Below are 144179 nucleotides of genomic sequence, written 5' to 3' on the forward strand. Positions count from 1 at the left end.
AGCTGGCTCCCACCTTCGCCAAACCTCAGGAATCTCTGGTCCAGGCATCCGAGTCACATGAGGCCATGGAGGTGTCACGAGCGGGATTTAAGTCTCGGAACGCTCGTATACTTAAGGTCTGTCATGTTTGCCAGCAGTCAGGACACCTTGCTTCCAGGTGTTCTCAGCGGTCGGGAAAACTTCAACGTCTAGTGGTAGTTGGAGGAGATACACTAGACACGGTGATGTTTTCCTCCAAATTGTCCTTCAAGGGGACAATTACCATAGGCCCATCCACTCTTATGGTAAAGATTTTTGTGGACTCCTGGGTGGAGGGCAATTTTATGTCATCTGCTTTCGCCCAACGATACGCAATACCCCTGGTGATGATCACCAAACCAGTGACTGTTCGAGTGGTAAATGGGTCGACACTACCTTCTCAGATTACTCACCAAACCATTCCATTCACTCTTTCCATGTCTCCATCTCATCAGGAGATTATTTCTCTATTAGTCATTCCTGAGGGAATTGATGAGGTCCTGTTGGGGATACCATGGCTACGCTATCACTCTTCACATATAGAGTAGTCCTCAGGGGGAATTCTGGGAAGGAGTAAATCCTATGAGGGTAGATGTCAGAGGGAGGGCGTTCAGGTTGCTACAACTGAGGTACCCGTAGATCTTTCCTCTCTCCCCAAGTACTATTGGCCCTATGCAGATTTGTTCTCCAAAAGGGCTGCAGAGACCCTTCTGCCTCACCGTCCCTATGACTGCCCTATTGACCTCTTGCTGGTGCAGAGCCTCCCCGGGCTCGAGTCTATCCATCATCTCTTCCGGAGATGGAGGCAATGTCCCAGTATATCCGAGAGAATCTGGCAAGAGGATTCATTAGGAAGTCAGTGTCACCTGCAGGGGCGGTGTTCTTCTTCGTGCAGAAGAAGAGTGGAGAACTATGTCCATGCATAGACTACAGGGGTCTTAACGCCATCACCGTTAAGAATAAATACCCACTACCCCTGATATCTGAGCTCTTTGATAGACTACGGGGAGCAAGGGTATTTACTAAATTAGATCTGCGGGATGCTTACAACCTGATTCGCATCCGTGAGTGGGACAAATGCAAGAAGGCTTTTAACACCATGGTTGGGCACTATGAATATCTGGTGATGATGCACTTTGGGCTCTGTAATGCCCCAGCCGTTTTCCAAGACTTTGTGAATGACGTCTTCCGGGATATGCTCATACCACCACGGTCATAGTCTATCTGAATTATATTGTCATCTACTCTCCAGATATTGACTCCCACCGGAGAGATGTTTGCAGAGTCTTCGACCTCTTACGGACAAACTCCCTCTACGCCAAGTTGGAGAAGTGTGTGTTTGAGCAGGAGTCCTTGCCTTTCCTTGGCTATATCATCTCTGCCCAGGGATTGGCTATGGATCCTGCCAAACTACAGGCTGTGATGGACTGGCAGGAACCCGATTCTCTTTAAGTGGTGCAGCGCTTTACGGGGTTCATTAATTACTATCGCCAGTTCATTCCACACTTCTCAACTTTGGTAGCTCCCTTGGTTGCCCTCCCCAAGAAGGGAGCCAATCCCAAATTGTGGTTGGAGGAGGTCTCCAAGGCCTTTCTCTCCATTAAGTCACACTTTGCTAGCGTTCCCATCCTACATCGCCCCGATGTAGATAAGCTGTTTATAGTGGAGGTAGATGCCTCATCTGTTGGTGCTGGAACAGTCCTCTTCCATAAGGATGCTCATGGTCTGAAGCATCCTTGCTTCTTCTTTTCCAAGACCTTCTCACCAGCGGAGAGGAATTATTCCATCGGGGACAGAGAGTTGCTAGCAATGAACTTGGCTTTCTAAGAGTGGAGACACCTCTTGGAGGGGGCTCGCTTTCCTTTCCAAGGTTTTACAGACAACGAAAAATTTGGTATACTTACAAACAGCCCAGCAGCTAAATTCTCGCCAGGCCAGATGGTCCTTGTTCTTCTCCCAGTTACATTTCACCCTCCATTTTCTTTCCGGGGAGAAGAACATTTGTGCCCTCACTCTCTCCCGCTCCGTAGTGTCATCAGAGGAGGAGGAGCCTCGGCTTATTGTCCATTCTGAGAGCCTGAGAACCATGGCTCCGGTTTCGCGAGTCTGTGCCCCTGGGCAAGACTTTTGCACCATCAAATTTGCCACCGGAGGTTCTCTCTTGGGCTCATTCATCCAGGGTGGGAGGACATTTTGGGACCAAGCGGACATTAGAGCTTCTGGCGAGGACATACTGGTGGCCGCATATGGCTCGTGATGTCGGGGATTATATTGGGGTGTGTGTCTCCTGCGCCAAGAATCGGTCTCCTCTGCAACGACCTGCTGCGCTACTTTACCCCCTGCCGGTGGCAGACAGGTCCTGGGAGGTGGTTAGGATGGATTTCGTGGTGGGCTTACCTAAGTCTCGTAGCTGTACCATTATTTGGGTAGTCAGTGATCATTTTTCCAAAATGGTGCACTTGGTGCCGCTTCCACGGTTACCTTCTGCACGGGCCTTGGCGTTGTTGTTCATTAAGCATATCTTCCATCTACATGGCATGCCTGACAAAATTGTCAGTGACCGGGGTCCCCAGTTCGCGTCTTACTTTTGGAGAGAGCTCTGTCGTTTATTTAGCATTGAGCTGAATCTCTTCCGCATACCATCCCAAGACAAATGGGTTGGTAGAAAGGGCCAACCAGACTCTGGTGACATACCTGCAGCATTTTGTCTCTGCTAGGCAGGATGACTGGGCATCTTTGCTACCTTGGGCAGAATTTGCTCTGAACAATGCCGTAGCCGATTCCACTGGGCAGACTCCATTTTTCCTTAATTACGGCCAGCATCCGAGTGTCCCTGTGCCCATGCCAGTGTCATCCACTGATTCCAGGATGGCAGACTGGGTAGTGGAGGCACGTGACATTTGGGACTGCACACAGGATGCCATTTAGGCTTCTAAGGAGAGAATGAGGATTTCTGCCGTTGCACACCGGTGGCCTGCTCCGACCTTCGCTCCTGGGGACTTGGTGTGGCTCTCCGCCCGTAACATCAGGCTACGAGTTGAATCCACTAAGTTTGTGCATTGCTACATTGGTCCTTTCAAGGTTCTAGAACAGGTTAAACCTGTGGTCTACCGTTTGGCTATTCTTCCGCACCTTGGTATCACCGACACCTTCCACGTTTCCCTCTTAAAGCCCGTCTATATGTCCCAGTTTTTCTAGTCATCTGCTGGGACATCAGGTTCATCCACGGATGAGTACGAGGTGAACTCTATCTTGGGGTGCAAGGTGGTATGTGGCAAAAAATACTATCTGGTTGACTGGAAGGGTCATGGTCCAGAGGACAGAACCTGGGAAGCACATTTGGGCTCCACTGATTATTGCAGCGAGGTTCAAGGAGGAGAGGGAGCTAGGAGGGGGGTAATGTTACGTGTCGAGTTCCTGCCGCTGCACAGGGGGAATCTCGAACCATGTATGCTGCGGTCTCCCATTCTCCTCCAGCCCTAGTGGAAAATGGTCAGCGGAGACTTCGGTCCCAGCGTCTGCCTCAGCCTTATACTGTGCAGATGGTTACTGCTGCCTTTCCAGGCTCTGCTTCTGTAGCCAGCACAGGTCAGCAGCGAGCAGGCTTTTCTGGGACTAAGTCCTGCTTTTCACACACTGAGCATGCCCACGGGAGGACCTCTCATTGGAAGTCGGGGGTCACGCACTCAGACCCTGTAGCAGCTCCTATTGGTCCTCCAGGAAGGTCCTGAAAGAGTTGCAACTATGAAAGGTTTGCATGACCGCACACCCATGCGTTAGTATCAAATGTATTTGGCTTATGCCAGTGGATACTTTACCACTCTTTATACATGTGGTGTGAGACTGTAGCGCTGGGACTGTACACTCAGGCAGGCATTTAGCGTCAGTGGGGGCAATTAACCATTGGCTTGCTTGCAAGCACAACCCTAGTTAGGGCAATAGTTTTTGTGCACAGCGCGACTCTGTGTGGAATGAGAGATCGTTTTCAGTTCACATGGGGTGAAGCTTAACCCACGTGTGAGCTCAGAGTTTATCCGCCATTACTTTGCAGCAGATATCTCTGCAAGGTGGACCCTGGGCTGCGAACGCACCTTGTAGCTTCCTACCTATACTCGGTGCATTCCGCTAGCCCTAACAAAGGGCAATCAAACAACCACGGTTCGTGACAAATTGGTGTGAGTAGTGGGGATGATCAAGGTAACCTCCCCAGGATCCCTGACATATTGTTGGGATCCGTGACATATTGTTGGCAGCACGGTGTGAACTGTGACAATATTATTGTAAACACTGCCTGATAATGGTGAGCCCGGGCTGTGGGAAGGTGTGGGAGGGATTCTCTCTGCAGTGTTGTAACCTGTGTTTAATTAAAGCAGAGGTTGAGGACGCAGATGGAGGCACTAGAGGAGGTGGATGAGGCAGAGGCACTGCAGAAATTGTTACGTACAGAGGATTATTCTGCAAGCTTTGGCAATTCCAAGACTAGTCTAGTGACACTGTAGTGTCTACTGCTTTAGTTCTCCATCCCCTGGTGTGTACTAGTTTAGTTCTCCAACCCAGGCTGTTCAGTAGTTTAGTTCTCCAATCCCTTTTGTTTATTAGTATAGTTCTCCATGTTCTGGTGTTAATTTGTTTAGTTCAGCAATCTTAGCTGTTTAGTAGTTTAGTTTTCCAACCCCTGTTGTCTATTATTTTATTTATCCATCGTATGGTGTGTAGTGGATTACTTCTACAACCATAGCTGTTTAGTAGCTTAGTTCTCCAACCCCTGTTGTCTAGTAGCTTAGTTATCCATATTATGGTTTGTTGTGGTTTATTTTTCAATCCCCAAGTGCCCTGCAAGCCTTAGGAATTGCAAGTCTTGTGGAGCAGTCCCTTCCACAACTGCCCCTACAGCCACCAGAGTCACCCAGTGCCCAGTCATCTAGCTGTAACTGCCCTGTCCATGCTTGCTTATCCACGTGTCATTGTTGACATGCACATTGGCAGACATAGAATTTTTCAGGGAACAGGTGATGTTGTCTTTGACTTGTTGCTGTAGCGCAGACACATCTTTCTTAGAGAAGTAAAGGTGACTGGGAAACTGGTATTGGGGGGACGGCGACGGCCATCAGCTTTCGGAAACGGTCTCTACCATAAGGCAGAAAGGCTGCATTTCCGTGGCCAAGAGATTAGCGTGGTCATACAATAATCACAGAGATCACAGGCCATGAGTCATACAGAAACAAACGCTGTGATCTTAGTAGCGAATAGCTCTCAGCTGGCCACTGTCCTCCAGACAATGACGCGGTTGGGCCATGAATCATCCGAGGAGGCCACAGGCTGTTCACAATAATTAGTTCTCAGAAAAGTAATAGTGAGCGTACTGCTTATCCCCATTCAGATAACAACACAAGGAATGTGCATATATCCCGCTGTACGATCACTGCTAACTTGAAGATAACGCTGCACTCTTCGCTGCCAACAACAATCCTGTTTTTAACCCAATAAATAAATGCAGTCTGTTTGGATGTTATTGTTCTTTTAAAGTTCACTCCATCAGGGTGTTTCATCCCCTCTGCCTGAGAATAGCATTCATATACCGGCCCCCAGGCTCACCCACACACTTCCTTGATCACTTTTATGCGTTCCGGCTAAACTTTAAGTCCCCAGGATTGACAACCCTTATCCTGGGAGTCTTCAACAGCTCCACCTCCCCAACTGCATCCCAGCTTCTATCTCTAACCAATTCTCGTGGCCTCTCACAACTTTCAAACTCTGAGACACGTAAAGAAGGTAACACTCCTGATCTGGACTTTGTCCAGCTCAGTTCAATCGCCTTCATAGATTACTCATCTTTTACCCTTTGTCCACATGAAATTAGGAGTATAACCACAACATAGATATTTTTAGGTGCTCCCTAAAAACATGTCTGATTAGTGCTGCCTATCACGTTCCCTTATCATGTTCCCTTAAAAATCCTTTATATATTGTAGCATGGCTAAAGGGTGTCTAATCGACGGGAGGTATGTATCACAGAGAAGGCTTGTCGCTGTGATGTAACTCGGAGTGTTTTCTGTTTGCACATAAAGCAATAAGGAGTTGCTTAGTATATTTGTGTCCGGGTTACGGGTAGCTATGAGAGATGGGAGGGTCTGGCTACCCATATACCTCACCCCTGGGTAAGGGGCATAACATGCCTGTGTATGTTTTCTTCAGGACCTGTGGTGATGTCAGAACCACATGTCTAATCATGTGATGGGTTCCTGGGTGTGGTTTCAGGCTACATAATGGAGGTGTGTTTGGCACATGGTTGGTGAGTGTTTGGAAGTCTGTAAGAATGGACACACTTCCATGTGTCTTGGCTGGACACTGCAGAGTGGCCTGTGTGTTGGACGGTTCCACGTGGGGACAGACGTCCTGAACAACACACAGAGACCATCTTTAGGCTGGAGAGCCTACGTGCTGGTCATAGCACGGTCTGTGTGCCAACAGACGTGAGAGAGCGGAGCTCTACTATGGACTTTTATGCTATGTCGGCCTGATGTACGGACTGTTTACCCGTTGTTCATGTTGCTATGTGGTTTATGGAGTGAATAAACCTACATGAACGCTGAAGAGAATGTGCCTCCTGTTTCCTCCGCCGCACCTAAGCGAGTGAATCCCTTACAATATATATATATATATATATATATATATATATATATATATATATATACACAGTGGGGCAAAAAAGTATTTAGTCAGTCAGCAATAGTGCAAGTTCCACCACTTAAAAAGATGAGAGGCGTCTGTAATTTACCTCATAGGCAGACCTCAACTATGGGAGACAAACTGAGAAAAAAAAATCCAGAAAATCACATTGTCTGTTTTTTGATCATTTTATTTGCATTTTATGGTGGAAAATAAGTATTTGGTCAGAAACAAACAATCAAGATTTCTGGCTCTCACAGACCTGTAACTTCTTTAAGAGTCTCCTCTTTCCTCCACTCATTACCTGCAGTAATGGCACCTGTTTAAACTTGTTATCAGTATAAAAAGACACCTGTGCACACCCTCAAACAGTCTGACTCCAAACTCCACTATGGTGAAGACCAAAGAGCTGTCAAAGGACACCAGAAACAAAATTCTAGCCCTGCACCAGGCTGGGAAGCCTGAATCTACAATAGCCAACCAGCTTGGAGTGAAGAAATCAACAGTGGGAGCAATAATTAGAAAATGGAAAACATACAAGACCACTGATAATCTCCCTCGATCTGGGGCTCCACGCAAAATCTCACCCCGTGGGGTCAGAATGACCACAAGAACGGTGAGCAAAAATCCCAGAACCATGCGGGGGGACCTAGTGAATGAACTGCAGAGAGCTGGGACTAATGTAACAAGGCCTACCATAAGTAACACACTAAGCCACCATGGACTCAGATCCTGCAGTGCCAGACGTGTCCCACTGCTTAAGCCAGTACATGTCCGGGCCCATCTGAAGTTTGCTAGAGAGCATTTGGATGATCCAGAGGAGTTTTGGGAGAATGTCCTATGGTCTGATGAAACCAAACTGGAACTGTTTGGTAGAAACACAACTTGTGTTTGGAGGAAAAAGAATACTGAGTTGCATCCATCAAACACCATACCTACTGTAAAGCATGGTGGTGGAAACATCATGCTTTGGGGCTGTTTCTCTGCAAAGGGGCCAGGACAACTGATCCGGGTACATGAAAGAATGAATGGGGCCATGTATCGTGAGATTTTGAGTGCAAACCTCCTTCCATCAGCAAGGGTATTGAAGATGAAACGTGGCTGGGTCTTTCAACATGACAATGATCCAAAGCACACCGCCAGGGCAACGAAGGAGTGGCTTCGTAAGAAGCATTTCAAGGTCCTGGAGTGGCCTAGCCAGTCTCCAGATCTCAACCCTATAGAAAACCTTTGGAGGGAGTTGAAAGTCAGTGTTGCCAAGCGAAAAGCCAAAAACATCACTGCTCTAGAGGAGATCTGCATGGAGGAATGGGCCAAAATACCAACAACAGTGTGTGGCAACCTTGTGAAGACTTACAGAAAACGTTTGACCTCTGTCATTGCCAACAAAGGATATATTACAAAGTATTGAGACGAAATTTTGTTTCTGACCAAATACTTATTTTCCACCATAAAATGCAAATACAATGATCAAAAAACAGACAATGTGATTTTCTGGATTTTTTTTTCTCAGTTTGTCTTCCATAGTTGAGGTCTACCTATGATGTAAATTACAGATGCCTCTCATCTTTTTAAGTGGTGGAACTTGCACTATTGCTGACACTGACTAAATACTTTTTTGCCCCACTGTATATATATATATATATATATATATATATCTTATTCTCTACTTCTCTGAACATAGTTCACCATCAAACTTAACCGTACTCATGCTGCCTTTGTGTACCACCATTTCCTCAAGATGGTTATACCACCAGTGTAAATAAGCACCTGTAATTGGTGTCACCCCCACCTTATTGTAGATTGTAACTATGAAGAGCTGGATTGTCATTATTTTTGCTTGAATTGTTTGATTACTAGTGTTGAGCGATACCTTCCGATATTTGAAAGTATCGGTATCGGATTGGATCGGCCGATATCCCAAAAATATTGGATATCGCCGATACTGATACCCGATACCAATACAAGTCAATGGGACACAAATATCGGAACGTAATAGGGAGCGATCCTGGATGGTTCCCAGGGTCTGAAGGAGAGGAAACTCTCCTTCAGGCCCTGGGATCCATATTCATGTAAAAAATAAAGAATAAAAATAAAAAATATGGATATACTCACCCTCGGACGGGCCATGGCTCTCAGCGGTGCAACCGGCAGCCTCTGTTCCTAAGAATGCAGTGAGTGAAGGACCTTTGATGACGTCGCGGTCACATGAGCGGTCACATGAGTGGTCACACGACCAATCACAAGACCGCGACGTCATCGCAGGTCCTACACTCACTGCATTCACAGCATTATTAAATACATCCGGAGGTATATTCACCATAACAGGGGTTGGCTTTAGCTGCTTCTTTTGCTCTCCTACTGTTAATCTGTTAAAGGCCCAAGATCAAAAGGAAATGTAGGGTTACATAATAAATTGGCACATACATCCTGGGACACAAGATAGATTAGGTGAAAAGAATGTAGGGAGTCTTTGCACATGCCTGTGGTTTTATGAGATGTTGGCTGGACATTGACATTTCTGGATGTTTTTCGAACATAAAAACATAATCTGGGCAATAACAACCTAATGACCAGATGTCCTTGACATTTTCTGGGAAATTCTTGACCATTGTTATTTAAGATATACGGGAAATGAGACTCAGATGATGACCTTGTGCAATACTTTTTTTTTAGATATTTTTCTGATATAAATGAAAATGAAGATTACCAATTTCTTTAACAGGTTAGGCTTAGGGTTAGGGCTAGGGTTAGGGCTAGGGTTAGGGCTAGGGTTAGGGTTGGAGCTAAAGTTAGGGTTAGGGTTGGGGCTAAAGTTAGGGTTAGGGCTAAAGTTAGGGTTAGGTTTGGGGCTAAGGTTAGGGTTAGGGTTGGGGCTAAAGTAAGGGTTAGGGCTTGGATTACATTTACGGTTGGGATTAGGGTTGGGACTAGAATTAGGGGTGTGTCAGGGTTAGGGGTGTGGTTAGGGTTACCATTGGGATTAGGGTTAGGGGTGTGTTTGGATTAAGGTTTCAGGTAGAATTGGGGAGTTTCCACTGTTCAGGCACATCAGGGGCTCTCCAAACGTGACATGGCATCCGATCTAAATTCCAGCCATTTTTGCGTTGAAAAAGTAAAACAGTGCTCCTTCTCTTCCAACCTCTCTGGTGCGCCCAAACAGGGGTTTACCCCAACATACCAGCGTACTCGGGACAAATTGGACAACAACTTTTGAGGTCCAAGTTCTCTTGTTATCCTTCGTAAAATAAAAATTTGGGGGGCTAAAAACCAATTTTTGTGGGAAAAAAAGATTTTTTATTTTCACGGCTCTGCGTTGTAAACTGTAGTGAAACATTTGGGGGTTCAAAGGTCTCACAACACATCAAGATAAGTTCCTTGGGAGGTCTAGTTTCCAATATAGGGTCACTTGTGGGGGGTTTCTACTGTTTGGGTACATCAGGGGCTCTGCAAATGCAACGTGACGCCTGCAGACCAATCCATCTAAGTCTGCATTCCAAATGGCGCTCCTTCCCTTCCAAGCTCTGCCATGCACCCAAACAGTGGTTCTCCCCCACATATTGGGTATCAGCGTACTCAGGACAAATTGGACAACAACGTTTGGGGTCCAATTTATCCTGTTACCCTTGTGAAAATACAAAACTGGGGGCTAAAAAATCATTTTTGTGAAAAAAAAATAATTTTTATTTTCACGGCTCTGCGTTATAAATTGTAGTGAAACACTTGGGGGATCAAAGTTCTCAAAACACATCTAGATAAGTTCCTTAGGGGGTCTACTTTCCAAAATGGTGTCACTTGTGGGGGGTTTTAATGTTTAGGCACATCAGGGGCTCTCCAAACGCAACATGGCGTCCCATCTCAATTCCAGTCAAATTTGCATTGAAAAGTCAAATGGCGCTCCTTCCCTTCCGAGCTCTGCCATGCGCCCAAACAAGGGTTTACACCCACATATAGGGTATCAGCGTACTCAGGACAAATTGCAGAACAATTTTTAGGGTCCAATTTCTTCTCTTACCCTTGGGAAAATAAAAAATTGGGGGTGAAAAAATCATTTTTGTGAAAAAATATGATTTTTTATTTTTACGGCTCTGCACTATAAACTTTTGTGAAGCACTTGTTGGGTCAAAGTGCTCACCACACATCTAGATAAGTTCCTTAAGGGGTCTACTTTCCAAAATGGTGTCACTTGTGGGGGGTTTCAATGTTTAGGCACATCAGGGGCTCTCCAAACGCAACATGGCGTCCCATCTCAATTCCAGTCAATTTTGCATTGAAAAGTCAAATGGCGCTCCTTTCCTTCCGAGCTCTGCCATGCGCCCAAACAGTGGTTTACCCCCACATATGGGGGTATCAACGTACTCAGGACAAATTGTGCGACAACTTTTGGGGTCCATTTTCTCCTGTTACCCTTGGTAAAATAAAACAAATTGGAGCTGAAATAAATTTTGTGTGAAAAAAAGTTAAATGTTCATTTTTATTTAAACATTCCAAAAATTCCTGTGAAACACCTGAAGGGTTAATAAACTTCTTGAATGTGGTTTTGAGCACCTTGAGGGGTGCTGTTTTTAGAATGGAGTCACACTTGGGTATTTTCTAACATATAGACCCCTCAAAATGACTTCAAATGAGATGTGGTCCCTAAAAAAAAAATGGCGTTGTAAAAATGAGAAATTTCTGGTCGAATTTAACCCTTATAACTCCCTAGCAAAAAAAAAAAAAATTGGATCCAAAATTGTGCTGATGTAAAGTAGACATGTGGGAAATGTTACTTATTAAGTACTTAGCATGACATATCTCTGTGATTTAAGGGCATAAAAGTTCAAATTTGGAAAATTGCGAAATTTTCAAAATTTGTGCCAAATTTACATTTTTTTCACAAATAAACGCAAGTTATATCGAATAAATTTTACCACTATCATGAAGTACAATATTTCACAAGAAAACAGTGTCAGAATCGCCAAGATCCGTTGAAGCGTTCCAGAGTTATAACCTCATAAAGGGACAGTGGTCAGAATTGTAAAAATTGGCCCGGTCATTAACGTGCAAACCACCCTCAGGGCTTAAGGGGTTAATGCCACCTGATGCCCCTCTAAAAATAGGCTTTGTGACTTTAAGAGTCCCTCCTTCAGAAAAGAAACATGATGGGTCTGCTTATGTGTCACACACCACATGGCCAGCTAGCGTTGTTAAATGTTACAATGACATTTCCCAGTGAATGCATTTGTATTGGTTGAAAGCAATGTTAAAGTTGAAAATGCATAAAAAACGCGGCGTGTGAACATAGCCCAAGTGGTGCAGGAACATTTCGGTCTGGGGTTAATTATTTTGACTTAAATACAAGTCATTAACGTGGAAAGGATGTACCTTAACACATTTCTCAACAAAATCCATTTTGGTTTTGTTTTTGTATGTTTTTTGGTGCACCTGTAAAAATGGAGTGAAACTCTGACAACATTGCTTACAGCTGTGACCTAGAAGTCAAAAAATGCTTCCAGTGGTGATCCACATGATGTCCCTGTGTCATTTGAGCCGTGTTTTCATCATTTTCAGACATTTTTAGACCATAAAAGGACCCCAGGGGATCGCGGTAAAAATACTTGGGTTTCCCATAGACTTACATTGGGCTCATTGCTCGGGTCGAGTACCTGAGTATCCCAATCTGCTCGACCCAAGCAACCGAGCATTTTAGTACTCGTTCATCACCAGTCATCACTTAATTCTGTGAGCATGCAGCTTTTCTCTTCTTCTCTATTCATTGCGTATTAGCATGCTATTGCAGAAACCCTAACTCCAATATTGTTTAGTTGTGCCCTCCATATTCAATTCTCTAAAAGGATATTCCAGGTTGGGACAATCAGGTCACCTGGCCACATACCTCAAAAGACTGTTAGCTGTCTAAGCTTGGTGCCCGCCAAATGCGGGTTGCCACTGGTGGGTATAGCTGGCTCTGGAAGACCCCAAATTCGTAGCAGCTCGAATTCCAGTGTGCCATTGGAAGAGTGAGACTGTAATTTGCATCATCTTGAACATTTACTGGGACAGTTCTATATTTTATTGTCTGTTTGTGGACCAATAAACTATTACCACACTGTTTTACCCTCACCCTGTGTTATCTGAGTAGTATTCTGCCCATGAGAAAGGAGTGTGGACATTAAGTGGGACGAGTCCTGGTCCATGCAGTCTTTTTAAAGACATCTGAGCCAGCGGACGAGAGCACCCACTGACCCTCACGTCGCCACATCTACTGTAAGAAAAGTTGTTCCCAAATGCTTTTACACATGTAAAATAACAAACAGAGCTCATCTTCCTTGGGTCCAGCACAAAGTAGATGGCACAAATCACAGAGCTTTATGTTTGGCAGCAGTGATGCTGGGCACGTAAGTAGTAACAAGTTATCTGCGTTTTATCGCTGCTGCCAAAAATGTTTATCTTCATGAACAAACTAATGTCAATGTCTTTGTGATTCCATGACCTTATTTTGAGGGTGTGAAGGGTTGTGTGGTCTAAAAAAAAGTCTCTGTATTTTGTCCAATTTGTCCAGAAAAGAAATTACCAAAGGAGATGGCGACCCTGCATGCACAAAAAACATGTAGCAGTAAAGTATGGTATTTATTGTTTATACTGAGAGAGATATGACATGTGATGGGCGTTTAGTCATCCAATAAAACATATTTGTATTTAACATTGATGGAAAGATAGATATTAGACAGATTCACAGACAGACAGATAGATAATAAATAGATAGTAGATAATTATATAATAGACAGATAGAAAATAGATAATAGATGATAGATATTAGATAATAGATAGATACATAATGGATAATAGACAGATAGATAGTTACTAGATAGATAATAGATAATTCATAGATAATAGATAGATAGATGATAGATACTGTAGATAGATAAAGCCAAAATATGGGAAGAAGCACTCCACAAATTATTTAAGGAGTAAGGTGGACTAGGGCCCACATGGCGTGGCGATGTTTTGGTTCCCAAAATCATTTATTATGCATGATAAAGGCTCTTGGGAGCCATAACGTCACCACACCATGTGGACCCAATAAAGTCCACCTTACTCTTTAAGTTATTTTTGTTGTGCTGCTTCCCATTTTTTGTCTTTATATATTTGACAAGTATACAGGTTGTTTGCCGGGAGATCTGGGCAGCCACCTATTTGGAAAGTGTGCTGTTCCATTTTTTCTAAAATAAATAGATTATGGATAGATAAATAGATAGAAAGATAATAGATAAATAATAGTTATTCTTCCCACAATAAAAGTAACACGTTATTACATTTTCCTACAGACAGCGAGATCTGCATGAAATGCGAAATTGACGAATGGCCAAATGAGAAGAGAGACCAGTGTCTGCCTAAAGTGATGGAGTTCATCTCTTACCAGAATGACACAATGGCTTCGGTATTTTCCTGTATCGCGGTCTTCGGATGTCTTGTGACCGGCTTCACGTTTGGGATATTTATTTCCTACCGGGACACTCCTATTGTTAGAGCCAATAACCGGAACCTGAGTTACCTCCTCCTGGTCTCCATCTTTCTCAGCTTTCTCACTGTGTTTTTGTTCCTCGGTCGCCCTAATGATGTAACTTGTAGATTACGTGAAACCAGTTTTGGATTTTTCTTCTCAGTAGCCGTCTCTTCACTTCTCGCCAAGACTGTCATGGTTTGTGTTGCTTTTAAGTCCACCAAGCCTGGAAGCGCCTGGAGAAAATGGCTGAACGTGAAACTGCCCTATACCATAGTGTTGTTGTGTTCTTCCTTTCAGGTTGTAATCTGTGTTTTCTGGTTGACTATTTCTCCCCCATTCCAAGATCTGGACACTGAGACTTATCCTGGGATTCTCATCATTCAGTGTAATGAAGGCTCAGATATCTGGTTATACTCCATGTTGGGTTATCTGGGGCTTCTGGCAGCTATGAGCTTTGTCCTGGCTTTCATGGTGAGGACATTACCGGACAGTTTCAACGAGGCTAAGTACATCACCTTCAGCATGCTGGTGTTCCTCAGTGTCTGGATTTCCATGATCCCGGCTTATCTGAGCACCAGAGGGAAGAACATGGTGGCTGTGGAGATATTTGCAGTGATGGCTTCCAGTGCTGGACTTTTAGGTTGTGTGTTTTTCCCTAAATGCTTTATTATTTTGTTTAAATCTGGAATGAATAAAAAAACGGAGCTGCTCGGAAAAAGAAAGGAATGACAGCAAATATTAGGAACCACTGATAATAATGACTAATTCTGTACATTAGACCCATAGAAACCATTTTAAAGTAAGATGTAAGATTCTCTATCAACCTGTGTATGAAATAAACATATAAAAATGTATTATCCCGTTATCTCCAGTAATTGATGTATTTATCAGGACGTCTCATATTTGTATTAGAGTTTGGGAAATGTAGAAATTTCTCTGTGGTTTTGGTAAATGATCTGCTTCCTCCTTAAAGAGAATCTTTTAGCAGTTTCTCCGTGTTAAACTGGACTCATCATGGAATAGCGGCTGCAGAGCTGAACACAACACAGCTTTTATCCTATAATTTCTCATCTCCATTGTGGAGGTATGAGTTTAGAAATATAGGTTATAATTTATGAAGAGCACAAATGGGCATCACCAGAGAATATTATCTGGGAGCGTGCGGGAAAAGAAGGAACATGTCTCTAGAATGTCAAAAGAACATGCTTTCTCCTGTGAGATGTAATGACAGATAGTCCTGCTCTCTGTCTGATCTCTGCCTAAAATCTACTGCAGAGTGTGATTACAAACATGTTTAGCTTTCAACTCTCAGCAGTGAGTGTGGGAGAATGAACTACAGCTGTACTGACAGTCCATTGAGGGGAGAGCTGCAACTGCAGAGGTGTTTGTAATCATGACCGCGTATCAACAATGCAGGATCCTTTCAGTCATGAATCCTCAACCCCAACTACCTTGCTCCCTTTTAAACCATACCCTTTTAACTACCCAATGAATTGACACGAAGACATAAATTTCTTTTGGATAATTTGGCCAAAGTACAAATGAAATGCCACCAATCAAAAATGAATGTTTTGTCAGCAAGGTAGGACTGTAATTAGATACAATAAAAAGTAACTTTTAATAAATACCACTAAAAGAGCCCATTTGACTCATAAAACGACATGAGACACAACGTACATATACTGGCTGATATTATCAGTGAGCTCAATACAAGCTCCAAAACAGCACGGTGATTAATATAAACACCTGAAAAAATGCAAGAGGTGTCTTTTCTTATATGCTCTCTATGCAATAAACAGAACACATCCAATCCCGGGGAATAATCATTGATTGCTACTGATAATAAGAACAATCTCACCCGAGATGGAAGTAGCTTCACAGGATATCGTGGTCTGGAAACCCATGTAAATACGAGGTGGCATTCTATGTACCCATTTCAAACCTCACTCATGCGGATTTCGTCCCACCAGATATCTATTCCTCCTTCATTCAAAATTTCTCCCAACGCGTTTCTTGTGGCAGTATCATCAGGGGAGAAGCCACTTCAAAAGGATAGTGAAGTGTGCGTCATTCGTCCCGCACACATAGGAGGGTCGGTTTCACCGCACACATCTCATTCATTTATACACCGCGCCACTTACATTAAGCGTGTGACGCATGCAGAGCTGTGTACGGGTTCCGGTTTGATAGCGGTCACATGATCACAGGTCAGGAACGCCCCAAAGCAGGGATCATGTCTGCGTGAAGCGCACAGTGACGCGCAAGCGTCACTTCCGGTAAAGCGGGGAGGAGAAAAACTCCACCCCCCGGAGAGGTAGCGTTGTTGTCATGCATATAGAGACACAAAGAAAAAGGTGGGGGGAAATTTTTAACCCCTAAGGTACCTGATTCACAGGATTACAGACCTTACTCCCGTGGGGGTCGAAAATTACAGCAAAATAAATAAATAAATAAGGATGTCCTACAACCTCCATATCACGGAGGGAGAACATTACAGCGGGCATTGGTGGTAACTAGAGCTAGGATACCAAGCAAAACAACCTAAGAGCATATATATGAGAGGAACGATGAAAGAGAAAAAAGAGGAGATAATGGCAGAACCATTACCATATATTTTGTGTTGCGGATACCCGGTGCCATAGACACCTATATGAAAAACCCCCAAACACTAAAAACACCCTATTGTTTATTATTATTGTATCTAACAAGAGCAGGGAACATATTGATCATACCTGGTTGTCTAATGATCATTGGAGACCCAGTGGAATCCGGGCGGTCTATTATTCCCTAACAGGGCCCTATAACTCATCCCTACTTAACCTGTGGAGGTTGGCACCCTAAAAACGAGAAAAGGCGCCCCCACTCGAATGATGGCTGTCCCTATAAAGCCCTCGTAGTCCCTAACTTAAAAATGCACTAACTAAGTGCCCGAAGAGGAACTACATGGAAAAAAGAAAAGTACAAAAGGGGGAGGAAATTGGGAAAGATACAGATGGACTACTGTCAATGCTTTTAAAGGGGGTTTATAGGAAACACGCAAAGGTCAGGGTCTCATTGAGGCCCAATGGTTGTTGTGTTTTGAGACGAAATATCCACTTCGTCTCGCATTGCAGTATCCTTCTGTCCCAATTTCCACCCCTTACTGGTGCCGCTATCCTATCAATCCCCATGAACCTCAGGCCCGATGCATCCCCATTATGTACAGTAGTGATGTGTCTAGCCAGTGGTGTATCTCTCTTCAAAGCAATGTCTCTCAGATGTTCACCAACTCATCTCCTGAGTTCTCTTATGGTCTTTCCAACATATTCCATGCCGCACGGACAAGTTGCCTTGTAAATTATTCCTCTAGACCGACAGTTAATGAAGTGGCGGATCTTATATTCTCGTTTAGTGACATTACTTTTAAAAGACTGGCCCGTCTCCATTACGGGACAACCCACACAACCACTACACCGGTAGCAACCTTTGGGCTTGTCAGTCAGCCATGTTTCATTTTTTGGGGGAGAGAAGTGACTATGTACAATTCTATCTCCAATTGATCTACCTTTTTGAAAGGTGATCAGGGGATGCGGTCCAACCAGGTCTCCAATGTCATCATCCATCCTCAAGATTGACCAATGCTTATTGAGGATTGACCTCACCTGGTCTGCTCCTGAATTAAAAGTGGTAATGAACCGACTCATAGTAGATTCCCCTTCTCGGTGGGGTGGGTTTAACAAAACAGTTCTATTCAAATCCCTCGTTTCCTTATAGGCTTTCCGAAGAATACCGTCAGGATAGCCTCTGTTTTGAAAGCGGTGACGCAGGTCCGTTGCCTGTTCCTGGTAATCCGCCTCTGATGAACAATTATGACGGATTCTCATGTACTGCCCCTTGGGGATACCTTTTTTCAACGGGTGGGGATGGTGACTCTCCCACCTTAGAAGGGCATTAGTAGAAGTGGGTTTTCGATATGTTTTTGTCTCCACATGACCATCAGGGGTCTTTCGGATCCAAATATCCAAAAAGGGAAGTTTTTCCCTATGGTAATCAAAAGTGAATTTCAGGCCCAGGGGATTTATATTCAACTTAGTTACAAAACTTTTCAACTCAGAAATTTCACCATTCCAAACTAACAGGACATCATCTATATAACGTGCCCAAAACATTATTTTTGAGCACTCAACGTTATACAAGTCACTGAAAACAATTGTCTCCTCCCACCAGCCCAGGAGCAAATTTGCGTACGATGGCGCACAGGAGTTGCCCATCGCAGTGCCCCTGAGCTGGTGGAAGATCTTGCCATTAAACGAAAAAATGTTTTTGGTCAGGCAAAACTCTAGCAGTTCCAGAACAAACATATTATGGCCCTGGCATTGTTGACCCCTACCTTTTAGGTAGTATTCCACCGCTTTTATTCCATCCATATGATTAATGGAAGAATATAAAGCCTCCACATCTATACTACACAGTATGGACTGGGGGTCAAGAGTCAGATCCTCCAATTTGCGTAGGAGATCCGTTGAGTCCCTCGTATAGGAATCAAGAGCCAGAACAAAGGGTTTCAAAACCTTATCCAAATACACCCCAACATGATGGCCAATACCTTCGATTCCAGATACTATTGGTCTCCCCTTTAAAGGTGAAAGGCCCTTATGCACCTTGGGGAGACAATAGAAGGTTGGCATGGTTGGATGTTTCGGGCATAAAAACTGATACTCGTTTTTGTCAATGAGTGATTTGAAAAGGCCCCTATCCAGGATCTCTTTCAAAGTCCTGACAAAGGTGGGAGTCGGATTAGAAGGTAATTGCTCATAGGATTCTCGATTGTTTAAAATATCCTCACACATAAGTTGGTACTTTGTGTAGTCCATCACCACCGTATTCCCACCTTTGTCAGAAGGCTTAAACACAATGTTGTGATCCTGTTCGAGACTCAACAATGCCTCCATCTCCTGTCTGGATAAATTGAAATTAGTACCCCCATACTTTTTAGTAGCCAAATTCTCCAAATCCTTACTGACCAGTTCTAGGAATACATCCAATGTGGACTGGTCACCTGAATTCGGGGGCATCTTACAACTTTTCAATTTACAGTCAGTAAATGGACCTTCACCAGTGTGTTCAGGTATGGGGTCCGACAAGCCAAAAAGTAACCTAATATCCGGTAATAGTGTATCAGGGACATTCATCTCCAAGCATGTACGTTTGTCTTCCCTAATGAAATGTTTTCTCCACTTCAACTTTCTTATGAAAAGGTGGAGATCTTTTATACTTTCAAATACTTGGAAGTCCGACATGGGCACAAAATTTAAGCCTCTATTCAAAACTTGGAGTGCTGTGCTATTTAAAATTCTCCCTGATAAATTAATGACCTGATTGGGCTCGACTGTTCCTAGTTGTTCGATCCTGGCCTGTTTCTCAGGAAATACCCCTGGTCTGAAAAACGGGTATTAGCTGTTCTGTCCCCTGGTCTGCCTCTCTGATTCCCTCTACCCCTTTGTCTTCCTCTAGAAGTTTTCACTCGTGTTTCGGAATCCGAAATATCTGTGTCTGTGGATGATATATCCGTTTCAAAAGTCCTGTTCCCATTGGCTGGAAAGTTTCTATTGGCTGGAAGGTTATAAGCTTTATTTTCTTTGAATTCCTGTAAATCTCGAACAAAGTTCCGGTGCTTCCATTCTTTGAGATTATACTGGTACCTCTCGATTACATTCTGGAGGAGTGTCTCTTTTGAGGAAAAATCGGGCTCAGCTGAGAATTTTTTTGTGATCTCAATTTGCTCTTTTAAGAGATCACTGGCAATTGAGAGTGTTTTTCTCTCCTCTTCCAAAAGAATATTCATAAATCTCAGCGAGCTCGATGTTGCCTCTTTCTCCCACCGCTCACTTAGGGAACATCCCCTGTATCTAAAACCAGGCTGCAAAGTAATTCTCAGATGTCTTGGAACTATGCCTGCTTTAATATAATTTTCTAAGCTCTGCACCTCCCACCAGCTAGAAATCTGATTCTTGTAAATTTTAGTTAGTTCCTTAAACGCATTATTATAGGAAGGGGTATATTTAGGTTGTACAAAAGTTTTCTCTGAAAACACCTCCTTTACCTCTGCCACCCAGGTGTCAGTATTGATACCCTTTGTCAGGAAACCAGCCATGCCCCAGTAAATTAACAGAAGTACAAATGAAATGCCACCAATCAAAAATTAATGTTTTGTCAGCAAGGTAGGACTGTAATTAGATACAATAAAAAGTAACTTTTAATAAATACCACTAAAAGAGCCCATTTGACTCATAAAACGACATGAGACACAACGTACATATACTGGCTGATATTATCAGTGAGCTCAATACAAGCTCCAAAACAGCACGGTGATTAATATAAACACCTGAAAAAATGCAAGAGGTGTCTTTTCTTATATGCCCTCTATGCAATAAACAGAACACATCCAATCCCGGGGAATAATCATTGATTGCTACTGATAATAACAACAATCTCACCCGAGATGGAAGTAGCTTCACAGGATATCGTGGTCTGGAAACCCATGTAAATACGAGGTGGCATTCTATGTACCCATTTCAAACCTCACTCATGCGGATTTCGTCCCACCAGATATCTATTCCTCCTTCATTCAAAATTTCTCCCAACGCGTTTCTTGTGCAGTATCATCAGGGGAGAAGCCACTTCAAAAGGATAGTGAAGTGTGCGTCATTCGTCCCGCACACATAGGAGGGTCGGTTTCACCGCACACATCTCATTCATTTATACACCGCGCCACTTACATTAAGCGTGTGACGCATGCAGAGCTGTGTACGGGTTCCGGTTTGATAGCGGTCACATGATCACAGGTCAGGAACGCCCCAAAGCAGGGATCATGTCTGCGTGAAGCGCACAGTGACGCGCAAGCGTCACTTCCGGTAAAGCGGGGAGGAGAAAAACTCCACCCCCCGGAGAGGTAGCGTTGTTGTCATGCATATAGAGACACAAAGAAAAAGGTGGGGGGAAATTTTTAACCCCTAAGGTACCTGATTCACAGGATTACAGACCTTACTCCCGTGGGGGTCGAAAATTACAGCAAAATAAATAAATAAATAAGGATGTCCTACAACCTCCATATCACGGAGGGAGAACATTACAGCGGGCATTGGTGGTAACTAGAGCTAGGATACCAAGCAAAACAACCTAAGAGCATATATATGAGAGGAACGATGAAAGAGAAAAAAGAGGAGATCTCTTGTTAGATACAATAATAATAAACAATAGGGTGTTTTTAGTGTTTGGGGTTTTTTCATATAGGTGTCTATGGCACCGGGTATCCGCAACACAAAATATATGGTAATGGTTCTGCCATTATCTCCTCTTTTTTCTCTTTCATCGTGACTATTTATCAGGTGAAGGAGTTTTTTGTTATTATCGTCACAGTGCGCTTCACGCAGACATGATCCCTGCTTTGGGGCGTTCCTGACCTGTGATCATGTGACCGCTATCAAACCGGAACACAGCTCTGCATGCGTCACACGCTTAATGTAAGTGGCGCGGTGTATAAATGAATGAGATGTGTGCGGTGAAACCGACCCTCCTATGTGTGCGGGACAAATGACGCACACTTCACTATCCTTTTGAAGTGGCTTCTCCCCTGATGATACTGCCACAAGAAACGCGTTGGGAGAAATTTTGAATGAAGGAGGAATAGATATCTGGTGGGACGAAATCCGCATGAGTGAGGTTTGAAATGGGTACATAGAATGCCACCTCGTATTTACATGGGTTTCCAGACCACGATATCCTGTGAAGCTACTTCCATCTCGGGTGAGATTGTTCTTATTATCAGTAGCAATCAATGATTATTCCCCGGGATTGGATGTGTTCTGTTTATTGCATAGAGGGCATATAAGAAAAGACACCTCTTGCATTTTTTCAGGTGTTTATATTAATCACCGTGCTGTTTTGGAGCTTGTATTGAGCTCACTGATAATATCAGCCAGTATATGTACGTTGTGTCTCATGTCGTTTTATGAGTCAAATGGGCTCTTTTAGTGGTATTTATTAAAAGTTACTTTTTATTGTATCTAATTACAGTCCTACCTGGATAATTTGGCCACAGCGGCCATTTTATTAACAAACAAATACATTAATAACAACATGTAAACATTGTAAATATAAAACCTCGAGGGGAGGGTTCTTGGAACAAAAAATCTGGCTCATAATAGGCCGAAAGCCTACCACAAAATTTAACCAAAAACACGTATTTACCCTCAGCCGTAACCACCAGCTCGAGGGCACCATGTAACCCGTTTCGGGCAAACCAACCCCAAAGCTCCAGAGGTAAACACCCCGTCCAGAGCCTGTAACAAAATCAGATCAACCCTATAAGCATCATCACCAACTCGAAGAACCCCACCCCCCGCCAATCCGCCACTGTGACGATAATAACAAAAAATTCCTTCACCTGATAAATAGAACATAAAAAATTGCAAACAAAATTGAAAATAACAAAACACGAAGACCCCCACCAAAATTATGTTCCCTCAGATTGCCACCAAACAAAGGGAGGGTGGGAGGGACTCACTTCGCCTGTCTCTGACTGACTGACCACCTTTTCCGCAATTTTCCCCAGGTCCCCTCCTCCCAATCTCATAGAATTCCCTGCCCCAGTTCCTATCCACCAATCCTGAGCCTCCCATTTTAACTTTTCAAAAAATTACTACCCTGCTCCCCATGGCAACGCAGTCATGTGGGGGCTTCCTTTTAGCTGCGCCCCATACAGCCCCCCCTCTTGACCAACTCAACTCTCCTCCCCTTTCCCCCTCACTGACTGCTGTGAAATGAAAGTTATAGAGGTGTTTGTAATGAGATTCAGATCTTTTTTATACTCCACAGGAGGTCCAGAGATCAGGGCTGAGATCAGAGCTCCCCATCATTACATCCCACAGGAGAAGGCATGTTCTTCTGACCTTCTGATCTTCTGCGGACATGTTCTTTTACTCGTGCATATCAATCCTGCTTATGATTGCTCAACTTCATGCAGGGGAAAAAGTACAAACCCCCCAGAGGGGAATCTCTGCTAATGATCCATTGGGCTTATAATAAATTACAGCCTAGACTTCACAACCTACTGTCTACGTAATGGAGGGGAGAAATTAATAAATAAAGACTACATTATGTTCATCTGTGTAAACACTATTCTATGATTTGGCCAGCTTAACATTCAGAAACTGGGGAAACGTCCTCGTTATCAATTTTATTAGTAAGATTTTAATGCTTATGAGAAATAAAAGAATACATATTATGTACTGAATACTCAGGGGGTGATGCCATAGTAAGTGATTGTTCTTTCGTCATCACCTTGCCCATCTCTGGGCTGCACTTTTGCTTTACTGTTATAGCACTTGCTTTCGGTGGTTCATATAGCGGTAAGTGTATCAACAGAACACATTTTTGAGGAACTGTTCTAAGTAGTTATGAGTGAGTATACTCGTTATGTCTTTCATTGGCGACATATGGATGTAGAAAATGCATATTGTAAAGTGGATTTTCATGGGCCCATCCCGTATGTGGGTTACAAGGCCTAATGGGGTGCATATGAATTGGTAGCAGGGCAGCTCTTGCATTCAATGCAACACTTTTTCAGGAGGCCCCCCTGGACATCTTATGAAAGGGGAATTGTGGTGCACCATAATTCTTGGCAGCCCATCCACTCACAGCATAGCAGACTACAACAGTTCTCGGAAAAAATTGTTTACAACTGTGAACTAGGAGTCAGAAATGCTTCCAGGGGCGATCCCCATGATGTCCCCGTGTAATTTGAGCAGTGTTTCCATCATTTTCAGATGCTTTTACACCTTAAAAGGACCCCTGGGGGGATTGCTGTAAAAATACTTGGGTCTCCCATAGACTTACATTTGGCTTGTTGCTCGGGTCGAGTACCCGAATATTCAAATTTTCTCGACCCAAGCAACAAGCACTTGAGCATTTTAGTGCTCGCTCATCTCAAGTATTCTCATGCACCTTTTCACAATCACACACGGGTATACGCGTCCAGATTTGGTCTGTTTGTTGTTATCCTCCTTCTTATCCTCATCCTCATCATCCACAACCAGTAGAACACCAGGGTGAACAGATTTCGTGATGCAAAAGTCACTAATTTTTTTGTGCAAGGGTGTTTTTATGATGCGCGTTACGAATTGGAAACCAAAACAAATGTTACTCTCCGAAGGGGAAATGTCATAAAAATTAGATGTATGGCTTTTCTTCCCATATATTCTAATATTTTCCAGTTTTCCTATCTCTGGACAGTCCTCTAATGAGGTAGCATAAACCTCTACAATATAAAATTATTCAAAAACTTTTATATTATATTTTTAGTTATATCCCTTTCTCTGAGCTGTTGCTAGGGACAAACATATCTCGTTGGACACATTCTGGCTTCATATTTATGAACCTGTGTTTGCCCCTTCCTTTTGTTATTTTCACATTTTTTATTTCTTTAATTTCAGTATTATTTATTTTGTAGTCTCTTACAACATTTTTGACACCATTTTGCTGCCCCTAAAATCTGTAGCTGGCACAACAATATTTAGCTACAGTTCTTATATTTATCACTGTGAGTTGTACGCCACACCCATAGCATATCATTGTGCTAAATATCTTATAATTTTACTACTCCATTTTTATTTTAGTGTCATAGCCAACTGTTTGACACAATTTTGGTGTGCCAAAAAAATCAAGGCAACATTTTGATCAGTCTGTTATCTCTAGCAAATAGATAATGGCTGCACTCAATTTTATTGTGCTAAGGCAAGGAAATGTGCAATACATGAAATGTGAACAGCATAATGGCTTGTGAAATTTATGAAAAAACACATGAGATTTTTAGCACAAGATTTGGCCATAAGTTGTGAGCCCATCCACCAATCGTCAAGGTAATCTCAAAACGGATGGGTAACTAACCTGTCTGCCTAGTGTGAACACTTACCTATGGCTAATAACATGGTAAAGCCTGCATTTATAGGGGAGGTTAGAACCAACTGTGTTTGGATGTAATTAAAATCACAGCATGGTGGAGGGCGGGGCGTTCAAGTCAGAAAAAGCAATACATAGTAAATATAGAAAAACTGACTGAACAGCCATCTAGTCTGAACTGGTGCATAACCAAAAAGTCTTACATAGCAAATAGATAATGGCTGCACTCAGTCTGTTATCTCTGGCTGATGCCTGGTGTATCAGTGGGTTCAAAATACATGCTTTGCTGGCATGCGTTGTATTTTTTGGTCTGCTAGCCTTGGTCTACTCATTATTTTTTGGTTTAAAAAATATAAAAATAAATAAATAAATAAATGTAGGTTATCACCATCATACTCTCGATGTATCTGTTGTCTCTACATACTTGCTTTTCAGGTATACTGATCACATATCATTTTTCTCCCAATAAATCCATTTGTATTGAGGTTTACAAATATTTCAGGAGTCCATTTAAAATGGGCAAGACAAGGGGAAAGGGATGGGGAAGTGGACGTGATACTGATGATTAGTGTTGAGCGATACCTTCCGATACTTGAAAGTATCGGTATCGGATAGTATCGGCCGATATCCGAAAAATATCAGATATCGCCGATACCGATACCCGATACCAATACAAGTCAAAGGGACACAAATATCGGAAGTGATCCTGGATGGTTCCCAGGGTCTGAAGGAGAGGAGACTCTCCTTTAGGCCCTGGGATCCATATTCATGTGTAAAATATATATTTGCGGTATCGGAATTCCGATACCGAGTTCCGATATTTTTGCGATATCGGGAATCGGGATCGGAATGCATATTCACGTGTAAAATAAAGAATAAAAATAAAAAATAGAGATATACTCACCCTCTGACGCGCCCTGGTTGTACGCTGCAACCGGCAGCCTCCGTTCCTAAGAATGAGCGAGTGAAGGACCTTCGATAACGTTGTGGCTTGTGATTGGTCGCGTGAGCGGTCACGTGAGTGGTTACACGACCAATCACAAGACCGCGACGTCATCGCAGGTCCTTCACTCGCTCATTCTTAGGAACGGAGGCTGCCGGTTGCAGCGGTTACAACCAGGGCGCGTCAGAGGGTGAGTATATCCCTTTTTTTATTTTTATTCTTTATTTTACACGTGAATATGCATTCCGATCCCGATTCCCGATATCGCAAAAATATCGGAACTCGGTATCGGAATTCCAATACCGCAAATATCGGCCGATACCTGATACTTGCGGTATCGGAATGCCCAACACTACTGATGATGCATGCAGAGGAAGAGGCCGTGTCCAAGCTAAATGTGGGCCACAACAAAGACCCACATCTACTCGCTCGACCTTCCTGTCCCAGTTTCTAGGGGACCACAGCACACCACTATTGAAGCCAGTGTGAAACGGTTGCTGGTTGGATAACGGATAATGCTTCCAGTCACTTAGCCACCACCATGTCTTCCACATGGTTGTTCCATTTTCCCTGTCTCTGGACGTTCCTCTTATGACCTAGTGTATACCTCTGCAATCTAAAATTTTTTATTTATATCTTTTATACAATTTATAAAAAATTTTATATTTTTATTTGTATCTCTGTGTCTTAGCTGTTGCAAGGGACAAGCATATCTCTTTGGACACATTCTGGCTTCATATTTATGTATCTGTGTTTGCCCTGCCCTTTTGTTATTTTCTTTCATAGGTGGATTCACATTTTTTATGTATTTCTATGATCTCAGTATGGTTTATCTTATGTCTCCTCAACGGCTTTTATGCGGCTACAGCCAGTCCAATTTTGGCAAGGGTGTCTATGATGCCCATAAAATAATTTAAAAAACTTTAACTCCCATGGGGAAATGTTTGTCTGCCTATTCACTTAGTGTATGGGCATTATAAGTCTAGGAGACATGCTCCTTAACTTTGGGCCTAGTTTTTAATGAGGCCTTCCTCAACATATCATTCGCCACCACTAGAACACCATGGTGAACGTGTTGTATGCTGCTACAGCCTTTCAATTTTTGGCAAGGGTGTCTATGATACCCATAAATAATTTTTTTAAATTGTAATCCCCAAGGGGAAATGTTTGTCAGCCCATGCACTTACTGTATGGGCATTACAAGTCAAGGAGACCTGCTCCTTAACATTGGACCTAGTTTTTAAAAAGGCCTTCTTCCACGTATCATCATTCTACGCCACTAGAAAACCATAGTGAACGTGTTCTGTGCTGTTGCAGCCATTCAAATTTTAAGCAAGGGTGTTTTTAAGATGCCCGTTAATAATTTGATACCAAAAATGTTACTCCCCCAGGGGGAAATGTCATAAAAATGAGATGCATGACTATTCTTTCCATTTATTCTTATATTTTCCATTTTTCCTATCCCTGGACCAACCTTTTATGATCTAGTGTATACCTCTCCAATATAGTTTTTTTTAAATACTATTATATTTTTATTTATGTACCTGTCTCTGAGTTGTTGCTAGGGACCAACATATCTCGTTGGACACATTTTTGCTTTATATCTATGAACCTTTGTTTGCCCCTCCCTTTTGTTATTTTCTTTCATAGGTGGATTCAGATCCTTTATTCATTTTTTGTATTTCAGAATGATTGATCATTCATTATGTCTCCTCATTCTCCGACACTAGGTCGCCAGGGTTAACGAGATCTGTGCTGTTACAGCCAGTCCAATTTTTGGAAAGGGTGTCTGTGATGCTCATAAAATATTTTTTAAAAATGTACCCCCCGTGGGAATGTTTGTACAATTTTAGTACTCCAAATATTTTATTTTAGCATCATAGCCTACTTATGGACACAATTTTGGTGGGCCAAAAAAAAGAGCACATTTTGATCACTCTGTTATCTCCGTCAGATGCAAGGTATATCTGTGGTGTCCAAACCCTTGCTTTCCAGGCAAACATTGCATTTTTTGGTCTTCTAGACTGCTGCCCTTGGTGTATACAGTATTTTGTGGTTTTGAAAATTAAAAAAAATACATCCCACATATTGAAACAGTCTGTTATCTCAATCACACGTCTGGTCTGTCAGTCGTCTACAAATCTTGGCTTTTCAGACATACATTCCAGTTTTTGGTATAATATCCTTGATGTGTACAGTATGTTGTGGTTTCTAAAATTTTTAAAATACATCCCACAAATTGAAACAGTCTGTTTTCTCAGTCACACGTCTGATCTAGCTGTGGGCTTCAAATCTTGGCTTTTCAGCCATCATTCCAGCTTTTGGTCTGATACCCTTGGTTTATATAGTATTTTGTGGTTTGAAAATTTTAAAAAATACAGGCCACATATTGAAACAGTCTGTTATCTCCGTCCAACGGCCGTTTTATGTGTGGTCTAAAAATAGTTTTTTTTCATGAATACATTCCAATTTTTGGTCTGTCTAATACCCTAGGTCTATACACTATCTTGGTTAAAACAAAAAAGTGTTACAGTGTGGTAGTGTGTTACCCTAGCTCTAAACAGTAAACACTATTTTGTGATTTTTTTTTTTATTTACCCCGATGGGGAAATGTTGGTCAGTCCATACACTTAGTGTATGGGCACTACGAGTCTAGGAGACATGCTCCTTGGCAATGAGACAGTTTGGTTTAGGAGGCCCTTCTGCATGTTTCTTCCAATGTGGGATTGGGGTGTGTGCAAATTTGGGTCAAGGCGGCCCTTGCATTGAATGCATAAGGAAACAGTATGGCAGGACCAACTGAAGAATGTGAAGTGGGTTTTCCTGTGGCCTTCTGGTATCTGGGTTCAAAGGCTTATTGGGGTACATATGACTTGATAGCAGGGCAGGCCTTGCATTCAATGCAAGATTTTTTCAGGAGGCCCTCCTGTACCTCTCGTGAAAGGGGTATTGGGGTGCATTGTAATTCTTGGCCGCCCAGCCACTCACTGCATAGGCAATAAGAGCATAGGAGACCCACTGTTTAATAATTGCCCTTTAATAATATTAATGCTGCCTGATGCCCCTCTAAAAATGTGACTTTAAGAGTCCCCTCTTCAGAAATGAAACAAGACGGGTCTCCTTTTGTGTCACACACCACATGGCCAGTTGAATGTTACAATGATATTTTAAAGTGAATGCATTTGTATTGGTTGAAAGCAATGTTAAAGTTGAAAAACACATAAAAACCGCTGCGTGTGAACATAGCCCAAGTGGTGGAGGAACATTTTGGTCAGGGGTTAATAATTTTGCCTTATATACAAGTCATTACCCTGGTAAGGATTTACCTTAACATATTTTCCAGCAAAATCCATTTTGGTTTCGTTTTTGTATGTTTTTTGGTGCACCTGTAAAAATGGCGTGAAACTCTGACAACATTGCTTACAGCTGGGAGCTAGGAGTCAGAAATGCTTCCAGGGGCGATCCTCATGATGTTCCTGTGTCATTTGAGCAGTGTTTCCATCATCACCTTACAAGGGCCCCCGGAGGATTGTGGTAAAGATACTCGGGATTCCCATAGACTTACATCATTGGGCTCGTTGCTCGGGTCAAGTACTCGAGTATTCCAATTTGCTCGACCTGAGCAATTTAGTGCTCGCCCATCATTAAACATCACTGCTAACTATCTTAGTAGCCATTATGAAAGTATACAAAAGGGTGCAGAGATCCTTCATCTCTGTCCAATATGCAAGTGTGAATTCCAGCACGTCCATACTGCATTGTGCCAGGCTATGAAAAATATTATCCTGCATCAGTTCTCGGCGCTGCTGCCACAGTCACTGCAACATGTGCATAGTTTAATTTCACGGTGTGGTCATATCACTTATCAACTGATTACACGGTAGTCCAAAAGATCTCATTTCCAAGATGAAGTGGAATGGTGAAAAGCAGCACAACAGTGGTTTCTGCAGCAGTGCATCCAGGCTGTGACAGTGGCTGAGGAAATGCTGTATCATCAGGTTGAGTATTCGAACCATGCAAGGCACGTGTGTAAGGTTGGCCCAGTGTAGGGCCACCACTAGCTTTGCACAGCTATTGAACACGACTTGACCGGGGTGGTAGATTTTCCGCTTGTGTTTCTCACTCAGACGGCCCGGGCACAGTTGTGCCCAGTGCGGTTGGCAGTAGTTTGTTCCCAGAGCAACCTGCACGTGTCACAGAATAATGAAAAGGGCATCGGTTCTCCCCCGGCGTCTGTATCTGTTTTTGTCCTTCTCATGTATTGCTGCTTTAAGTGATAACAGTTGTAAGTGCATACAATTGTAAAGGAAAGTTTTTTTTCTCTTTTCTGAACTTCCCTTTCTCCACGCTGCTAGCAGAGATATATCCATTGTAAATCACACTGTCACATCTGTTTTTGCAAAGTTTCCTGTTTCTGCATTCTGAGTAGTGCTACAGTGTAGCAATTTTTGAAGAAGTGAAACTAAATGGTATCATTTTTGCTGTGACATACTTGTTTTCAGATACATGATTTTAGCGGCTTTAGATACAGCAGCATATGAAAAGGGGAAGTGTGTGTGTCTGACTGCGTGTGAGCGCAGACAAAGTATAAGGGAAGCTGATCCTTTTTCTCACTCCTCGCCTCCTCCTCCTATACACCTTTCATCAACCCCTTCTTCTTCTTCGGCTGAGCCAACGCCCAATTCAAACAATTCTATGTCCCTGGCACAGTCCAGCCATTGCCAGTTGTGATATCGGGGAAAGAAGGTGAAAATCCCCCTACACACAATGTAGTAGGCAACCCCCAGACACATCAGACAGCAGACAGCTCAGCCCTGGGTGCAGAGGGCGGAGGACTGACATCACCATCTGCTGATAATGTACAACTTCAGCACCGGTCAGAGCTGCCTACATTCACACCAACATAGAACTATAAGCTTAATCCATCACAGCTTCAGCAAGGGGGGAGACATCCTCACATAAAAAGGCAACTTCTAAGTCCAAAATCAGCCAGTGTATGACCCCAGCACACGCTATCACAACTATTCCTCTGATGAAGATGAGGACCGAACAACATACATACATGCTGCCCAGTACTAGCAAAATAATGCAAAGAAGGAAACGGGTGCCGTGCTGCTGAGAACGCCGGAAGGGGAGCCTGAAGTGAAGACGCTGCAAAGTGCCGAGCGACACACCGGAAGAACCACTACAGACTCCGGAGAGGAGACACCAACCTCAATAAGGTTAGCAAAGGGGAGAAGCTATGTCAGACCAGGGAGAGGAAGTGTTGGCAGATGCAGCCGCAGCCCTTGTAATGCCCCAAGACCTTGGGTTGGCTGCAGCCGCCGGTCTCATGGCACCCCCGGGACACACCACGGATGCACCTGCAGGCCCCATCTTACCACCAGGCCCCGTAGGGCCTGCAACTTCAATCAGAAGGCCAGACCCCCCTGCTGCTACAGTGCCCATCATGCCGTTGTCCACAGTAGCCAAAGGGATTGAGTCCCAACCAGGGTTGCAGAAGACAGCCCCTCTCATGGTGACCACTGACCTGGAAGAGCGACCACCCTACAAAGACAGAAGAAGTGTCAAGTGTTACAACTGTGGCAAGTTTGTCCATTTCCGGAACCAGTGCAGAGCACCCATGCAACACTAGGGTTGGTACAGAGAAACAGGTCAAGGAAGAAGCAGTGAAGCACCCCATCCATAGAACAGGAGTAAGCCAGGTCCGCAAGACACTACACTCCTGACATGTAAAACCCCATCTGCAGGACCAATACCTCAAATTACCCTGAAAGTGGATGGTGCTGTCAGATCTTTTCCTCTGCACACCGGTGCAGCCAGAAGTGTGATGAGAACTGTGGAACTCCCCGATCCCACCTGCCTATCAGAATCCTCTGTGTTTCGCATGGGCATTGATGGTCAAGTCAGACATTCCCAGCCTACAAATCCTCTGAGCGTGTGCACTCAGCCAGGACACGCTATCCTGTCCCAGTTTGTGGTTTCAGTGACCTGCCACTCAAGCTGCTGGGAGTGGACCTACTGCAGAAGGTGAAGGCAACCACACTGTTCCACGAAGATGGGATCGTGACACTTTCTTCATCCCTGACCCAAGAAGAATCATGCTGGCAGCCCTACAAGAACCTTAAACAACCGACGGAGACCTACCCAAGGAGATACTGGATGTAGCACCAGAAAGTCTATGGTCTAAGGGACCCCAGGACATGGGAAAACCTCAAGTTGCCCCGGTACAGGTGTCACTCAAGCCAGGTACCCCGTACCCTTGCAGGGCACAGTATCCCCTGTCCATTGCCTAGAGTCAAGCGGTCTCTGACCCACTGAAGGTCTACCTGGAAATAAGAATCATTGTTACTTGTACATCTCCTTGCAATACCCCACTTTTCCCTGTCAAGAAAAAGACTGTAAAAGGAGAGCCAGCCAAGTTCAGAATGGTACATGACCTGAGAGCTGTGAATGACGCCACGGTGTTTGAAACTTTAATTGTGCTGAATCCGCACATGCTGCTCTCAAATGTGCCTGTCACAGCAAAAGTGTTCACAGTGACCGACCTGGCTAATGCTTTCTCCAGTGTTCCCCTTCATCCGGAAGACCAGTTCCTGTTTGCCTTAATGCACCAGAGGGCACAACACTAGTGTTGAGCATTCCGATACCGCAAGTATCGGGTATCGGCCGATACTTACGGTATCGGAATTCCGATACCGAGTTCCGATACTTTTGTGGTATCGGTAATTGGTATCGGAACCACATTAATGTGTAAAATAAAGAATTAAAATAAAAAATATTAATATACTCACCTGTCCGGAGGCCCCTGCACCTAACCGCTGTTAACCGGCAGCTTCTGTTGCTTAAAATGAGCGCGTTTAGGGCCTTCCATGACGTCACGCCTTCTGATTGGTCGCGTGCCGCTCATGTGACGGCCACACGTCCAATCACAAGCCACGACGTCATTCTCAGGCCCTAAACTCCTCATTCTAGGAATTTAGGATCTGAGAATGACATCACGGCTTGTGATTTGTCGCGTGGCGGTCACATGAGCGGCATGCAACCAATCAGAAGCTGTGACGTCATGGAAGGCCCTAAACGCGCTCATTTTAAGCAACGGAAGCTGCCGGTTAACAGCGATTAGGTGCAGGGGCCTCCGGACAGGTGAGTATATCAATATTTTTTATTTTAATTCTTTATTTTACACATTAATATGGATCCCAGGGCCTGAAGGAGAGTTTCCTCTCCTTCAGACACTGGGAACCATCAGGATACCTTCCGATACTTGGTGTCCCATTGACTTGTATTGGTATCGGGTATCGGTATTGGCGATATCCGATACTTTTCGGGTATCGGCCGATACTATCCGATACCGATACTTTCAAGTATCGGACGGTATCGCTCAACACTACACAGCACACATGGACAGTGATGCCACAGCGGGCCCAGAACAGCCCTTCACAGTTCACCAAAGCAATGTCCACATTCCTCACCAACTGGGTCACAGAACATGCTGAAGTAACCCTGCTACAATACGTTACATTGTTATTAAGGTGTAAGGAAGTCTTTAAGTCCATCTAGTTCAACCCATAGCCTAACCTAACATGCCCTAACATGTTGATCCAGAGGAAGGCAAAAAAAACCCATGTGGCAAATAGTAAGCTCCACTTTGGGGAAAAAAATTCCTTCCCGACTCCACATACGGCAATCAGACTAGTTCCCTGGATCAATGCTCTATCAAGGAATCTAGTATATATGACCTGTAACATTAAACTTTTCCAGAAAGGCATCCAGTCCCCTCTTAAATTTAAGTAATGAATCACTCATTACAACATCATACAGCAGAGAGTTCCATAGTCTCACTGCTCTTACAGTAAAGAAGCTTAAACCTTTTTTCCTCCAGACGTAGAGGATGCCCCCTTGTCCCTGTCACCGGTCTATGATTAAAAAGATCATCAGAAAGGTCTTGTACTGTCCCCTCATATATTTATACATTAACATAAGATCACCCCTTAGCCTTCGTTTTTCCAAACTAAACAGCCCCAAGTGTAATAACCTATCTTGGTATTGCAGACCCCCCAGACCTCTAATAACCTTGGTCGCTCTTCTCTGCACCCGCTCCAGTTCAGCTATGTCTTTCTTATACACCGTAGACCAGAACTGTGCACAGTATTCTAAGTGTGGTCGAACTAGTGACTTGTATAGAGGTAAAATTATGTTCTCCTCATGAGCATCTATGCCTCTTTTAATGCATCCCATTATTTTATTTGCCTTTGTAGCAGCTGCTTGACACTGGCCACTGAATATGAGTTTGTCATCCACCCATACACCCAGGTCTTTTTCATTGATGGTTTTGCCCAGAGTTTTAGAATTAAGCACATAGTTATTCACCTTATTACTTCTACCCAAGTGCATGACCTTACATTTATCCCCATTGAACCTCATTTTCCATTTATCAGTCCAAGCTTCTAGTTTACATAAATCATCCTGTAATATAATATTGTCCTCCCCTGTATTGATTACCCTGCAGAGTTTAGTGTCATCTGCAAATATTGAAATTCTACTCTGAATGTCCCCTACAAGGTCATTAATAAATATGTTAAAAAGAAGAGGGCCCAATACTGACCCCTGTGGTACCCCACTGCTAACCGTGACCCAGTCCGAGTGTGCTCCATTAATAACCACCCTTTGTTTCCTATCCCTGAGCCAGCTCTCAATCCACTTACAAATATTTTTCCCTATCCCCATTATTCTCATTTTTTTGTATCAACCTTTTGTGTGGCACCGTATCAAAAGCTTTTGAAAAGTCCATATACACTACATCCACTGGGTTCCCTTGATCCAGTCCGGAACTTACCTCTTCATAGAAGCTGATCAGGTTAGTCTGAGATGAACGGTCCCTAGTAAACCCGTGCTGATACTGGGTCATGAGGTTATTCCTCTTCAGATACTCCAGTATAGCATCCCTTAGAATGCCCTCCAGGATTTTACCCACAGTAGAGGTTAAGCTTACTGGCCGATAATTACCGAGTTCAGTTTTTGTCCCCTTTTTGAATATTGGCACCACATTTGCTATACGCCAGTCCTGTGGTACAGACCCTGTTATTATGGAGTCTTTAAAGATTAAAAATAATGGTCTATCAATGACTGTACTTAATTGCTGCAGTACTCGGGGGTGGATCCCATCCGGGCCCAGAGATTTGTCAATTTTAGTGATTTTTAGACGCCAACGTACTACCTTCTGGGTTAAAAAGGTGACATTTAATGGGGGATTTTTGTTATTACTGATCAAATTGTCTGCCATGGGATTTTCTTGTGTAAATACTGATGAAAAAAGTCATTTAGCATATTGGCTTTTTCCTCATCCTCATCCACCATTTCACCCAGACTATTTTTAAGGGGGCCAACACTGTCATTTTTTAGTTTCTTACTATTTACGTAGTTAAAGAATATTTTGGGATTATTTTTACTCTCTCTGGCAATGAGTCTCTCTGTCTCAATCTTTGCTGCCTTGATTTGCTTTTTACAGAATTTATTTAATTTTTTGTATTTATTTAATGCCTCCTCACTACCTACTTCCTTTAATTCTCTAAATGCTTTCTTTTTGTCCCTTATTGCACCCCTTACAGCTCTATTTAGCCATATTGGTTTCCTCCAATTTCTAGTATGTTTATTCCCATACGGTATATACTGTGCACAGGTCCTATCCAGGATGCTAATAAATGTCTCCCATTTTCTTTGTGTATTTTTATGTCTCAGGATATCGTCCCAGCTAATTGCACCAAGATCCTCTCTCATCCGTTGGAAATTTGCCCTCCTGAAGTTTAGTGTCCTTGTAACCCCTCTACTACACATCTTATTAAAGGATACATGAAAACTTATTATTTTGTGATCACTATTCCCCAAGTGACCCCCAACCCTTATATTTGATATGCGGTCTGGCCTGTTGGTTAATATTAGGTCTAGCAGTGCCCTTCTTCTTTTTGGGTCCTGAACCAGTTGTGAAAGGTAATTGTCTCTCATAGTTGTCAAAAACCGATTACCTTTACTGGAACTGCAGGTTTCTGTTCCCCAATCTATTTCAGGGTAGTTGAAGTCCCCCATAATAATGACTTCTCCTTGAGTCGCAGCTTCATCTATTTGCTTTACGAGGATATTCTCCTTTGCTTCCATTATTTTTGGAGTCTTACAACAAACCCCTATCAGTAATTTATTATTTTTTCCCTCTCCCCTTATCTCCACCCACAGGGACTCTACATTTTCATTAGATTCACCTATATTATCATGCAGGATGGGTTTTAACGATGATTTTACATATAGACACACTCCTCCCCCTTGCCTATCCATTCGGTCATTTCTGAACAGACTATAACCCTGCAAGTTAACAGCCCAGTCATGGCTCTCATCCAGCCATGTTTCAGATATCCCCACCATATGAAAATAATGTTCCAAAAACATTAGATCTAATTCGTCCATTTTGTTGGCGAGGCTTCTGGCATTAGTATACATGCACTTGATGTTCCTCTCTGTACCTCTATTCTTTCTTAAATTATTAACTGTTCTAACCCCACCCCCCATGCCACCGCCACCCCCAACTTCCTTATTAGTGCTCAGATCTCTATCTGCACTATCTTACCCTCCTATAAAATGAATACCCTTCCCCCCATTCCCTAGTTTAAATACTGCTCCAACCTTCTAGCCATTTTCTCCCCCAGCACAGCTGTACCTTCCCCATTGAGATGCAGCCCGTCCCTAGTGTAGAGCCTGTAGCCAACTGAGAAGTCGGCCCAGTTCTGCAGGAACCCAAACCCCTCCTTCCTACACCAATTCTTGAGCCACTTATTAACCTCCCTAATCTCCCGTTGCCTCTCTGGCGTGGTACGTGGTACAGGCAGTATTTCGGAAAATACCACGTTGGAGGTCCATGCCTTTAGCTTGCAGCCTAATTCCCTGAAATCATCTTTAAGGACCTTCCACCTAACTTTAACTCTGTCATTTGTGCCAATGTGCACCATGACCGCTGGTTCTTCACCAACCCCTCCCAGTAATCTGTCCACCCGATCAGCGATGTGTCGGACTCGAGCGCCAGGTAGGCAGCACACCGTTCGATGATCCCTGTCTTGTGGACGATCTACTCCTTTGTGCAGTTGACTTTGACATGTGTAAAGCTCATTTCTTGTCTTTTCTACTCTACCTGGCAGAGCAGCACTGCAAGGTCTCAATGAACAAAGTCCAGTGGTGTCTGAAGCGAGTTACTTTCCAGGGACACTGTATTGCTTACCAGGAGAAACACCTGACAGATGACCGGAAGACCACAGTGGAGAAGATGGTTCCTTCAACAACTCCAAAGGCGCTACAGGCCTTCCTTGGTCTAGTTTCGTATTGCAGAGCCTGGATCCCTGATGCCTCAGTCCTAATGCAGCCTCTGTATGATTGCGTCAACGTAACCCCGTTCCTCCTGACAGATTCAGCCTTCAGCTCATTCAAGAAGTTAAAAGGCTCTGTAGTCTCGGTGCTAGCACTAGGCTTACCCGACTACTAGAAGCCATTCTTTCTCTACCTGATGGAAAAAGGAGGCCTTGCTACTGGAGTCCTGACGCAGCTTCAGGGGGAAAGCAGAGACCTTTGGGCTACTTTTCAGCTCACCTGGATCCAGGTGCAAGGGGAGCTTGCCTCCTGCATGAGAGAAGCAGTTGTAGCACACGCCATCCTGGACAGGACTGCTGACATCATTCTTGGGTATCCTTTGGAAATCCTGGCTCCGCATTACATCTCAGAAATCCTTAACCAAACCCAGCCAAAACACCTCTCCACCACCAGGCATCTTCGCCTCCAGTGCTCTCTACTCCTGCAAGACAATGTCACCATCTCCAGATGCACAGTCCTCAACCTGTCCACTCTACTGCCACTCCCAAGGGGGATACAGATATGGACCCTCAGATCAAAATTCTGATCAAAATCGGCATGATACCTTCCGCAGAGATCTGGATTTGCTCCGGATGGATGACCATGATTGCTTCAGCATCATGCAACAGGAAACAGCAGGACTACCCAAGGTGGCAGAAGAGCCACTGACCAACCCAGAGTTGATCCTCTATGTGGATGGCTCCAGATTTGCAGATGATGAAGGAAGATTCCACATGGGATGTGCAGTGGCCAGCAATCAAGAGATCCTGTGGTCCAGAAGCCTGCTGCCTAGTCTGTCAGCCCAGGAAGCAGAACTGATAGCACTGACGAAGGCCTAGCAGGTGGCAGAAGACAAGACTGCAAACATATATACCGATTCGAGGTAATCGCGTGGCATAGCACACGACTTTGGATCCATCTGGGCTGCAAGGGACTTCATCACAGCAAGCGGAACAACCATGAAGCATCATGGAGCCATTAACGACCTGCTGAATGCACTTCAACTTACAAAAATGGTGGCAGTACTAAAAGTCAAAGCGCATGGAAAACTAAACACAGTAGAGGCACGAGGCAACAACATGGCGAATATGGCAGCCAAAGAAGCAGTCAAAGGAAGACAATATGGAGAAGTGGGAGAGGTCGTAGAGTCAGACGGCTACTACATGACGACTGAAGTCAAGAAACCTGACCAGATGACGTCCTGGGATCTGCTCAAAAAGCAAGAGCAAGCCCCAAAAGGACAAGATGGAATGCTGGATGCTGAAGGGAGCAATACATGAAGAAGGAAGGGTATATGCAATGGACTACAAACCCTGTTTACCCCGAAGCATGTACCCTATGGTGGTCCAGTGGGCACATGGGCCCACACACAGATCAAAGATACAGATGAATGATCTGATTGGTGCTTACTGGTGCGCTCCAGGGATCTCCACCCTAACAGCCAAGTTCAATAGCAGCTGTTTGACCTGCGGCAAATGCAACCCTGGAAGAATGGAGAAAGTTCCCACACATCATCTTGTCAGACCACTGTACCCCTTCCAGAGGATCCAGATAGACCACATCCAAATGCAGCCAAGTGGAGGATTTGAATATGCCCTTGTGGTCGTGGACATGTTCTCAGGATGGCCAGAAGTGAGGATCAAGTCAGCAAAGACTACTGCAAAGAAGCTACTCTCAGAGACAGTATGCAGATATGGGGTCCCAGAAGTGATAGAGAGTGACCAGGGACCCGCATTCACAACAAATCTCACACGAGAGACCTGGTCAGCAGTAGGGTCAGACTTAAGCCTACACACTCCTTACAATCCCCAGAGTAGCGAGAAAGTGGACTGAATGGGACACTTAAGAACAGGATGTTGAAAGTGGCACAGGGGCACGCAAACCATGGCAGGAGACACTCCCAATCACACTATTTAGTGTTAGGCACATGCCCAGAGGCCCAGAAAAGCTGTCACCATATGATATTTTGTTTGGGTCTAGTCCCAGGTTAGGGGTATTCTTTCCCTCAGCAGCTGACTTTGCAATGTGATACTTTGTCTGCTTATGTAATTGAACTCACCAAGAAACTTGCTAATATCCATTCTCGAGTTTTTTTCTTCATTGCCAGATCTAGATTCAGTGTCCGGTATGCACTCCTTGAAGCCAGGAGACTGGGTGTTGGGGAAAAAAGTTTGTAAGGAGAACACCACTCGATCCCAGATTTGATGGTCCTGTCCAAGTGCCACTGATGACACCAACCTCTGTGAAGCAGGAGGGAAGACCCACTTGGATCCACTCATCGCATTGCAAGAAAGTTCCCCTACCAGAGGATGACACCCAAGCCAGAATGATGTTGTGGATGCCCTGCCTGACCGGATAGATGACCTACCTGATGAAGAATACCCACCACTCACTGCACATGCTGTTGACTAAGAGACTGATTGCAACAAACCCCCGTTAGGGACAGATCTCCTGACCGCCCATTTGCGAAAAGTCTGTACGGAGTGGGGCGTGTGCGCTAGGCATGCATCAGTTCACTGGCAGCACAAAAGAGTTGCAGCGCTTTGGGACAAGAGGCTAGGATTAGGGCAAGTGATATCTGTCATGAATCCCCAATGGCTAGGGATAGCACAGGATAAGCAAAGTATAATAAATATCGGACGAGCTCTAGGGTGATGGAACCTGGGCTGACCGCTGCCCTACGCCTGACAAACGCAACTAGAGATAGCCAGGGAGCGTGCCTACGTTGGTTCTAGACGCCACGCACCAGCCTAAGAGCTAACTAGTACTGCAGAGAAAACAAAGACCTCACTTGCCTCCAGAGGAATTAACCCCAAAGATATAGTTGCCCCCCACATGTATTGACGGTGAAATGAGAGGAAGGCACATACATAGAGATGATGTATATAGCTTTAGCAAATAGAGGCCCGCTGAAAACTAGAAAGCAGAATGACACAAAAGGGGACTGAGCGGTCAGCAAAAAACCCTAATCAAAAAACCATCCTGAGATTACAAGAACCCATGTGCCAACTCATGGCACATGGGGAGAACCTCAGTCCACTAGAGCAACCAGCTAACAAAGAGACATTCTAAGCAAGCTGGACAAAAAACCAAACAACTGAAAATCAGCACTTAGCTTATCCTGAAAGATCTGGGAGCAGGTAGGCAGGAACCAAACAGAGCACATCTGAACACATTGATAGCCGGCAAGGGAAATGACAGAGAGACCAGGTAAAATAGTAAACACCCAGCCTCTGATGGACAGATGGAAACCAAAGGCCGCAACCCACCAAAGTCACCCAGTACCAGCAGTAACCACCAGAGGGAGCCCGCAAACAGAATCCAAAACAGTACCCCCCCCTTGAGGAGGGGTCACCGAACCCTCACGAGAACCCCCAGGGCGATCAGGGTGAGCTCTATGGAAGGCGCGGACCAAATCAGTCGCATGAACATCAGAGGCGACCACCCAGGAATTGTCCTCCTGACCATAACCCTTCCACTTAACCAAATACTGGAGTTTGCGTCTGGAAACACGAGAATCCAAGATCTTTTCAACAACATACTCCAATTCTCCCTCCACCAGCACCGGAGCAGGAGGCTCGACCGAAGGAACAACAGGCACCTCATACCTCCGCAACAACGACCGATGGAACACATTATGAATAGCGAACGATGCTGGGAGATCCAAACGGAAAGTTACAGGGTTAAGAATCTCCGAGATCCTATAAGGACCGATGAACCGAGGCTTGAACTTAGGAGAAGAGACCTTCATAGGGACAAAACGAGAAGACAACCACACCAAGTCCCCAACAAGAAGCCGGGGACCCACGCGGCGACGGCGATTAGCAAACTGCTGAGTCTTCTCCTGAGACAACTTCAAATTGTCCACCACCTGATTCCAAATGTGATGTAGCCTGTCCACCACCACGTCCACTCCAGGACAATCCGAAGACTCCACCTGACCAGAGGAAAAACGAGGATGAAACCCCGAATTACAAAAAAAAGGAGAGACCAACGTGGCCGAACTAGCCCGATTATTAAGAGCAAATTCGGCCAGTGGCAAAAAAGAAACCCAGTCATCCTGATCAGCAGAAACAAAACACCTCAAATAAGTTTCCAAGGTCTGATTAGTTCGCTCCGTCTGGCCATTCGTCTGAGGATGGAATGCAGACGAGAAAGACAAATCAATGCCCATCTTGGCACAAAACGTCCGCCAAAATCTAGACACAAACTGGGATCCCCTGTCAGAAATGATATTCTCCGGAATCCCATGCAAACGAACCACGTTCTGAAAAAACAAAGGAACCAACTCAGAGGAGGAGGGCAACTTAGGCAAGGGCACCAAATGAACCATCTTAGAAAAGCGGTCACACACAACCCAGATAACGGACATTTTCTGTGAAACCGGGAGATCAGAAATAAAATCCATGGAAATGTGCGTCCAAGGCCTCTTCGGAATGGGCAAGGATAACAACAACCCACTAGCCCGTGAACAGCAAGGCTTAGCTCGAGCACACACTTCACAAGACTGCACAAAGGTACGCACATCCCTAGACAAGGAAGGCCACCAAAAAGACCTGGCCACCAAGTCTCTTGTACCAAATATTCCAGGATGACCAGCCAACACAGAAGAATGGACCTCAAAAAAGAAATCTTCTGGACTCCGAAGAGACACTTTGAGCCCTTCACGAACAGAGAATTGGCCCGCAAAACCTGAAACACCTTCCTGACCTGTAGAACATGAGACTCCCAGTCATCAGAAAACACCAAAATATCATCCAAATACACAATCATAAACTTATCCAGATATTCACGGAAAATATTGTGCATAAAGGACTGAAAGACTGACGGAGCATTGGAGAGTCCAAAAGGCATTACCAAATACTCAAAATGGCCCTCAGGCGTATTAAATGCGGTTTTCCACTCATCACCCTGTTTTATCCGCACCAGATTATACGCACCACGAAGATCTATTTTAGTGAACCACCTAGCCCCCTTAATGCGAGCAAACAAATCAGTAAATAATGGCAATGGATACTGGTATTTGACTGTAATCTTATTCAGAAGGCGATAATCTATACAAGGCCTCAGGGAACCATCTTTTTTTGCCACGAAAAAAAAACCTGCTCCCAGAGGGGACGAAGATGGACGAATATGTCCCTTTTCCAAGGACTCCTTAATATAATTCCGCATAGCAGTATGCTCTGGCAGTGACAGATTAAATAAACGACCCTTAGGGAACTTACTGCCAGGAATCAATTCTATAGCACAATCACACTCTCTATGGGGAGGGAGCGAATTGAGCTTAGGCTCCTCAAAAACATCCCTATAATCCGACAAAAACGCAGGGATCTCCGAAGGAGTAGATGAAGCTATAGAAATCGGAGGTGCATCATCATGAACCCCGTGACATCCCCAGCTTAGCACAGACATTGTTTTCCAGTCCAGGACAGGATTATGAGTTTGTAACCATGGCAGACCAAGCACTAGTACATCATGTAAATTATACAGTACAAGAAAGCGAATCACCTCCTGATGAACGGGAGTCATGCGCATGGTCACTTGTGTCCAATACTGCGGTTTATTCATAGCCAATGGTGTAGAATCAATTCCTTTCAGAGGAATAGGAACTTCCAGAGGCTCTAGACTAAAACCGCAGCGTTTAGCAAATGACCAATCCATAAGACTCAGGGCAGCGCCTGAATCCACATAGGCATCGACGGAAATGGAAGATAGTGAAAAAATCAGAGTCACAGACAAAATGAACTTAGACTGCAGAGTATCAATGGCAAAAGATTTATCAACCCTTTTTGTGCGTTTAGAGCATGCTGATATAACGAGCTGAATCACCACAATAAAAACACAAACCATTTTTCCGCCTATAATTTTGCCGTTCACTTCTGGACTGAATTCTATCACATTGCATAGTCTCAGGTGCCTGTTCAGAAGACACCGCCAACTGGTGCACGGGTTTGCGCTCCCGTAAACGCCGATCAATCTGAATGGCCATAGCCATAGACTCATTCAGACCTGTAGGCGCAGGGAACCCCACCATAACATCCTTAATGGCCTCAGAAAGACCATTTCTGAAGTTTGCAGCCAGGGCGCACTCATTCCACTGAGTAAGCACCGACCATTTCCGAAATTTCTGACAATATACTTCCGCTTCATCATGCCCCTGAGAGAGGGCCAATAAAGCCTTTTCAGCCTGAATCTCTAGGTTAGGTTCCTCATAGAGCAATCCCAATGCCAGAAAAAACGCATCCACACTGAGCAATGCAGGATCCCCTGGTGCCAATGCAAATGCCCAATTCTGAGGGTCGCCCCGTAGGAACGATATAACAATCTTGACCTGTTGAGCAGGGTCTCCAGGAGAGCGAGATTTCAAAGAGAGAAACAATTTACAATTGTTCCTGAAATTCAGGAAGGTAGATCTATCTCCAGAAAAAAACTCTGGAATAGGAATTCTAGGTTCAGACATGGGAGTGTGAACAACGAAATCCTGTATGTTTTGAACCTTTGCCGCGAGATTACTCAGGCTGGAAGCCAAACTCTGGACATCCATGATAAACAGCTAAGATCAGAGCCATTCAAGGGTTAAGAGGAGGTAAGAAGCAGCTAGACAGCAATTAAGGGCTAGGCAGCAAAACTCTGAAGGAAAAAAAAAAAAAAAAAAAATTTCCTTGAACACTTCTATTCCTCCTGCTTCAGCCCAAACAATTAACACTTTGTGGGCCGGCTATACTGTCATGAATCCCCAATGGCTAGGGATAGCACAGGATAAGCAAAGTATAATAAATATCGGACGAGCTCTAGGGTGATGGAACCTGGGCTGACCGCTGCCCTACGCCTGACAAACGCAACTAGAGATAGCCAGGGAGCGTGCCTACGTTGGTTCTAGACGCCACGCACCAGCCTAAGAGCTAACTAGTACTGCAGAGAAAACAAAGACCTCACTTGCCTCCAGAGGAATTAACCCCAAAGATATAGTTGCCCCCCACATGTATTGACGGTGAAATGAGAGGAAGGCACATACATAGAGATGATGTATATAGCTTTAGCAAATAGAGGCCCGCTGAAAACTAGAAAGCAGAATGACACAAAAGGGGACTGAGCGGTCAGCAAAAAACCCTAATCAAAAAACCATCCTGAGATTACAAGAACCCATGTGCCAACTCATGGCACATGGGGAGAACCTCAGTCCACTAGAGCAACCAGCTAACAAAGAGACATTCTAAGCAAGCTGGACAAAAAACCAAACAACTGAAAATCAGCACTTAGCTTATCCTGAAAGATCTGGGAGCAGGTAGGCAGGAACCAAACAGAGCACATCTGAACACATTGATAGCCGGCAAGGGAAATGACAGAGAGACCAGGTAAAATAGGAAACACCCAGCCTCTGATGGACAGATGGAAACCAAAGGCCGCAACCCACCAAAGTCACCCAGTACCAGTAGTAACCACCAGAGGGAGCCCGCAAACAGAATCCACAACAGATATCTAAGGGGGGGCTTGTGATAGAAATATATATATATCATGTAGATCTCACTTGCATGTATACTCCTCTATAATCATATATACTCATATATCCACAGCTAATATATACTCAGCTAGTTTATAATCAATTGCTCGACTTGAAAACATGAGCTAGGCCAGATGGTTCCTCAGTACTTTCCATACACCCAAAAAGCGGAACAGTATCAGATGTATTAAGTGATGATCAGATGTCTCAACTTTGTCCTAGATGCAGAGAGCTACATTTTAGTTGCTTAATCAGCATTCATATGTGCATTAATCACAATATTCCATATATATTTAGATAACCAATAACAGTGGAGCTAGACAATATGGTAATTAACTAACCACCCCTAACCACCCCTTTCTATATGCAATTATAAATCCATGTATGTACAATAAGTCATCAGTATTGATGGAATGTTTTTCTGTCACAATGGTGTACAGTCCATTCTTGATGAGCGCTCAAAATACTCAGTCTTATTGGGAACAGCTGCAGCACACACAGAGATAGATTTATCCAAACCAAATTTCCATAACAGCCTTCCTTGTCTCCAGGTTGACTGTAGACAGCCATTGCTCAAACTCGGCATGGATAACTGTCCACAATTGTTGATCTGTACGACTGCGATCTCCAAGGCATATTTGTCACGATAATGTTAATATGCCATGTTTGAGTATCTACCTAACTTTACAAGATACACACTGCGGACTATTCCGCCCCCCTCCTCTACTTTCTCTGCCTGCGGATTGTGTATGTGTGAATCCTAAACCCCTCATTTCCCCCTCCAAAAATTACTTTTATGGTCCTTGTAGATGCAGCAGACAATTCTCCCATCTAGTACCAGCTAAAACTGGTATAAGTACCTTCCAAATGGAAGGGATTTCTTTGTTCTATTATAGTGATATACAGTTATATGAAAAAGTTTGGGCACCCCTATTAATCTTAAGCTTAATGTTTTATAAAAATAGTTTTTTTTCCAACAGCGATTTCAGTTTCATATATCTAATAACTGTTGGACACAGTAATGTTTCTGCCTTGAGGTTTATTGTACTAACAGAAAATGTGCAATCTGCATTCAAACAAAATTTGACAGGTGCATAAGTATGGGCACCTCACCAGAAAAGTGACATTAATATTTAGTAGATCCTCCTTTTGCAAAAATAACAGCCTCTAGTCACTTCCTGTAGGTTTTAATGAGTTCCTGGATCCTGGATGTAGGCATTTTTGACTATTGCTCTTTACAAAACAATTCCAGTTCAGTTAAGTTTGACGGTCGCCGAGCATGGACAGCCCTCTTTAAGTGATCCCACAGATGTTCAATGATATTCAGGTCGGGGGACTGGGATGGCCATTCCAGAACAGTGTAATTGTTCCTCTGCATGAATGCCTGCATAGATTTGGAGCGGTGTTTTGGATTATTGTCTTGCTGAAAGATCCATCCCCTGCGTAACTTCAACTTTGTCACTGATTCATGAACATTATTGTCAAGAATCTGCTGATAGTGAGAGGAATCCATGCATCCCTCAACTTTAACAAGATTTCCGGTGCCGGCATTGGCCACACAGCCCCAAAGCATGATGGAACCTTCACCAAATTGTACTGTGGGTAGCAAGTGTTTTTCTTGGAATGCTGTGTTTTTTTGCCGCCATGCATAACGCCTTTTTGTATGACCAAACAACTCAATCTTGGTTTCATCAGTCCACAGGACCTTCTTCAAAAAGAAATTGGCTACTCCAAATGTGCTTTTGCATACCTCAGCCGACTCTGTTTGTGGCGTACTTGCAGAAACGGCTTCTTTCGCATCACTCTCCCATACAGCTTCTCCTTGTGCAAAGTGCGTTGTATAGTTGACCAATGCACAGTGACACCATCTGCAGCAAGTTGATGCTGCAGCTCTCTGGAGGTGGTCTGAGGATTGTCCTTGACTGATCTCACCATTCTTCTTATCTGCCTTTCTGATGTTTTTCTTGGCCTGCCACTTCTGGCCTTAACAAGAACTGTACCTGTGTTCTTGCATTTCCTTATTATGTTCCTCACAGTGGAAATTGACAGGTTAAATCTCTGAGACAGCTTTTTGTATCCTTCCCCTAAACAATTATGTTGAATAATCTTTGTTTTCAGATCATTTGACAGTTGTTTTGAGGAGCCCATGATGCCACTCTTCAGAGGAGATTCAAACAGGAGAACAACTTGCAAGTGGCCACTTTAAGTAGCTTTTCTCATGATTGCATACACCTGGCTATGAAATTCAAACCTCAATGAGGTTACAAAACAAAAAATAGTGCTTTAGTAAGTCAGTAAAAAGTAGGTAGGAGTATTTAAAACAAGAAAATGATAAGGGTGCCCATACTTATGAACCTGTCCAATTTTGTTTGAATGCAGATTGCACATTTTCTGTTAGTACAATAAACCTCATTTCAAGGCAGAAACATTACTGTGTCCAACAGTTATTAGATATATGAAACTGAAATAGCTGCTGCAAAAAAATCAATTTTTAAAAAACATTAAGCTTAAGATTAATAAGGGTGCCCAAACTTTTTCATATAACTGTATTAGGCCACTGTTACGGGCTAGAAATATAAGGAGTAGAGTTGAGTGACTTTTACTTTTTTAAGGATCGAGTCGGGTTTCGCGAAACCTGACTTTGTCAAAAGGCGGGTCGGGTGAAATCGGCCGATTATTGCGAAAAGTCGGGGATCCGACTGAAACACGAAACCCAATGCAAGTCAATGGGGAAGCAAAGTCGGCAGTGCGTGGAGGACAGGAAAACACCTACAGTGCCTATTTTAATGCCAAAAACATCCATTCTTGTAACTTAAGCTTGTCAATCTTAATTTACCTTATAATAATAGTTAGGCATTGAAAATTGGGGGTCATTTGGCTAAAGTTGTGGGGGTAGGGCTGGCTCAAGTTTTTCGTGGGCCCAGGAAACGCGGACTACGTCATGGCGGTGGAGCGGGGAGAGGTAAGTATTTCAACTTTGCAAGTGCTGTGATCCTGAGCAAGCAGGGGGGCCCACTCGTTCGCATTGGCACTGGCACAGGGCCCCTCAAAGTACGGCGGTGTTTGAAGGTGGGGGCTCCTCCCACCGGCAGAGACACTTTTGTGTACTATGAGGGGCCCTGTGCCAGTGACGTCGCCAACGAGTATGGCCCCACTCACCTGATGAAGTAACCCGCACTTTCATCTGCACCTTCCTCTTTGTCCCCGTGTAAGGTGGTATAGTATGCGGGAAGGGGAACCAGACTTTCAGCAGGGTCAGATACTGGCTGTGTAGAGTGCAAGGGGAATGTAGTGGTCTGGGTCAATGTACCAGCAGACTCATCTAGCAGTGGCTGGGCAATGGGCAGGATGAGGAGTAGTGTTGAGCATTCCGATACCGCAAGTATCGGGTATCGGCCGATACTTGCGGTATCGGAATTCCGATACTGATTTCCGATACTTTTGTGATATCGGAAATCGGAATCGGATCCATATTCATGTAAAAAATAAATAATTAAAATAAAAAATATGGATATACTCACCTCTCCGGCGGCCCCTGGACCTTACCGCTGTAACCGGCAGCCTCCGTTCCTAAGAATGAGCGCGTGAAGGACCTGCGATGACGTCGCGGCTTGTGATTGGTCGCGTGAGCGGCCGCGACGTCATCGAAGGCCCTTCATGCGCTCATTCTTAGGAACGGAGGCTGCGGGTTACAGCGGTAAGGTCCAGGGGCCGCCGGAGAGGTGAGTATATCCATATTTTTTTATTTTAATTCTTTATTTTTTACATGAATATGGATCCCAGGGCCTGAAGGAGAGTTTCCTCCAGGATACCTTCCGATACTTGTGTCCCATTGACTTGCATTGGTATCGCGTATCGGTATCGGCGATATCCGATACTTTGTGGATATCGGCCGATACCATCCGATACCGAGACCTTTGAGTATCGGAAGGTATCGCTCAACCTTAATGAGTAGGAAACACAGATATAGACCCAAAGAATAAAGTAGGCTAAATGCAGTTCAAAATTGGTAACAGGACTAAACAGGCGGCATTGCTTTGTTCAGTGGAGGAGAAAAGCAAGGAGTGGCAGACACAGTTAGTAGGCCAAACCAAATAATTAGGCCAAATGCAGTTTAAAATTTCCTATAGGCTGAAAGCCTGAAAATTGAAGGTCAGCTTTATTCAGTGGAGGACAAAAGCAAGGAGCGGCATACACCGTTAGTAGGCGCAAACAAACAAGTAGGCCAAATGCACTTAAATATCTGATCTGATAAAGGCTGAAAGCCTGAAAATTGAAGCACAGCTTTGTTCAGTGGAGGAGAACAACAAGGAGCGGCAGACACCGTTAGTAGGCCCAACCAAACAAGTAGGCCAAATACACTTAAATATCTGATATAGGCTGAAAGCCTGAAAATTGAAGCACAGCTTTGTTCAGTGGAGGAGAAAAGCAAGGAGCAGCAGACACGGTTAGTAGGCCCAACCAATCAAGTAGGCCAAATGCAGTTTAAAATTTCCTATAGGCTGAAAGCCTGAAAATCGAAGCTCAGCTTTGTTCAGTGGAGGATAGCTGTATTGAGTGGCACAGACAGACACAGGTAGTAGGCCTAAAATAAAACAGTTGGCTCAATGCAGTGTAAAATAGGTTATAGGTGTACACAGGCGACATTGGTTTGTTCAGCGGAGGACGATTGTAAGGAGTGGCGCAGACAGACTTTGTAGGCCTAAAATAAAAAAGTAGGCTCAATGCAGTTCAAAACTGGTAAAAGGAGTAAACTGGCGGCATAGGTTTGTTCAGTGTAGGACAACTGTAAGGAGTGGATGACACAGTTAGTAGGCCAAAATCATAAAGTGAGGTAAATGTCTGCCAAACAAATTTTCATAAATAAACAGGTGGCATAGCTAGGTACAGGGGTGGGCTCCTCTGCTGAGTAGCAGACAGTGGTAGTTGGAGCAAAGTATTAACTGGTCTAAATGGAGGCCAGGGCCCCTGTATATTTTTACTATCATCTATCATTTCAACAAATTTTTATTGGCAGTGCCATTGAAGGATTTAACAGCACAGACTACACAGTGGTGGAGCCGGGAGAGGTAAGTTTTGCAAATGGTAGAGCGCTGTTCGTGCTTGGGGGACACTCTCTCGTGGGCAGCAGTACTGGCCCAAGGCCCCTCATATTACGACGGTGTGTCTGACGTTGGTTGTGCACCACCACCGTCAGAGACACTTCATTGTACTATGAGGGACCCTGTGCCAGTGCTGTCACCCAAGGGTGGGCACACGCTCCTGTCCAGGCAAACGGCACTTGCACAGGTGCTTGCGCTAGGTGGTGACCACGGCCCTGTGGGGGGAGTCAGGCCATTTATGCAGGTAAAAAATGGCCTATGGTGGACATTCAGCAGCTGCAAATGGAGGAATTGGAGCAGTCAGTAAGAAGAGGCCAAAAGCAAGACATTTTTCAGGCAAGCTACGTGTCAGCAGGGGAAAGAGAGGCAAAATAATTAGAAATCCATGATTGGTTCATTTTAATGAAGGTTAGATCATCAACATTTTGGGTAGCCAGACGAGTCCTTTTTTTGGTCAGTATTGAACCAGCAGCACTGAAGACTCTTTCTGATAGAACACTAGCAGCTGGGCAAGCAAGATCCTGTAATGCATATTCTGCCAATTCAGGCCAGGTGTCTATTTTAGATGCCCAGTAATCAAAGGGGAATGACCTGTGAGGGAGAACATTGATAAGGGAGGAAAAATAGTTCGTAACCATGCTGCAGTACCTGTCGTGTCTGTGGTCATTGCGAAATCACTCCACAACCTGGTCATAAAACCCCTCTGTCCAACGCCACTTCTGATTTGTGCACCTCTAACACTTCTGCCATGTTGCCCCCTGCAGCTCGTGTGAGAACCATCACCGCCGCTGTGTGCTGTGAATGCCTGAACCAAACGGTCTACAAGAGTTGCTTGTTTGGTAGCCATTATTTGCTCAAGGTTTTCATGAGGCATGATATTTTGCAATTTCCCTTTATAGCGTGGATCCAGGAGGCAGGCCAACCAGTAATCATCATTGGTCATCATTTTGATAATGCGGGGGTCCCTTTTTAGGATACACAAGGCATAATCAGCCATGTGGGCCAATGTTCCAGGTGTCAAATCACTGCTTGTGCTGGGTTGAGGAGCACTTTCTGGCAAATCAACATCGCTTGTCTCCCACAAAAACCCTGTACCTGACCTTGCAATGCCACCAGTTTCTATTGCCCCCTGAGAAGCTTCCTCCTCCCATAAATATTCATCCCCATCATCCTCCTCCTCCTCCTCTTCGTTCACCACCTCGTCCAAGAGAGTTCCCTGAGCAGACAATGGCTGACTGTCATCAAGGCTTCCCTCATCCTCGGCTGCAGACTCCTGCTCTTTAATGTGCGTCAAACTTTGCATCAGCAGACGCATTAGTGGGATGCTCATGCTTATGATGGCGTCATCTGCACTTACCAGCCGTGTGCATTCCTCAAAACATTGAAGGACTTGAGAGAGGTCTTGTAGCTTCGACTACTGCACACCTGACAACTCCATGTCTGCCATCCAACTGCCTGCCCGTGTATGTGTATCCTCCCTCAAATACATTACAGCACGCCTCTGTTTGCACAGCCTCTGAAGCATGTGCAGTGTGGAGTTCCACCTTGTTTCAACGTCGATTATTAGGCGGTGCTGGGGAAGCTTCAACGATCGCTGATGGTTCTGCGTATGGCTGGAGTGTACGGGCGACCGGCAGATGTGCGAGCAACGTCTTCGCACCTTCAGGAGCAGGGCTGGTAACTCCAGATAACTTTTCAGGAAGCACTGCACCACCAGGTTCAAGGTGTGAGCCAGACAAGGTATGTGTTTCAGTTCTGAAAGGGCTATGGCAGCCATAAAATTCCTTCCGTTATCACTGACTACCTTGCCTGCCTCAAGATGTACACTGCCCAGTCATGACTGAGTTTCTTGCTGCAAGAACTCGGCCAGAACTTCCGCGGTGTTTCTGTTGTCACCCAAACACTTCATTTCCAACACAGCCTGCTGACACTTACCACTAGCTGTTCCATAATGGGACACCTCGTGTGCAACACTTGCAGCTGCGGATGGAGTGGTCGTGCGACCACGCTCTGTGGATCAGCTTTTGCTTCTGCTGGAGGAGGAGGAGGGGTGGCGAACGCCTACTGCCAACTGTTTCCTAGACCGTTGGCTAGGCAGAACTGTCCCACTATGACTGTCCCCTGTGGACCCTGCATCCACCACATTAACACAGTGTGCCGTGATGGACACGTAACGTCCCTGGCCATGCCTACTGGTCCATGCATCTGATGTGAGGTGCACCTTTCTACTGACTGAATGCCTGAGTGCATGGACAATGCGGTCTTTGACATGCTGGTGGAGGGCTGGGATGGCTTTTCTGGCAAAGAAGTATCAACTGGGTAGGTCATAGTGTGGTACTACGTAGGCCATCAGGGCTTTGAAATCTTCGCTTTCAACCAACCAGTAGGGCATCATCTCTAACGAGATTAGTCTAGCAATGTGGGCGTTCAAACCCTGTGTACGCGGATGAGAGGATGAGTACTTCCTTTTCCTAATGAGAGTCTCTTGTAGGGTGAGCTGGACTGGAGAGCTGCATATGGTGGAACTAGCAGGGGTGGTGGTGGACATGGCAGATTGAGAGAGGGTTGGTGATGGTATTCTGGATGTTGGCTTACATACAGTGTTTCCTACCAAGAACCTGGTGATTCCCTGACTGCTTTGGCCTTGCGACGATACCTCCGCATTTGCTGCAGGTGGTGTCCTAAACGGTGGGCTTACAGTGAGGGAAGCAATGTAGCGTTGCTGACTACCTTCATTCTGAGCAGGTGCACCAACGTTACGGGACGTTTGGTAGTTAGTCCAGGCTGGTTAAATGTCTACGCATGTACGTTGTATTTAAATTTTTGACATTTTTCCCTCTGCTAAAGGTCTTTGAGCATTTCCTACGGATAACTTTGCACTGATCATTCGGATCTTGGTTAAAAAACTGCCACAATGCACTCTTCCTACTATCGAATACCTTTTCTGGCATTGCATGCTGTGCTACTTTCACTGGATGGCCACGCTGTCTTAAAACTGTTTTTGTTTTTGACACATGTTTTTGGCCTGATACGAGCCTGCCAGATGAAAGCTGTTGCAATGTTGATGCCTGCTGCGGCTCATCCTCCTCCGCTTCAGAGCTACTGCCAGCGGCACCCTGTTCCCCCAATGGCTACCAATCTGGGTCTACAACTGGGTCATCTATCACCTCCTCTTCAATGTCCTGTGCTCCTTCCTATGTGTCACCGTGTAAGGTGCTATAGCGTTCGGGACGGGGCACCATAGTCTCATCAGGGTCAGATTCTGGCTCAGTACACTGCGAGGACAATGTTGTGAACTGAATCAATGGAACAGCATAAAAATCTAGCTGTGGCTGTGCATCTGTGCACTCCATGTCCGATTCATCTTGTAATGGGCTGTGAACTATTTCCCTTTGTAACCCTGGCACGGTATGTGTAAAGAGCTCCATGGAGTAAACTGTAGTGTCGCCTGCCGCATCCTTCACTTTTGCTTTGGGTGAATGACACAAGGAAGCGACTTGTTTCTGACCATGAGCATCCACTGACAACTCGCTGCTTTTAAATTTTGAACTTTCGAAAGAGGAGGCGAAAGAGCTAGAGGCTGAGTCAGCAAGGAAAGCCAAAACTTTTTCCTGCTGCTCCGGCTTTAAAAGCTGTTTTCCTACTCCCAGAAAAGGGAGCCTTCAAGGCCTTGTGTAGCCAGACGATGATGCTGGCGCAACAACTCGAGCCTTTGGTGCTATTTTGCTTTTCCCACTACCACCAGATGCTCCACCACCACTACCACCATCATTACCAGCTGGCAATGATTGCTCATGGCCTCTTCCACCAGATTTCCTCATTTTTGGGAAAATGTAACCAAACTAACAACCGTTATATGGTACTGTAAAACAAGGTAGAAGGTGTATGTAAACTAGTTGAGAATTTAAATATCCCTTTTATTGTGTGGGAAACTGCTGCAAAAATAATGCCCACTGTATTACACTACACAATGTTAGTGGCAAAACATGGCTGGCAGATATACGACAAACAGAACTGACGCAGATCCACTTAGTGGCAATTTAAATCTCCCTTTATTATGTGGGAGACTGCTGCAAAAAACCAGGCCTGCTATATTACACTACACAATGTAAGTGGCAGAACGTGGCAGGCAGATATACGACAAACATAACTGATGCAAGTCCACTTAGTGGCAATTTAAATCTCCCTTTATTATGTGGGAGACTGCTGCAAAAAAACAGGCCCGCTGTATTACACTACACAACGTAAGTGGCAGAACGTGGCAGGCAGATATACAACAAACTTAACTGACGCAGATCCACTTAAGGGCAATTTAAATCTCCCTTTATTATGTGGGAGACTGCTGCAAAAAAAACAGGCCCGCTGTATTACATGTTGTGAACTCTGTTTTCAGGCTCCCTCTTGTGGTCACAGGTGGTATTGTGTGACTTTTGTTTTGGGCTCCCCCTGGTGGCTTTGTTTGTTATCCTGCGGGTCTGTGGCTGGATCAGCTGCCTCGTTATTCACTGGGAGGTTCCTATATAGCTCTGTTTCACTTCCACTTGTTGCCGGCTGTCAATGTATTCAGTGCTATTCTGATTACTCCTGATTATCTTCGTTTTCAGTCTCTTCAGGAGAAGCTAAGTTCTGTTTAATTATTTTTTGCTCATCAGTCTGCAATATGATTTCTGTGTATGATGAGTTTAGTCCAGCTTGCTAATACAGTGGGGCAAAAAAGTATTTAGTCAGTCAGCAATAGTGCAAGTTCCACCAATTAAAAAGATGAGAGGCGTCTGTAATTTACATCATAGGTAGACCTCAACTATGGGAGACAAACTGAGAAAAAAAAATCCAGAAAATCACATTGTCTGTTTTTTTATCATTTTATTTGCATATTCTGGTGGAAAATAAGTATTTGGTCAGAATCAAACAATCAAGATTTCTGGCTCTCACAGACCTGTAACTTCTTCTTTAAGAGTCTCCTCTTTCCTCCACTCAGTACCTGTAGTAATGGCACCTGTTTAAACTTGTTATCAGTATAAAAAGACACCTGTGCACACCCTCAAACAGTCTGACTCCAAACTCCACTATGGTGAAGACCAAAGAGCTGTCAAAGGACACCAGAAACAAAATTGTAGCCCTGCACCAGGCTGGGAAGACTGAATCTGCAATAGCCAACCAGCTTGGAGTGAAGAAATTAACAGTGGGAGCAATAATTAGAAAATGGAAGACATTCAAGACCACTGATAATCTCCCTCGATCTGGGGCTCCACGCAAAATCCCACCCCGTGGGGTCAGAATGATCACAAGAACGGTGAGCAAAAATCCCAGAACCACACGGGGGGACCTAGTGAATGAACTGCAGAGAGCTGGGACCAATGTAACAAGGCCTACCATAAGTAACACACTACGCCACCATGGACTCAGATCCTGCAATGCCAGACGTGTCCCACTGCTTAAGCCAGTACATGTCCGGGCCCGTCTGAAGTTTGCTAGAGAGCATTTGGATGATCCAGAGGAGTTTTGGGAGAATGTCCTATGGTCTGATGAAACCAAACTGGAACTGTTTGGTAGAAACACAACTTGTCGTGTTTGGAGGAAAAAGAATACTGAGTTGCATCCATCAAACACCATACCTACTGTAAAGCATGGTGGTGGAAACATAAGCTTTGGGGCTGTTTCTCTGCAAAGGAGCCAGGATGACTGATCCGGGTACATGAAAGAATGAATGGGGCCATGTATCGTGAGATTTTGAGTGCAAACCTCCTTCCATCAGCAAGGGCATTGAAGATGAAACGTGGCTGGGTCTTTCAACATGACAATGATCCAAAGCACACCGCCAGGGCAATGAAGGAGTGGCTTCGTAAGAAGCATTTCAAGGTCCTGCAGTGGCCTAGCCAGTCTCCAGATCTCAACCCTATAGAAAACCTTTGGAGGGAGTTGAAAGTCTGTGTTGCCAAGCGAAAAGCCAAAAACATCACTGCTCTAGAGGAGATCTGCATGGAGGAATGGGCCAACATACCAACAACAGTGTGTGGCAACCTTGTGAAGACTTAAGGTACCGTCACATTAAGCGACGCTGCAGCGATAGCGACAGCGATGCCGATCGCTGCAGCGTCGCTGTTTGGTCGCTGGAGAGCTGTCACACAGACCGCTCTCCAGCGACCAACGATGCCGAGGTCCCCAGGTAACCAGGGTAAGCATCGGGTTGCTAAGCGCAGGGCCGCGCTTAGTAACCCGATGTTTACCCTGGTTACCAGCGTAAAAGTTAAAAAAACAAACAGCACATACTCACCAGCGCGTCCCCCAGCCTCTGCTTCCTGACACTGACTGAGCTCCGGCCCTAACAGCACAGCGGTGACGTCACCGCTGTGCTTTCACTTTCAGTTTAGGGCCGGCGCTCAGTCAGTGTCAGGAAGCAGAGGCTGGGGGACGCGCTGGTGAGTATGTGCTGTTTGTTTTTTTAACTTTTACGCTGGTAACCAGGGTAAACATCGGGTTACTAAGCGCGGCCCTGCGCTTAGTAACCCGATGTTTACCCTGGTTACCAGTGTAAAATATCGCTGGTATCCTCGCTTTTGCTGTCAAACACGGCGATACACGACGACCTAGCGACCAAATAAAGTGCAGACCTTCTAGCAGCGACCAGCAATTTCACAGCGGGATACAGCGATATCGCTATCCAGGTCGCTGCAACGTCACGGATCGCTGGCGATATCGCCTAGTGTGACGGTACCTTTACAGAAAACGTTTGACCTCTGTCATTGCCAACAAAGGATGTATTACAAAGTATTGAGATGAAATTTTGTTTCTGACCAAATACTTATTTTCCACCAGAATATGCAAATAAAATGATAAAAAAACAGACAATGTGATTTTCTGGATTTTTTTTTCTCAGTTTGTCTCCCATAGTTGAGGTCTACCTATGATGTAAATTACAGACGCCTCTCATCTTTTTAAGTAGTGGAACTTGCACTATTGCTGACTGACTAAATACTTTTTTGCCCCACTGTATGTGATTTCTTGCTGCTGGTAAGCTCTGGGGTACGGAGTTGCTTCCCCCGCACCGTTAGTTGGTGCGGGGGCTCGAGCAATCTCTGCGTGGATATTTTGAATAGGGTTTTTAATTGACCGCACAGTTCCCTTTCTATTTTCTGCTATCTAGTGTTAGCGGGCCTCATTTGCTAAATCTAATTTCATCTCTGCATTTGTGCTTTCCCCTTAACTCACCGTTAATATTTGTGGGGGGCTATTCTATATCTTTGGGGTCATTTCACTGAGGCAAGTGAGGACTTTCGTTCCCTCTAGGAATAGTCAGTTTCTCAGGCCGTGAAGAGACGTCTAGGATTTTCAGGTAACGTTCCACGGCTACCTATAGTTGTGTGCGGATAGGATCAGGTTGCGGTCAATTCAGTTACCACTTCCCCAGAGTTTGTAGTCAGTTTAGTTACTTAGCTAGTCCTATTTGCTATCCTTGCCACTAGGATCATAACAATTACACTACACAATGTAAGTGGCAGAACGTGGCAGGCAGATATACCACAAACAGAACTGACGCAGATCCACTTAAGGGCAATTTAAATCTCCCTTTATTATGTGGGAGACTGCTGCAAAAAAACAGGCCCACTGTATTACACTACACAATGTAAGTGGCAGAACGTGGCAGGCAGATATACGACAAACAGAACTGACGCAGATCCACTTAAGGGCAATTTAAATCTCCCTTTTTTGGGTGGGAGACTGCTGCAAAAATCAGGCCCGCCGTATTGCACTACACAATGTAAGTGGCAGAACGTGGCTGGAAGATATATATAAAAAAAGGGACCGTACTACAATAACAATCTCCCTACAATGATCTCAGGACAAGTATGGCAGCAATAAAAAGCACTGCTGCACACAAAAGTGTGGACAAATAAACAATAGAACTGTGCAGAAAGGAGCAACAGGATTTTTGCTTTTAAAACAGCATTTGGTTTGCACAGCGGCGTACAAACAGCAATGCAGCTATCAGGGAGCTTTATAAGCTACAGAGCTGATGCACAAAAAACTAGCCTCCACTGTCCCTGCAAAGAAAGATGCTGCCAGAAAGATACTCATATCATATAGGAGTTTTGTGAGCCAGTGTGGTATTCACCTCGAGCTCCTGGCTGCACGTTTTCCCATAGAGCGGGCAAAGGTGGGATTCATTATTTCTCTTCTGTCGGACAGGGGGTTGGAGTGGGCTATGCCGCTGTGGGAGCGCGACGATCATGTGGTGCAGAGTGCTCCTCAGTTTCTGAGCACTCTGAAACAAGTCTTTTTAGGACAAGTCACCCATGATACGGCGCTCCAACTGCTGGCATTGACTCAGGGTACGTCCATGGTCAGCCATTTTGCCATCCATTTCCAGACTTTGGAATCTGAGCTGGAGTGACCGGATAAAGCCCTCATCCCGGTATTTTGGAGGGGGATGGCTGGCTGACCATGTGAATGATGCTTTGGCCACTAGGGAGATAACCACCACACTGGAGGAGCTCATAGCTGTGTGAACTCGTATCGACCTTTGTTTTAACGAGCGAAGGTTAGAGTGAGCCCAGTGTAGGCAGAGGTTTCAGCTGGCTCCCACCTTCGCCAAACCTCAGGAATCTCTGGTCCAGGCATCCGAGTCACATGAGGCCATGGAGGTGTCACGAGCGGGATTTAAGTCTCGGAACGCTCGTATACTTAAGGTCTGTCATGTTTGCCAGCAGTCAGGACACCTTGCTTCCAGGTGTTCTCAGCGGTCGGGAAAACTTCAACGTCTAGTGGTAGTTGGAGGAGATACACTAGACACGGTGATGTTTTCCTCCAAATTGTCCTTCAAGGGGACAATTACCATAGGCCCATCCACTCTTATGGTAAAGATTTTTGTGGACTCCTGGGTGGAGGGCAATTTTATGTCATCTGCTTTCGCCCAACGATACGCAATACCCCTGGTGATGATCACCAAACCAGTGACTGTTCGAGTGGTAAATGGGTCGACACTACCTTCTCAGATTACTCACCAAACCATTCCATTCACTCTTTCCATGTCTCCATCTCATCAGGAGATTATTTCTCTATTAGTCATTCCTGAGGGAATTGATGAGGTCCTGTTGGGGATACCATGGCTACGCTATCACTCTTCACATATAGAGTAGTCCTCAGGGGGAATTCTGGGAAGGAGTAAATCCTATGAGGGTAGATGTCAGAGGGAGGGCGTTCAGGTTGCTACAACTGAGGTACCCGTAGATCTTTCCTCTCTCCCCAAGTACTATTGGCCCTATGCAGATTTGTTCTCCAAAAGGGCTGCAGAGACCCTTCTGCCTCACCGTCCCTATGACTGCCCTATTGACCTCTTGCTGGTGCAGAGCCTCCCCGGGCTCGAGTCTATCCATCATCTCTTCCGGAGATGGAGGCAATGTCCCAGTATATCCGAGAGAATCTGGCAAGAGGATTCATTAGGAAGTCAGTGTCACCTGCAGGGGCGGTGTTCTTCTTCGTGCAGAAGAAGAGTGGAGAACTATGTCCATGCATAGACTACAGGGGTCTTAACGCCATCACCGTTAAGAATAAATACCCACTACCCCTGATATCTGAGCTCTTTGATAGACTACGGGGAGCAAGGGTATTTACTAAATTAGATCTGCGGGATGCTTACAACCTGATTCGCATCCGTGAGTGGGACAAATGCAAGAAGGCTTTTAACACCATGGTTGGGCACTATGAATATCTGGTGATGATGCACTTTGGGCTCTGTAATGCCCCAGCCGTTTTCCAAGACTTTGTGAATGACGTCTTCCGGGATATGCTCATACCACCACGGTCATAGTCTATCTGAATTATATTGTCATCTACTCTCCAGATATTGACTCCCACCGGAGAGATGTTTGCAGAGTCTTCGACCTCTTACGGACAAACTCCCTCTACGCCAAGTTGGAGAAGTGTGTGTTTGAGCAGGAGTCCTTGCCTTTCCTTGGCTATATCATCTCTGCCCAGGGATTGGCTATGGATCCTGCCAAACTACAGGCTGTGATGGACTGGCAGGAACCCGATTCTCTTTAAGTGGTGCAGCGCTTTACGGGGTTCATTAATTACTATCGCCAGTTCATTCCACACTTCTCAACTTTGGTAGCTCCCTTGGTTGCCCTCCCCAAGAAGGGAGCCAATCCCAAATTGTGGTTGGAGGAGGTCTCCAAGGCCTTTCTCTCCATTAAGTCACACTTCGCTAGCGTTCCCATCCTACATCGCCCCGATGTAGATAAGCTGTTTATAGTGGAGGTAGATGCCTCATCTGTTGGTGCTGGAACAGTCCTCTTCCATAAGGATGCTCATGGTCTGAAGCATCCTTGCTTCTTCTTTTCCAAGACCTTCTCACCAGCGGAGAGGAATTATTCCATCGGGGACAGAGAGTTGCTAGCAATGAACTTGGCTTTCTAAGAGTGGAGACACCTCTTGGAGGGGGCTCGCTTTCCTTTCCAAGGTTTTACAGACAACGAAAAATTTGGTATACTTACAAACAGCCCAGCAGCTAAATTCTCGCCAGGCCAGATGGTCCTTGTTCTTCTCCCAGTTACATTTCACCCTCCATTTTCTTTCCGGGGAGAAGAACATTTGTGCCCTCACTCTCTCCCGCTCCGTAGTGTCATCAGAGGAGGAGGAGCCTCGGCTTATTGTCCATTCTGAGAGCCTGAGAACCATGGCTCCGGTTTCGCGAGTCTGTGCCCCTGGGCAAGACTTTTGCACCATCAAATTTGCCACCGGAGGTTCTCTCTTGGGCTCATTCATCCAGGGTGGGAGGACATTTTGGGACCAAGCGGACATTAGAGCTTCTGGCGAGGACATACTGGTGGCCGCATATGGCTCGTGATGTCGGGGATTATATTGGGGTGTGTGTCTCCTGCGCCAAGAATCGGTCTCCTCTGCAACGACCTGCTGCGCTACTTTACCCCCTGCCGGTGGCAGACAGGTCCTGGGAGGTGGTTAGGATGGATTTCGTGGTGGGCTTACCTAAGTCTCGTAGCTGTACCATTATTTGGGTAGTCAGTGATCATTTTTCCAAAATGGTGCACTTGGTGCCGCTTCCACGGTTACCTTCTGCACGGGCCTTGGCGTTGTTGTTCATTAAGCATATCTTCCATCTACATGGCATGCCTGACAAAATTGTCAGTGACCGGGGTCCCCAGTTCGCGTCTTACTTTTGGAGAGAGCTCTGTCGTTTATTTAGCATTGAGCTGAATCTCTTCCGCATACCATCCCAAGACAAATGGGTTGGTAGAAAGGGCCAACCAGACTCTGGTGACATACCTGCAGCATTTTGTCTCTGCTAGGCAGGATGACTGGGCATCTTTGCTACCTTGGGCAGAATTTGCTCTGAACAATGCCGTAGCCGATTCCACTGGGCAGACTCCATTTTTCCTTAATTACGGCCAGCATCCGAGTGTCCCTGTGCCCATGCCAGTGTCATCCACTGATTCCAGGATGGCAGACTGGGTAGTGGAGGCACGTGACATTTGGGACTGCACACAGGATGCCATTCAGGCTTCTAAGGAGAGAATGAGGATTTCTGCCGTTGCACACCGGTGGCCTGCTCCGACCTTCGCTCCTGGGGACTTGGTGTGGCTCTCCGCCCGTAACATCAGGCTACGAGTTGAATCCACTAAGTTTGTGCATTGCTACATTGGTCCTTTCAAGGTTCTAGAACAGGTTAAACCTGTGGTCTACCGTTTGGCTATTCTTCCGCACCTTGGTATCACCGACACCTTCCACGTTTCCCTCTTAAAGCCCGTCTATATGTCCCAGTTTTTCTAGTCATCTGCTGGGACATCAGGTTCATCCACGGATGAGTACGAGGTGAACTCTATCTTGGGGTGCAAGGTGGTATGTGGCAAAAAATACTATCTGGTTGACTGGAAGGGTCATGGTCCAGAGGACAGAACCTGGGAAGCACATTTGGGCTCCACTGATTATTGCAGCGAGGTTCAAGGAGGAGAGGGAGCTAGGAGGGGGGTAATGTTACGTGTCGAGTTCCTGCCGCTGCACAGGGGGAATCTCGAACCATGTATGCTGCGGTCTCCCATTCTCCTCCAGCCCTAGTGGAAAATGGTCAGCGGAGACTTCGGTCCCAGCGTCTGCCTCAGCCTTATACTGTGCAGATGGTTACTGCTGCCTTTCCAGGCTCTGCTTCTGTAGCCAGCACAGGTCAGCAGCGAGCAGGCTTTTCTGGGACTAAGTCCTGCTTTTCACACACTGAGCATGCCCACGGGAGGACCTCTCATTGGAAGTCGGGGGTCACGCACTCAGACCCTGTAGCAGCTCCTATTGGTCCTCCAGGAAGGTCCTGAAAGAGTTGCAACTATGAAAGGTTTGCATGACCGCACACCCATGCGTTAGTATCAAATGTATTTGGCTTATGCCAGTGGATACTTTACCACTCTTTATACATGTGGTGTGAGACTGTAGCGCTGGGACTGTACACTCAGGCAGGCATTTAGCGTCAGTGGGGGCAATTAACCATTGGCTTGCTTGCAAGCACAACCCTAGTTAGGGCAATAGTTTTTGTGCACAGCGCGACTCTGTGTGGAATGAGAGATCGTTTTCAGTTCACATGGGGTGAAGCTTAACCCACGTGTGAGCTCAGAGTTTATCCGCCATTACTTTGCAGCAGATATCTCTGCAAGGTGGACCCTGGGCTGCGAACGCACCTTGTAGCTTCCTACCTATACTCGGTGCATTCCGCTAGCCCTAACAAAGGGCAATCAAACAACCACGGTTCGTGACAAATTGGTGTGAGTAGTGGGGATGATCAAGGTAACCTCCCCAGGATCCCTGACATATTGTTGGGATCCGTGACATATTGTTGGCAGCACGGTGTGAACTGTGACAATATTATTGTAAACACTGCCTGATAATGGTGAGCCCGGGCTGTGGGAAGGTGTGGGAGGGATTCTCTCTGCAGTGTTGTAACCTGTGTTTAATTAAAGCAGAGGTTGAGGACGCAGATGGAGGCACTAGAGGAGGTGGATGAGGCAGAGGCACTGCAGAAATTGTTACGTACAGAGGATTATTCTGCAAGCTTTGGCAATTCCAAGACTAGTCTAGTGACACTGTAGTGTCTACTGCTTTAGTTCTCCATCCCCTGGTGTGTACTAGTTTAGTTCTCCAACCCAGGCTGTTCAGTAGTTTAGTTCTCCAATCCCTTTTGTTTATTAGTATAGTTCTCCATGTTCTGGTGTTAATTTGTTTAGTTCAGCAATCTTAGCTGTTTAGTAGTTTAGTTTTCCAACCCCTGTTGTCTATTATTTTATTTATCCATCGTATGGTGTGTAGTGGATTACTTCTACAACCATAGCTGTTTAGTAGCTTAGTTCTCCAACCCCTGTTGTCTAGTAGCTTAGTTATCCATATTATGGTTTGTTGTGGTTTATTTTTCAATCCCCAAGTGCCCTGCAAGCCTTAGGAATTGCAAGTCTTGTGGAGCAGTCCCTTCCACAACTGCCCCTACAGCCACCAGAGTCACCCAGTGCCCAGTCATCTAGCTGTAACTGCCCTGTCCATGCTTGCTTATCCACGTGTCATTGTTGACATGCACATTGGCAGACATAGAATTTTTCAGGGAACAGGTGATGTTGTCTTTGACTTGTTGCTGTAGCGCAGACACATCTTTCTTAGAGAAGTAAAGGTGACTGGGAAACTGGTATTGGGGGGACGGCGACGGCCATCAGCTTTCGGAAACGGTCTCTACCATAAGGCAGAAAGGCTGCATTTCCGTGGCCAAGAGATTAGCGTGGTCATACAATAATCACAGAGATCACAGGCCATGAGTCATACAGAAACAAACGCTGTGATCTTAGTAGCGAATAGCTCTCAGCTGGCCACTGTCCTCCAGACAATGACGCGGTTGGGCCATGAATCATCCGAGGAGGCCACAGGCTGTTCACAATAATTAGTTCTCAGAAAAGTAATAGTGAGCGTACTGCTTATCCCCATTCAGATAACAACACAAGGAATGTGCATATATCCCGCTGTACGATCACTGCTAACTTGAAGATAACGCTGCACTCTTCGCTGCCAACAACAATCCTGTTTTTAACCCAATAAATAAATGCAGTCTGTTTGGATGTTATTGTTCTTTTAAAGTTCACTCCATCAGGGTGTTTCATCCCCTCTGCCTGAGAATAGCATTCATATACCGGCCCCCAGGCTCACCCACACACTTCCTTGATCACTTTTATGCGTTCCGGCTAAACTTTAAGTCCCCAGGATTGACAACCCTTATCCTGGGAGTCTTCAACAGCTCCACCTCCCCAACTGCATCCCAGCTTCTATCTCTAACCAATTCTCGTGGCCTCTCACAACTTTCAAACTCTGAGACACGTAAAGAAGGTAACACTCCTGATCTGGACTTTGTCCAGCTCAGTTCAATCGCCTTCATAGATTACTCATCTTTTACCCTTTGTCCACATGAAATTAGGAGTATAACCACAACATAGATATTTTTAGGTGCTCCCTAAAAACATGTCTGATTAGTGCTGCCTATCACGTTCCCTTATCATGTTCCCTTAAAAATCCTTTATATATTGTAGCATGGCTAAAGGGTGTCTAATCGACGGGAGGTATGTATCACAGAGAAGGCTTGTCGCTGTGATGTAACTCGGAGTGTTTTCTGTTTGCACATAAAGCAATAAGGAGTTGCTTAGTATATTTGTGTCCGGGTTACGGGTAGCTATGAGAGATGGGAGGGTCTGGCTACCCATATACCTCACCCCTGGGTAAGGGGCATAACATGCCTGTGTATGTTTTCTTCAGGACCTGTGGTGATGTCAGAACCACATGTCTAATCATGTGATGGGTTCCTGGGTGTGGTTTCAGGCTACATAATGGAGGTGTGTTTGGCACATGGTTGGTGAGTGTTTGGAAGTCTGTAAGAATGGACACACTTCCATGTGTCTTGGCTGGACACTGCAGAGTGGCCTGTGTGTTGGACGGTTCCACGTGGGGACAGACGTCCTGAACAACACACAGAGACCATCTTTAGGCTGGAGAGCCTACGTGCTGGTCATAGCACGGTCTGTGTGCCAACAGACGTGAGAGAGCGGAGCTCTACTATGGACTTTTATGCTATGTCGGCCTGATGTACGGACTGTTTACCCGTTGTTCATGTTGCTATGTGGTTTATGGAGTGAATAAACCTACATGAACGCTGAAGAGAATGTGCCTCCTGTTTCCTCCGCCGCACCTAAGCGAGTGAATCCCTTACAATATATATATATATATATATATATATATATATATATATATATATATATATATATACACAGTGGGGCAAAAAAGTATTTAGTCAGTCAGCAATAGTGCAAGTTCCACCACTTAAAAAGATGAGAGGCGTCTGTAATTTACCTCATAGGCAGACCTCAACTATGGGAGACAAACTGAGAAAAAAAAATCCAGAAAATCACATTGTCTGTTTTTTGATCATTTTATTTGCATTTTATGGTGGAAAATAAGTATTTGGTCAGAAACAAACAATCAAGATTTCTGGCTCTCACAGACCTGTAACTTCTTTAAGAGTCTCCTCTTTCCTCCACTCATTACCTGCAGTAATGGCACCTGTTTAAACTTGTTATCAGTATAAAAAGACACCTGTGCACACCCTCAAACAGTCTGACTCCAAACTCCACTATGGTGAAGACCAAAGAGCTGTCAAAGGACACCAGAAACAAAATTCTAGCCCTGCACCAGGCTGGGAAGCCTGAATCTACAATAGCCAACCAGCTTGGAGTGAAGAAATCAACAGTGGGAGCAATAATTAGAAAATGGAAAACATACAAGACCACTGATAATCTCCCTCGATCTGGGGCTCCACGCAAAATCTCACCCCGTGGGGTCAGAATGACCACAAGAACGGTGAGCAAAAATCCCAGAACCATGCGGGGGGACCTAGTGAATGAACTGCAGAGAGCTGGGACTAATGTAACAAGGCCTACCATAAGTAACACACTAAGCCACCATGGACTCAGATCCTGCAGTGCCAGACGTGTCCCACTGCTTAAGCCAGTACATGTCCGGGCCCATCTGAAGTTTGCTAGAGAGCATTTGGATGATCCAGAGGAGTTTTGGGAGAATGTCCTATGGTCTGATGAAACCAAACTGGAACTGTTTGGTAGAAACACAACTTGTGTTTGGAGGAAAAAGAATACTGAGTTGCATCCATCAAACACCATACCTACTGTAAAGCATGGTGGTGGAAACATCATGCTTTGGGGCTGTTTCTCTGCAAAGGGGCCAGGACAACTGATCCGGGTACATGAAAGAATGAATGGGGCCATGTATCGTGAGATTTTGAGTGCAAACCTCCTTCCATCAGCAAGGGTATTGAAGATGAAACGTGGCTGGGTCTTTCAACATGACAATGATCCAAAGCACACCGCCAGGGCAACGAAGGAGTGGCTTCGTAAGAAGCATTTCAAGGTCCTGGAGTGGCCTAGCCAGTCTCCAGATCTCAACCCTATAGAAAACCTTTGGAGGGAGTTGAAAGTCAGTGTTGCCAAGCGAAAAGCCAAAAACATCACTGCTCTAGAGGAGATCTGCATGGAGGAATGGGCCAAAATACCAACAACAGTGTGTGGCAACCTTGTGAAGACTTACAGAAAACGTTTGACCTCTGTCATTGCCAACAAAGGATATATTACAAAGTATTGAGACGAAATTTTGTTTCTGACCAAATACTTATTTTCCACCATAAAATGCAAATACAATGATCAAAAAACAGACAATGTGATTTTCTGGATTTTTTTTTCTCAGTTTGTCTTCCATAGTTGAGGTCTACCTATGATGTAAATTACAGATGCCTCTCATCTTTTTAAGTGGTGGAACTTGCACTATTGCTGACACTGACTAAATACTTTTTTGCCCCACTGTATATATATATATATATATATATATATCTTATTCTCTACTTCTCTGAACATAGTTCACCATCAAACTTAACCGTACTCATGCTGCCTTTGTGTACCACCATTTCCTCAAGATGGTTATACCACCAGTGTAAATAAGCACCTGTAATTGGTGTCACCCCCACCTTATTGTAGATTGTAACTATGAAGAGCTGGATTGTCATTATTTTTGCTTGAATTGTTTGATTACTAGTGTTGAGCGATACCTTCCGATATTTGAAAGTATCGGTATCGGATTGGATCGGCCGATATCCCAAAAATATTGGATATCGCCGATACTGATACCCGATACCAATACAAGTCAATGGGACACAAATATCGGAACGTAATAGGGAGCGATCCTGGATGGTTCCCAGGGTCTGAAGGAGAGGAAACTCTCCTTCAGGCCCTGGGATCCATATTCATGTAAAAAATAAAGAATAAAAATAAAAAATATGGATATACTCACCCTCGGACGGGCCATGGCTCTCAGCGGTGCAACCGGCAGCCTCTGTTCCTAAGAATGCAGTGAGTGAAGGACCTTTGATGACGTCGCGGTCACATGAGCGGTCACATGAGTGGTCACACGACCAATCACAAGACCGCGACGTCATCGCAGGTCCTACACTCACTGCATTCTTAGGAACGGAGGCTGCCGGTTGCACCGCTGAGAGACAGGGGCCGACGGTGGGTGAGTATATCCATATTTTTAATTTTTATTCTTTATTTTTTACATGATTATGGATCCCGATTCCGACTTCCAATATCGCAAAAATATCGGAACTCTGTATGGGAATTCCGATACAGCGAATATCGTCCGATACCCGATATTTGCAGTATCGGAATGCTCAACACTATTGATTACCTTAAACTTGGTAACTTTTGATTGTTTTATATCATCTGCTGACTGGTAAAGCTATGCATAATGTGTTTGTGATATATAAATAAAGGTTATTATTAGTAGTAGATTGAAGATGGTGAAATTCAAGCTGTTAACTTTGCAATGTGTAGGAGTAAAGAATCTTTTACGTGAGCACAACTGCACAAATGAGGGTTTGCTGCATGCGGGGATGTTACGGAGGATTGAGAAAGATGGAGTGTGCTTGGTAAGATCAGTCAAAACAGCAGTCATGTCCAATTCCATATCAGCTGACTGGCTCTCAATCATCCCAGCTATAGGGGGTAAACAAGAGGAAGTTCTTCGGCCTTTGTGACAACACTTGCCATGGTGAGAGATGAGGAAGAGTTAGAAGATGTGGTTAATGGGGTGGACGATGGTTGGCGAGACCCGCTAGTCTGCATTTTAGCACAATGACTTTCCCAAATTAACACATGTTGATTGAACATTTGCCAGTTCACGCATGTAGTGCTGAAATTTTTAACCTTTTTTTTTACTCTACAAGGTCTTTTTTTTTTTTTTTTAATTGACAGCTAACATGATGTTTCATATTTTTGCCGGGCTGAAAAAAAAGACCCAAGATAGCCAATGGCAGAACCTCGAATGCTGCTGTCCACTGTCAGAGTTAGGCTTCAGGATGCATTTGTTTCCATGGTTGCATAATTATTTGTCTACATAACCTACTCATCTTTCTCTTCCTCCTCTTCTGCTGAGCTACTCAACTGCATGCCTCTGGGTTTACATCAAGTATGATTTACTACCTCATCATTATCTTCTCTGCTCTCCCACTCCTTGCTGTAACAACTCTGCTGGCATCGCGGCATGGCCTCTCATCTCTCACACTATCTTACCCACTGCTCCAGGTCACGTTGTGGTTTCTGTTTCTTGCCAGCTCCATATTCTGTGCCTCTGCTTTCTGCATGCTTCCTGGCTGTATGCATAGGGGGGGGGGGGGTGGCGCCTGAACTCTCTGGTTCTTATAGGAATCATGTGCACCTGTCTAATCTGTTCCTGACCAATTACCAAGAGGCCTCCAGTATACACTATGTTCCAAATTATTATGCAAATTACATTTTTATCAGATTTTCCTAAATGGTCGGTGCAAATGACAGTCAGTCTAATAAAAGTCATCACCTGTTAGATTATACATCAAATTTTATTGAAGAAACCTCCCAATGATAACAGTATAATCTCCAAAATGAATAAAAACTTAAAATGCACTGTTCCAAATTATTATGCACAGTAGAATTTCTAAACATTTGATATGTTTTAAAGAACTGAAAATGCTCATTTGTGGAATTTGCAACATTAGGAGGTCACATTCACTGAACAAAAAAGCTATTTAGCGCCAAAACATCCCAACAGGCCAAGTTACATGTTAACATAGGACCCTTCTTTGATGTCACCTTCACAATTCTTGCATCCATTGAACTTGTGAGATTTTGGAGAGTTTCTGCTTGTATTTCTTTGCATGAAGTTAGAATCGCCTCCCAGAGCTGCTGTTTGGATGTGAACTGCCTCCCACCCTCATAGATCTTTTGCTTGATGATCCTCTAAAGGTTCTCTATAGGGTTGAGGTCAAGGGAAGATGGTGGCCACACCATGAGTTTATCTCCTTTTATGCCCATAGCAGCCAATGACTCAGAGGTATTCTTTGCAGCATGAGATGGGGCATTGTCAGCATGAAGATGATTTTGCTCCTGAAGGCACGTTTCTGCTTTTTAGAACATAGAAGAAAGTTGTCAGTCGGAAACTTTATATACTTTGCAGAGGTCATTTTCACACCTTCAGGAACCTTAAAGGGCCTTAACAGCTGTTTCCCATGATTCCGGCCCAAAACATGACTCCTCCACCTCCTCACTGACGTTGCAGCCTTGTTGGGACATGGTGGCCATCCACCAACCATCCACTACTCCATCCATCTGGACCATCCAGGGTTGCTCAACACTTATCAGTAAACAAGACTGTTTGGAAATTAGTCTTCATGTATGTGTGGGCCCAATACAACCATTTATGCTTGTGAACACTGTTTAAGGGTGGTCGAATAGTAGGTTTATGCACCACAGCAAGCCTTTGAAGGAGAGTACACCTTGAGGTTTGAGGGACTCCAGAGGCACCAGCAGCTTCAAATATCTGTTTGCTGCTTTGTAATGGCTTTTTAGCAGCTGCTCTCTTAATCCAATGATCTTGCCTGGCAGAAATCTTCCTCATTATGCCTTTATCAGCACAAACACATTTGTGCTGAGATACAGCCACAAATCTCTTAACAGTACGATGATCACGCTTATGTTTTTGGAAAATTTCTAATGTTTTCATCCCTTCACCAAGGCATTGCACTATTTGATGCTTTTCAGCAGCAGAGAGATCCTTTTTCTTTCCCATGTTACTTGAAAACTGTGACCTGCTTAATAATGTGGAATATCATTTTTAAGTAGTTTTCCTTTAATTACAATCACCTGGAAAACCAATTATCACATGTGTTTAAGATTGATTTCAGTGATCCATTGAGCCCTGAGACACAATACCATCCATGAGTTTATTTGAAAAACAAAACAATTAAATCTTTATAACACTTAAATCCAATTTGCATAATAACTTGGAACACAGTGTATAGTGCAGCTCCACCCAGTGGACTGGGCCTGTGCAATGTGTTAGCTTAGTTTGTGTTTAGCTTCTGAGTTTGCCAGGCCTTGCTCTGTGTTACTCCCTCTCTAGAGGCTTTTCTCAGTGCTCCTTGATCTTGTTGTCCGCCCTCCAGGAGGCAGAATATCCTGGTCCCTGTGTCTTTGTTCTTGTTCCTTGCCTTGTTCCATTATCCTGTCTGAACGTAGTCCTATATCTGTCACCTTGTCTATGGCTTCCTTCCCTGCTGTGTCTTTCCTTGTGTTCTCAGTCTGCCTATGCTCCGCACTCTTGTGGCTCTGCCTTCTCTGAACCCTTGACACTTTGCCTGGGCTCCGCTCTCTTGCAGCTTTGCCTCTACTCCGCACTCCTCCATTCTACTCTGCTGTGCTGCTGCAGAGATCTCTTGCTGCTGCTCCTCTCTGCATTCCTTGCGGTTCTGCTCTGCTTAGCTTCTGTTGCTGCTCCATCTCCTGCTGCTCTACCATTCCTATCCCCAGCCTTGCAGTTCTCTTCCTGTGTGAACAGGTTCCTACCTGTTCCTTCATTCTCCTTTCCTTCTGGCTTGTCTCTGTACCTGCATCTTGTGTGAACAGGTCCCTACCTGTTCCTTCATACACCACACCTTCATACACCATGCCTGCCAGCCATGTGCCCTCTGCCATGCCTGCCAGCCCTGTGTTCTCTGCCGTGCCTGCCAGCCCTATGTTCTCTGCCGTGCCTGCCAGCCCTGTGTTCTCTGCCGTGCCTGCTTGCCTACTCGTCAAATTTCAGCAGTACTCATCTGCCAGTCACCTGCACCTGTCCTAGTGTTCCTGTCTTCAAAGTGGGATCAGCAGCCACAGCCAGACCCCACCCTGGAGTAGCACCTGGCAACTGCCTGCTGCACAAGCCTGACCTCACCATCAGAGGCTCCAGCAAAAACCCAAGCAGCTGTCATAGTCACGCCCCTTCAAGGGTAGTCTGGTTTGTGGCACAGTGGGGCCACAAACCCCCCGAGCTCTCACCCACCAGTCAGGGCGTGAGCGTGTCACTTGCCCTGAGAGCCATCCTCCTCCTCTTCCTGCCTTGACAGCACAGTACAGTCCGCAGGCACCTCAAATATCTAAGTGTCATCATAAATGGATCACCTTCACCTAACAGGGTTAACATCTGTTGACAAGGGTTTGATTTATGCTTGGACAAAACTTCATCCGGCCATGGATCAAATTGAGAAAACATGTGGCATATGATTTCCTCCTCTTGACTCAGTGAATCTTTAGAATACACTTCCTATACCCACAGCATACAATGTGTAAAGACATCTGCAGACATCTGTGGTTACCAACAGTCAGTTGGGCACTTGGAGAGTTGTAATGTGGCAGAAAGAAAGATTAATTGGGCTGCTGCAGCGCCACAGAGTCCTGGTCGTTGCAGTACTGTGGCCCCGCCACTATGGGGAGCCATGGTACGTCTGATGGCACTGAAGGAGTTCATCTGACCAGGTATCACAGACACCAATACATTTCATAACCGGGCCACCAGGGGGAGCTAAGGGTGCTATTCACTAGGCCACTCCCCACCATTGTGGGTAAACTGGGGGTCAGGCAGGAAGTTAGGAGAGAAAGCTGACTGGATATGAACCAGGCAACACCTTGTGGCAGAGGGTGTTGCAGGAGAGGATTCGGTAGGGCCTCTGTCAGGTTTGGGACCCTGATGGAGACCTGGCTACAGGAGAGAAAGTAACGGGACCGTGCCTGCACTGAGAAGCGGCGGTGCCCTAAGGAAGAACTAGAAGAGAGATATATTGTGCTGAGTGAGAAACGAGATCGAAGCAATAGGAGAGTACCAGTAGGAGTCGTGCTGTAAGAATGAGGCAACATCCTACTGAGGCGCACACCGGTGGCCGGAACGCCGAGAGAGTATTATAACATTGAGCTTCAAGCAATACTCTAAACAGCGGCAGGACAGTGAGTCTCAGGCGGGCTGTCTCACTCAAATCACCTATGAAGTCTTGGGGGGCAACTTGTGGAGAGGGGCGTCTCTAGGGTCCCGGAAGAGCTCCGAGCCTACCCGTCAAACGGGTGCCGTTCCAACCAGAAATCGGGAGGGACGGAGGATTAGAAGAACATCAACTAATCGAGTTGTGAGGGAACTTAAGAAACAGACACAACAGTTGTGGGGTACTTTCCGTAAGCATAGCAGGGAAGGACTACAACACATAGCACTAACAAGGAAGGCACTGATTTCCACCTGCAAAGAGAACTCTGGAGGTGCCATTGGACCGGCCGGACTTGCGCAGCCTGGTGATCTGTATTCCGGACTGAGGACCCAGAGATCTTCAGTAAAGAGGTAAAGAGACTGCAACCTGGTGTCCTCGTTATTTACCGCGACCTGCACCCCACAACTGCACCACCATCATCACCACTTATTGCACTGGACGTCCCCCACTGACAGCCAGGGCCACGGACCGGGTCTAGCCACCGTGACAACCCCAGAGCAGAGACTCAGAGGCCCGGCTCCGGGTACCCCTCGGCCCTGCGGCGGTGTGGGGGCGCTCCACTGCCACCACTGAGGACTGTACTGTGTGTGATGTTAAGGTGGAGGAAGAGGAGCAGAGGCCACTTGATGCAGCGCTTTCATCTACTTGAGCTCATGCTCTTTCTGGCCCTAATCTACAAAGCGTACCGTTGTACGGCTGCCAAAGAATGGAGCAGAGTTGCCCACTTATATAAAAAAGAACCTAGATATGTTTGGTGTCTATGAACTCATAATGACCTGGAGAATCATACTGGAAGGTCAGCTTTAGCATTTACTGAACTTAGCAAAAAAAGCAAAACAATTGTGGGATTGCACTTTTTTTTGCACTTTCACTGCACTTGAATTTTTTACCCATTTTTGAGTACATAAAATGATAAAACCAATGGTGTCATTCAAAAGTACATCTTGTCTCGCAAGAAGCAAGCCAGGACATAACCATTTTGACCAAAAACTAAAAATAATATGGCTCTGTGAAGAAGGAGACCAAAAAATGAAAATGCAAAGCCAAAAATATCTCTGGTCATTACGGAGTTAAAGGGAACCTGTCACCCCCCCAGGCGGTTTTAAATAGTTCTAATGCTGCTATCTGTCAAGGTGGCTCTTTTAGTTGGGGTCCCTGCCAATGCTGAAATATTCATTTTTATAATTTGCCCGCCATACCTGTAGTCTGTCCGGGGGGCATGTCTTTTCCCCCTGGACACAAACGCCTCCCTGCCATCACTTAGCCCCTCTGTGCGCCGGGCACCGCCTCCGCTTACTTCATTAATGTCCCCGGCGCCTGCGCTATAAGTTTTTTTCTCGGGCATGTGCAGTTTACGCTGCCATTCGACTTCAATCACATGATGGGAACTTATAGCGCAGGCGCCGGGGACGTTAATGAAGGAAGTGGAGGCGGCGCCCGGCGGGCCTGAGTGATGGCTGGGAGGCGTTTATGTGGGGGGAAAAGACATGCCCCTGGACAAACTACAGGTATGAGGGGCAAATTATAAAAATGAATAGTTCGGCATTGGAAGGGACCCCAACTAAAAGAGCCTCCATCACAGAATGCAGCATTAGTGCTGCACAAGGTGGCTCTTTTAGCTAAAAACGCCTTTTGGTACCATTGCCCTTAAATTGAATGACGTGCACCAATGAATACTGCAAGTGCACCAACATTCGCAACAACTGGGCCCCAATATTTTTTTTGTTTCCATTGCTGCAGCCTATTGTAGCTTTAGTGCTAATATTAGTGTGACTGTTGTAATTTAAGGGGGAAGTGTCATCCCTAACATTCAGGTTTACCACAAAGCCCAATATTGTATCTGTGCTTGTAGATTCTGTACTTCTATTTGTTTTGCTGATATTTGAAGTTCCTCTTACAATATTCCCTATGGATACTTTGTCTGTCCTGTTGGGTGCAGAGCAATGTACTGCAGTGCGCAGGCGCTGGGCCTCTCTGACCTTTCCTGGCGCCTGCGCACTGCAGTACTTTGCTCTGCCCTCAACAGGACAGACAAAGTACACCTGCAGTGGAGCTGCAGCGTGAAGACAAGAAGAGGACGTCATCGTAAGAAGATGGGAGACCCCGGACCGGACCACGACACCCATTGGACCGGACCACAGCAGGACCGCCCCTGGGTGAGTATAATCTAATCTCTTTTTCTCACCTTTCAGGATACATCAGGGGCTTATCTACAGCATTACAGAATGCATTACAGAATGCTGGAGATAAGCCCCTGATGCCGGTGGGCTTAGCTCATCGTCGATTTTGGGGGTGACAGGTTCCCTTTAATGTACGTTCTGATGATTATGAAATGGGTTTGTATTAAAGCAACAGAAAATAAGTTTCATTAAAAGAGCAAATAAAACGTCTTATTTCTGTTCCTTCATCTTATTCTTGAATTATCCAGTGTAATACGGTTCAGATCACAATCATCCGGGAGCAGATCCAGAATAATGTGTGAGATCAGACAATGTCAAATATATCCCACCATTCTGTATAAGAAGAGGGGAGAAGATCGCCGTCTTCATGTCATTGATCCTATGGGCCGTGTGCTTTGTGTCACTGCTGTTCGTGCGTCTTCATCACTGAGAATAGAATCTACTTCTTATTCAATTATATTATTATATCAGGAGATGTTCAGTTTCCTTATTATATTGCTGCTTTCATGGCTTCCTTTAACAAAATCTGTCTGTGATCTCAAGATAAAAGGTTATGATCATATTTTGGAAGATTATTACCAGGATGGAGATTTCATCATTGGTGGGCTGTTAATGGTTCAACAAAATGCAAAGGATCCAGAATTTTATGGTCGAGAAACAAATTGTCCAGGGTAAGTCATCATCTCATGTCTGTAGTGTCCGTACGTGGTGAGAATAGTGACTGCTGCAGACCTCGCTCCACCACCGATCAGTCCTGGCTTCTATGTATGACATTTCAGAAATACTAAATGAGGCTTACGGGGTCCTGGGTCACCGACTGTCTGTAGATTCCTGGTCGGTCTGTACAAATCAGGGACTCTTTACTAATCACCATATAACATTAGACAAGTCCATGATTATTTTGGGGTCGGAGGAGCTTGTGCCAGTTATTGTGATTGTAGCTGCCATCATGTTCCAGGTCCCAGTAATTGATACTAATGTGTCTTATCAATGTGCCATCAACTGTCTGTGTTACACATGGTCGCATCTTTTATATTTGAATTTATTTGGTTCAGATAATTTTTCCCAACAAAAGTAGATTATTAGCAAATAAATTATCCATTAATCGCAGGTTCTCCGATTGTCCTGGAATAATAAGTAAATAATCTGCGGTCTCCTAGGGTTGTGTCCAGTCCCTTTCCTGCTCTGTAGAGGGAACCTGACGGCTGATACATGGCGCCCGATCACAGGCAGCGTTTATCAGACATCGGCGGCTTCATTTCACCAGGAATGTTTGACTTTGTTGTTTCAGATAAAAACATCCTATAAAAGCCGCCGAGGTCCAAAGCGCACTGGTGACTAGAGGAAAGCCCTGACCATGGCAGCCCCTGCCCCCGATAAAACTGACTGTCAGGTCTCTCCATCTACATGCATGCTGGGAGAGACCTGTCACTCAAGAGGAATGGGCAGGGAGAAGATGACGGGAGAGAACTCTTAGGGTACCGTTAGGGTATGTTTCCACGTTCAGGATTGCATCAGGCTTTGGTCAGGATTTTATGCAAGTAAAATCCTGACCAAAACTGCACCTGAGGTCACTGGCAGGTCACCTGCGGTGTACCTGCGTGTTTTGCTCATAGTAGCAACATGCTGCATTTTGAAAAAACGCACAACGCATGCGTTTTCGCGGCAAAAACGCATGCGTTTTTTAACGCATAGTGGAGTCTGGATTTCATAAAATCCCATCCACTATGCTGTAACATCTGGACGCTGCGTTTTTGACGCAGCAGAAAAACGCAGCGTCAAAAACGCAGCGTTTCCTGAACGTGGAAACATACCCTTACACTAAACGATTTACCAACGATCACGACCAGCGATACGACCTGGCCGTGATCGTTGGTAAGTCGTTGTGTGGTCGCTGGGAAGCTGTCACACAGACAGCTCTCCAGCGACCAACGATGCCGAAGTCTCCGGGTAACCAGGGTAAACATCGGGTTACTAAGCGCAGGGCCGCGCTTAGTAACCCGATGTTTACCATGGTTACCATCGTAAATGTAAAAAAAACAAACAGTACACACTCACATTCCGGTGTCACGTCCCTCGCCGTCTGCTTCAAGCACTGACTGTGAGTGCCGGCCGTAAAGTAAAAGCAGAGCGCAGCGATGACGTCACCGCTGTGCTTTTACTTTACGGCCGGCACTCAGTCAGTGCGGGAAGCAGACGGCGAGGGACGTGACACCGGAATGTGTGTATGTACTGTTTGTTTTTTTTAACATTTACGATGGTAACCAGGGTAAACATCGGGTTACTAAGCGCGGCCCTGCGCTTAGTAACCTGATGTTTACCCTGGTTACAAGCGAACACATCGCTGGATCGGTGTCACACACACCGATCCAGCGATGACAGCGGGAGATCCAGCGACGAAATAAAGTTCCAAACGATCTGCTACGACGTACGATTCTCAGCGGGGTCCCTGATCGCTGCTGCATGTCAGACACAGCAATATCGTATGGATATCGCTGGAACGTCACGGATCGTGCCGTCATAGCGACCAAAGTGCCACTGTGAGACGGTACCCTTAGACAGGTCTCCATGAGGTTTTCTCTCCCAGCTGCTCTTATATTATTTTTCTCTGAAATACCACATACATGGCAGAAATCATACAGACAATGTGTGATACATGATGGCCGTGTTCATGAGCTGTCAGGTTCCCTTTAACAAAAACCCATCCTAGTTATAATAAAGTCACCACACCATAAAAAACGATGGAATCCGATAGTAACCAACAGCCTAATCAATAACGCAGAGCACAGATAGATTTCTCTATTTTCTTATATATAAATTAGTTATTTGCGATCAGACATCCAGTTCTGGGCAGAACACTGACTCAAAATCACGTTTTTCCCATTAGATGTAGCATAGTCCTGCTGTGGGAGATGAGTGATTGCCGTCTTTACCATAACGGCCTCCGCTAGTTCCCCACAATACACTTACCGGAGGTAAATGAGCCAAGTGCCGTCTGTTTGGTAGTACTAACGCCCGGGGGCTGGTGCCAGTGGTCCTGGGGATTCGGAGGCTCACACATTATTAGTCGTTGTACAGGGTTTTTTGTTGGATCATTGTCCTTCTGCATATCCCAAGTGCTCCTCAGTGTGAGGTCATCATGAACAGATGGCCGGACGTTCTCCTTCAGGATTTTTTGGTAGACAGCAGAATTCAGGGTTCCATTCCAGGTCCTGAAGCATCAAAACATATTATGCTGTTGGCATGATGTTCTTTTTCTGAAATGTTATGTTAATTTTACGCCAGATGTAATGGGACATACACCTTCCAAAAAGTTCAACTCGTGTCTTGTAAGTCCAAAGCGTATTCTCCCTAAAGTCTTGGGAATCACAAAGATGTTTTCTGGCAAAACTGAGATGAGTCTTTATGCTCATGTTGCTCAGCAGTGATGTTTGTCTTGGAACCTTAGTGTGAGCAGGCGCCAACCAAAAAGAGCATATAAGCAACAAATAGTAAGGTTGCCCCATAATATACAAAGAAGGATTACTCTAGAACATTGAAACTGCATTGCTGCCATAGGAAAAAAAGGAAACAAGTGCTATATAATGTACACATGAAAGACTTACCTGCAAAAATTGGTTTGAAAAAAGGAAGGTACTTCTCGTATAGATTGGCCAATATATGTAAGCCCAATTGCCACGTCAAGGTGTCCGTTGTAAATTGGGTCCCTGTCCTGATATGTCACCTCTCCTGGGCAAAAAAGCCTACAGTTTATGGGGCAGGAGTGGACCAGCTAATGAGATAAGTTATGTGCTAAGGGGGGATCACTTTTTTCACACAGTGACCTGTAGGTTTGGATATTTTTTCCCATTTAATAATAAAGACCTTAATTTAAAAATTGCATTTTGTGATTACTTTGGTTAATGTCTAATATTGACATTTGTTTGGTGATCTGAAACATTTCAGTGTGACAAACATGCGAAGGAACAGGAAATCAGGAAGGGGGCAAACACTTTTTCACACAACTGTACATATAGAAAACCAATCATGGCTCCAGTATGATATACAGTATATGTGTGGTGTGTATCATTCTCCAGTTATCACACCACTCAGCATGTGTTATGGCAGCGCTGGAGTGCAGCTAATAATTCAGGTTCCCTGCCCCTAGTATTATACCTACCACCCTCCATCTTCAGCTGCAGCGCACTATCTTGTGACGGCAGCTTCTAACTGACCGGGAATCACAAGCTCTCAGTGTGAGTCTATGGGAGTCTCCTGCATTGAGGAGCGACTTCCAGCTCATCAGTCCCGCACTAGAGCAATCAGACCGGTCACAAACTGCTGAAGAGCGACGGGTGCAGCGCTGAGAGCAGATGAAGATGGCACCTGGGGAGTATGAGGCTGTAGAAGTGCAGGGGACTGACATTAGTAGCATCACTGCAGGGCTGCAGGAAAAGAAAGCTGGAGTGGCGCTTTTGGTAAAAGACATGTGCAGGTAGATGTTTGCATTTCTTTCTTTACTTTTACATCTATTCAACAAAATTCCAAAATCTTCCAAAAAGTGACAAAATAAGAAATTCTAGGAATAAACCATAAACCAGGACCTGGTAAAAGACCGTGTATTGGCGCAGTGATTATGGAGGTAAAATGTAATAAAAATAATTGTCTGCGCTGTGCACACGCTCCGAATTAGACAGTCCGTCAGTTACTGCCATCTCCTATCTCAGTAATGGGAAAGTCTCTCTACACTGAACCCCAGTGTTACCTTACAGGGGAGAACGTTAGTAAACACCGATCAGTAGGGTTGAGCGAAACGGATCGGACAAATTCAAAAATCGCCGACTTTCGGCAAAGTCAGGTTTCATGAAACCCGACCCGATCCTAGTGTGGGATCAGCCATGCGGTCGGCGATCTGTGCACAAAAGTCACATTTCATATGACGCTTTCAGCACCATTTCTCAGCCAATGAAGGAGGACGCAGAGTGTGGGCAGCGTGATGACATAGGTCTCGGTCCCCACCATCTTAGAGAAGGGCATAACAGTGATTGGCTTGCTTTCTGCGGCGTCACAGGGGCTATAATGGGGCATGCACGCCGATCGCCATCTTACTTCTGCCGATCTCAGCATAGGGAGAGGTTGCTGCAGCTTCGTCAGAAGAAGGGATATAGTTAGGGAGAGAAGATTAACCCCCAAACTGCTTGTGCTGTAGCGATTTCCACTGTCCAACACCACCTTTTATTTGCAGGGACAGTGGAGGCTATTTTTTTGTGCATCAGCTCTGTAGCTTATTAGGCTGCTTTATAAGGCTATGTTCACACGGTGCGGTTTTTGCTGCGGATCCGCAGCGGAATTGCACTGCGGATCCGCAGCAGTTTTCCATGTAGGTTACAGTACAATGTAACCCAATGGAAAAAAGGACCCGCTGTGCCGACGATCCTTTTTTCCACAGGCAAATCCGCAGCGGTTTTGCCTGCAGAAAAAAGAAGTAGCATGTCACTTCTTTCTGCAGATTCCGCTGCGGGTTTCCAGCAGCACCAATAGGAAACTGCATTTGGAAACCCGCAGTGGAATCCGCAGAAGAAAAAGGATCAAAAACCGCAGCTAAAATCAGCGCTGAATTTAGCTGCGGTTTTTCAAAACAGGACCTGAAAAAAAAAGGATGAAAAAAAGGATCGTGTGAACGTAGCCTTAGGCTCCCTGATAGCTGCATTGCTGTTTGTACGCTGCTGTGCAAACCAACTGCTTTTTTAAAAGCAAAAATCCTGTTGCTCCTTTCTGCACAGTTATCTTGTTTATTTGTCCACACTTTTGTGAGCAGCGGTCCTTTTTGTTGCTGCCATACTTGTCCTGAGATTATTGTAGGGAGATTCAAATTGTACTACAGTCCTTGTATTTTTTCATATATCTTCCAGCCACTTACATTGCGCTGTTTTATACACTGGGCCTGAGTTTAGATTCAGTCTCCAAAAAAAAAAAAAAGTGAGATTCAAAATCTCACAAAGTGGATATATTTCGGTCCTGTTAGTTTGTCGTATATCAGCCAGCCACTTTCTGCCACTTACATTGCATTCTTTTATACACTGGGCCTGAGTTTTGGTTAAGTCTCCAAAAAAAAAGTGAGATTCAAATTCTCAACAAGTTCATATACACCTTCTACCTTGTTTTACAGTACCATATAACGGTTGTTATTTTGGTTAGATTTTCCAAAAAGTGAGGAAGTCTGGTGGAAGAGGCCGTGGGCACAGGTTGCCAGCTGGTACTGATGGTAATGGTGGTGGTGGTGCATCTGGTGGTAGTGGCAAAAGCACAATAGCACCTAAGGCTGGAGGTGTTGAGCCAGCATCATCGTCTGGCTACACAAGGCCTCGAAGGCTCCCTTATCTGGGAGTAGAAAAACAGCTTTTAAAGCCGGAGCAGCAGGAAAAAGTTTTGGCTTTCCTTGCTGACTCAGCCTCTAGCTCTTTCGCCTCCTCTTCAGAAAGATCCAAATATAAAAGCAGCGAGTCGTCAGTGGATGCTCCCGGTCAGGAACAAGACATTTCCTTGTGTCCTTCACCCAAACCAAAAGTGAAGGATGCGTCATGCGACACTACAGGTTACTCCATGGAGCTCTTTACACATACCGTGCCTGGGTTAGAAAGGGAAATTGTTAACTGCCCATTACAAGATAAAGCGGACATGGAGTGCACTGATGCACAACCACAGCTAGATTATTATGCTGTTCCATTGACTCAGATCACTACATTGCTCTCGCAGTGTACTGAGCCAGAATCTAACCCTGATGAGACTATGGTGTCAGGTCCAAAACGCTATTGCACCTTACACGGTGACACAGAGGAAGGTACACATGACATTGAAGAGGAGGTGATGGATGACCCAGTTGTTGACCCAGATTGGCAGCCATTGGGGGAAGAGGGTGCCGCTGCCAGTAGCTCAGAAGCGGAGGAGGATGATCCGCAGCAGCAATCTACATCGCAACAGCTATCTACATTGCAACAGCTGTAATCTGGCAGGCCCGTATCAGGCCAAAAACGTTTGTCAAAAACTAAAACAGTTTTAGAACAGCGTGGCCATCCGGTGAAAGTAGCACAGCGTGCAATGCCTGAAAAGGTATTCCATAGTATAAAGAGTGTAGTGTGGCAATTTTTTAACCAAGATCCGAATGATCAGTGCAAAGCTATCTGTAAGAAATGCTCAAAGACCTTCAGCAGAGTGAAGAATTTTCAAAATTTAAATACAACGTGCATGCTTAGACATTTAACCAGCATGCACTTGCAAGACAGGACTAACTACCAAACGTCCCGTACCGTTGGTGCACCTGCTCAGAATGAAGGTAGTCAGCAACGCTACATTGCTTCCCTCACTGTAAGCCCGCCGGTTAGGACACCACCAGCAGCAAATGTGGAGGTATCGTCGCAAGGCCAAAGCAGTCAGGGAATCACAAGGTTATTGGTTTGAAACACTGTATGTAGGCCAACATCAAGAATACCATCACCAACCCTCTCTCAGTCCGCCATGTCCACCACCACCACCGCTAGTTCCACCATATGCAGCTCTCCAGTCCAGCTCACCCTAGAAGAGACTCTCATTAGGAAAAGAAAGTACTCATCCTCTTATTCGCGTACACAGGGTTTGAACGCCCACATTGCTATACTAATCTCGTTAGAGATGATGCCCTACCAGTTGGTTGAAAGCGAAGCTTTCAAAGACCTGATGGCCTATGCAGTACTACGCTATGACCTACCTAGTCGGCACTTCTTTGCCAGAAAAGCCATCCCAGCCCTCCACTAGCATGTCAAAGACCGCATTGTCCATGCACTGAGGCAATCAGTCAGTGGAAAGGTGCACCTCACAACAGATGCATGGACAAGTAGGCATGGCCAGGGACGTTACATGTCCATCACGGCGCACTGGGTTAATGTGGTGGATGCAGGGTCCAAAGGGGACAGCCAGAGTGGGACAGTTCTGCCTAGCCCACGGTCTAGGAAACAGTTGGCTGTAGGCATTCGCCACCCCTCCTCCTCCTCCTCTTTAGGCGAAAGCTTGTCCACACAGCGCAGTTGCACGACAACTCCATCTGCAGCTGTCAGTGTTGCACACGAGGGGTCCCATTATCGAACAGCTAGTGGTAAGCGTCAGCAGGCTGTGTTACAAATGAAGTGTTTGGGCGACAACAGACACACCACGGAAGTACTGGCCGAGTACTTGCAGCAAGAAACTCAGTCATGGCTGGGCAGTGTACATCTTGAGGCATGCAAGGTAGTCAGTGATAACGGAAGGAATTTTATGGCTGCCATAGCCCATACACTCCAGCCGTATGCAGAACCATCAGCAATCACTGAAACTTCCCCAACACTGCCTAATAATCGACGTTGCAACAAGGTGGAACTCCACACTGCTCATGGTTCAGAGGCTGTGCGAACAGAGGCGTGCTGTAATTTATTTGTGGGAGGATACACATACACGGGCAGTCACTTGGATGGCAGACATGGAGTTGTCTGGTGTGCAGTGGTCGAAGCTAAAAGACCTCTGTCAAGTCCTTCAGTGTTTTGAGGAATGCACATGGCTGGTAAGTGCAGACGACGCCATCATAAGCATGAGCATCCCACTAATGCGTCTGCTGATGCAAAGTTTGACGCACATTAAGGAGCAGGTGTCTGCAGCCGAGGAGGAGGGAAGCCTTGATGACAGTCAGCCATTGTCTGCTCAGGGAACTCTCCTGGATGAGGTGGTGGACGAAGAGGAGGAGGAGGAGGAGGATGATGGGGATGAATATTTATGGAAGGAGGATGCTTCTCAGGGGGCAAAAGAAACTCATGGCGTTACAAGGTCAGGTACAGGGTTTTTGCGGGACAAAAGTGATGTTGATTTGCAAAAAGTGCTCCTCAACCCAGCACAAGCAGTGAATGACATCTGGAACATTGGCCCACATGGCTGAGTATGCCTTGCGTATCCTAAAAAGGGACCCCCGCATTATCTGGTTGGCCTGCCTCCTGGATCCACGATATAAAGGAAAATTACAAAATATCATGCCACATGAGAACCTTGAGCAAATATTGGCTACCAAACAAGCAACTCTTGTAGACTGTTTGGTTCAGTTATTCCCAGCACACAGCGGCGGTGATGGTTCTCACACGAGCCGTAGGGGGCAACATGGCAGAGGTGTTAGAGGTGCAGAAATCTGAATTGGCGTTGGACAGAGGGGTTTTATGACCAGGTTGTGGAGTGATTTCGCAATGACCGCTGACACGACAGGTACTGCTGCATCGATTCAAAGTGACAGGAGACAGCATTTGTCCAGTATGGTTATGAACTACTTTTCCTCCCTAATCGATGTTCTCCCTGTGATGTTTTCGTGGATAAAAACGAAAAGTGAACCCTCAGGACCGTGATGACGAACCCCTCACGGACGAGCTGACCAGATGGACCGCCCCCTATACAGGGAGAGTTAGGGGCAGGCCCGTGAGGGACTATCGCCACGGAGGCTGGAGGATCGAGGCAAAAAGGGACAAAAATAACGGAGAGACGATGATGGCAGGAACTCAGGGTAGGTGAGAACTGAGGGACTTGGAACTGGAGGGTATGACGGAGACAGAGATCTGGTGGCTACACTGCGGGCAAACTGGGAATGAGGGTGGAGGAAAGAGACACAGAGAAAGGCAGGTACTACAGAGATGGGGGAGCAAAAGGGAACACTACGGTGACACGGAGGCTGGCGGGAAAATACGGAGACACAGAGACTGACGGAGGCAGGAAAAGGATATGGGAGCCGGGCAGGTACCGCAGAGAAAACAGGAACTGAAGGAACACGGCAGGAACACTGGAAACAGGAAGGCACTGCAGAGAGAGGAGACCCAAGGTCAGAGGGCATGGAATGCACAGAGGCCACAGGCGGCCAGAAGCACTTGTAAACACAAATGAACATCAGGCACAGAGGAGCAGCAGGAAGCGGCTTACATACCGGTGTGGGAGACACTTCTGGGTTACAGTCCTTCAGGATGACGGAGAGGACAGGAAGGAGCACCAGCAGAGGACTCAGATGTGCGCACGCGCAGAGCTGAATGTGACACGCGTGCACACCCGACGAGTTGCAGGAGCCGGGGGCGAGCGCTGGAGAGAGGACCCTACAGCAGAGGAGCCGCGCCAGGACGCCGAGGATGGGTAAGTATGACAGGGCGCGGGGAGCGGCAGCGGCATGACACTCCCTCACAGGTCTTTCCCCTTTGATTACTGGGCATCTAAAATAGACACCTGGCCTGAATTGGCAGAATATGCATTACAGGAGCTCGCTTGCTCTGCTACTAGCGTGCTATCAGAAAGAGTCTTCAGTGCTGCTGGTTCAATACTGATCGAAAAAAGGACACGTCTGGCTACCCAGAATGTTGATGATCTAACCTTCATTAAAATGAACCTATCATGGATTTCAAATTATTTTGTCCCACCTTCCCCTGCTGACACGAAGCTTGCCTGAAAAATGTCTTGCTTTTGGCCTCCTCTTACTGACTTCTCCAATTCCTCCATTTGCAGCTGCTAAATGTCCACCATAGGCGATTTTATACCTCCCTAAATGGGCTGACTCACCCCACAGGGCCGTGGTCACCACCTGGCGCAAGTACCCGTGCGAGTGCCGTTTGCCTGGACAGGTGGGTGTGCCCACTCTTGGGTGACGGCACTGGCAGAGGGTCCCTCATAGTACAATAAAGTGTCTCTGACGGTGGTGGTGCACAACCAACGTCAGACACACCGTCATAATATGAGGGGCCCTGTGCCAGTGCCGCTGCCCACGAGAGAGTGTTCCCCCCAGCTTGAACAGTGCTCTATCACATGCAATACTTACCTCTCCCTGCTCCACCACTGTGTACTATGTGCTGTTAAATCCTTCAATGGCACTGCCAATACAAATTTGTTGAAATTATAGATGATAGTTAAAATATACAGAGGCCCTGGCCTCCATTTAGACCAGTTAATACTTTGCACCTACTACAACTGTCTGCTACTCTGCAGAGGAGCCCACTCCTGTACCTAGCTATGCCACCTGGTTATTTATGAACAATTTTTTGGCAGACATTTAGCCCACTTTACTATTTGGGCCTAATAACTATGTCTGCCACTCATTACAGTTTTCCTCCTCTGAACAAAGCAATGCCGCCTGTTTAGTCCTGTTACCACATTTGAACTGCATTTAGCCTACCTTAATAATTTGGGCCTGCTAACTGTGTTTCCTCCTCATCCTGCCCATTGCCCAGCCACTGCTAGATGAGTCTGGTGGTACTTTGACCCAGACCACTACATTCCCCTTGCACTCTACACAGCCAGAATCTGACCCTGCTGAAAGTAAGGTTCCCCTTCCCGCATACTATACCACCTTACATGCGGACGAGGAAGGTGCAGATGAAAGTGCAGGTTCCTTCATCAGGTGGGGGGGGCATACTCGTTGGTGACGTCACTGGCACAGGGCCTCTCATAGTACGCAAAAGTGTCTCTACCAGTGGGAGGCATCACCCGCCATCAAACACACCGCCATACTATGAGGGGCTCTGTGCCAGTGATGTCACCAACGAGTATGCCCCCCCACCTGATGAAGATACCTGCACTTTCATCTGCACCGAACGAGTGGCGCCCCCCCCTGCTTGCTCAGGATCACAGCACTTGCAAAGTTTAAATACTTACCTCTCCCTGCTCCACCGCCGTGACGTAGTCCACGTTTCCTGGGCCCACAAAAATCTTGAGCCAGCCTTCCCCCCCCCACAACTTTAGCCAAATGACCCCCAGTTTTCAATGCCTAACTATTATTATACAGTAAATTAAGATTGACAAGCTTCAGTAACAAGAATGGATGTTTTTGGCATTAAAATGGGCACTGTAGGTGTTTTCCTGTTTTCCACTCACTGCCGACTTTGATTCCCCATTGACTTGCATTGGGTTTCGTGTTTCAGTCGGCCCCCGACTTTTCGCAATAATCGGCCGATTTCACCTGACTTTTGACAATTGATCCAAAAAAATTAAAAGTCGCTGAACTTTACTGATCATTTCTGGAAGATTTTTAACACCACAACAGAAAAAACAACCCTCTAATACATATTTTAATAATACAGTTAAAAAATGCCAAATTGCGGGTGACAATAATAACACTCACATATAAATACAAAAAATATCAAATTACTAAATTTAATTGACATATGTGAGAGAAAAGGGGAACTGCTTTCACCCTAGTAGGCCCTAAAGAGGCCCTGCCTGTCTGCGGAGGTTGGCACCCTAGTTGTTGACGACATGGCGCCCCCGCTCAACGTCGGTGTCCCTAGGGTCCCAAAGTCACCCTAACATACCAAAAGATAGGACACACAAAAAACACACACACAAAAATGACTGAGAAGATATTCAATGTCTTAAAAACATGTGAAAAAAAGCTTATCTTGTAATGTGTAAGGTGCTGGGTATACTATCAAGTAAGTGGTGGGGTCAGTGCCCACACTCAGATGTTAACTAAATAGTGTTTTCCTTACAATGTTGTGCCAAAAGCATGGAGTCAGTAGGGGGAAAAAAGAGAAAGAATTGGACTCCTTGGTTTAGATCTTACAAAGCGACTTATTTCACATCTACTATTGATTTATGAAATAAAATCTACAATGAAGGTCACGCTTTAAGTTTACAAGTGTGACGTGGAAAAGTGTGGAAAAGTTCACAGAAAAGGAATACTTTTACAAAGCAATATATATATATATATATATATATATATATATATATATATATATATATATATATACTGAATGTATGTGTGTATGTCCGGGATTGGCATCTGCACTGTCGCAGCTACAGACACAAAATTTTGCACAGTCACACGTCTGGACCCCGAGAGCGTCATAGGCTATGTTGTGAGGTGAAATTTTAACCCCGCGCTTTCCAATTCACCAAACAATTTTGCCCCTATCTATATAATGGGGAAAAAGTGAAAGGAAAAGTGTTGGCGGCAAATTAACAGCTGCCAGATGTGAACAAGGGGGACTTAAAGAATGACAGCGATGGCGCCAAAGAGTATATACTGTACAGTTGTTAAGGTGGGGACCCAACATGGGATAATCACCACACCACCACGGGGATATGAACACACACACAAAATGCGCCACACACTACCACGTGCTCGAACACATATACCACCCTCAGCGCACATTTCACCACACATACACCAACCTCGCCACATAAAACACAAAAGTCGCCACTCAAAACTCGCCATGCGCAAAACTCTCCACATGCAAAACTCGCCACACGTGCAAAACTCACCTCATGGAAAACTCGCCACACGCAAAACTTGCACACGCAGAAAAATTGCCACACGCAGAAAAATTGTCACATGCACAAAAGTTGCAACACATGCAAAAGTTGCCTCACTTAAAACTTGCACATACTCAAAAGGCACCACACATAAAACTCGCCACGTGCAAAACTCGCCATGCGCAAAACTTGCTGCACACAACTTGCTACACTAACCTGTCACATGCAACTCGACACACAAAAAGTTGCTACACGCATGTCGCCACACAAAACTCATCTCACAAAAGTCGCTACATGCATGTCGCCACACGCAACTCAACACACACAACTTGACACACGAAACTCGCCCTAAAACACACACAAGTCTGGTATTATCCTTCAAAAATAAAAATCTGATTAATAAGCAGACAAACTACAAGAGCAACAAATGTACCATATAGGAATCCGGCAGCTGTCAGTCACATGACCAGTCTATTATGTGTATGTGTGAGCTAATATATACTGCCAGGGGGTGGGCTTACTGTTGGCTGGGAATTTATCAGGCTGCCAATTTATCTTACAAATACTGAGGCAAAAATACTGACCAAATAACGTGTGAACGAGGTCTAATACAGGAGGAGATGACATATAGATACAGTGGGGCAAAAAAGTATTTAGTCAGTCAGCAATAGTGCAACTTCCACCACTTAAAAAGATGAGAGGCATCTGTAATTTGCATCATAGGTAGACCTCAACTATGGGAGACAAACTGAGAAAAAAAAATCCAGAAAATCACATTGTCTGATTTTTTATCATTTTATTTGCATTTTATGGTGGAAAATAAGTATTTGTTCAGAAACAAAATTTCATCTCAATACTTTGTAATATAGCTTTTGTTGGCAATGACAGAGGTCAAATGTTTTCTGTAAGTCTTCACAAGGTTGCCACACACTGTTGTTGGTATTTTGGCCCATTCCTCCATGCAGATCTCCTCTAGAGCAGTGATGTTTTTGGCTTTTCGCTTGGCAACACGGACTTTCAACTCCCTCCAAAGGTTTTCTATAGGGTTGAGATCTGGAGACTGGCTAGGCCACTCCAGGACTTTGAAATGCTTCTTACGAAGCCACTCCTTCGTTGCCCTGGCGGTGTGCTTTGGATCATTTTCATGTTGAAAGACCCAGCCACGTTTCAACTTCAATGCCCTTGCTGATGGAAGGAGGTTTGCACTCAAAATCTCACGATACATGGCCCCATTAATTCTTTCATGTACCCGGATCAGTCGTCCTGGCCCCTTTGCAGAGAAACAGCCCCAAAGCATGATGTTTCCACCACCATGCTTTACAGTAGGTATGGTGTTTGATGGATGCAACTCAGTATTCTTTTTCCTCCAAACACGACAAGTTGTGTTTCTACCAAACAGTTCCAGTTTGGTTTCATCAGACCATAGGACATTCTCCCAAAACTCCTCTGGATCATCCAAATGCTCTCTAGCAAACTTCAGACGGGCCCGGACATGTACTGGCTTAAGCAGTGGGACACGTCTGGCACTGCAGGATCTGAGTCCATGGTGGCGTAGTGTGTTACTTATGGTAGGCCTTGTTACATTGGTCCCAGCTCTCTGCAGTTCATTCACTAGGTCCCCCCGCGTGGTTCTGGGATTTTTGCTCACCGTTCTTGTGATCATTCTGACCCCACGGGGTGGGATTTTGCGTGGAGCCCCAGATCGAGGGAGATTATCAGTGGTCTTGTATGTCTTCCATTTTCTAATTATTGCTCCCACTGTTGATTTCTTCACTCCAAGCTGGTTGGCTATTGCAGATTCAGTCTTCCCAGCCTGGTGCAGGGCTACAATTTTGTTTCTGGTGTCCTTCGACAGCTCTTTGGTCTTCACCATAGTGGAGTTTGGAGTCAGACTGTTTGAGGGTGTGCACAGGTGTCTTTTTATACTGATAACAAGTTTAAACAGGTGCCATTACTACAGGTAATGAGTGGAGGAAAGAGGAGACTCTTAAAGAAGAAGTTACAGGTCTGTGAGAGCCAGAAATCTTGATTGTTTGTTTCTGACCAAATACTTATTTTCCACCATAAAATGCAAATAAAATGATCAAAAAACAGACAATGTGATTTTCTGCATTTTTTTTTCTCAGTTTGTCTCCCATAGTTGAGGTCTACCTATGATGTAAATTACAGACGCCTCTCATCTTTTTAAGTGGTGGAACTTGCACTATTGCTGACTGACTAAATACTTTTTTGCCCCACTGTATATACTATATACAGGAGATGACATACAGGTGTATACTATATGTAAGGGAGATGACAAACATGTATATACTGAGGGGGAAATAAGAGGTGTGAGGTGAAAATGAGAGGTGTGAGGTGAAAATGAGAGGTGTGAGGTGAAAATGAAAAGGTGTGAGTGCAAAATGAGAGGAGTGAGGGAAAAAAGTGGAGTGATCGGAAAAAGACAGATGTGAGGTTGAAATGACAAGTGTTTAGGGGGAATGAGAGGAGTGAGGGGGGAATGAGAGGAGCGGGAAAATAAGGAGGGAGGGGGAAAATGAGGGGTGCGAGCTAGAAAATGAGAGATGTGAGGGGGAAAATGAGAGGCGCGCTGGGAAAATAAGAGAAGTGAGGTGCTATAACTAACCACAGATATTTACTATGCCCAGGCAATGCCGGGCTCTTCAGCGAATATATATATATATATATTCATTCCATTCCAGTGTCAGCTGAATTCCCACCAGAGTGCACCTCATTCTACTTAATGTTCTTCTGATTAGGTGATCTCCAGAACCAAATCTTATTTACGAAGAAAAGTATAAAAAACCCTGCAGTGGAGTTCACAATCCTCTTGCAATAGGACAAGCTGGATGGCAAAACAAGTGCTAGTAATATCCCAAAAGTCATAGGAATGAAAAAATAACTTTTAACCATGCCAAAGGAGTTGAAAAGCAAAGTCTTGAGTGAGGAAAAGAAGAGCTCAATTCTGGCTTTACTAGCAGACACAGCGAGCGTCATGTTGCCTCCATCCTTAAAATTTCTAAGATGGCAGTCCATTACAATAAGGTCAAGCAGCAGACATTGGGGACAACAAAACTACAGACCGGCAGAGGGTGAAAACGACTCTCCACTGACAGGGATGACAGTCATCTTATTGAATGTCACTCAGCAACCGCAGGATGACATCAAGTGACCCACAAAAGAAATGTCAAATGGCAGCTGGGGTGAAGTGCATGTCAAGAACAGTTCGTAACAGGCTCCTAGGGGTAGGACTCAAGTCATGCAAAGGTAGAAAAAAGCCTTTAATTAATGAGAAGCAAAGGAGAGCCTGGCTGAAGTTTGCCAAAGACCATAAGGATTGGACCATAGAGGACTGCAGTAAGGTAATCTCCTCTGAGGCGTCTAATTTTCAGCTTTGCCCAACACCTGGTCGTCTAATGGTTAGACAGAGACCTGGAGAGACGTACAAGCCACAGCTTCTTCCACCCACTGTGAAATTTGGTGGCGGATCGGTGATGATCTGGGGATGCTGGAGGGCTGGAAATGGGCAGGTTAATCTTCGCAAAGGACATATGAATCTGCATACAAGGTTATCCTGGAAAAACAGTTGATTCCTTCTGCTCAGGCAATGTTCCCCAACTCTGAGGACTGTTTGTTTCCAGCAGGACATTGTGCCAAGCCACACAGATAGGTCAATCAATGTGTGGATGAAGGACCACCACAACAAATTCCTGTCATGGCAGCCCAATCTGCAGACCTGAACCCCATTGAAAACCTCTGGAATGTAATCAAGAGGAAGATGGATAGTCACAAGCATTCAAACAAATAAGAACTGCTTCAATTTTTGTACTAAGAGTGGCATAAGGTCACCTAAATGCAGTGTGAAAGACTAGAGGAAAGCATGCCAAGACGCATAAAAGCTGGGATTAAAAATAATGGTTATTCCTCAAAATATTGATTTCTGAACTCTTCCTGAGGTAAAACATTAGTGTTGTTGTTTCTAAATGATTATGAACTTGTTTCTTAGCATTATTTGAGGTCTGCATTTTTTGTTATTTTGACCATTTCTCATTTTCTGAAAATAAAACCAAAATTTATTGCTTGGAAATTCGGAGACATGTTGTCAGTAGTTTATAGAATAAAAGAACAATTTACATTTTACTCAAAAATATACCTATAAAGAGAAAAATCAAACTGAACATTTTACAGTTGTCTCTTAATTTTTGCCAGAGCTGTATATTTAAAGATTTTTCTTTAATCTTTTTATAGGGAAAGCATTCTGGGAAAATTATCTTATCTGATTTTTCTTTTTGCCATTGAAAATATCAACAATAATCCGGACATTTTGCCCAATATTACACTGGGATATCATATCTATGACTCGTGCTTTGCTGGACAACTGGCAACACGAAATGTGTTACATTTTCTGTCTGGCCCGGGTGAGATAATACCGAATTACTCTTGTACGGGCCGTGGTCAGCTGGTTGGTATCGTTGGTGATCAGCACACACCGTCCACTATTGCAGCAGCAGAAATCCTTGGATTATACGGATACCCTCAGGTACTGGACACTCCCCGCATTTCTTTAGTACAAGTGATGTAATATGATTGAATAATTATTTTCTAATAATGTCTCTAATAATTGTGATAAGTAATGTTAGTAAAGCACAGCACACCTTCTACACACATCATCTAATGTTCTGTGGAGTCACTAGAAAAAGGAAAGATTCCAATGTACAGTCATTTGTTACATATGGAAACATCCAAACATCACTTGGTTCTTTATTCAACCAGTATGTAAACGAGAAAGTGATTGAAATAAGCAAACAGGAAAATAATGATTTTATTTATATGGCACCAATAAAATCCACAGCTCTTTATAATTAAGTGTAACCTGTACAAATAACATCAGACATTACAGAGTGTGGAGACTAGAGATGAGCGAATATTGCAATGTTCAGTTTGGATTAAGATCGCCTGCGAGGTGGGTGAGATATGTGTAGGCTGGCTGTGCTGGGAGCCCTCATACGAGGTGGGTGAGGTATGTGTAGGCTGGCTGTGCTGGGAGCCCTCATACGAGGTGGGTGAGGCTTGTGTAGGCCGGCTGTGCTGGGAGCCCTCATACGAGGTGGGTGAGGTATGTGTAGGCTGGCTGTGCTGGGAGGCCTCATACGAGGTGGGTGAGGTATGTGTAGGCCGGCTGTGCTGGGAGCCCTCATACGAGGTGGGTGAGGCTTGTGTAGGCCGGCTGTGCTGGGAGCCCTCATAAGAGGGGGGTGAGGTATGTGTAGGCCGGCTGTGCTGGGAGCCCTCATATGAGGTGGGTGAGGTATGTGTAGGCCGGCTGTGCTGGGAGCCCTCATACGAGGGGGGTGAGGCATGTGTAGTCCGGCTGTGCTTGGAGCCCTCATATGAGGTGGGTGAGGCAAGGCATGTGTAGGCCGGCTGTGCTGGGAGCCCTCATATGAGGGGGGTGAGGTATGTGTAGGCCGGCTGTGCTGGGAGCCCTCATACGAGGTGGGTGAGGTATGTGTAGGCCGGCTGTGCTGGGAGCCCTCATATGAAGTGGGTGAGGTATGTGTAGGCCTGCTGTGCTGGGAGCCCTCATACCACAAACAACAGCTCAACCTGCTTTTATGCTCATCCACTCCCAAATGACACAAAATCAGTTTCATAGACTACTATTGTCAGAAAAATGTAAGGATAATAACCCGAGCAGTTGACTCAAAAGATGTAGAGGACTGCCGGTCTCGGAGGCCTACTGATACAGGCAACACAAATGAAGGAGATCCAGGAGCCTACACATTCACAAAAATTAGTAGCACTCACTAACAAAATGGCATCAATTTCAACAGACACTAGAGCTAGTTGTTATGAACTGGTGGTTTAGGAGCAACATGGGACGTGCTCTGGAGGAGGTGGTACCTTTACTGACCGCAGACCCTGAACTAAACACAACAACTAGAAGTAGCCGTGGGATGTTCCTGTCACTCCCTAGACATCTCGTCACAGCCGGAGGACTAAATACCCCTAAAGATAGAAACAGGAAAGCTACCTTGCCTCAGAGAAAATCCCCAAAGGATAGACAGCCCCCCACAAATATTGACTGTGAGTGGGGAGGGAAATGACATACACAGAATGAAACCAGGATGTAGCAAAGGAGGCCACTTCTAGCTAGATAGATAGGGCAGGACAGAATACTGTGCGGTCAGTATTAAAATACTAGAAAAATCCACCACAGAGTTTACAAAAATCTCCACCACCTGACTAAAGGTGTGGAGGATAAATCTGCTTCTCCAGAGCTTCCAGCTTAACTGAATAAATCCATACTGACAAGCTGAACTAAAAAAATCATAGAATGTACTGAACTATTAAGTCCACAACATATGGACTGCAAAGAACCAAGCCAGGACTTATCTTTGATGATCTGGTAAGAACAACAGAGAAATCCAAGCAGAGATGTGAATCCAACCAGAAACATTGACAACCGGCACTAACTGAAGTATAGAGCCAGGCTAAATAGCCGAGCCTGAATAGACAATCAGTGGAAGCAGCTGCTGACTGCTAAATCCAAGGAGCAGCCGTACCACTTATAACCACCGGAGGGAGCCCAAGAAGAGAACTCACAATAGTGCTACTTACAGCCACCGGAGGGAGCCCAAGAGCGGAATTCACAACACTAGTATAATGGGGACCGACACTTTTTCCACTACAGCCAACCCAGCAGATGGTCACCCAACCAGGAGCGTTCACATTTCCAATAATTAGTGGCAGACACCAACAAAGTGGCATCAAGTTCAATAGAGTATAACTGGTATAATGTGAACTGACACCTTTCCCACTACAGCCATCCCAGCAGATGGAGACCCAATCAGGAGTCTTCAAATTTAAATTTATTAGGGGCAGACACCACCAAAGCGGCATCAATTTCAAAACAGGAGAAATAGTATAATGGGGCCCAACACCTATTACACTACAGCCAACACAGCAGATAGAGACAGTAATGGGCAAGGTTCCTTAGCCCTCTGAATGCCTGGAGGGCGTAACTAGGTGGCTTTTAAAGCCGGAGCAGCAAGAAAAAGTTTTGGCTTTCCTTGCTGACTCAGCCTCTAGCTCTTTTGCCTCCTCTACTGAAAGTGCTAAGTGTAAAAGCAGCGCGTCGTTAGTGGATGTTTACGGTCAGGGACAAGTCGCTTCCTTGTCTTCTTCACCCAGAACAAGAGAGAAGGATGCGTCAGGCGACACAACGGATTACTCCATGGAGCTCTTTACACATACCGTTCCTGGGTTAGACAGTGAAACAGTTAACAGGCCATGCCCATTAGAAGTTGAATCAGACATGGAGTGCACAGATGCACAGCCACAGCCAGATTACTATGCTGTTCCTTTGACTCAGAACAGAACATTGCCCTCGCAGTGTACTGAGCCAGAATCAAACCCAGCTGAGACTATGGTGCCCCGTCACGAACGCTATACCACCGGCTTACACGGTGACACAGATGAAGTTGCACACGAGATAGAAGAGGAGGTCATAGATGACCCAGTTGTTGACCCCGATTGGCAGCCATTGGGGGAACAGGGTGCAGGCAGCAGTAGTTCTGAAGTGGAGGAGGAGGAGCCGCAGTAGGCATCAACTTCACAACAGGTTCCATCTGCCGGGCACATATCTGGCCAAAAACGCGTTGCAAAACCAAAACCAGTTGGAGGACAGCGTGGCCATCCGGTTAAAGAAGCTCAGTCTGCAATGCCTGAAAAGGTATCTGATAGTAGAAAGAGTGCAGTCTGGCATTTTTTTAAACAACATCCAAATGATCAGCGCAAAGTCATCTGTCAAAAATGTTCAACTACCTTAAGCAGAGGTCAGAATCTTAAAAGTCTAAATACAAGTTGCATGCATAGACATTTAACCACCATGCATTTGCAAGCCTGGACTAACTACCAAACGTCCATAAAGGTTGCAGCATCCTCGGACAATGAAACTAGTCAGCAACGCTACATCCCTTCCCTCACTGTAAGCCCACCATTTCCTGCACCACCTGCAGTATCTGTGCAGCTTTCGTCGCCAGGCCAAAGCAGTCAGGGAATCACCAGGTTCGTAGTAGGAAACACTGCATGTAGGGCACCGGCAAGAATACCATCTCCAACCCTCTCTCAGTCTGCCATGTCAACCGGCACCCCCGCTAGTTCCACGATCTCCAGCTCTCCAATCCAGCTCACCCCACATGAGACTCTTATTAGGAAAAGGAAGTACTCATCCTCGCATCCGCGTACACAGGGTTTGAACGCCCACATTGCTAGACTAATCTCATTAGAGATGATGCCCTACCGGTTAGTTGAAATCGAAGCTTTCAAAGCGCTGATGGACTACGCTGTACCACGCTACGAGCTACCCAGTCGACACTTCTTTTCGAGAAAAGCCATCCCAGCTCTCCAACAGCATGTTAAAGACCGAATCTTTCATGCACTCAGCCAATCTGTGAGTACAAAGGTGCACCTGACAACAGATGCATGGACCAGTAGGCATGGGCAGGGACGTTACGTGTCCATCACGGCACACTGGGTTAATGTGGTGGATGCAGGGTCCACAGGGGACAGCAATATTGGGACAGTTCTGCCTAGCCCACTGTCTAGGAAACAGTTGGCTGTTGGCGTTCGCCCCCCTCCTCCTCCTCCTCGTCCTCCTGCAAAAGCGAGAGGTCATCCACAGACCGCAGTCACACAATCACTCCATCCGCACTGTTGCACACCAGGTGTCCCATTATGGGACAGCTATTGGCAAGCGTCAGCAGGCTGTATTGGCAATGAAGTGCTTGGGCGACAACAGACACACCGCGGGAGTTCTGTCCGAGTTCTTGCAGAAAGAAACTCAGTCATGGCTGGGCACTGTACATCTTGAGGCACGCAAGGAAGTGAGTGATAACGGAAGGAATTTCATGGCTGCCATAGCCCTTTCCCAACTGAAACACATTCCTTGCCTGGCTCATACCTTAAACCTGGTGGTGCAGTGCTTATTGAAAAGTTATCCGGGGTTACCCGACCTGCTCCTCAAAGTGCGCAGACTTTGCTCTCACATCCGCCGTTCGCCCGTACACTCCAGCCGTATGCAGAACCATCAGGGGGCTTTGAACCTTCCACGTCATCGCCTAATCATCGACGTTGCAACAAGGTGGAACTCAACATTGCACATGCTTCAAAGACTGTGCGAACAGAGGCGTACTGTTATGTATTTGTGGGAGGATACACATACATGGGCAGGCAGTTGGATGGCAGACATGGAGTTGTCATCTGTGCAGTGGTCGAAGCTCCAAGACCTGTGTCAAGTCCTTCAGTGTTTTGAGGAATGCACATGGCTGGTTAGTGCAGACAACGCCATAATAAGCATGAGCATCCCCCTAATGCGTCTGCTGATGCAAAGTTTGACGCACATAAAGGAGCAGGCGTCTGCAGCCGAGGAAGAGGAAAGCCTTGACGACAGTCAGCCATTGTCTAGTCAGGGCAGTGTAGAGGACGCGTTAGCGGGCGAAGAGGAGGAGGAGGACGAGGAGGATGATGGGGATGAGTATTTTTTTAATGAAGCTTCTCCTGGGCCAATAGAAATTGGTGGCGTTGCAAGGCCGGTTCTGTTTTTTTGAGGGAGACAAGTGACGTAGATTTGCCTGTAACTGCCCCTCAACCCAGCACAACCGCAGATTTGACAACTGGAACTTTGGCCCACATGGCGGATTACGCCTTACGTATCCTCAAAAAGGACCCACGCATTACTAAAATGATGACCGATGACGATTACTGGTTGGCCTGCCTCCTTGATCCTCGCTATAAAGGCAAATTGCTAAATATTATGCCCCATGAGAACCTCGAACAAATATTAGCAACCAAACAAGCAACTATTGTAGAACATTTGATTCAGGCATTCCCAGCACACAGCGCCGGTGATGGTTCTCACACGAGCTGCAGGGGGCTACAGGGCAGAGGTGTTAGAGATGCACAAATCAGAAGTGGCGTTGGACAGAGGGGTTTTCTGACCAGGTTGTGGAGTGATTTCGCAATGACCGCAGACAGGACAGGTACTGCAGCATTTATTGAAAGTGACTGGAGACAACATTTGTCCAGTATGGTTACTAACTATTTTTCATCCCGCATCGATGTTCTCCCTCAACCGTCATTCCCATTTGATTACTGGGCATCCAAATTAGACACCTGGCCTGAATTGGCAGAATATGCATTGCAGGAGCTTGCTTGCCCAGCAGCTAGTGTGCTATCTGAAAGAGTATTCAGTGCTGCTGGTTCAATATTAACCGAAAAAAGGACTCGTCTGGCTACCCAAAATGTTGATGATCTAACCTTCATTAAAATGAACCACTCCTGGATTTCAAATTATTTTGCCCCACCTTTCCCGGCTGACACCTAGCTTTCCTATAAAAAGGTTTTGCTTTTGGACTGGTCTTACTGAGTGTTCCAATCTCTTACTTTGCAGCAGCTGTTTGTCCTGCATACAACATGTTTACACCTCCCTAAATGGGAAAACTCCCCCCACGAGGCCGTGGTCTCGCCACTTGGCGCAAGCACCCGTTAGAGTGCCGTTTGTCTGAAGAGGTGGGTGTGCCCGCTTTTGGTCGACGGCACTGCCACTCGGTCCCTCATAGTACAATAAAGTGTCTCTGGCGGTGGTGGCGCGCACCCAACGTCAGACACACCGTTGTAACATGAGAGGCCCTGGGCCTGTACCGCCGGCCACAAGAGAGTTTCCCCCCCCAGCTCAAACTGTGCTCTACCACGTGCAAAATTATCTCTCACAGCTCCACCAATGTTTAGTCTATGCGCTGACATCCTTCAATGCCTGGCACTGACAATACCAATTTGTTGACATGTATGATGCTAGTTAAAATAGTCAGGGTCAGTGTCCTATATTGACACCAGTAAATATTAGCGCCAAATAACTATGTCTGAAACTCAGCAGAGGAGCCCACCACTGTACCTAAGTATGCCTCCCTTTTTTTTGTTTTTGTTTTGTAGTTTTGCGAGACATTAACATCTATTTATTTTTTGGGAGTACTAACTGTGTCAGACACTCCTTCCAATCGTCCTCCGCTGACCACACCAATGCTGCCTGTGTACCCATGTAATCTAATGGAACCTGCATAGAGCCTAATTTATTATTTTAGGCCTAGGAAGTCTGTCTGCGGTCCCACCTTCCAATTGTCCGCCACTGACCACACCAATGCTGCCTGTGTACCCATGTAACCTATTTAAAACTGCATAGAGCCTAATTTATTATTTTAGGCCCAGGAAGTCTGTCTGCGGTCCTTCCTTCCAATTGTCCGCCACTGACCACACCAATGCTGCCTGTGTACCCCTGCCACATAGAGGAACCTGCATAGAGCCTAATTTATTATTTTAGGCCTAGGAAGTCTGTCTGCGGTCCCACCTTCCAATTGTCCGCCACTGACCACACCAATGCTGCCTGTGTACCCATGTAACCTATTTAAAACTGCATAGAGCCAAATTTATTATTTTAGGCCTAGGAAGTCTGTCTGCAGTCCGTCCTTCCAATTGTCCACCACTGACCACACCAATGCTGCCTGTGTACCCCTGCCACATAATGGAACCTGCATAGAGCCTAATTTATTATTTTACGCCTAGGAAGTCTGTCTGCGGTCCCACCTTCCAATTGTCTGCCACTGACCACAACAATGCTGCCTGTGTACCCATGTAACCTATTTAAAACTGCATAGAGCCTAATTTACTATTTTAGGCCTAGGAAGTCTGTCTGCGGTCCCACCTTCCAATTGTCCGCCACTGACCACACCAATGCTGCCTGTGTACCCATGTAACCTATTTAAAACTGCATAGAGCCTAATTTATTATTTTAGGCCTAGGAAGTCTGTCTGCGGTCCCACCTTCCAATTGTCCGCCACTGACCACACCAATGCTGCCTGTGTACCCATGTAACCTATTTAAAACTGCATAGAGCCTAATTTACTAGTTTAGGCCTAGGAAGTCTGTCTGTGGTCCCACCTTACAATTGTCCACCTCTGACCACACCAATGCTGCCTGTGTACCCATGTAACCTATTTAAAACTGCATAGAGCCTAATTTACTATTTTAGGCCTAGGAAGTCTGTCTGCGGTCCCACCTTACAATTGTCCGCCATTGACCACACCAATGCTGCCTGTGTACCCATGTAACCTATTTAAAACTGCATAGAGCCTAATTTATTATTTTAGGCCTAGGAGGTCTGTCTGCGGTCCCACCTTCCAATTGTCCGCCACTGACCACACCAATGCTGCCTGTGTACCCATGTAACCTATTTAAAACTGCATAGAGCCTAATTTATTATTTTAGGCCTAGGAAGTCTGTCTGCGGTCCCTCCTTCCAATTGTCCACAACTGACCACACCAATGCTGCCTGTGTACCCATGTAACCTATTTAAAACTGCATAAAGCCTAATTTACTATTTTAGGCCTAGGAAGTCTGTCTGCGGTCCCTCCTTCCAATTGTCCGCCACTGACCACACCAATGCTGCCTGTGTACCCATGTAACCTATTTAAAACTGCATAGAGCCTATTTTATTATTTTTGGCCTAGGAAGTCTGTCTGCGGACCCTCCTTCCAATTGTCAGCCACTGACCACACCAATGCTGCCTGTGTACCCCTGCCACATAATGGAACCTGCATAGAGCCTAATTTATTATTTTAGGCCTAGGAAGTCTGTCTGCGGTCCCACCTTCCAATTGTCCGCCACTGACCACACCAATGCTGCCTGTGTACCCATGTAACCTATTTAAAACTGCATAGAGCCTAATTTATTATTTTAGGCCTAGGAAGTCTGTCTGCGGTCCCACCTTCCAATTGTCCGCCACTGACCACACCAATGCTGCCTGTGTACCCATGTAACCTATTTAAAACTGCATAGAGCCTAATTTATTATTTTAGGCCTAGGAAGTCTGTCTGCGGTCCCTCCTTCCAATTGTCCACCACTGACCACACCAATGCTGCCTGTGTACCCATGTAACCTATTTAAAACTGCATAAAGCTTAATTTACTATTTTAGGCCTAGGAAGTCTGTCTGCGGTCCCTCCTTCCAATTGTCTGCCACTGACCACACCAATGCTGCCTGTGTACCCATGTAACCTATTTAAAACTGCATAGAGCCTATTTTATTATTTTTGGCCTAGGAAGTCTGTCTGCGGTCCCTCCTTCCAATTGTCAGCCACTGACCACACCAATGCTGCCTGTGTACCCCTGCCACATAATGGAACCTGCATAGAGCCTAATTTATTATGTTAGGCCTAGGAAGTCTGTCTGCGGTCCCTCCTTCCAATTGTCCGCCACTGACCCCACCAATGCTGCCTGTGTACCCATGTAACCTATTTAAAACTGCATAGAGCCTAATTTATCATTTTAGGCCTAGGAAGTCTGTCTGCAGTCCCTCCTTCCAATTGTCCGCCACTGACCACACCAGTGCTGCCTGTGTACCCGTGTAACCAATTTAAAACTGCATAGAGCCAACTTTTTTAGTTAACACATACTACCTTTGTCTGTCTGTGCCACTAAATCACGCTGTCCTCCACTGAAAAAGCTGAGCTTCAACCTTCAGTCTCTCAATGAGTCTTTTTTAATGTCACACTGCAGTTGGCCTACTACTTGGGTTGGGGCCTAGTAACGGTGTCTGCGGCTCCTGGGTTTCCTCCTGTTTGGTTTTCTTGAGCTTCAACCTTCAGGCTCTCATTGAGTCTTTTTTAATGTCACACTGCAGTTGGCCTACTACTTGGGTTGGGGCCTAGTAACGGTGTCTGCCGCTTCTTGGTGTTCTCCTCCAGGTTTCCTTGTATGAGCTTCAACCTTCAGGCTCTCATTGAGTATTTTTTAATGTCACACTGCAGTTGGCCTACTACTTGGGTTGGGGCCTAGTAACGGTGTCTGCCACTCCCTGGTGTTGTCCTCCACTGAAAAAGCTGAGCTTCAACCTTCAGGCTCTCATTGAGTCTTTTTTAATGTCACACTGCAGATGGCCTACTACTTGGGTTGGGGCCTAGTTATGGTGTCTGCCGCTCCTTGGTGTTCTCCTCCAGGTTTCCTTGTCTGAGCTTCAACCCTCAGGCTCTCATTGAGTATTTTTTAATGTCACAATGCAGTTGGCCTACTACTTGGGTTGGGGCCTAGTAACGGTGTCTGCCGCTCCTGGGTTTCCTCCTGTTTGGTTTTCTTGAGCTTCAACCTTCAGGCTCTCATTGAGTCTTTTTTAATGTCACACTGCAGTTGGCCTATTACTTAGGTTGGGGCATAATAACGGTGTCTGCCGCTCCCTGGTGTTGTCCTCCACTGAAAAAGCTGAGCTTTAACCTTCAGGCTCTCATTGAGTCTTTTTTAATGTCACACTGCAGTTGGCCTACTACTTGGGTTGGGGCCTAGTAACGGTGTCTGCCACTCCTTGGTGTTCTCCTCCAGGTTTCCTTGTCTGAGCTTCAACCTTCAGGCTCTCATTGAGTATTTTTTAATGTCACACTGCAGTTGGCCTACTACTTGGGTTGGGGCCTAGTAACGGTGTCTGCCGCTCCCTGGTGTTGTCCTCCACTGAAAAAGCTGAGCTTCAACCTTCAGGCTCTCATTGAGTCTTTTTTAATGTCACACTGCAGTTGGCCTACTACTTGGGTTGGGGCCTAGTTATGGTGTCTGCCGCTCCTTGGTGTTCTCCTCCAGGTTTCCTTGTCTGAGCTTCAACCTTCAGGCTCTCATTGAGTCTTTTTTAATGTCACACTGCAGTTGGCCTACTACTTGGTTTGGGGCCTAGTAACGGTGTCTGCCACTCCTTGCTGTTCTCCTCCACTGAACAAAGCAGTGCCGCCTGTTTACTCCTGTTACCAATTTTGAACTTCATTTGGCCCACTTTATTACTTGGGCCTACTAACTGTGTCAGCCTCTCATTACAGTTGTCCTCCACTGAACAAAGCAATGCCGCCTGGTTAGTCCTGTTACCAATTTTGAACTGCATTTAGCCTACTTTATTCTTTGGCCCTATATCTGTGTTTCCTCCTCATGCTGCCCATTGCCCAGCCACTGCTAGATGAGTCTGCTGGTACATTGACCCAGACCACTACATTCCCCTTGCACTCTACACAGCCAGAATCTTACCCTGTTGAAAGTAAGGTTCCCCTTCCCGCATGCTATATCACCTTACACAGGGACAAAGAGGAAGGTGCAGATGAAAGTGCAGGTTCCTTCATCAGGTGGGGGGGGCATACTCATTGGCGACGTCACTGGCACAGGGCCCCTCAGAGTACGCAAAAGTGTCGCTGCCGGTGGGAGGTGCCCCCGCCGTGCAAACACACCGCCGTACTGTGAGGGGCCCTGTGACAGTGTCAATGAGAACGAGTGGGCCCCCCCTGCTTGCTCAGGATCACAGCACTTGCAACGTTGAAATACTTACCTCTCCCTGCTCCACCGCCGTGATGTAGTCCACGTTTCCTGGGCCCACTAAAAACTTTAACCAGCCCTACCCCCCACAACTTTAGCCAAATGACCCATAATTTCCAATGCCTAACTATTATTATAAAGTAAATTAATATTGACAAGCTTCAGTAACAAGAATGGATGTTTTTGGCATTAAAATGGGCACTGTAGGTGTTTTACTGGCCTCCACTCACTGCCGACTATGCTTCCCCATTGACTTGCATTAGGTTTTGTGTTTTGGCCGATCCACGACCCCGACTTTGCAAGAAGATCGGCCGATTTTACTCGACTCGACTTTTGACAAAGTCGGGTTTCGCAAAACCCGACTCGACCCCCAAAAAGTAAAAGTCGCTCAATCCCAGTGATAACCACTTAAAGGGCTTTTCCTTCTTTGTCAAGGAAGCAATGGGACGGACAATATCAGAAAAATTTCGAATGAAGCGTCTGTAGAAATTTGCAAAACCAATAAAACGTTGGACCTCCTTAACGTTCTTGGGTACCAGCCAGTCAAGGATAGCCTCAATCTTACCAGATTCCATGTTCAGCCCCTGGGGAGAGATGATATAACCTAAGAACTGTATCTCAGAACAATGGAACTCTCATTTCTCCGGCTTGATATACAGTTGGTTCTCTTTCAGACGTCTTAAAACAGTTTTGACATGTTCTTCATGTTCCTGTAGAGAGTCAGAAAAGATTAGTATATCGTCCAAATAGATCACTACAAACTGGTCCAACAAATCTCTGAAAATGTCATTAGCAAGGTGTTGAAATGTTGCAGGGGCATTACAAAGCCCAAAGGGCATCACAAGAGATTCAAAGTGTGCATACCGGCATCCGAATGCTGTCTTCCACTCATCCCCTGGACGAATACTCACCAAATTATAAGCCCCACAAAGATCCAGTTTAGAGAACACCTTAGCATGGTGGACTCTTTCCAGTAATTCAGGAAACAGAGGCAAAGGGTAACGGCTTCGTACGGTTACCTTATTGAGTTCCCGAAAGTCAACACAGGCTCTCAGGGTCCCATCCTTCTATTTTACAAAAGAGATAGGTGCCCCTGCTGGTGAGGAAGAAGGACGTATGAAGCCTTTGGCCAGTTTTTCATCAATATACTCCTTTAAGGCTTGAAGCTCAGGTGCCGCCAAAGGGTATACGTTACCAAAAGGAATAGCTGCCCCAGGAAGCAACTCAATGGGACAGTCATAATGCCTGTGTGGAGGAAGCTGATCTGCATTCTTATTTTCACAGATGTCAGAGAACTCTTTATATGTTGGAGGTAAAGAAAATACCTGTACATGTGGTTACGTAGCCGTGGACTCAGGGACAGCTTCTGTTAATGCTGAGTTGCTCCTTGTTGGAAAGATAATCTCCTTGGTCTCCCAGTTGATAATTGGGTTCTGAGAATGCAACCAAAGAATGCCTAAAATCACAGGAAAATGAGAAGAAATTAGCAAGAAAGAAAGTTGCTCCTGATGATTAGGCTCCAACACAATTTCAAGGGGTACGGTCTCCTGATTCACAGGCCCAGAGATTAAAGGTGACCCATCCACTGTTTCCATGGTAATTGGAGAGGCTCTTTGCTGAATTTCAATACCATGTTCCTTGGCAAATGCAATATCCATAAAATTGCCACCTGCACCAGAGTCAATCATAGCTGCACTGGAAATCCACTGTCCTGAACATAGGATCTTAATAGGGAGAGAACAGTGAGAGTTCTTTTCCTTAAGCTTCTTGGAGGGTGAAGTCATAGAAAGTGAATGGAATACAGCGTTTAAAGGCAGGCTACATTCAGAGATGTCAGATTCATCATCACAGTTGTCATACTCCCCTGCTGCTGCTAGCACCTTGTTAGGCCGTCTAGGACACTTAGGACAATTGATCAAGAAGTGGTCAGACTGGCCGCAGTAGAAACATAGACTTTCACAAAGGCGATGCTCCCGGCTCTCATTGATCTCGCGCCTCTGAACGGAATCAATTTGCATGGGTAACTCCTCCACCTCCTGAGATGTTTTACCTGCAGGCTCTTTGGAAGGAAGGGAAAAGTTAGAAATACGGTTATATGCAGCAAACTTCTCCTGCCTACACTCAGTAAGGCGAATATCAATGCCCACACAATGCTGTATAAATGTCTCTAGCTCTTGTGGTGACTCAGAGCGAGCTAGTTCATCTTTTACAATACTAGATAGACCCCTTTTAAAAATAGGCAATTGTGCATAACTATTCCAATTGGTATCTACCGCTGATCTCCTGAATTCAGTAGCGTACTCAATAACAGAACGTTTTGCCTGGCGTAAAGACAATAAAGCAGCGGTTGCACGGTGATTAGGATCATCAAACATTAATGCTGTAGCGACCAAGAAATCATCCAAGTTATTTAACCGTGGGTCACGAGACTCAATGATCGGATTTGCCCAGGCGAGCGCTCGTGCGGTCAGCAGCATTATTACACACAATACTTTGGATCTATCATTAGGAAAACGGTATAGCATACATTGATTCACAAAGCCATGAAATTTGTTGTGATCAGCATTAAATCTGAGGGCAACTTAGGTGGGCTAGCTGGTGGCGGTTGCCCAGAGGGAAAAGTCGCTTGTGCAACTATTTGAGTGCTTATGTCCTGAAAAGCCCGTCCATAGTGGGACTCTATGCCAGCAAGATTGTTTTCCTGGGCTGCCATGCAGGTGCTTAAATCCTGCACAGTCTGTCCAAACACTTGTTGATTGAGTTCAAAACGTCCAAACTTCTTTTGCAGACCTTCCACATCTTTCTGCAGTGATCTAATTATGGAAAACACCTGCTCTAGTCTGCTTTCTGCAGTCATTGTTCCAGCAGTCTCCTTTTTATTTTAGGCTAGAGTATCCTGTAATAATTATAGGGGATAACTCAGGAGACTCTTTGCGTGGAAAAAGACAACTACAGGACACAGTTTTATAAGTAGTAAATTCTATATTATCACACAGTGATTCAAACAGGTGCAGAGAGAAACTCAAGTCCACAACACATGGTGCAAATATCAAATGCAGCTCAGCAGTCTATAGGAAACTTCAGGGGAAAATGCAATCACGCAGAAAGTCAATGAAGCACAATTATTCTTGAGGATACTTGACCCGAATAAGTCCTTGCTTAGTCCACAACACAGATAGATATGCTTATAAGGCAGTTCAAATAATATCTTAGCTCAACCAGGGAGGTCTGGGTAATAGCCTCAGGTTCTTGCACAGCAGGAACAGCTTACATGTCCAGCAAATGCAGATGGAAGCAAACACAAGCAGCAGATGAAGGAGGATTACTGGAACTGGTGTATGCAGCAGGAACTCAGAGCAGAGTAGCAGGATAACCCCACAGGTTCACAGGAGCAGGAATATAGCCAGAGAGTAACCAGAGGTCAGGAGCTGGATGCAAGGCAGAATACTCTAGCACAGACTGAAGGCTGGGGTGGAGTTTTATAGCAGGAAGACACAGTGAAAATGAGACCAAAGACGCCATCTTGGAAAGGGCAGTAATGCACAAAAAGGTAATAAAAAATGTTCAGAGTCCTGACATCATGCTGGTGGTGGTCAGTCTGGTAGTTTTGCTACCCCTGCTGATGTGGGCATGGCAGGTGCAGCAAAGGGTCTTTTGGGGTTTATCGGCATAGTTTTTAAAACATAATTAGACTTGGGAAGATCTAAAAGTTGGAATGGCAACTTCCCTCATGTTGATGTTACAGGGAACGGACGCGTACCTTCTGTCTGTGGCCACCACACTGCTTATTCCTGCCTGTTGGGGTGATATGCCTCCTTCCCCATGTTTGCTGCTGTCCTCACTCTGCATGTCCTCCTGCCAGGTTGGGTCAGTCACTATGTCATCCACCACCTCATCTTCCACATCTGCAACCTGCTCCTCCTCCTGACTTTCTGGCAATTGTCTCTCATCATCGTCCACGTCTTGTGACACTTTCCCACCATCACCTTCGTGTGACCGTGGCTGTTGAAAGCTATGGGCATCGCTACATGCGATCTCATCTGGCCCCACTTCAAGTTGACAGGCCAAGAGTCCGAAATCTTGAAAGGGAAAACTGAACAGCTCTTCGGAGTGTCCAAGTGTGGGATCAGTTTTCTCAGGGCACTCGGCATGGTGGGAGGAAGGAGGATCAGGGTGAGGAATATCCGGTCCACACTTATGGCTACTCAGACTTGACCATGTGGAAGACATGGTGGTGGTAGTGGTGGTGGCTAAGTGACTGGAAGCATTATCCACTTTCCAACAAACAACCTTTTCACACTGCTCTAGCATCAATAGTGGTGTGCTGCGGTCCCTTAGAATCTGGGACAGGAAGGACAAGCGCGAAGATGTGGGTCTTTGTTATGGCCCACTTTCAGCTTTGCCCACGGCCTTGTCCTCTGGATGCACCATCAGCATCATGTCCAATTCCCCGTCCCTTGCCCCTTGCATTGCCCATTTTAAATGGAATACTGCACTATTTCAAAAGCTCAACATAAATGTATTTATTTGGAGCTAAATGATATCTGATCATTATGCCTGCAAAGCTACAATTTTTCTAACACAGAAACACCAGGCCTCAGCCTGACATAACAAACTGTATATATGTATATATATTTTTTTGGTGAATTGAACAAAAAAAAACAAGGCTAACACACAGATCTATGCCACGTAAGCCTGCAAAACTATGATTTTTCCACCACAGATACACCACTCCTCAGCCTGACATAATAGACTATATAAATTATTTTTTGAATGTTGGTGAATTTTAAAAAATATACGGTATATATATTTGAACAAGGCTAGCACACAGAGCTATGCTACGTATACCTGCGAAAATATGATTTTTCAAACGCAGAAACACCAGCCCTCAGCCTGACATAACAGACTTTATAAATATTTTTTAGTTTTTGGTGAATTTTTGAAATAGAAAACTGCAGCTAGGTATATAGAAAATAAGCAGAAGCAGCAGACAGTTATGGAGCATTTGGAGATATGCAGAGAGAGCTATGTACGCACATACAGTGCCTGCAGGCCTTGCACTGATGTGGATATGCGCACATAGGCTCCCCTGCCTACCTAGTGCTGCAATCTCGGGACCCCCGAATTAACCCTAAAAAGGACTCTTGGTTTCTCAGGAGTTGCAGACTGAACAGTTGCAGACCTATATTAACTATTGAAAGGACGATTCTGACCATATCTCAGCAGCAGCTCTCCCTACACTCGCTAAAGGTACCTTCACACGAAACGACGCTGCAGCGATAGCGACAACGATGTCGATCGCTGCAGCGTCGCTGTTTGATCGCTGGAGAGCTGTCACACAGACCGCTCTCCAGCGACCAACGATGCCGAGGTCCCCGGTTAACCAGGGTAAACATCGGGTTGCTAAGCGCAGGGCCGCGCTTAGTAACCTGATGTTTACCCTGGTTACCAGTGTAAAATGTAAAAAAAACAAACAGTACATACTCACCGTCTGATGTCCGTCAGGTCCCTTGCTGTCTGCTTCCTGCTCTGGCTGAGCGCCGCCGTACAGTGAGAGCAGAGCACAGCGGTGACGTCACCGCTGTGCTGTACTTTCACTTTCACTTTACGGTGCTCAGTCAGTGTGGGAAGCAGACGGCAAGGGACCTGATGGACATCAGATGGTGAGTATGTACTGTTTGTTTTTTTTACATTTTACACTGGTAACCAGGGTAAACATCGGGTTACTAAGCGCGGCCCTGCGCTTAGTAACCCGATGTTTACCCTGGTTACCAGTGTAAAACATCGCTGGTATCGTTGCTTTTGCTGTCAAACACAACGATACATGGCGATCGGATGACCAAATAAAGTTCTGAACTTTATTCAGCGACCAGCGACATCACAGCAGGATCCTGATCGCTGCTGCGTGTCAAACTAAACGATATCGCTAGCCAGGACGCTGCAACGTCACGGATCGCTAGCGATATCGTTACAAAATCGTTTCGTGTGAAGGTACCTTAAGTCCAGAGCAGAATGCGGCGAGCAGGGCGGCGTTAGGTCTCTTATAGACCTGATAATGCTGTGCGGCCAGCCAATCACTGTAATACCACAACAAAGATGGCTGCAGGATTACAGTGCACGGCTGACAATCCCTGCATTGTCATTGGTGCTCTAAAGAGAACCAGAATTGCAGGGCGGAGATCCGAGCTCCCGCTGAATAATCCCGGAAATACTTGGTGCTCGCCGAGTACACCGAGCATAGTGATAGTCAGGCGAGTACCGAGTAGTGGCGAGCACGTTCCCTCATCAGTAGTGATTGTCCTTACAGACCTCGTGTTTATTTGGTGATATGGTGCTGCGACTAGAGGTATACAGCCTTAGATTAGTTGATATATATATATATGAATGAATATATTGATGCTTATGGGAATACCTGCTCCATAGGGCTGCTTTCACATGGGTATTTCTACTGCTATTCTGCATTATTGTGTGTTGTTACCCTTTCTTTTGAGCCATGTTTTTGAAATAACATTTAGCTGATTTTGAATCAGTTTGGGTTAGTTATAACCACACCATGGGCGTAACTAAAGATGTCACAAACTTTTTCAGGGTTTTTAAATGTCTTTACTGAGTGTTTTTTTTTATGTGCTTTTGCTTGTTAATAAAACATATATATTTTTAGCATACTTTGGGTGTTTCCACCCATGTGGGCATGTCTCTTATCTCTTTGTTCATATTGCTTGACCCAGTAACGTCCCACCTCATTCCGAATCTTACCACAGTCTTCATCCCAATCTAACCCACCTCTTCAACCTGTCACTAACAACTGGTATCTTCCCCTCCTTATTCAAACATACCTCGATCCCACCCATCCTCAAAAAGCCCACCCTTAACCCATTTTCTGTGTCTAGCTACTGCCCCATCTTACTTCTCCCTATGCCTCCAAACTAATGGAAAAGCATATCCATTTTGAACTGTCCTCCCAATTCTCCTCTTGCTCCCTCTTTGACTGCTTACAATATGGTTTCAACCAAACAATTTTACTCAAACTGCCCTGAATAAAGTCACCAACGACCTACTAACCGCCAAATGAAAGTGATGCTAGTTTGTCTTCCTCATTCTCCTGGACCTGGCATCTGCCTTTGACACAGTGGACCATTCCCACCTACTGTAGACTTTCTGATCTTTTGCTATCATCCCCATCATCCTCCTCATCCTCCTCCTCTTCGCCGACCACCTCGTCCTGTAGACTTCCCTGAGCAGAACTGTCATCAAGGCTTCCCTCGTCCTCGGCTGCAGACGCCTGCTCCTTTATGTGCGTCAAACTTTGCAGACGCATTAGGGGGATGCTCATGCTTATTATGGCATAGTCTGCACTAACCAGCTCTGTGCATTCCTCAAAACACTGAAGGACTTGACACAGGTCTTGTAGCTTCGACCACTGCACACCTGACAACTCCATGTCTGCCATCCAACTGCCTACCCGTGTATGTGTATCCTCCCACAAATACATAACAGCACGCCTCTGTTCGCGCAGTCTATGAAGCATGTGCAGTGTGGAATTCTACCTTGTTGCAACGTCGATGATTAGGCGATGCTGGGGAAGGTTCAAAGACCGCTGATGGTTCTGCATACGGCTGGAGTGTACGGGCGAACGGCGGATGTGCGAGAAAAGTCTGCGCACTTTCAGGAGCAGGTCGGGTAACCCCGGATAACTTTTCAGGAAGCACTGCACCACCAGGTTTAAGGTGTGAGCCAGGCAAGGAATGTGTTTCAGTTGTGAAAGGGCTATGGCAGCCTTAAAATTCCTTCCGTTATCACTCACTACCTTGCCTGCCTCAGATGTACAGTGCCCAGCCATGACTGAGTTTCTTGCTGCAAGAACTCGGACAGAACTTCCGGGGTGTCTCTGTTGTCGCCCAAACACTTCATTGCCAATACAGCCTGCTGATGCTTGCCACTAGCTGTTCCATAATGGGACACGTCGTGTGCAACAGTGGCAGCTGCGGATGGAGTGGTCATGCGACTGCGGTCTGTGGACGAGCTCTCGCTTCTGCTGGAGGACGAGGAGGAGGAGGGGGGACGAACGCCTACAGCCAACTGTTTCCTACACCGTGGGCTAGGCAGAACTGTCCCAATATTGCTGTCCCCTGTGGACCCTGCATCCACCACATTAACACAGTGTGCCGTGATTGAGATGTAATGCCCCTGGCCATGCCTACTGGTCCATGCATCTGTTGTCAGGTGCACCTTTCTACTCACAGATTGCCTGAGTGCATGGACAATGCGGTCTTTTACATGCTGGTGGAGGGCTGGGATGGCTTTTTTCGAAAAGAAGTGCCAACTGGGTAGCTCGTAGCGTGGTACAGCATAGTCCATCAGGGCTTTGAAAGCTTCACTTTCAACTAACCAGTAGGGCATCATCTCTAACGAGATTAGTCTAGCAATGTGGGCGTTCAAACCCTATGTACGCGGATGCAAGGATGAGTACTTCCTTTTCCTAACGAGAGTCTCATGTAGGGTGAGCTGAACTGGAGAGCTGCATATGGTGGAACTAGCGGGGGTGCCGGTGAACATGGTAGACTGAGAGAGGGATGGTGATGGTATTCTTGCTGTTGCCCTACATACAGTGTTTCCTACCATGAAGCTGGTGATTCCCTGACTGATTTGGCCTTGCGACGAAACCTCCACATTTACTGCAGGTGGTGTGGTAAATGGTGGGCTTACAGTGAGGGAAGGAATGTAGCGTTGCTGACTAGCTTCACTGTGAGAGGGTGCTACAACGTTAAGGGACGTTTGGTAGTTAGTCCAGGCTTGCTAGTGCATGGTGGATAAATGTCTATGCATGCAACTTGTATTTAGATTGTTAATATTCTGACCTCTGCTTAAGGTCCTTGAGCATTTTTTACAGATGACTTTGCACTGATCATTTGGATCTTGGTTAAAAAAATTCCAGACTGCACTCTTCCTACTATCGGATACCTTTGCAGGCATTGCACACTGAGCTACTTTAACAGGATGGCCACACTGTCCTACAACTGGTTTTGGTTTTGCCACACGTTTTTGGCCAGATACGGGCCTGCCAGATGGAACCTGTTGCGATGTTGATGCCTGCTGCGGCTCCTCCTCCTCCGCTTCAGAGCTACTGCCGCCTGCACCCTGTTCCCCCAATGGCTGCCAATGGGGGTCAACAACTGGGTCATCTATGACCTCCTCTTCTATGTCCTGTGCACCTTCCTCTGTGTCACCGTGTAAGCCGGTGCTATAGCGTTCGTGACGGGGCTCCATAGTCTCATCAGGGTCAGATTATGGATCAGTACACTGCGAGGGCAATATTCTGATCTGAGTCAAAGGAACAGCATAATAATCTGGCTGTGGCTGTGCATCTGTGCACTCCATGTCCGATTCATCTTGTAATGGGCATGGCCTGTTAACAATTTCTCTTTCTAACCCCGGAACGGTATGTGTAAAGAGCTCCATGGAGTAACCCGTTGTGTCACCTGACACATCCTTCTCTGTTGTTCTGGGTGAAGAAGACAAGGAAGCGACTTGTCCCTGACCGGGATCATCCACTGACGACGCGCTGCTTTTACATTTTGCACTTTCCGAAGAGGAGGCGAAAGAGCTAGAGGCAGAGTCAGCAAGGAAAGCCAAAACTTGTTCCTGCTGCTCCGGCTTTAAAAGAGGTTTTCCTACTCCCAGAAAAGGGAGCCTTGTTCGAGGCCTTGTGTAGCCAGACGATGACGCTGGCTCAACAACTGTAGACTTAGGTGCTATATTGCTTTTCCCACGACCACCTGATGCTCCAGCACCACTACCATCATTACCAGCTGGCAATGACTGCCCACGGCCACGACCTCTTCCACCAGACTTCCTCATTCTTTGAAAAATTATAACCAAACAAACGATATTTGGTACTGGAAAACCAGTTAGAAGGTGTACACAAACCTGTGGTGAATTTCAATCTCCATTTATAGGTGTGTGAGACTGCAGGGAAAATCAGGCCCACTGTATAACAGTACACAGCTTCTGTGGCAGACAGTGGCTGAGAGATATGCCACTAACAGGACTGACGCAGATGCACACACTGGCAATATAAATCTCCCTCTTTTTCTTTAAAATGGGAGACAAGTAAATAAATCAGGCCCACTATATCACAGTATAGTTTCTGTGGCACAAAATGACTGACAGAAACCACAGACACGACTGGCACAGATGCACAGATTTGGCAATATTATTCTCCCTTTATTTTAATTTTTTTTTTTATATGGGAGACAAATAAATAAATCAGGCCCACTATATTACAGTATAGTTTCTGTGGCACAAAATGACTGACAGAGATACCACAGACAGGACTGGCACAGATGCACAGATTGGCAATATTAATCTCCCTTCTTAGGTGTGGGACAGTGCAGAAAAATACAGGCCCACTGTTTTACACTACACAGTTTCAGGGGCTGAAAGTGGCTGGAAGATATTAAAAAATAAAAAGGGACTGTACTACAATTTATCTCCCTTCAATAATCTCTGAAAAGTATGGCAGGCAGCAATAAAAAGGACTGCTGCACACAAAAGTGAGCACAAACAAACAAGCAAGATAGCTGTGCAGAAAGGAAGGAGCAATAGGATTTTTGCTTTTAAAAAAGCAGTTGGTTTGCACAGCGGCGTACAAACAGCAATGCAGCTATCAGGGAGCCTTATAAGCTACAGAGCTGATGAAGAAAAATCTAGCCTCCACTGTCCCTGCATAGAAAAGGTGGTGTTGGACAGTGGAAATCACTACAGCACAAGCGGTTTGGGAGTGAATGGACCCTAAAAACACCAGAACACAGGCAGGGATGCTTACCTGTTCAAGGCCTCCAACAATTGCACTACCCAGGGTGCACCAGGCCCAAGTAAAGATAGCAAACAACACAGGTGCAAATAATACGTCATTAATATGGCGTCATTAATAGGGTTGAGCGAAACGGGTCGATCATTTTCAAAAGTCGCCGACTTTTGGCTAAGTCGGCGTCTCATGAAACCCGATCCGACCCCTGTGCTTGTCGGCCATGCGGTACGCGACTTTCGCGCCAAAGTCGCGTTTCAATGACGCGAAAAGCGCCATTTCTCAGCCAATGAAGGTGAACGCAGAGTGTGGGCAGCGTGATGACATAGATCCTGGTCCCCACCATCTTAGAGAAGGGCATTGCAGTGATTGGCTTGCTGTCTGCGGCGTCACAGGGGCTATAAAGGGGCATTCCCGCCGACCGCCATCTTACTGCTGCTGATCTGAGCTTAGGGACAGGTTGCTGCCGCTTCGTCAGAAGCAGGGAGAGCGTTAGGCAGGGTCCACTAACCACCAAACCGCTTGTGCTGCAGCGATTTCCACTGTCCAACACCACCTTCGGTGTGCAGGGACTGTGGAAGCTATTTTTTTTTTTTTTTCCCCTCAGCGCTGTAGCTCATTGGGCTGCCCTAGAAGGCTCCGTGATAGCTGTATTGCTGTGTGTACGCCACTGTGCAAACCAACTGCTTTTTTCAAAGCACATATCCTCTTGTTCCTTCCTTTCTGCACAGCTATCTTTTTTGTTTGTCCACACTTTTTATTTAATTTGTGCATCAGTCCACTCCTATTGCTGCCTGCCATACCTGGCTTAGATTACTGCAGGGAGATAGTAATTGTAGGACAGTCCCTGTTTTTTTTTTTGTTTTTTTTTGTGGGAGATTAAGATTGGCATTTCTGCTACAGTGCCATCCGTGTGTGTGCCATCCCTGTGTGCGCCATCTCTCACTGAGTGGGCCATAGAGAGCCTATTTATTTTTTCCGTGATTTGTGTTCTAAATTCTACCTCAACACAAAAACACTACATCAATCAGTGGTAGAAAAATATTGGCCTCAGTCAGGGCTTGTGTGCCACTGCTGTGTGTGCTATCTCTCATTCAGTGGGCTATAGAAAGCCTATTTATTTATTTATTTATTTTTTCTTATTATTTGGTTTCTAAAGTCTCCCTGAAAAAAAAAAAAAAAAAAAAAAAAAACAGTGGGAGAGTAATATTGCCCTTTCAGCTTGTGTGCCAGTCTTGACTCCTGGGTGTGCCACCTCTCTCTCATTCAGTGGGCCATAGAAAGGCTATTTATTTTTTTGTTTTTTTTAATATTATTTGGTTTCTAAAGTCTCCCTGAAAATAAAAGAAAAAAAACTTTAAAAAACAGTGGGAGAGTAATATTGCCCTTTCAGCTTGTGCGCCAGTCTTGACTCCTGGGTGTGCCACCTCTCTCATTCAGTGGGCCATAGAAAGCCTATTTTTTTTTTTTTTTAAATATTATTGGGTTTCTAAAGTCTCCCTTAAAAAACAAAAAATACATAAAAAAACAGTGGGAGAGTAATATTGCCCTTTCAGCTTGTGTGCCAGTCTTGACTCCTGGGTGTGCCACCTCTCTCATTCAGTGGGCCATAGAAAGCCTATTTATTTTTTTTTAAAATATTATTGGGTTTCTAAAGTCTCCCTTAAAAAACAAAAAATACATAAAAAAACAGTGGGAGAGTAATATTGCCCTTTCAGCTTGTGTGCCAGTCTTGACTCCTGGGTGTGCCACCTCTCTCATTCAGTGGGCCATAGAAAGCCTATTTATTTTTTTTTTTAAATATTATTGGGTTTCTAAAGTCTCCCTTAACCCCTTCACCCCCAAGGGTGGTTTGCACGTTAATGACCGGGCCAATTTTTACAATTCTGACCACTGTCCCTTTATGAGGCTATAACTCTGGAACGCTTTGACGGATCTTGGCGATTCTGACATTGTTTTCTCGTGACATATTGTACTTCATGTTAGTGGTAAAATTTCTTTGATATAACTTGCGTTTATTTGTGAAAAAAATGGAAATTTGGCGAACATTTTGAAAATTTTGCAATTTTCCAACTTTGAATTTTTATGCCCTTAAATCACAGACATATGTCACGCAAAATACTTAATAAGTAACATTTCCCACATGTCTACTTTACATCAGTACAATTTTGGAACCAAAATTTTTTTTTGTGACGGAGTTATAAGGGTTAAAAGTTGACCAGCAATTTCTCATTTTTACAACACCATTTTTTTTTAGGGACCACATCTCATTTGAAGTCATTTTGAGGGGTCTATATGATAGAAAATACTCAAGTGTGACACCATTCTAAAAACTGCACCCCTCAAGGTGCTCAAAACCACATTCAAGAAGTTTATTAACCCTTCAGGTGTTTCACAGGAATTTTTGGAATGTTTAAATAAAAATGAACATTTAACTTTTTTTCACACAAAATTTATTTCAGCTCCAATTTGTTTTATTTTACCAAGGGTAACAGGAGAAAATGGACCCCCAAAGTTGTTGTACAATTTGTCCTGAGTACGCTGATACCCCATATGTGGGGGTAAACCACTGTTTGGGCGTATGGCAGAGCTCGGAAGGAAAGGAGCGCCATTTGACTTTTCAATGCAAAATTGACTGGAATTGAGATGGGACGCCATGTTGCGTTTGGAGAGCCCCTGATGTGCCTAAACACTGAAACCCCCTACAAGTGACACCATTTTGGAAAGTAGACCCCCTAAGGAACTTATCTTGATGTGTGGTGAGCACTTTGACCCACCAAGTGCTTCACAGAAGTTTATAATGCAGAGCCGTAAAAATAAAAAATCATATTTTTTCACAAAAATGATCTTTTTGCCCCCAATTTTTTATTTTCCCAAGGGTAAGAGAAGAAATTGGACCCCAAAAAATGTTGTGCAATTTGTCCTGAGTACGCTGATACCCCATATGTGGGTGTAAACCATTGTTTGGGCGCATGGCAGAGCTTGGAAGTGAAGGAGCGCCATTTGACTTTTCAATGCAAAATTGACTGGAATTGAGATGGGACGCCATGTTGTGTTTGGAGAGCTCCTGATGTGCCTAAACATTGAAACTCCCTACAAGTGACACCATTTTGGAAAGTAGACCCCCTAAGGAACTTATCTAGATGTGTGGTGAGCACTTTGACCCACCAAGTGCTTCACAGAAGTTTATAATGCAGAGCCATAAAAATAAAAAATCATATTTTTTCATAAAAATGATCTTTTTGCCCCCAATTTTTTATTTTCCCAAGGGTAAGAGAAGAAATTGGACCCCAAAAAATGTTGTGCAATTTGTCCTGAGTACGCTGATACCCCATATGTGGGTGTAAACCATTGTTTGGGCGCATGGCAGAGCTTGGAAGTGAAGGAGCGCCATTTGACTTTTCAATGCAAAATTGACTGGAATTGAGATGGGACGCCATGTTGCGTTTGGAGAGCTCCTGATGTGCCTAAACATTGAAACTCCCTACAAGTGACACCATTTTGGAAAGTAGACCCCCTAAGGAACTTATCTAGATGTGTGGTGAGCACTTTGACCCACCAAGTGCTTCACAGAAGTTTATAATGCAGAGCCGTAAAAATAAAAAATCATATTTTTTCACAAAAATGATCTTTTCGCCCCCAATTTTTTATTTTCCCAAGGGTAAGAGAAGAAATTGGACCCCAAAAAATGTTGTGCAATTTGTCCTGAGTACGCTGATACCCCATATGTGGGTGTAAACCATTGTTTGGGCGCATGGCAGAGCTTGGAAGGGAAGGAGCGCCATTTGACTTTTCAATGCAAAATTGACTGGAATTGAGATGGGACGCCATGTTGCGTTTGGAGAGCCCCTGATGTGCCTAAACATTGAAACTCCCTACAAGTGACACCATTTTGGAAAGTAGACCCCCTAAGGAACTTATCTAGATGTGTTTTGAGAGCTTTGAACCCCCAAGTGTTTCACTACAGATTATAACGCAGAGCCGTGAAAATAATTTTTTTTTTTTCTCAAAAATGATTTTTTAGCCCCCAGCTTTGTATTTTTACAAGGGTAACAGAATAAATTGGACCCCAAAATTTGTTGTCCAATTTGTCCTGAGTACGCTGATACCCCATATGTGGGGGGGAACCACTGTTTGGGCGCATGACAGAGCTCGGAAGGGAAGGGGCGCCATTTGGAATGCAGACTTAAATGGATTGGTCAGCAGCCGTCACGTTGCATTTGCAGAGCCCCTGATGTACCCAAACAGTACAAACCCCCCACAAGTGACCCCATATTGGAAACTAGACCTCCCAAGGAACTTATCTAGATGTGTTTTGAGAACTTTGAACCCCCAAGTGTTTCACTAAAGTTTATAGCGCAAATCCGTGAAAATAAAAATTCTTTTTTTTTTTCACAAAAATGATTTTTTAGCCCCCAGTTTTGTATTTTCACAAGGGTAACAGGATAAATTGGACCCCAAAAGTTGTTGTCCAATTTGTCCTGAGTACGCTGATACCCCATATGTGGGGGGGAACCACTGTTTGGGTGCATGACAGAGCTCGGAAGGGAAGGAGCGCCATTTGGAATGCAGCCTTAAATGGATTGGTCTGCAGGCGTCACGTTGCATTTGCAGAGCCCCTGATGTACCCAAACAGTACAAACCCCCCACAAGTGACCCCATATTGGAAACTAGACCTCCCAAGGAACTTATCTAGATGTGTTGTGAGAACTTTGAACCCCCAAGTGTTTCACTACAGTTTATAACACAGAGCCGTGAAAATAAAACATCTTTTTTTTCCCACAAAAATGATTTTTAGCCCCCCAAATTTTTATTTTCCTAAGGATAACAAGAGAGCTTGGACCCCAGAAGTTGTTGTTCAATTTGTCCCGAGTACGCTGATAACACATATGTTGGGGTAAACCCCTTTTTGGGCGCACGGGAGAGCTCGGAAGGGAAGGAGCACTGTTTTACTTTTTCAACGCAGAATTGGCTGGAATTGAGATTGGACGCCATGTCGCGCTTGGAGAGCCCCTGATGTGCCTGGACAGTGGAAACTCCCCAATTCTACCTGAAACCCTAACCCAAACACACCCCTAACCCTAATCCCAACGGTAACCCTAACCACACCCCTAGCCCTGACACACCCATAATTCTAATCCCAACCCTAATCCAAACGTAAATGTAATCCAAACCCTAACCCTAACTTTAGCCCCAACCCTAACTTTAGCCCCAACCCTAACTTTAGCCCCAACCCTAACTTTACCTCCAACCCTAGCCCTAACCCTAACCCTACCCCTAACCCTAACCCTAAACGTGACTGAAATACGTGGCACTGAAATACGTGGCACTGAAATACGTGGCACTGAAATACGTGGCACTGAAATACGTGGCACTTAAATATGTGATACGTGGCACTTAAATACGTGGCACTGAAACACGTGGCACTGAAATACGTGATACGTGGCACTGAAATACGTGGCACTGAAATACGTGGCACTGAAATACGTGGCACTGAAATACGTGGCACTGAAACACGTGCAACTGAAATACGTGGTACTAAAATATGTGGCACTTAAATATGTGATACGTGGCACTTAAATACGTGGCACTGAAATACATGACACTGAAATACGTGGCACTGAAATACGTGGCACTGAAATACGTGGCACTTAAATACGTGGCACTTAAATACGTGGCACTTAAATACGTGGCACTGAAATATGTGATACGTGGCACTTAAATACGTGGCACTGAAACACGTGGCACTGAAATACGTGATACGTGGCACTGAAATACGTGGCACTGAAATACGTGGCACTGAAATACGTGGCACTGAAATACGTGGCACTGAAACACGTGCAACTGAAATACGTGGTACTAAAATATGTGGCACTGAAATACGTGATACGTGGCACTGAAATACGTGATACGTGGCACTGAAATACGTGGCACTGAAACACGTGGCACTGAAATACGTGGCACTGAAATACGTGGCACTGAAATACGTGGCACTGAAATACGTGGCACTGAAATACGTGGCACTGAAATACGTGGCACTATGACTGTCAGAAAATGTTCATTAAACGGTTAGGGGTGAGGTTAGGGGTAGAGTTAGGGTTAGGGTTTGGATCCCTTTATCACCTTGATGGTGGTGGGTGGCTTTTCAGTGTGCTTTCTGTTTTTTTTCGATAAAAATGCATGCGTTTTTAACGCAAACAAACGCATGTGCTTAAAAACACCAAGAAAATACTGCAGGTTGTATTTCTGAAAATTAACGCATGCAGAAAAAAACCGCATGCGTTTGAAAACGCGACCAAACGTGTACAAAAAAAACGCATGCGTTTTCAATGTTAAATATAGGGAAAAAACGCATGCGTTTTTTTGTGCAAAAAACGCTGCAGACAAAAACGCAAGTGTGAAACCAGCGACGCTTTTTATAGCAAAAAAGTTTTTGCGTCTCCACATTTTGAGAGCTATAATTTTTCCACATTTTGCTCCACAGAGTCATGTGAGGTCTTGTTTTTTGCGGGACGAGTTGACGTTTTTATTGGTAACATTTTCGGACACGTGACCGTTTTTGATCGCTTTTTATTCCGATTTTTGTGAGGCAGAATGACCAAAAACCAGCAATTCCTGAATTTCTTTTGGGGGAGGCGTTTATACCGTTCCGCGTTTGGTAAAATTGATAAAGCAGTTTTATTCTTCGGGTCAGTACGATTACAGCGATATCTCATTTATATCATTTTTTTATGTTTTGGCGCTTTTATACGATAAAAACTATTTTATAGAAAAAATAATTATTTTGGTATCGCTTTTTTCTCAGGACTATAACTTTTTTATTTTTTTGCTGATGATGCTGTATGGCGGCTTGTTTTTTGCGGGACAAGATGACGTTTTCAGCGGTACCATGGATATTTATATCAGTCTTTTTGATCGCGTGTTATTCCACTTTTTGTTCGGCGGTATGGTAATAAAGCGTTGTTTTTTGCCTCGTTTTTTTTTTTTTTTTCTTACGGTGTTTACTGAAGGGGTTAACTAGTGGGGCAGTTTTATAGGTGGGGTCGTTACGGACGCGGCGATACTAAATATGTGTACTTTTATTGTTTTTTTTTTTATTTAGATAAAGAAATGTATTTATGGGAATAATATATATATTTTTTTTTTCATTATTTTGGAATATTTTTTTTTATTTTTTTTTACACATTTGGAAATTTTTTTTTTTACTTTTTTACTTTGCCCCAGGGGGGGACAATACAGATCGGTGATCTGCCAGTTTGCATAGCACTCTGACAGATCACCGATCTGCGAGAAGTACAGGCTGCTTCACAGTGCCTGCTCTGAGCAGGCGTCTGTGAAGCCACCTCCCTCCCTGCAGGACCCGGATCCGCGGCCATCTTGGATCCGGGTCTGGAGCAGGCAGGGAGGGAGGTGAGACCCTCGCAGCAACGCGATCACATCGCGTTGCTGCGGGGGGCTCAGGGAAGCCCGCAGGGAGCCCCCTCCCTGCGCGATGCTTCCCTGCACCGCCGGCACATCGCGATCATGTTTGATCGCGGTGTGCCGGGGGTTAATGTGCCGGGAGCGGTCCGTGACCGCTCCTGGCACATAGTGCCGGATATCAGCTGCGATATGCAGCCGACACCCGGCCGCGATCGGCCGCGCTCCCCCCGTGAGCGCGGCCGATCGGCTATGACGTACTATCCCGTCGGCGGTCATACGGGCCCACCCCACCTCGACGGGATAGTACGTCGGATGTCAGGAAGGGGTTAAAAAACAAAAAATACATAAAAAAACAGTGGGAGAGTAATATTGCCCTTTCAGCTTGTGTGCCAGTCTTGACTCCTGGGTGTGCCACCTCTCTCATTCAGTGGGCCATAGAAAGCATTTTTTTTTTTTCCTTGATTTGTGTTCTAAAATCTACCTCAACACAAAAACACTACATCAATCAGTGGGAGAAAAATATTGGCCTCAGTCAGGGCTTGTGTGCCACTGCTGTGTGTGCTATCTCTCATTCAGTGGGCTATAGAAAGCCTATTTATTTATTTATTTTTTTTCTTATTATTTGGTTTCTAAAGTCTCCCTGAAAAAAAAAAAAAAAAAAAAAACAGTGGGAGAGTAATATTGCCCTTTCAGCTTGTGTGCCAGTCTTGACTCCTGGGTGTGCCACCTCTCTCTCTCATTCAGTGGGCCATAGAAAGGCTATTTATTTTTTTGGTTTTTTTAATATTATTTGGTTTCTAAAGTCTCCCTGAAAATAAAAAAATAAAAAACTTAAAAAAACAGTGGGAGAGTAATATTGCCCTTTCAGCTTGTGTGCCAGTCTTGACTCCTGGGTGTGCCACCTCTCTCTCATTCAGTGGGCCATAGAAAGGCTATTTATTTTTTTGTTTTTTTTATTATTTGGTTTCTAAAGTCTCCCTGAAAATAAAAGAAAAAAAACGTAAAAAAACAGTGGGAGAGTAATATTGCCCTTTCAGCTTGTGCGCCAGTCTTGACTCCTGGGTGTGCCACCTCTCTCTCTCATTCAGTGGGCCATAGAAAGGCTATTTATTTTTTTGTTTTTTTTAATATTATTTGGTTTCTAAAGTCTCCCTGAAAAAAAAAAAAAACATAAAAAAACAGTGGGAGAGTAATATTGCCCTTTCACCTTGTGCGCCAGTCTTGACTCCTGGGTGTGCCACCTCTCTCTCTCTAATTGTGGGCCATAGAAAGCCTTTTTTTTTTTGTTTTTTTTTAAATATTATTTGGTTTCTAAAGTCTCCCTGAGAAAAAAAAAAATAAAAATTAGGTGGGAGATTAATATTGACATTAGTGCTTGAGTGACAGTCCTGCGTGTGTGTCATCTCTGTGATTTTGTGCCACAGAAAACAGAGTGTGTAACATTGTGCCTGATTTTCCTTGTGGTCTCACCAACCTGTTAAGGGATATTGAAATCATACTGAAGTTATAGCTCACCGTGTAAGTTGTTTGACAGCAACAAATAAAGTTACTTTGGTTAAGATTTTAAAACAATGAGGAAGTCTGGTGCAAGAGGTCGTCGTGGGCGTTCATTGTCAGCTGGTAATGATGGTAGTGGTAGCGGAGCATCAGGTGGTCGTGGGGATAAAAATATTCCACCTAAGTCTGGAGCTGTGGAGCCAGTTTCGTCGTCAGGCTACACAAGGCCTCGAACGCTCTCTTTTCTGGGAGTAGGAAAACCGCTTTTAAAGGCGGAGCAGCAACAGCAAGTTTTGGCTTACATTGCAGACTCAGCCTCTAGCTCTTTTGCCTCCTCTTCCGAAACTGGTAAATGTAAAAGCAGCGCGTCGCTTGTGGATGTTCACGGTCAGGGACAAGTCGCTTCCTTGTCCTCCTCAGCAAAAACTACAACAAGAGAGAAGGATGCAGCAGGCGACACAACGGGTCACTCCATGGAGCTCTTTACACATACCGTCCCTGGCTTAGAAAGTGAAACATTTAACAGGCCATGCCCATTACAAGTAGATTCTGACATGGAGTGCACTGATGCACAGCCACAGCCAGAGTACTATGCTGCTCCTTTGACTCAGACCACCACATTGCCCTCTCAGGGTACAGATCCACAATCAGACCCTGATGAGACTATGTTGCCCCGCCACGAACGCTATACCACCGACCGACACAGTGACACAGACGAAGTTGCACACGAGCTCGAAGAGGAGGTAATAGATGACCCAGTTATTGACCCCGATTGGCAGCCATTGGGGGAACAGGGTGCAGGCGGCAGTAGTTCAGAAGCGGAGGTGGAGGAGGGGCCGCAGCAGGCATCAACATCGCAACAGGTTCCATCTGCCGGGCCCGTATCTGGCCCAAAACGCGTGTCAAAGCCAAAACCTGTTGGAGGACAGCGTGGCCATCCGGTTACAGCTCAGTCTGCAATCCCTGAAAAGGGATCCGAGTCTAGGAAGAGTGCAGTCTGGCATTTTTTTAAACAACATCCAACTGATCAGCGCAAAGTCATCTGTCAAAAATGTTCAACTAGCTTAAGCAGAGGTCAGAATCTGAAAAGTCTAAATACTAGTTGCATGCATAGACACTTAACCACCATGCATTTTCAAGCCTGGACTAACTACCAAACGTCCCTTACGGTTGTAGCACCCTCGGCCAATGAAGCTAGTCAGCAACGCAACATCCCTTCCGTCACTGTAAGGCCACCATTTTCCGCACCACCGGCAGTATCTGTGCAGGTTTCTTTGCCAGCCAAAAGCAGTCAGGGTCAGGGAACCACCAGTTTTGTAGGAGGAAATATTGCATCTAGGGCACCGTCGGAAACAATACCGTCTCCAACCGTCTCTCAGTCTGCCATGTACACCGGCACACCCGAAAGTTCCACGATCTCCAGCTCTCCAGTCCAGCTCACCCTACATGAGACTCTGGTTAGAAAAAGGAAGTACTTATCCTCGCATCCGCGTACACAGGGTTTTAACGCCCACATAGCTAGACTAATCTCGTTAGAGATGATGCCCTACCGGTTAGTTGAAAGCGAAGCTTTCAAAGCCCTGATGGAGTACGCTGAACTACGATACGAGCTACCCAGTCGACACTTTTTTTCCAGAAAAGCCATCCCAGCCCTGCACCAGCATGTTAAACAGCGCATCGTCCATGCACTCAGGCAATCTGTGAGTACAAAGGTGCACCTGACTACAGATGCATGGACCAGTAGGCATGGCCAGGGACGTTATGTGTCCATCACGGCACACTGGGTGAATGTGGTGGATGCAGGGTCCACAGGCGACATCAATTTAGGGACAGTTGTGCCTAGCCCACGGTCTAGGAAACAGTTGGCTGTAGGCGTTCGCACCCCCTCCTCCTCCTCCTCCTCGTCCTCCTGCAGAAGCTACAGCTCTTCCACAGAACGCAGTCTGCCAACCACTCCATCGGCAGATGACACTGTTGCACACCAGTTGTCCCATTATGGGTCATCTACTGCCAAGCGTCAGCAGGCTGTATTGGCTATGAAGTGTTTGGGCGACAACAGACACACCGCGGAAGTTCTGTCCGAGTTCTTGCAACAAGAAACGCAGTCGTGGCTGGGCACAGTAGATCTTGAGGCAGGCAAGGTAGTGAGTGATAACGGAAGGAATTTCATGGCTGCCATCTCCCTTTCCCAACTGAAACACATTCCTTGCCTGGCTCACACCTTAAACCTGGTGGTGCAGTGCTCATTGAAAACTTATCCTGGGTTCTCCGACCTGCTCCTCAAAGTGCGTGCACTTTGCTCACATATCCGACGTTCGCCTGTACACGCCAGCCGTATGCAGACCTATCAGCGGTCTTTGAACCTTCCCCAGCATCGCCTAATCATAGACGTTGCAACAAGGTGGAACTCAACACTGCACATGCTTCAGAGACTGTGCGAACAGAGGCGTGCTGTTATTTATTTGTGGGAGGATACACGGGCAGGCAGTAGGATGGCAGACATGGAGTTGTCAGGTGTGCAGTGGTCTAAGATACAAGACATGTGTCAAGTCCTTCAGTGTTTTGAGGAATGCACACGGCTGGTTAGTGCAGACAACGCCGTAATAAGCATGAGCATCCCCCTAATGCGTCTGCTGATGCAAAGTTTGACGCACATAAAGGAGCAGGCGTCTGCACCAGAGGAAGAGGAAAGCCTTGATGACAGTCAGCCATTGTCTGGTCAGGGCAGTGTACAGGACGAGGTAGCGGGCGAAGAGGAGGTGGAGGACGAGGAGGATGATGGGGATGAGTATATTTTTAATGCCGAACCTTTCCCGGGGGCACAGGAAATTGGTTGTGTGTCACGGCCGGGTTCTGGTTTTTTGAGGGACACAAGTGACGTAGATTTGCCTGCAACTGCCCCTCAACCAATCACAACCGGAGATTTGACAACTGGAACTTTGGCCCACATGGCGGATTATGCATTACGTATCCTAAAAAGGGACACACGCATAACGAAAATGATGAACGATGACGATTACTGGTTGGCCTGCCTCCTTGATCCACGCTATAAAGGCAAATTGCAAAATATTATGCCACATGAGAACTTGGAACTAATATTAGCAACCAAACAATCAACTCTTGTTGACCGTTTGCTTCAGGCATTCCCAGCACACAGCGCACGTGATCGTTCTCACACGAGCTCCAGGGGGCAGCAGACTAGGAGTGTTAGGGGTGCACACATCAGAAGTGGTGTTGGACAGAGGGGTTTTCTGACCAGGTTGTGGAGTGATTTTGCTATGACCGCAGACAGGACAGGTACTGCTGCATCAATTGAAAGTGACAGGAGACAACATTTGTCCAGTATGGTTACTAACTATTTTTCATCCCTTATCGATGTTCTCCCTCAACCGTCATTCCCATTTGATTACTGGGCCTCCAAATTAGACACCTGGCCAGAATTGACAGAATATGCATTGCAGGAGCTTGCTTGCCCGGCAGCAAGTGTCCTATCAGAAAGAGTATTCAGTGCTGCAGGTTCAATATTAACCGAAAAAAGGACTCGTCTGGCTACCCAAAATGTTGACGATCTAACATTCATTAAAATGAACCACAACTGGATTTCGAAATCTTTTGCCCCACCTTGCCCGGCCGACACCTAGCTTTCCTATGAAAAGCTCTTGCCTGTGAATTACTTTTCTAATGTCTAATTTGCTGCAGCTGATTGTACAGCATACGACATGTTTACACCTCCCTAAATGGCAAAACTCCCCACACGGGGCCGTGGTATCGCGACTTGGCGCAAGCACCCGTGAGACTGCTGTTTGTCTGAAGAGGTGGGTGTGCTCGCTTTTGGTTGACGGCATTGCTACTGGGTCCCTCATAGTACAATGTAGTGTCTCTGGCGGTGGTGGTGCGCACCCAACGTCAGACACACCGTTGTAACATGAGGGGCCCTGGGGCGGTCCCGCCGGCCTCAAGAGAGTTCCCCCCTACCCCAGCTCAAAATGTGCTCTACCACGTGCAAAATTATGTCAGCTCCACCAATCTTTAGTCTATTCGCTGACATCATTCAATGTCTGGCACTGACAATACAAATTTGTAGACATCTATGATGCAACTTAAAGTAGTCTGTGTCTGTGTCCTATATTGGCACCATTAAATAGTTACTGCCAAATTACTATGTCAGAAACTCAGTAGATGAGCCCACCCCTGTACCTAAGTATGCCACCTTTTTTTTTGTTTTGGTTGTTTTGCGAGACATTAACATCTATTTATATTTTGGGAGTACTGGGACAGACACTCCTTGCACTACTCCTCCACTCACCACCAAGCTGCCTGTGTATCCATGTAACCGCTGTAAAACTGCCATGAGCCTATTGTTTGTTATTTTAGGCCTTTGATAGCCTGTCTGCGGTCCCTACTTTAAATACTCCTCCACTCACCACCAAGCTGCCTGTGTATCCATGTAACCGCTGTAAAGCTGCCATGAGCCTATTGTTTGTTATTTTAGGCCTTTGATAGCCTGTCTGCGGTCCCTACTTTAAATACTCCTCCACTCACCACCAAGCTGCCTGCCCGTGTATCCATGTAACCGATGTAAAACTGCCATGAGCCTATTGTTTGTTATTTTAGGCCTTTGATAGCCTGTCTGCGGTCCCTACTTTAAATACTCCTCCACTCACCACCAAGCTGCCTGTGTATCCATGTAACCGCTGTAAAGCTGCCATGAACCTATTGTTTGTTATTTTAGGCCTTTGATAGCCTGTCTGCGGTCCCTACTTTAAATACTCCTCCACTGACCACCAAGCTGCCTGCCCGTGTATCCATGTAACCGATGTAAAACTGCCATGAGCCTATTGTTTGTTATTTTAGGCCTTTGATAGCCTGTCTGCGGTCCCTACTTTAAATACTCCTCCACTGACCACCAAGCTGCCTGCCCGTGTATCCATGTAACCGCTGTAAAACTGCCATGAGCCTATTGTTTGTTATTTTAGGCCTTTGATAGCCTGTCTGCGGTCCCTACTTTAAATACTCCTCCACTCACCACCAAGCTGCCTGTGTATCCATGTAACCGCTGTAAAGCTGCCATGAGCCTATTGTTTGTTATTTTAGGCCTTTGATAGCCTGTCTGCGGTCCCTACTTTAAATACTCCTCCACTGACCACCAAGCTGCCTGCCCGTGTATCCATGTAACCGATGTAAAACTGCCATGAGCCTATTGTTTGTTATTTTAGGCCTTTGATAGCCTGTCTGCGGTCCCTACTTTAAATACTCCTCCACTGACCACCAAGCTGCCTGCCCGTGTATCCATGTAACCGCTGTAAAACTGCAGTATTTTGCTTATAAAAAAGAAAATACTGGAGAGATATCAAATGCAGACATTTTAACATTAAAAACAAAAACACATACAACAAAAAACTGGTACAGTACAAAAATTGTCCACCAGCTACAAAAACTTTCTCCTGCAAGTAGTTAACTGAAAGGTTTTTTTCCATTGAAAACACAGATATGGCATCCACCGAGTGTTGTCCTGTCGCGTCTTCTTTATATTATTGCCAAGAAGCTGCAACTGAATAAAGCTGAGCTTCTACCTTCTGCCTCTTATTAACTGCTTTTTTTAAAAAAAATTGTCCACCAGCTACAAAAACTTTCTCCTGCAAGTAGTTAACTGAAAGGTTTTTTTCCATTGAAAACACAGATATGGCATCCACCGAGTGTTGTCCTGTCGCGTCTTCTTTATATTATTGCCAAGAAGCTGCAACTGAATAAAGCTGAGCTTCTACCTTCTGCCTCTTATTAACTGCTTTTTTTAAAAAAAATTGTCCACCAGCTACAAAAACTTTCTCCTGCAAGTAGTTAACTGAAAGGTTTTTTTCCATTGAAAACACAGATATGGCATCCACCGAGTGTTGTCCTGTCGCGTCTTCTTTATATTATTGCCAAGAAGCTGCAACTGAATAAAGCTGAGCTTCTACCTTCTGCCTCTTATTAACTGCTTTTTTAAAAAAAAATTGTCCACCAGCTACAAAAAATTGCTCCTGCAAGTAGTTAACTGAAAGGTTTTTTTCCATTGAAAACACAGATATGGCATCCACCGAGTGTTGTCCTGTCGCGTCTTCTTTATATTATTGCCAAGAAGCTGCAACTGAATAAAGCTGAGCTTCTACCTTCTGCCTCTTATTAACTGCTTTTTTTTTCATAAAATTGGCTGTTCCGGCCTACTAAAGGTGTCTGTCTGCCCCTGCCTGGTGTTGTCCTCAACTGAATAAAGCTGAGCTTCTACCTTCTGTTCCAAATTACCATTTTTAAAAATGCCATTGGCTGTTCCGGCCTACTAAAGGTGTCTGTCTGCCCCTGCCTGGTGTTGTCCTCAACTGAATAAAGCTGAGCTTCAACCTTCTGTTCCAAATTACCATTTCTAAAAATGCCATTGGCTGTTCCGGCCTACTAAAGGTGTCTGTCTGCCCCTGCCTGGTGTTGTCCTCAACTGAATAAAGCTGAGCTTCTACCTTCTGCCTCTTACTAACTGCTGTTTTTTTAAAAAATTGGCTGTTCCGGCCTACTAAAGGTGTCTGTCTGCCCCTGCCTGGTGTTGTCCTCAACTGAATAAAGCTGAGCTTCAACCTTCAGTTCCAAATTACCATTTCTAAAAATGCCATTGGCTGTTCCGGCCTACTAAAGGTGTCTGTCTGCCCCTGCCTGGTGTTGTCCTCAACTGAATAAAGCTGAGCTTCAACCTTCAGTTCCAAATTACCATTTTTAAAAATGCAATTGGCTGTTCCGGCCTACTAAAGGTGTCTGTCTGCCCCTGCCTGGTGTTGTCCTCAACTGAATAAAGCTGAGCTTCTACCTTCTGTTCCAAATTACCATTTTTAAAAATGCCATTGGCTGTTCCGGCCTACTAAAGGTGTCTGTCTGCCCCTGCCTGGTGTTGTCCTCAACTGAATAAAGCTGAGCTTCAACCTTCTGTTCCAAATTACCATTTCTAAAAATGCCATTGGCTGTTCCGGCCTACTAAAGGTGTCTGTCTGCCCCTGCCTGGTGTTGTCCTCAACTGAATAAAGCTGAGCTTCTACCTTCTGCCTCTTACTAACTGCTGTTTTTTTAAAAAATTGGCTGTTCCGGCCTACTAAAGGTGTCTGTCTGCCCCTGCCTGGTGTTGTCCTCAACTGAATAAAGCTGAGCTTCAACCTTCAGTTCCAAATTACCATTTTTAAAAATGCAATTGGCTGTTCCGGCCTACTAAAGGTGTCTGTCTGCCCCTGCCTGGTGTTGTCCTCAACTGAATAAAGCTGAGCTTCTACCTTCTGTTCCAAATTACCATTTTTAAAAATGCCATTGGCTGTTCCGGCCTACTAAAGGTGTCTGTCTGCCCCTGCCTGGTGTTGTCCTCAACTGAATAAAGCTGAGCTTCAACCTTCTGTTCCAAATTACCATTTCTAAAAATGCCATTGGCTGTTCCGGCCTACTAAAGGTGTCTGTCTGCCCCTGCCTGGTGTTGTCCTCAACTGAATAAAGCTGAGCTTCTACCTTCTGCCTCTTACTAACTGCTGTTTTTTTAAAAAATTGGCTGTTCCGGCCTACTAAAGGTGTCTGTCTGCCCCTGCCTGGTGTTGTCCTCAACTGAATAAAGCTGAGCTTCAACCTTCAGTTCCAAATTACCATTTCTAAAAATGCCATTGGCTGTTCCGGCCTACTAAAGGTGTCTGTCTGCCCCTGCCTGGTGTTGTCCTCAACTGAATAAAGCTGAGCTTCAACCTTCAGTTCCAAATTACCATTTCTAAAAATGCCATTGGCTGTTCCGGCCTACTAAAGGTGTCTGTCTGCCCCTGCCTGGTGTTGTCCTCAACTGAATAAAGCTGAGCTTCTACCTTCTGCCTCTTACTAACTGCTGTTTTTTTAAAAAATTGGCTGTTCCGGCCTACTAAAGGTGTCTGTCTGCCCCTGCCTGGTGTTGTCCTCAACTGAATAAAGCTGAGCTTCAACCTTCAGTTCCAAATTACCATTTTTAAAAATGCAATTGGCTGTTCCGGCCTACTAAAGGTGTCTGTCTGCCCCTGCCTGGTGTTGTCCTCAACTGAATAAAGCTGAGCTTCTACCTTCTGTTCCAAATTACCATTTCTAAAAATGCCATTGGCTGTTCCGGCCTACTAAAGGTGTCTGTCTGCCCCTGCCTGGTGTTGTCCTCAACTGAATAAAGCTGAGCTTCAACCTTCTGTTCCAAATTACCATTTCTATAAATGCCATTGGCTGTTCCGGCCTACTAAAGGTGTCTGTCTGCCCCTGCCTGGTGTTGTCCTCAACTGAATAAAGCTGAGCTTCAACCTTCAGTTCCAAATTACCATTTTTAAAAATGCAATTGGCTGTTCCGGCCTACTAAAGGTGTCTGTCTGCCCCTGCCTGGTGTTGTCCTCAACTGAATAAAGCTGAGCTTCTACCTTCTGCCTCTTACTAACTGCTGTTTTTTTAAAAAATTGGCTGTTCCGGCCTACTAAAGGTGTCTGTCTGCCCCTGCCTGGTGTTGTCCTCAACTGAACAAAGCTGAGCTTCCACATTCTGGCTTTCGCCCTATACTATCAGATATTAAACTGCATTTGGCCTACTAGTGTGGTTATGCCCTTGAAACAGTGTCTGCTGCTCTTGGGTTTGCTACTCCACTGAACAAAGCAATGCCGCCTGTTTAGTCCTGTTAACAATTTTGAACTGCATTTAGCCTACTTTATTCTTTGGCCCTATATCTGTTTCCTCCTCATCCTGCCCATTGCCCAGCCACTGCTAGATGAGTCTGCTGGTACATTGACCTAGACCACTACATTCCCCTTATACTCTACACAGCCAGAATCTGACCCTGCTGAAAGTAAGGTTCCCCTTCCCGCATGTTATACCACCTTACACAGGGACAGAGAGGAAGGTGCAGATGAAAGTGCAGGTTCCTTCATCAGGTGGGGGGGCATACTCGTTGGCGACGTCACTGGCACAGGGCCCCTCAGAGTACGCAAAAGTGTCGCTGCTGGTGGGAGGCGCCCCCGCCATGCAAACACACATCGCTGTACTTTGAGGGGCCCTGTGCCAGTGCCAATGCGAACGAGTGGGCCCCCCCTGCTTGCTCAGGATCACAGCACTTGCAACGTTGAAATACTTACCTTTCCCTGCAACACCGCCGTGACGTAGTCCGCATTTCCTGGGCCCACGAAAAACTTGAGCCGGCCCTACTCCCCCCACAACTTTTGCCAAATGACCCCCAATTCCCTATGCCCAACTATTATTATAAAGTTAATTAAGATTGACAAGCTTCAGAAACAAGAATGGATGTTTTTGGCATTAAAATGGGCACTGTAGGTGTTTTCCTGGCCTCCACTCACTGCCGACTATGCTTCCCCATTGACTTGCATTGGGTTTCGTGTTTCGGTCGATCCCCGACTTTTAGCGATAATCGGCCGACTGCACTCGACTCGACTCTGGACAAAATCGGGTTTCACAAAACCCGACTCGATCTTAAAAAAATGAAAGTCGCTCAACTCTAGTCATTAATAGGCTTTTCACCATATACTTTGCAGTCCTGTGTGAACATGCCACATACAGACTATTTTTTTGCACGGGTGCTCCAAGCAGCCAATTCCTGATTGTAGGTTGGCTGCATCGGTATTATTTGCACCTGTGTTGTTTGCTATCTTTACTTGGGCCTGGTGCACCCTGGGTAGTGCAATTGTTGGAGGCCTTGAACAGGTAAGCATCCCTGCCTGTGTTCTGGTGTTTTTTTGTTTAGTTTAGTGGAGGTTTTCCTCCAATGGTGTTTTTTTAGTGAATGGACCCTGCCTAACGCTATCCCTGCTTCTGACGAAGCGACAGCATCCTCTCCCTATGCTCAGATCGGCAGCAGTAAGATGGCGGTCGGTGGGAACGCCCCTTTATAGCCCATGTGACGCTGCAGAAAGCAAGCCAATCACTGCCATGCCCTTCTCTAAGATGGTGGGGACCAGGACCTATGTTATCACGCTGCCCACACTCTGCGTCCACCTTCATTGGCTGAGAAAAGGCGCTGAAAGCGTCATATGAAACGCGACTTTGCCATGAAGATCACGTTCCACATGGCCGGTCCCACACTGGGATCGGGTCAGGTTTCATGAAACCCGACTTTGCCAAAAGTCGGCGACTTATGAAAATGACCGATCCGTTTCGCTCAACCCTAGTCTCAACGCATTCCAAATGCAACTAGGATGTCTTGATGGTCATGTGTCTTGCTATCTTCAGACACGGGCCTATCCATCTGCCTCCTGATGAACTTACACTATGGAAGGGAAACGCGTTGAGGCTTTTGTGCATTATCCGGATTTCAGATAAGATTTCACTCATTTTTTGTTTATAACTTTGGGAAAAGTACAATATGGCTTTAGTGCAATCTTTATAATTTGTGCAAGCATTACCAGTGAGCCTGGGGTTACAATAAAGGTACCCTGAAAAGGACACCCAGATGTTGTTGGCTCTGTTATGAGTCTAAGGTGTGTTTCTTGAGTGTTTTTTTTCCATCCCATACCTGATATCACAGGGATTCTATAAGGTCTGGTACTAGCTCCTTATTCTAGTGTTTATCTGCTGTATTATGCTGCACGTGATGTTGTTCTGATTTTACTATATATTATGGACACAAAATGAGATTTAACCCTTGAGCGCACCATGAGTCAATTGTGGGATCTGTATTCACTATCTGTCCCTATCACTCACTAACTATATCCCATGCACATTTGGTTTTCCTTCTCTCTTGATATTTTGTCCACACTGTTGAAGAACAGAGAGGGTTAGTACGAAGGGAAAGTAAGGGTTAGTCGATGAGAGCGGGGGCTCCATATTACATATAATCTTAGGGTGCCAACCTCCGCAGCGAGGTAGGGACAGTAATGCTAGGGTGCACAGAGGGAGGACCAGCTTAGACTTTTTCACCCCTCCCCCACCCTTGAATCTTTTTCAAAAATGTCAAGGGTGTCTATGATGCCCATAGTATATTTTTTAAAATGTACCCCCCTTGGTGAAATGTTTGTCAGCCCATGCACTGTGTGTATGGGCATTACTAGTCTAGGGGACACACTTCTTTATAATGAGCCTATTTTTTAATGAGGCCTTCCGCGATGTGTCCTCATTCTCCACCACTAGATAACCATGATGAACTTGCTCTGTGCTGCTGTAGGCAGTCCATTTTTTGGCAAGCGTGTCTATGTCTATGATGCCCATAGTATATTCCTCTTGGAGAATGTTTGTCAGCCCATACACTTAGTGTATAGGCATTACAAGTCCTTTAAATTGTGCACAGTTTTTAATGAGGCCTTCCTTCTCCACTCATCTTTTTTCACCACTAGATCCACTACTAGATCACCAGGGTTCACGTGTTCCGTTCTGCTGCTACAGACAGTCAATTTTTTGGCAAGGGAGTCTATGATCCCCATTAAATATTTTTCAAAAATGTACCCCCCATGGGGAAGTGTTTGTCAGCCCATACGCTTAGTGTATGGGCATTACGAGTCTAGGAGACCTGCTCCTTTGTAATGGGACAGTTTTTTTTAGGAGGCCCTCCTCCATGTTTCTTCCAAGAGGGGATTGGGGTGTGTGCAAATTTGGGTCAAGGCGGCCTGTCATGATTCCCTGTTGTGAATTTGGGTTTTGGGCTCCCCCGGTGGTCACTGGTGGTACTGGACTTGTGTGCTTCACTTTCTCTGTTCACCTGTTTCCATCAGGATATGGGAGTATCCTATTTAGCCTTGCTGCTCAGTCATTCTAGTGCCGGCCATCAATGTAACCAGAGCCTTTTGTTGCATGTTCCTGCTCCTAGTCTACTGATCAGCTAAGTTGGACTCTTAGTCCTAAGTTTGTTTTGCATTTTTTGTTCCAGTTCACAGTTATGTTATTTTTCTGTAGCTGGAAGCTCTTGTGGGCTGAAATTACCACTCCGGTGTCATGAGTTGACACATGAGTCTTAAAGTAATTTCAGGATGGTATTTTAAAAAGGGTTTTCAGCTGACCGTGAAGTTCCCTTTTGTATTTTCCTACTATCTAGTAAGCGGACCTCGCTTTGCTGAACCTACCTTCATACTGCGTATGTCTTTTCCTCTGAATTCACCGTCAATATATGTGGGGGGCTTCTGTCTCCTTTTTGGGGGAATTTCCCTAGAGGTAAGCCAGGTCTGTTTTTCCTCTATTAGGGTTAGTTAGTCCTCCGGCTGGCGCGAGGCGTCTAGGGATAAAACGTAGGTACGCCCCCCGGCCACTATTAGTTGTGTGGTAGGTTTAGCTCACGGTCAGCTCGAGATTCCATCACCCAAGAGCTAGTCCGTTATTTATGTTTTCTGACGTTCTCCTGCCATTGGGAACCATGACAGTATGGCCGGCCAAGTGTTAAAACTGTTGGCAGAAGAAAGGAGAGAAAAAGAAGTCTGCAAATTTTTTTTTTTTTTCCTCTGAGCTTGCTCTATAGTTGACTCAGTTGCATTTCTGCTCTAATTGCAGCCTTTGTCTCTCTCTCTCCTTCTAATCCTTGAATGGCTCTGATCTCACCTGATTAAAATGGATCCTCAGAGTTTGGCTACAGGTTTGAATAATCTTGCTACGAAGGTTCAAAATTTACAGGATTTTGTTATTCATGCTCCTATATCTGAACCTAGAATTCCTATACCAGAGTTTTTCTCCGGGGATAGACCTCGTTTTCTGAATTTCAAATATAATTGTAAATTGTTTCTTTCTCTGAGATCTCGCTCCGCTGGAGATCCCGCACAGCAGGTTAGGATTGTAATTTCCTTGCTGCGGGGTGACCCTCAAGATTGGGCATTTGCATTGGCACCAGGGGATCCTGCGTTGCTCAATGTGGATGCGTTTTTTCTGGCTTTGGGGTTGCTTTATGAGGAACCTAATTTAGAGATTCAGGCTGAAAAAGCCTTGATGGCCCTATCTCAAGGGCAAGATGAAGCTGAAATATACTGCCAAAAATTTCGTAAATGGTCTGTGCTTACTCAGTGGAATGAGTGCGCCCTGGCGGCGAATTTCAGAGAGGGTCTCTCTGATGCCATTAAAGATGTTATGGTGGGGTTCCCTGCGCCTACAGGTCTGAATGAGTCCATGACAATGGCTATTCAGATTGATCGGCGTTTGCGGGAGCGCAAACCTGTGCACCATTTGGCGGTGTCTTCTGAGAAGGCGCCAGAGAATATGCAATGTGATAGAATTCTGTCCAGAAGCGAACGGCAGAATTTTAGGCGAAAAAATGGGTTGTGCTTCTATTGTGGTGATTCAACTCATGTTATATCAGCATGCTCTAAACGTACAAAAAAGGTTGATAAGTCTATTTCAATTGGCACTTTACAGTCTAAATTTATTCTGTCTGTGACCTTGATTTGTTCATTATCGTCAATTACCGCGGACGCCTATGTCGACTCTGGCGCCGCTTTGAGTCTTATGGATTGGTCCTTTGCCAGGCGCTGTGGGTTTAATCTAGAGCCTCTGGAAGTTCCTATACCTCTGAAGGGTATTGACTCTACGCCATTGGCTAGAAATAAACCACAATACTGGACACAAGTGACTATGCGTATGAATCCAGACCATCAGGAGATGATTCGCTTCCTTGTGTTGTACAATCTACATGATGTTTTGGTGCTCGGATTGCCATGGTTACAATCTCATAACCCTGTCCTTGACTGGAAAGCAATGTCTGTGTTAAGCTGGGGATGTCAGGGGGCTCATGGGGACGTACCTTTGGTTTCCATTTCGTCATCTATTCCCTCTGAGATTCCGGAATTTTTATCTGATTATCGTGATGTTTTTGAGGAGCCTAAGCTTGGTTCACTACCTCCTCACAGAGATTGCGATTGTACCATAGATCTGATTCCGGGCAGTAAATTTCCAAAGGGTCGTTTATTTAATCTATCTGTACCTGAACATGCTGCTATGCGAGAATATATTAAGGAGTCCCTGGAAAAGGGACATATTCGTCCTTCTTCATCTCCCTTAGGAGCCGGTTTTCTCTTTGTATCTAAAAAAGATGGCTCTTTGAGGCCGTGTATTGATTATCGACTCTTGAATAAAATTACAGTCAAATATCAGTATCCTCTGCCACTGCTGACTGATTTGTTGGCTCGAATAAAGGGAACTAAGTGGTTCTCTAAGATTGATCTCCGTGGGGCGTATAATTTGGTGCGAATTAAGCAGGGGGATGAGTGGAAAACCGCATTTAATACGCCCGAGGGCCATTTTGAGTATTTAGTAATGCCTTTTGGACTTTCAAATGCCCCTTCAGTCTTTCAGTCCTTTATGCATGACATTTTCCGTGAATATTTGGATAAATTTATGATTGTGTATCTGGATGATATTTTGATTTTTTCGGATGACTGGGACTCTCATGTCCAACAGGTCAGGGGGGGGTTTTCAGGTGTTGCGGGCTAATTCCTTGTGTGTGAAGGGTTCTAAGTGTATTTTTGGGGTTCAAAAGATTTCTTTTTTGGGGTACAGTTTTTCCCCCTCTTCCATTGAGATGGATCCTGTCAAGGTTCGGGCTATTTGTGATTGGACGCAACCTTCTTCTCTTAAGAGCCTTCAGAAATTTTTGGGCTTTGCTAATTTTTATCGTCGATTTATAACTGGTTTTTCTGATGTTGCTAAACCTTTGACTGATTTGACTAAAAAAGGTGCTGATGTTGCTGATTGGTCCCCTGCTGCTGTGGAGGCCTTTCGGGAGCTTAAGCGCTGCTTTTCTTCCGCCCCTGTGTTGCGTCAGCCTGATGTTACTCTTCCTTTTCAGGTTGAGGTCGATGCTTCCGAGATCGGAGCTAGGGCGGTTTTGTCGCAGAAAAGTTCCGACTGCTCCGTGATGAGACCTTGTGCGTTCTTTTCTCGAAAATTTTCGCCCGCCGAGCGAAATTATGATATTGGTAATCGGGAGCTTTTGGCTATGAAGTGGGCTTTTGAGGAGTGGCGTCATTGGCTTGAGGGGGCTAGACACCAGGTGGTGGTATTGACCGATCACAAGAATTTGATTTATCTTGAGTCTGCCAGGCGCCTGAATCCTAGACAGGCGCGCTGGTCGTTGTTTTTCTCTCGGTTTAATTTTGTGGTCTCATACCTACCAGGTTCTAAAAATGTGAAGGCGGATGCCCTTTCTAGGAGTTTTGAGCCTGATTCCCCTGGTGATTCTGAACCTACAGGTATCCTTAAGGATGGGGTGATATTATCTGCTGTTTCCCCAGACCTGCGACGGGCTTTGCAGGAGTTTCAGGCGGATAGACCTGATCGTTGCCCGCCTGGTAGACTTTTTGTTCCTGATGATTGGACCAGTAGAGTCATCTCGGAGATTCATTCTTCTGCGTTGGCAGGTCATCCTGGAATCTTTGGTACCAGGGATTTGGTGGCTAGGTCCTTCTGGTGGCCTTCCCTGTCTCGAGATGTACGAGTTTATGTGCAGTCTTGTGATGTTTGTGCTCGGGCCAAGCCTTGTTGTTCTCGGGCTAGCGGATTGTTGTTATCCTTGCCTATTCCGAAGAGGCCTTGGACTCACATCTCTATGGATTTTATTTCTGATCTCCCTGTTTCTCAGAAAATGTCTGTCATCTGGGTGGTGTGTGACCGTTTTTCAAAGATGGTTCATTTGGTGCCCTTGCCTAAGTTGCCTTCCTCATCCGAGTTGGTTCCTCTGTTTTTTCAAAATGTGGTTCGCTTGCATGGTATTCCGGAGAATATCGTTTCTGACAGGGGGACCCAGTTCGTGTCTAGATTTTGGCGGGCGTTCTGTGCTAGGATGGGCATTGATTTGTCTTTTTCGTCTGCGTTCCATCCTCAGACTAATGGCCAGACTGAGCGAACTAATCAGACCTTGGAGACTTATTTGAGGTGTTTTGTGTCTGCAGATCAGGATGACTGGGTTGCCTTTTTGCCATTGGCGGAGTTTGCCCTCAATAATCGGGCTAGTTCTGCCACTTTGGTTTCTCCTTTCTTTTGCAATTCGGGGTTTCATCCTCGTTTTTCTTCCGGTCAGGTGGAGTCTTCGGATTGTCCTGGAGTGGATACTGTGGTGGATAGGTTGCATCAGATTTGGGGACAGGTGGTGGACAATTTGGAGTTGTCCCAGGAGAAGACTCAGCGTTTTGCTAACCGCCGTCGTCGTGTTGGTCCTCGTCTTCGTGTTGGGGACTTGGTGTGGTTGTCTTCTCGTTTTGTCCCTATGAGGGTTTTTTCTCCTAAGTTTAATCCTCGGTTCATCGGCCCGTATAAGATTTTGGAGATTCTTAACCCCGTGTCCTTTCGATTGGACCTCCCAGCATCTTTTTCTATCCATAATGTCTTCCATCGGTCATTGTTGCGCAGGTATGAGGTACCGGTTGTGCCTTCCGTTGAGCCTCCTGCTCCGGTGTTGGTTGAGGGTGAATTGGAGTACGTTGTGGAGAAGATCTTGGACTCCCGTGTTTCCAGACGGAAGCTTCAGTATCTGGTCAAGTGGAAGGGCTATGGTCAGGAGGATAATTCTTGGGTGACAGCCTCTGATGTTCATGCCTCTGATTTGGTCCGTGCCTTTCATAGGGCTCATCCTGATCGCCCTGGTGGTTCTTGTGAGGGTTCGGTGCCCCCTCCTTGAGGGGGGGGTACTGTTGTGAATTTGGGTTTTGGGCTCCCCCGGTGGTCACTGGTGGTACTGGACTTGTGTGCTTCACTTTCTCTGTTCACCTGTTTCCATCAGGATATGGGAGTATCCTATTTAGCCTTGCTGCTCAGTCATTCTAGTGCCGGCCATCAATGTAACCAGAGCCTTTTGTTGCATGTTCCTGCTCCTAGTCTACTGATCAGCTAAGTTGGACTCTTAGTCCTAATTTTGTTTTGCATTTTTTGTTCCAGTTCACAGTTATGTTATTTTTCTGTAGCTGGAAGCTCTTGTGGGCTGAAATTACCACTCCGGTGTCATGAGTTGACACATGAGTCTTAAAGTAATTTCAGGATGGTATTTTAAAAAGGGTTTTCAGCTGACCGTGAAGTTCCCTTTTGTATTTTCCTACTATCTAGTAAGCGGACCTCGCTTTGCTGAACCTACCTTCATACTGCATATGTCTTTTCCACTGAATTCACCGTCAATATATGTGGGGGGCTTCTGTCTCCTTTTTGGGGGAATTTCCCTAGAGGTAAGCCAGGTCTGTTTTTCCTCTATTAGGGTTAGTTAGTCCTCCGGCTGGCGCGAGGCGTCTAGGGATAAAACGTAGGTACGCCCCCCGGCCACTATTAGTTGTGTGGTAGGTTTAGCTCACGGTCAGCTCGAGATTCCATCACCCAAGAGCTAGTCCGTTATTTATGTTTTCTGACGTTCTCCTGCCATTGGGAACCATGACAATTCCCAATGGCAGGGACTTAGGCAAAAACGGACAAGCTCTAGGATGATGGTATCTCAGCTGACCGCGATGCTGAACCTAACACGCAACTAATAGTAGCCGGGGGGCGTACCTACGTTTTATCCCTAGACACCTCGCACCAGCCGGAGATCTAGCTACCCCTAGTAGAGGAATACACAGACCTGGCTTGCCTCCAGGGAAACCCCAAAAGTGATAGTAGCCCCCCACATATAATGACGGGTAGGTAAGAGGAAAACACGTACGTAGTATGAATATAGGTTCAGCAAAGAGAGGCCCTCTGACTAGATAGCAGAAAATACAAAAGAGGACTTCGCGGTCAACTCAAAACCCTAAAAAGCCATCCTGAAATTACTTTAACTCCGATATCAACTCATGACACCGGAGTGGTAATTTCAGATCACTAGAGCTTCCAGCAGCAAGAGTCATATAAATGCATGCTGGACAAACAAACACCAAAAAATGAAAAAGATCCAACTTAGATGAATTGCAGACTTGGAGCAGGTAAAAAGCAACAGAGGTACTCTGGTAACATTGATTGCCGGCACTAGAATGACTGAGAAGCCAGACTAAATAGGAAACTCCCAATTCCTGATAGGAACAGGTGCACTGGAAATAAAAGACAAAAGTCAGCCAGTACCACCAGTAGCCACCAGAGGGAGCCAAAAACAGAATTCACAACAGTACCCCCCCCTTAAGGAGGGGGCACCGAACCCTCATGAGAACCACCAGGGCGATCTGGATGAGCCCTATGAAAGGCGCGGACCAAATCAGAGGCATGAACGTCAGAGGCAGTCACCCAAGAATTATCTTCCTGACCGTATGCCTTCCATTTAACCAAATATTGAAGTCTCCGTCTGGAAACGCAAGAGTCCAAAATCTTTTCCACAACATACTCCAATTCACCCTCCACCAGCACAGGAGCAGGAGGCTCAACAGAAGGAACAACCGGTACCTCGTACCTCCGCAACAACGACCGATGGAAGACATTATGAATGGTGAAAGATGCTGGTAGGTCCAAACGAAAAGATACAGGATTAAGAATCTCCAAAATCTTATAAGGACCTATGAACCGAGGTTTAAACTTAGGAGAAGAAACCCTCATTGGGACAAAATGAGAAGACAACCACACCAAGTCCCCAACACGAAGACGATGACCCACACGACGATGACGATTAGCAAACTGCTGAGTCTTCTCCTGAGACAACTTCAAATTGTCCACCACATGACTCCAAATCCGGTGCAGTCTATCCACCACAGTGTCCACTCCAGGGCAATCCGAAGATTCCAACTGGCCAGATGAAAAACGAGGGTGAAACCCTGAATTGCAAAAGAAAGGGGAAAGCAGAGTGGCAGAACTGGCCCGATTACGGACATCATAATTTCGCTCGGCGGGCGAAAACTTTCGAGAGAAGAATGCACATGGTCTCATCACCGAGCAATCGGGACTTCTCTGTGACAAAACCGCCCCCGCTCCAATCTCGGAAGCATCAACCTCGACCTGAAAAGGGAGCGAAACATCAGGCTGGCGCAACACAGGGGCAGAAGGAAAGCGGCGCTTAAGCTCCCGAAAGGCCTCCACAGCCGCAGAGGACCAATTGGCAACATCAGCACCCTTCTTAGTCAAATCAGTCAGAGGCTTAGCAACACTTGAAAACCCAGTTATAAATCGACGATAGAAATTAGCAAAGCCCAAGAATTTCTGAAGACTCTTCAGGGAAGTAGGCTGCGTCCAATCACAAATAGCCCGAACCTTGACAGGATCCATCTCAATAGAAGAAGGGGAAAAAATGTACCCCAAAAAACAGATCTTCTGAACCCCAAAAATACACTTTGAACCCTTTAGAAACAAAGAATTGACCCGCAAAACCTGAAAAATCTTCCTAACCTGTTGAACATGTGACTTCCAGTCATCCGAAAAAATCAAAATATCATCCAAATACACAATCATAAATTTATCCAGATATTCACGGAAAATATTGTGCATAAAAGACTGAAAGACTGAAGGGGCATTAGAAAGACCAAAAGGCATTACCAAATACTCAAAATGGCCCTCGGGCGTATTAAATGCAGTTTTCCACTCATCTCCCTGCTTAATCCGCACCAAATTATACGCACCCCGAAGATCAATCTTAGAGAACCACTTTGCCCCTTTAATACAAGCAAATAAATCAGTCAATAGTGGCAGAGGATACTGGTATTTGACTGTAATCTTATTCAACAGGCGATAATCAATACAAGTCCTCAGGGAGCCATCTTTTTTACCCACGAAAAAAAAACCTGCTCCTAAAGGGGATGAGGATGGACGGATATGTCCCTTTTCCAAGGACTCCTTAATATACTCTCGCATAGCAGCATGCTCAGGGACAGACAGATTGAACAAACCACCCTTAGGAAATTTGCTGCCAGGAATTAAGTCTATAGCACAATCGCAATCCCTGTGAGGAGGGAGAGAACTAAGTTTAGGCTCCTCAAAAACATCACAATAGTCAGACAAAAATGCCGGAACTTCAGAGGGAGTAGATGAAGCAATGGAAACCAAAGGTACTTCCCCATGAGCCCCCTGACATCCCCAGCTTAACACAGACATTGTTTTCCAGTCAAGGGCTGGATTATGAGTTTGCAACCATGGCAATCCAAGCACTAAGACATCATGCAAGTTATGCAACACAAGGAAGTGAATCACCTCCCGATGGTCAGGAGTCATACACATAGTCACTTGTGTCCAGTATTGTGGTTTATTCCTAGCCAATGGTGTGGAGTCGATACCCTTCAAAGGGATAGGGACTTTCAAAGGCTCTAGGCTAAACCCACAGCACCTGGCAAAGGACCAATCCATAAGACTCAAGGCGGCGCCAGAATCCACATAGGCATCCACGGTAATAGATGATAATGAACAAATCAAAGTCACAGACAAAATAAACTTAGACTGTAAAGTGCCAATTGCAAAAGACTTATCACCTTTTTTGTGCGTTTAGAGCATGCTGATATAACATGAGCAGAATCACCACAGTAGAAGCACAACCCATTTTTACGCCTATAATTCTGCCGTTCACTTCTGGACAGAATTCTATCACATTGCATATTCTCCGGTGCCTGCTCAGAAGACACCGCCAAATGGTGCACAGGTTTACGCTCCCGTAAACGCCGATCAATCTGAATAGCCATTGTCATGGACTCATTCAGACCTGTGGGCGTAGGAAACCCCACCATAACATCTTTAACGGCGTCAGAGAGACCTTCTCTGAAATTCGCCGCCAGGGCGCACTCATTCCACTGAGTAAGCACAGACCATTTTCGAAATTTTTGACAATATATTTCAGCTTCATCATGCCCTTGAGAGAGGGCTATCAAGGCTTTTTCAGCCTGAATCTCCAAATTAGGTTCCTCATAGAGCAACCCCAGTGCCAGAAAAAACGCATCTACATTGAGCAGCGCAGGATCCCCTGGTGCCAATGCAAATGCCCAATTCTGGGGGTCACCCCGCAGCAAGGAAATAACAATTTTAACCTGCTGAGCGGGGTCTCCAGCGGAGCGAGATCTCAGAGAAAGATACAATTTACAATTGTGCTTAAAATTCAAAAAACGAGATCTATCTCCAGAAAAGAACTCAGGTGTAGGAATCTTAGGTTCAGACATAGGAGCATGTATAACAAAGTCTTGGATATTTTGAACTTTAGAAGCAAGAGTATTCAGGATTGAAGCTAAACTCTGGATATCCATTTCTCAACAGCTGAAATCTGAGCCATTCAGGGATAAAGAGGAGAGAAAAAGCAGCAGACTGCAATTATGGCTAGGCAGCCTTCAGAGTAAAAAAAAAAAAAAAGTGTCA

General features: G+C 45.3%; 1 protein-coding gene across 1 annotated transcript; it reads left to right on the forward strand.

Annotated features, from left to right (window-relative positions):
* The first annotated feature begins 14008 nt into the window (after positions 1-14008).
* LOC143801018 (vomeronasal type-2 receptor 26-like) lies at positions 14009-15138 on the forward strand. The gene has a single exon (XM_077281224.1). It carries the CDS (start codon positions 14009-14011, stop codon positions 14900-14902), a length of 894 nt encoding a protein of 297 aa, XP_077137339.1. The 3' UTR covers positions 14903-15138.
* The last annotated feature ends 129041 nt before the right edge of the window (positions 15139-144179 follow it).

Source organism: Ranitomeya variabilis, chromosome 1 (assembly GCF_051348905.1).
Source record: "Ranitomeya variabilis isolate aRanVar5 chromosome 1, aRanVar5.hap1, whole genome shotgun sequence".
Classification (NCBI taxonomy): Eukaryota; Metazoa; Chordata; class Amphibia; order Anura; family Dendrobatidae; genus Ranitomeya; species Ranitomeya variabilis.

Coding starts and splice junctions, on each gene's coding strand:
- LOC143801018 (XM_077281224.1), top strand. CDS start 14,009: ATGAAATGCGAAATTGACGAATGGCCAAATGAGAAGAGAGACCAGTGT.